Here is a 109,072-nt window from a genome sequence, read left to right on the forward strand (position 1 = left end):
TTATCTGGCTGTACACCGTCCTGAGTCCTTCGGGAGAAGGGACGGTATATAAATTCGAAATAAAATTAATTAATTAATTAATTAATTAATTAATAAGTTATAACCCAAAGGCAATATTTGTAATTATCTTTCTTAACAACATTGCTTCCACTAGCAGCATTTTCAGCTTCTGAGATACCTGAGATACGAGAACAACTTATTAAATCCTTTAAAACTAAAAAAAAATACTATTATTTTTTATAGATATTTGTTATGACTAAATCAATTTGATATGTGGATGTTAAGAAATGAGTTGAATAAAGAATTAGAGGTTCCTATATTGCCTAGAAATGGGAGAGTGTCTTATCTTCTATAGCACGTAGAAGGAAAGAAGGCAAGAAGGTCAATGGATTAATGGCAGAAAGTGAAGAGGAACTAAAGAGTCTCTTGATGCAGGTGAAGAAGGAAAGTGTAAAACTTGGCTTGAAATTCAACATTAAGAAAATTAAGATCATGGCATCTGGCCCTCTCAATTCCTGGCAAATAGATGGGGAAGAAATGGAGGTAGTGACAGATTTTATTTTCCTGGGCTCCAAGATCTGCAGCCAAGAAATTAGAAGATGCTTGCTCCTGGGGAGGAAAGCTATGGCAAATCTAGCATACTAAAAAGCAGAGGCATCACCCTGCCAACAAAAGTGCGTATAGTCAAGGCTATGATTTTCCCAGTTGCAATGTATTGCTGTGAATGTTGTACCATAAGAAAGGCTGAGCGCCAAAGAATTGAGGCCTTTGAACTATGGTGCTGGAGTGCTGGAGAAGACTCCTGCGAGTCCCTTGGACTGCAAGGCAATCAAACCGGTCAGTCCTACAGGAGATCAACCCTGACTGCTCTTAGATGGCCAGATCCTGAAGATGAAACTCAAGTACTTTGGTCACCTAATGAGAAGGAAGGACTCACTGGAGAAGAGCCTAATGCTAGGAAAGATCAGAGGGCAAAAGAAGAAGGGGACGATAGAGAACGAGGTGGCTGGATGGAGTCACTGAAGCAATAGGCATGAGTTTAAATGGACTCCAGAGGATGGTAGAGGACAGGAAAGCCTGGAGGAATGTTGTCCATGGGGTCGCGATGGGTCGGACACAACTTTGCAACTAACAACAACAACAACCTTTATTGTGATCTAGGAGACTGACCACACCAGGAACAGAAAGAAGACTTCATGGGAAGGTTCAGGGACTTGTGGTTCATCAAATAATGAGCTTTTAGATAGATACAAAAACAAAAAGAAAGAAGAAATAAATAAAAATAAAGAGATAACAAAATTTTGATATGTGTTTCCAGTGGTGGTGAGTAGGAGTTATAGTTTTGGAATGAAAGCCTGCCACCTCCTGGTTACTCAGGAAACACCTGTTCAAAAATTTTCATTTCCAACTGAAATCTCTCTCTTAATCTGATTTTCTGGTTTGGGGCACACTAGCAAATTAAAATTATGCCTTTATTTGCATGGATAAAATGGTATTTATGAGGACAAAGTCTTCATTAAAGCCCAACAATTATTATCCTTGATTGAAGTGTGGCTTATGTTATTTTGGAAGCAAAGTTTAGGATCCTATACCTAACCATGGTTTTATTTCTACAACTCCTATAGGTTGTAACTGTAGCTTAAACATACTTGGGATCATCTGTATTTAAATTATATTAAGAAGACTCATTTCAGATCTATGAATATACTTTGTTATGCTAGGCTCAAAAAAATTAAGACATAAGAAAGCTAAGGAGAAGGAAACCAGATGAGGTGTAGGATGCCTGAAATAAAAGACTTCCTTCTCTTTTTTCACTAAAAAAAATTGGGAAACTTCTTGACAGAAAGGGGGGAAATGGGCCAGAGAACCAGGTATTAGCAAAGAATTCAGAGTAGAAATGAGGTTCTAGTAAAAACATGAATCAGCATAAGATAAGAACAGATAGTAATGTCTCTAGGCCAGATAAATAGCAAAAGAGGAAGAAATCATATATGGACGAGTCTGAGAAGTAGATTTTTTTTCAGAATTGCTCAGCAGCCTAACAAGTTGAAGAAAAAAAATTGAATCCATACAGTAAACCAAAACTCTGGAGCAATGGAAAAATGAAACTAATCCAAGCTTATAAATGGTTCTCGCTTAGTGACCAGAATTGGGACTGGCAACTCAGTTGCTAGGTGAGAAATTACATGTCCATGATAGGTTTATAATCTTACTTCCCATTTGGTTGTTAAATGAACCATCACATGACTGCAACTTACGCTTTTACTGTTATGTTCTTTATTAACTCTCACAGTATTGTTTGTCTCAAGCCAGTTGCGGTAATCACATGACTGTGGGATTCTGCGGAGTTGTAAATGCATGCCAAGTGCAAAGCACCTCATGAGGTGATCATGAGGGATACAACTGTTGGTTGTAAACGCAAAGATTGGCTGCAAAGCTTTTATTTTTCACTATCATAACTTCAAATGGTCACTAAGTGAGGCAATCGGTAAGCAGCAGCAGCCTTATTGTAATGATAATCATAATCATCATCACTTTTTAATGCCTTGGTAAAGCTACACTTGGAATACTGCATCTAGTTTTGGTCGCCACGATGTAAAAAAAAATGTTGAGAGACTCTAGAAGGAGTGCAGAGAAGAGCAACAAAGACGATTAGGGGACTGGAGGCTAAAACATATAAAGAATGGTTGCTGGAATTGAGTATGTCTAGTTTGATAAAAAGAAGGACTAGGGGTGACATGATAGCAGTTCCGATATCTCAGGGGCTGCCACAAAGAAGAGGGAGTCAAGCTATTCTCTGAAGCACCAAAGGGCAGGACAAGAAGCAATGGGAGGAAACTAATCAAGGAGAGAAAAAACTTAGAACTAAGGAGACATTTCCTGACAGTTAGAACAATTAATTAGTGGAACAACTTGCCTCCAGAAGTTGTAAATGCTCCAACACTGGAAGTTTTTAAGAAGAGATTGAATAACCATTTGTCTGAAATGGTATAGGGTTTCCTGCCTAAGCAGGGGGTTGGACTAGAAGACCTCCAAGGTACCTTCCAACTCTGTTATTCCAGTCTATCATCATCATCATCATGCTTGGATTTTGAATTTAGCAGTTATAGTAGCCTGGGGAGGATTTTCTCCAGCTAAACTTCTTAAAAGTAATTTGGATTGATGGGTCCCATGGTTGATAGGCTTGTGGGCATGTATATCCAAAAAGGTTAGAAACTTAGCAATATGATTCCAATACTTAAGAAATTTAACAGACATAATAGAACTAACAGCCTGATTGATATTGATGTGAAAAGAATAATTCAGATGTTAGATTTTTGCCAAATTTAGCAATTTGGAAACCAGATCGGGAATTCCAACCATCCCTACCAATCACTTTTTTCAGAAACATGAAGATTGGATAGAAATTGTAGCTAAAGAACAGGCAGATTTGAAGGGAAAGCCATAAACTATTGTTGGTTCTGCATTAACCTAATAACCAGTGGTGGGATTCAATTTTTTTAACAACAGGTTCTGTGGGCGTGGCTTAGTTGGGATGTGGCTTGGCAATCATGTGACTGGGTGGGCGTGGCTAGCTGGTCACGTGACTGTGTAGGCATGGCTAGCTGGTCATGTGACTGTGTAGGCGTGGCTAGCTGGTCATGTGACCGGGTGGGCGTGGCTATGTGCATAGGGACTACTCAGAGGGCTGAAAAAAAGTCATTTCTGACTGGGCCTCGCACTTTTGACCGGTCCTCACACTTATGACCATCCTCACATTTATGCCCGTGCAGCTTTCTTAACAACCATGTCACTCATTTCACAACTGCTTCTCTTCACCATGGTGACAAGATAGGGCAAAAACGTAAAATGTGAGGACAGTCGTAAGTTCGAGGACTGGTCAAAGGTGTGAGGACCAGTCAGAAATAACTTTTTCAGCCCTCTGAGTAGTCCATATGCACAAAAGGACTACCCAGAGGGCTGAAAAAAGTGATTTCTGACAGGTCCTCGCACTTTTGACCGGTCTTCGCACTTATGACTGGTCATCATTTATGCCCACTGTAGCATTCTTAACAACCATGTCACTCATTTCACAACTGCTTCTCTTCACCATGGTGACAAGATAGGGCAAAAACGTAAAATGTGAGGACAGTCATAAGTTCAAGGACTGGTCAAAAGTGCGAGGACCAGTCAGAAATAACTTTTTCAGCCCTCTGAGTAGTCCATATATATAAAAGGATACAGCAATAGAGAGGGATGAAGGAAGGGAAGGGAAATCAGAGTAGGAGGGAGGGTAAGAGAGGGAGGAAGACAGGAGGAGAAGGAGAAAGGAAGAGGAAGTAGGGAGGAGAAGAGAAAGTAAGAAGGAAAGAAAAGAGAGAGGTGGTAGGTTTGAGAAAGATTGCTGTACAATAAAAAAGATGAAAGGGAAGAAAGCCAACCCCAAACAAATATAAAAATATTAAGATAAAAGAATGAATTGTTAAACTTTAAAAAATAAAAGAGAACAAATATGAATAAATAACAATAATTAGAAACACACATACAAACATACAATGTATTTTCTTTGAACAGAGTATTTGGCCGGTTCACAAATTTAAACAGTGTTTAGTCATTTCAATTAAATTTACAATTTCTATATTTCCTTTTTGCCATATTTATTCCTCATCTATTTTTGTAAAAAACCAATATTACCCTTCATCCTGATCTCTAATCTTAATCAAATTCAATTTTTCCCTTCTATTCTATATTATACCCCTTCCCATTGTCATCTATTTTTATATCCATCCTCACATTGGTTAATTATGTAATATTAGTTGTTTAATATAAATTCAACATTTTAATATAAATCAATTAGTTATATATACCTTTTTTGTATATTAATAAATATGAAAATGAATATTCCAATTATTTCCATGCAATCCAATTTCTTACAAATCAATTAATTATATTTACCAATAATAATAAACCAAATAATTTCCCCCATATATTCCTCCAAACCACAACTTAACCATTTCTGCTTTCAGAAATATACAATTAATAGTATCTCAATTATTACAATTCCCTAGTTAAATAGAGCTTTTTTTCTTTTGTGTTTTAAAATCTTGAACTCTCCTCTTTTTCCCTAAATTTCCCATTGTTTGCACCTACCTTTTTTGGTGAGGAAAAAGAAAAGAAATCTGCCTGCCTAATTATCCAACCTTGCAGCAACAGCAAAGCAGTTTCAGTTTCGTTTTTCAGGATAGCTAGGGGGGAAAAAATTGCTCCAGCAAGCAGCAGAGCCCTGAGCAAAACAGCTGAGACAAATCAGCTGAGACTCGGGAGCCGATCTAAGCAAGGGCTAATTAGCCTATGCTGAAGCTCCGCCGGCCAATAAAATTACAAAAAAACACCGAGCCCCATTTACTGGCAATAAATAGTAGTGCGGAGGGGCGGGGCAAGGGGCAGCGCAAGCCAGCAATTTAACAAAGGGTTCGGCCGAACCCCCTAGAACCCCCAGAATCCCACCACTGTTAATAACCAAATCAATTTCTAACAATTGACATTTGTTCTCAACTGTTATTGAATTAAGTGCAACCTTTGATTCTAAAGATGGGTCAATTTGTAGTGAAAATTGATAACATTTATGGATTTGAGACTCTTGCTACTCATTAAATTTAAATAGTAGAAAAAAGAACTTTTTTCTGATTTTGTGCAATTTTTAGTAGTTCTCTAATAATAAGAAAAATTCCTGTAACCAAAGAAGTGCATCAAGGATGTATTTTGGCTTCTGTTTATTTAATCTTTATATAAATGTAATTGCTTGGACTCTATATAAGTCAAATGTAGCACACATTTTGAAAATATCAAACTATCACCCAAGCCAAATTAGACATGTGAAAGTGTGCCTGGACAAACATAGTAAGATGGCTGGTGGAAACTGATGGGATTAAGAATTTATGAAAGAAATATTACATCTGGTTTTTATTATCCAGGCCTTGAGCCCTCTGAAAAGAGCTTTAACGGCAGTTTTTAAATAGAGCTTTAGAGATACATGTAACCCAAATGATATTGCTATCAGAATTGCTAGGAAATGGGCAGTGGACAAGAGAGTCAAAGTGATGAAAACAGCATTTGGCCTGCAATACAGGCCCTGTCCCTTTCATACAACCATCATGATGTGACAACCCTTTCCCAAAAAAGGAATGGAAGTTTTTCATTATCTCATTTGATAAATGGAAAAATATCTAATATTCAAATGAAAGTTAAATATTACATTAACTTATCTTTCAAGCAAATAGAAAGTATGGTTGCTTTGCTGGTTTTATTGCTTATCATCACAAGAAAGATCTTGTGAATAATCCATCATCCAAAGCTTCAGCCTCTGATATTTTAACTACAGACTGGTAGGTTCAAAATAAGGAACAAAAGATGCCGCAATTTTCTCCTAATCTTTTTCTTCCAGTGCCTAATTTAAAGGAGAAGAAATAAATAAACCAACTGTTAAACTTATGTTAATTTTTTACTTCTTACACACTGTTCTTGCCCAACCATTGGATTTTATCTAAGGCTAAAATGGAATGCAGTCAGAACCAGATATCATGCTGCATATGATATTATATATGATCCAGCCATGTGCCAAAACCTACTTGACATGATGTTTTGGAATGAATCAGTGGCAGAATGAAGTAAAATGGATACTGCCACATATAAGCCTGAGAGGCATTTTGAGTAATTTGATCTGGAATAGTTCCCAAGGTAGACTGCTTGTAAAAACTGTGCTATTAGGAATTATAGTTAAAATGCATTGATTCTCTTTTAATTCCATTCAGAACAATGCCATCACTTCATTTAATGTTTTATAATTCTGAAAGTTGCTTCTCAACTGAACTCTTTACAAATTTCTTATTATTATTTTCACTGACATTGACCACAAAACAATATGGGAATCAATGAATTTTTTTTTCCTCCAATTTTTATTTATAAGTACAAACTAAACAGAACAATGAAACGTACAAAACATAAAAACATATAAACATCCATTTTAATACATGTCCAGTTTGTCGCAACTATAATATACATTTCTCTTTGTATTTTGACTCTTCCTTATTTGGTCATTCCCTTTTGTCTATCTAATATTGATCTTTGTTGACCTATGCCTGTTCTTTGTTTCCATCATATTATATTTGGTCATTTTATTTACTTCCTATTGCTTCATCTCTTTCCTATCTTTCAACCAACTATACCACTTTTCCCATACTAAGTAAAAGTCATGTTCTTCTCTATTTTGTAATTCCTTTGTGAGTCTATCTAATTCCGCATATTCCATAATTTTATTGATTACTTTATCTGGTGTTGGTATATCACTACTCTTCCAGTGTTGCGCGTATAGTATTCGTGCTGCTGTTATCATATGTATAATTAAATAAGTTGTTTCTTTTTCATAGTATCCATTCACTATGCCTAATAAGAAGCTTTCTGGTCTTAGTTCTATCTTTTGGTGTGTTATTTCCTCTATTTGTATTTTGATCCTTTGCCAATATTGTTTCGCCATTGGGCAGGTCCACCACATATGGTAATAGGTGCCTTTGTGGTGGTTGCATTTCCAACATGTTGATGGCGTGCTGGGGAACATTCTTGCCAATCTGGCTGGTGGCAAATGCCACCTATAAAACATTTTATAGAGATTTTCTTTATAGGGTACAGACATTGTCAATTTATAATTTATTTTCCATAGTTTTTCCCATTTGTCTAATTGAATACTATAACCGAAATTTTTTGCCCAGGTTATCATATTTTCTTTCACTACTTCTTCTTCAAATTTATATCCTCGTAAGTAATTGTAAATTTTTTTTGATCAGTTTGTCCTGTGTCCCTTACAAAATTTTATCTAATTCTGTTTGACCTTTTTGAAATACAAATTGAGCCAAATCTTTATTGTATCTTGATTTTATTTGTATATACGGCCACCAATGTCTGTACCCATCTCTTTTAGTTCTTGCCTCGTTCTTAGTTCCCCCTGATTGTTTAACAGATCTTTATAAGTTTTCGTTTTGTTATAGTCCATGGCATTTGGATAGATCTGGGCTTCCATCGTTGACAACCACTCCGGGATTTTGTAATAATGTGCCTTTTTAACATTCTGCCATGTTTGGTATAATGCGTGTCTGATTGTATGTCTCTGAAAATATTCTTGCCTTTTGTCTGTGCCCTCCCATAAGAAGGCATGCCATCCTCGCTGAAGATCAAATCCTTCCAAATTCAATAGTCTATGGTTTTTGAGTTCCATCCACTCCTTGATTCAAATTAATGCTGATGTTTTGTAATATATTTCCCAATCAATGAATTTTATATCATCAGCTAAAATACAAACTGCAACGGGAAAGGTGGGAACCAAGAAACATCAAAACACACAAATGCATTGTGTAAATCCTATGCTGGTGCCACCAACAGCTCAACTTGAGAAACAGGTTGCAGGAAATCTACAACCAAAGAGTAGAAGAAAAGCGTTCATGATTTAAACTTGCCAAAAGTAGTAATAAAAAGTTTATTTCAACATATAAAGAACAAGAAGAAAGTCAAGGAAACAATAGGTCCATTAATGGCAAGGAAGTGACAGGCAGCAGAGAGAAAGAAGAATTGCTTTATTTCTTCTTTCCATCTGTTTTTTAAAAAGGAAGAAATAGCTCAACCTATCAAAAGTAGGACCAAGGCAGATAAAACGTGTATAAGTCAAAATGGGCATGGAATTAGTAGGAAAATACCGTACCTATCCACTTTGGATGAATGCAAATCACCTGGGCCAGATGGTTTGCATCCCAAGTTTTGAAGCAGCTGGCAGATGTAATTTCAAAACCACTGAATGTAATCCTTCAAAATTCATATAGCACAGGGGAAATACCAGAGCTGATGTGGTTCCAATTTACAAAAAGGGAGAAACATGGATCCAGGAAATTAAGAGTTGATCAGCTTGACATCAATACCATGGAAAATCCTGGAAAGGATAATTAAGCAGAGGATTTGTGAATACCTAGAAACAAATAAGGTGATTATTAGAAATGAGCATGGTTTTTTAAAAAAAACAGAAGATGCCAAACAAATTTTATAGCCTTTTTAAAAATAAAGTAACTAAATTAGTGGATCAGCGAAATGCTCAGGGCATGTCTATAGAGATTTTCTATCATCCCAGTCATGGTTGTTCCAAAGATGCTTTCCAAAATGCAACTGGATTTTCTTTGTTTTTTCTTTGGAGATTTTTTATCCAAAAAGCTGAATGAACGGAAGAAGTTTCTTGGATGAGAAGTGAAATGTCTTCAAGGAAATAAGAAAGTCCAGTTGTCTTTTGAAAAGTACTTTTGGGATGGCTGTGGACATGGTATACTTGGACTTCAGCAAGGCATTTGACAAAGCAAACCATAAACAACTTCTTAGTAACATAGAACAATATTGGATTGAGATAGCACCATCACCATAGAGTCATGGTGGTGCAATGGTTAGAATGCAGTACTGCAGGCTAACTCAGTGCTCACTCCAGGAGTTCAATTCTGACTGGCTCAAGGTTAACTCAACCTTCCATCCTTCTGAGATCAATAAAATGAGGACCCAGATAGCTGGGGTAATATACTGTAAACTGTTTAGAGAGGGCTATAAAGCACTGAGAAGCGGTATATAAGTGCTATTGCTATCACCAGCTGGATTCACGATTGGCTAACCAATTACACTCAATAGATACTCCTCAAAAGAACTAGCTCTACATGGAGAGAAGCATTTACGAATAGCTAGACAAAAGGAGGATAGCCGAGACAAGGGTGTAGTGTTGGATGAGATGGATATTTATCCGTTATGATGGATAAATATGTATGTAAATTGCATAAATAGATACAGGTATAAATTAATAGACAAGTATGTATAATTGTATGGAAATATGATATAGGTGGTTAGTATGATGTTATGTATAAATAACATATAAGGTTAAAAAATTATAGTACAATATTAACTTTAGCATAATTTGTATTAAAGTGTTGGAAGATATTTAGAACCAGTGATGTCATATCTATGTTCGATGTTTTTAATTTTGAATGATTCATAAAAAACTTTTTAAAAAAGAGAGAGAGGGAGAAGCATTGAGTAGGGAAGCTCTTAGTTCAGATTAGGGGCCAGTACTCTTCAACATCTTCATAAATAATCTAGATGAGGGGATAGAAGGGGAGTTCATCAAATGTGCAGATGACACCAAGTTGGGAGGAACTGCCAACACTTTGGAAGATAGGCTCAAGATCCAGAAGGACTTTGGCAGGCTTGAATACTGGACCCTAAGGAACAAGATGCAGTTCAGTGATGAGAAAATTAACATCCTGCACTTAGGAAGAAAAAAAACAAAACAAATGCATGGGTACAAAAATAACCTGGCTCAACAGTAGTAACTGGGACAACTACCAAAGTATAAGCCAGCAATATGTTGCAGCTGCCAAAAAAGCCAATGCAGTCCTAAACTGCATCAACAGAGGGATAGCATCAAGACGAAAAGTGACAGCACCGCTTTTCACTATACTGGTGAGACCATACTTGGAATATTATGTACAGTTCTGGTTACCACAATACAAAAAGTTGTTGTCATCCTAGAAAGTGTGGAGAGAAGAGCAACAAAGATGATAAAGGATCTGGAGGCTAAATCATATGATAACAGTTTGAGGGAGCTAGTTATGTTTAACCTTTTAAAGAGAAGAATTGGGAAGGGGCAATATGATAACTTTTCTTTTAATACTTGAGGGGCTGTCACAAAGATGAAACTGACTTATTCGTTAAGGCACCAGAGGGCAGGACAAAAAGTAAAGAGTAGAAGCTTGTTAAAGCAAGATCCAACTTAGAAGTAAGGAGAAATTTTCTAATAGTGAGAATAACAAATGGAATAGCTTGCCTCCAGGGGTTGTGGGTACTCCATGACTGGAATTTTCAAAAATAGATTGTACAACAATTTGCCTAGGATGGAATAAGGCTCTTTATGCAGAATCATAGAATTATAGGCATTGAAGGAACTTCAAAGAGATATAAATTCATGACAACCCGTTGGTGAAAATTTCTTTGCACAAGAAGCTTTCAACTTATTTAAATGGAGGTTGATAAACAAAGAATAATTATGCCTGCAAATCTTATCTAATTGTTTTAAAATATCTCAGAACAAGAAATGAAGATTAGAGTGAAGCTATGCAAACTCTGCATCCATTTATTTAAAATTCAACAGATTTCTTGTTTGGTGGCATCTCTATCAGGCAACCAGCTGACCTAGATATTCCCCACTCAATGGGAAGAGGGCTCTAGTCTCAAAATCTGGACAGCCTAAACTTCAGGAACAGTAACTTAACAGCATGGAATGTTTGACACTAGTACTCAAGACATACACTGATCTTTGCTGAATGTATTTACTTAAATGGCTTTAAACCTGGAGGTTGTCATTGTAAAATCACTGTGCTGAGCAAAAGATAAAACTTTAGATTAACTTTAGTACTAAAATTCAAGAACTATCTAGTAATTATGAATTCATCACTACTCTACTAGGTCAATATAACAGGATATTTACATATTGTATTCCACAAAAAGGCTGAAATGTAAAATCAGCAAAAATATTGATCCATATTATTTGATATTCCTCCCTAGCAATCTGGATAGGAAACTGCTAACCCAAAAAACAAGCCTCTCAGAATTCTGTTTAGTAACACTTATTGGAAGGAAAATTGAGATTCTAACGTAAGAGTTTCACCATAATTTCAGATGAAACACCAATACCTATGGACAATTTAGAGTGGTAGAAATCTCATTCATTTTCTTACGGTCATACAAGGGAGGGGGCCGCAAGCCTGTTGCTTTCATTAAATAGGGCATGTCTGCATCTATTCCTTGAACTAACTCTCATATATATGCTACTGATGGAGTGGAATCTGGAGAATAAGTAGGGTTAACATGAGATGGCCTACACACTATAGGTGTTATACCTTGCCCTTGTGAACTTATTAATCTTATTAAAAGCTGACATAGTCAGATTTTAAGTTAAATGAGACAGAAGCTACACAGAAGATACTCATTTTTTTCTCAGATGTGATGACTACAGTTGAGGGATGAATAATAGGCTAAAAAACTTGTTTTTGAGGTTTAAAACCATGAATTTATCTTTCAGGGTTTGTCAAAAAAACTACATAAAACAGTATTTTAATAGAAAAAAAGAGATTTAAGTAATCAACAGTCATTTCTGGCTAAAACTTAATTGGTGGGAAAAACAACAACCTGATCTGCTCCCTGAAAGCAGTTATAATTAGCCAGTATATAGTAAGCATGTCATGATAGTTCAGCAGCCACTGGCCACCAACAGCACAATCAGTTCCCACCTACAGACAGGGCAGTGAAGAGAAAAATACTTTGCTAAGCAAAAAATTGTGCTTGAATCAAAATAATTGGATTTATTTGCTTGTGGTCTATTTTTTATTTACTCCTTTCACTGTTTTTAATTGGTTTTGTAGCATGCTTTAATAAAAATTGTTTTGTAGCATGCTTTAATAAAAATTCAATAAATAAATAAATGCCATCCAGAATCAATTTGTGGGAGCTGGGGAGCCATATATACTTGTCAATAAATAATCAACCATGAAACTGGGCAATATATTTGCCTATAAGGCATTTTATTTTATTATACAATGTCATGGTCAAATAACCAATAAATCACCTCTTACTGTCAAATAAAATTTAAAAAATTATTTTACCATCCTCTAAGTGATTTAAGGGATTTACTCTTAAATCTTTGCAGCAAAATCATTTGACTTATCCCATTACTTTCAAATATTGTCGCTGCAATGTCCACAAGAAAAAAATTGGTTACCGAATTATAATGTCAACTGGTGCCAATTTTTTTGAGATATCTATAACAATACATTTACTCACATACTTATTGGCTCTACACGCATGTAAATTAGGTTTGAGATCATGTATTTTCATAACAGAGATGATATTATTCACGATTAATGTCAGTATTATTTTTAATTTATTATATGTCTACTGCTGGTTGATGACCGTAATAAAGTTTTATTCTATTCTATTCAAATACATAGGAGCTGCTCAACATTCAATATCAAAATCTAATCTAGACTTTTTAAGGATTAATGCAATAATACAGAAGCAAAGTGTAACCCTTCCTAAGTACTAGGAATCACCACTAGTGAATTGAGTGAATCCCGTTTGAGTGAATAGATCTTGGCCGCTAGGACTAAATGGAATTCAAGAGGATTCATTTTTCTCTAATCAAAAAATTATGATAAAGGAAGATATGCTCCTAAAAACTATACTCAAATAGAGTGGTAGTGTATTTAAACATATATTAATTGGGGAAATAGAAGCACCTGAACTGGAAAAATTAAGGAGCAAACAAGGACATTAGACTTCAAAAGGTGTGCTAGAATGAATGTAGAATAATTACAGAAAAGATATCTGAGTATTAGGAAAGTAGAAAATGTGAGAAAGAAAATCAAAACAACTGCACCTTGGCTATATTAGGTATAATTTGAAGTAGACACTGGCTTTGACAGGCTTTCAAAGTTTTGTTACATTAGCCTAACCACATCAAAGTACCTTCCATTTCTCTAGCAACTCCCATTCTTTTCACCTTGACTACCTCAAAAGGCTGACAAAAGATTGCTGGGAAAGTTGTGTTAATAGCTTTGTAAATTAAGGGAAGATATGTATAACACTCCATATGTTTGTTCAGAACATACATATTCTATTCTATTCTATAGCATTAAAGATCTCTAAAAGCTCTTTAAAATTCTATTTTTAATGGGACACAATGGGAAAGTGATTAAACTCGTAACCAACAATATGAAATATATTAGCCCTGTATTTCTTGGAATATTTGGGCAAATCAGCTGAATTTTATGTTGTTCTGCTCCTTCTATCATGCAACTCTTAGGATAGCCAGCTTCCGTGTATCTGATTTGAAAATGCAAAATAGTGTTAATGTGCTGCCTTGAATGGAATGGACTCCCATTAGAATGTAATTAAAAAATAAAATACTTATATTTACTATGCTTTATTTCAATTGAAGATCAGTGAAATAAATTTACTTTTGTCTTTTTATTCGCTACATTAGAAATTACTTAAAACATATTAATAAAAATGACTATGCTAGGAAACAATATGATCTTATTAATGATAGTAAAATGATTTGGAATTATCCCTAAATATGATTACATGTACAAACAATTGGCCTCGTTTATTAGCGATCAATCTAATATGGCATGGAACTTTCATTCATTTCATTGTCAAAGAAAAATTTGGTAACATTATATTGAAAGAGCATATATGGTAAAATAAAATACAGTTTAAATATGAACAGTTTGAATATACATATGTTGTACTACATTAAGAAGAAGCAAAGTTATAAAAAGGAAAGTTTTTACAGGAGTTTTAGAAAAAAAAAATGCTTGAATTATAATGAAAGGTTTGACCCAGACTACTCCACCTATTTTCCATCTCAACAAGTGAATAATCAAGGGGAGAGCCTAAATATATGTATTAGGATTATCTAATAATTATTTTAATTATTTAATGATGGGCTAGGCTAATCTGTTGTCAAAATTATCATTCATTTGTGCATATGATGCAGTGCTAAACTGACATATAAAAGGGTAGAAAACCACTGTCCAAGAACAACCTTAGCTACATTTCTGCACAAGGAAGATCCTTTCTATTGTCTTGGAATCATGAGCTTCTTGAGCCAGTCATCTAGACAAGCTTCTTCCTCCCGCAGTAGCAGAGGAACAACAAGAGTATCTGGTGGTGGATCATGCAGCTTTAGTAGTAGATCAAGTAGCAGGCTCGTTGGTAGTGGTGGCAGCAGTGCTGGCAGTGGCAGTGGAGCATGGGGCATGTGCAACTTCAGTGGAGGGGTAGACAGCAGGGGCAGATCAGTCTCTGGTGGCCTGGCATGCAGAGGCAGCAGACTGAGGACCATGAGTGCTGGATGGGGCACTTCTGGTTCAGCTGGAGCATTTGGTAGCTTTGCAGGTAGTGAAGGTGGCCTTCTTTCTGGTGATGAGAAGCACACAATGCAAAACCTTAATGACCGCTTAGCAACTTATCTTGGAAACGTCCAAGCGCTGGAAGAGGCAAACAGTGAACTTGAAAGCAAAATTGCAGAATGGTATGAAATGTTTGGAGCAGGAAACCAAGGGGGACAACCACAGGACTATAGTGAATATTATGCCATTATTGATGACCTTAGGAATCAGGTAAGAAAAGAAAGAAGTTTAGTAGGATAAATATTTTTTATCTTTTACTGTATGATGATGCCATGTTAGTCTTAGGAGATTATGAGCCAGAGTGGTTTCTAATGTTCATTAACAGCAGGCAGTTCCTATTGCCAAGTTTAATGACCAGGAAATATCTGAGGAATGCTCTGCATGAGAAGAGCATATACTCTGGAAGGGGAATAGTGAAGGAGGTAGAATTCTCAATTGCGAATGCCTCCTTTGGAGACTCTTTTATCTTTAACAGATGTGATGCAAGGCAGTAAATTGTATTGCTTTCATCAATACAGTCTCAGTTTCAATAAACCAACTGAGATATGTATTTATTCATGGATAAGGCTGAAATGATAGTCACCCTCCTTTAAAGATAAAAAAAAAGTTTAAGGTAAGTGCCACACCTCTGTAATTTCTCACAGTTTATGATATGGCAATAATAAGATAACTTTTGAGTTCAGGAAAGAACAAACAGTCTTGTTAGGTTTTGGATGAGATCTTACTGAAAGTTCTTGAATGATGCTATCTGATTGCTTGAAAGAAATCTGATATTTACTAATTATCCTACTTTATGTGGCATAGTATCTTATATAGGAGAGCCAGTTTGGGGTAATGGTTAAGGCATCAGGCTAGAAACCAATAGATTGAGAGTTCTAGTCCCACCTTGACCACAAAGTCAGTTGCGTGACTTTAGCCAGTCACTCTCTCTCAGCCCTAGGAAAGAAGCAATGGCAACCACTTGTGAAAATCCTTGCCAAGAAAATTGCAAGGACTTGTTTAGGCTGTCTCCAAGAATCAAAACAATCGAACACAGGAAAAAAACCTTATATAATATACATTTACATTTACTAAATATGTCAACAATTGAAGTATTGAGTATATTAACCTAATTCCATTTCTAATAAGCCGTGGTGGCACAGTGGTCAGAATGCAGTATTGCAGACTAATTTTGCTGACTGCCGACTGCCAACAATTCGGCAGTTTGATTTTCACCAGCTCAAGGTTGACTCAGCCTTTCATCCTTCTAAGGTTGGTAAAATGAGGACCCAGATTGTTGGGGGCAATATGCTAACTCTGTAAACCACTTAGAGAGGGATGTAAGCACTGTGAAGTGGTATATAAGTCTAAGTGCTTTTGCTATTGCTAATATACTTTAGAATTTGTATACTGAAGAGGATATGGCCCATGGCCTAGCTTTGCTCACCTTTTATGCTCAATTCAGAAAATTATGCAGTGGGACTGCAATATTAAAGTTGTTGAAAACTATCTATGTTAAATAAACTTTCTATGTTGTTTCTTTTAGATAATTGCTGCATCAATTGACAATGGAACACTGATTTTGCAGATTGACAATGCTAGGCTGGCTGGTGCTGATTTCAAACTCAAGTAAGTAGGAGGGAAATTAGCATATTTCCTATATTCTGTTTTTCTTCATGATCTAGAAGAATGTGCCTCCTAAACTAAAGAGCTTTGCTGGTTAAAATAAAAAACAGATCTCAAGCAAATGAGATCTATTTCAATACAAGCAAATTCCAAATTCCTATTAAAGTTAGCTATCAACTCTCAGTTTAGAGAAAATATATTGCCAGGCTGACGATTATAACTGCTGACAGTAATTGTCTATATGAGAGAGAGTAAGGAATGCAATACTGAACTCAGATGTATTTTTGAATATTCTTACTTGCTATGGCTCCAAAATGGCTTAACATGATGCCATAGTGGTGAAAGGTCAGAGCCACCACAATGCAAGTTACCTACTATAAATAAAAAGGTCATTGGTAATGCAGCAAATACCTTTTCCATTGCTCCATATTTCTGAGCAGCAGGTTAATAGGGTAACTCCTCTCCAGCTCTCCATTTTATTCCTTGTCACTTAACAACAGAACATGCCTGTTACAAATATGGAGTATTGTTTTAAAGCAAATCTTTAATAGCTGAAGAAAACATTGAATGAAGACAAAGAAGGAAAGAGGAAAAATATATTTTCCTCAGATGTATCAGGAGCTGACAATATTTTTAATTGCTTTTAGGTATGATAATGAATTGGCCCTCCACCAAAGTGTTGAAATGGACACCAATGGCTTACGAAAGGCCCTGGAAGAAATTGAGATAACAAGCAATGATTTTAAAGTGCAGATTAGCAGCTTTACTGAAGAAATGGAACAGATGAAGAAAAATCATGAGGAGGTACTATTTTGGGGCTCATTTATACATAAAAACAGGGATAAATATATGTCAACAAAAACTAATACGTGAAAGTCTGAAAATGCGACCTGGCAAAACTCTCATTGGCTGGCATTAAAAGAATTGGACAGGATTGAACTGGATTGTCTCAGCAAAAAAGAAGAAGAAGAAGAAGACAATAATCCCCCTAATCCAACTCTAGTTTTGGATAAACAAAATGTTCATGTCAATCATGAATAGAATACAAAATGGGAGGAGTGCTGACATATTTCCCTCACCTGAGATCCACTTTGGATTTGAGCCACATCTTTCTGGAGTTTGGACCAATACCAGTTATATCAATTTTGCCCTATAGGGTTCTCAGAAAATCTACCACCATAATTTATGTTTTCCTTAGTAAAGAATGAGAATGTGGGAGGGGAATATTATTATATAATAGTCACAATATTATTACAGACTTCAAATGACAAGTAGAATAGAAGATTTCATTCTTCATAGTTAATTCAAATACTGCTGCAATCCAGAGCCCAAATATATCTACATTTATTCAGGAGAGTATTAGGTTGTCAAATTCAGTCTAAACAATTACTTACAAGCATCAAGGACAAATCCTGCACATTGCTGAGATGGATTTAAGCTCCTCCACCTCCAACAACAAACACAGTGCAATTTAGGGATTATACATTTGGTTTAAATTTTGCTATCTAAGTGTATTACTCTCCTGATCTTTAAATTTAATACATTGAAATATCTGGATAACATTGCTTAAATATTTACCTTTGTAGAAATGAAAATTGAAACTATCATTGGTTGTTTCAATTGTCAATTTGGGGATTTATATTATTCTTATATAAAAGCACATGCCAAATAAAAATTCCAAAATATTAAACTAAAAGTGCCAGGTATTTTCTCTATTTGCTACAGGCTTTTTTTTGACTCTCAGAAGTTTTAAAACACTTATTGAATCATTGTGTGACATGAAAGTGTGTGGTAAAGATTCATAGCATCATAATATTGTACTTCCAAGTGTGTTAGACATTGATTTCTGAACATATTCAAGCAAAATGAGATAGGCTCAATCAAAACTTTCCAAGTCTGTCTTAATTGTTAAAAACAGAAATAAATTATATTTTTCTTCCTGATACAGGATATGAACTCAATGAATGATTCTACTACAGCTGGAGATATCAATGTGGAAATGAATGTCACACCTGGAGTTGACCTGACTACTCTCCTCAATCAGATGAGGGGTGAATATGAGGTTCTGGCTGAGCAGAATAGAGAGGATATTGAGGCTTGGTTCAATGAGCAGGTGAAATATATCCTAATAATATTCTTTATAAAGATTCTTTTTTAAAACAAAATTATTTTTAATTAAAAATTGTGGGCAACAACATTTTTCAAATTCTGATATATTTCAGAGCCAAGAACTGAACAAGCAGATCAACACCAGTGTTGAGGAAACCAGTACCAACAAGAGTGAGATTACTGAACTGAAACGCACTTTGCAAAGTCTTGAAATTGAACTGCAATCTCAACAATCACTGGTAAAAAAAAATTCTCCATAAGTATTTTAACAGTAGCTTTAAAATTATGGAGTAACTAAATATTTAATCTTCTCTTTTGACAAAGAAATTCTCTTATGACATGTGAATTGGAGTAAATCTCTTTGTTCTAGATTCTAGCTGCAACCAACCCAAATTATCATAGTTTTCCCTTTCTAATTCTTGACAATTTGAGAAATTGACAGGCATACAGGGTAACCACCAAGTATTACTAAAATACAACTCCCACTGTCTCTGATAATTGCTATGAAGATGTAATTTATCACAATTTACCACTAACACCTAGAGACCCTAAACACAACTATCCACCATTGATTTAAAATACATAGAGACTTTATTAGTACTGCACGCTTAGTAATGTTAGTATGCTATTCCATAATCTAGTAAGCAATAGTAGAGATGGTTCATTTTATTTCCACAGAAGTACAAGAGTCTTCAATTAACCTTTCAACTACCAGCAGAGATGAAAACCTACAATACCTATAATAACTAACAATTCTTCCTTGACTTAAGTTTTCATTCCTATGTCCTCAGATGTGTAAGAAGTAAAGAAAGAAATAGGGAGAACATGTGAGCCTTTCAAAATTCCATTCATGAGAGCGTCAATCAAATCAGGCTATCTCCATTTTTCTTTCCCAAAGAGATAAATAGTAGCTGGGGTGGGTGAGGCACCAACAATGGCTGTTCCCTATTTAATCCAGGAATCTTTGACTATGTACAGCTAGTTCAAATGTGATTCCCACAATCAGGTTGTCTAGTAGCTGGAACTTGAAAGTATTCATATGGAATATACTACACAGAAAATGGCTTTGAGTGAAATTCTATAATATCTTACTTGCTTGTTCACAAAGGACTCATACTAATTACTGCAGAAAAAGAACAGATTCTTGTATACTTTTCCTTAGAATTCTAACATGCTCAAACCTACTTCATGTTAGCTGTCAATCACATGCAATATATCCAACTTTATTAGGATAACAAATTCTACATCTGAAAAATAAAAACTACATTTATTCATATTCAATATAGCATCTAAAAGCAGGTTATGAGGGAAATATATGAATCAATGCTATTTGACAGATGCTGCACTAGTGCAAGTTTAATGGCTGTGGAGTTCTGGAAGTTGAAATACACAGATCGGAAAATCATTGATATATATATATATATGATTAAAAAAACAAAAAAGACTTGGCACCATAGTTAAACTTTCCACACAGCCTACAAGTTTGTTTAGACTGTTTCCAAGGGAACATTGCTCTTGATAATAGAAAAAAAGATTACTCAGTCATGTTTTGCATTCATAGTGTTCATTTTACATTCATACTGTTTTATTTTTCCATCAGAAACAATCTCTTGAGTCTACTCTAGTAGAGACAGAAAATCAGTACTGTTCCCAACTGTCCCAAATACAAGAAGTGATTGGCAGTGTGGAAGGCCAAGTACAGCAGATAAGAGATGACATGGAGTGTCAGAACAGAGAATACGAACAGCTCCTGGATGTTAAGATCCGCTTGGAAAATGAGATTGACACTTACCGAAGTCTCCTTGATGGAAGTGAAAGGTAAGGTGAAAATTTGGAGAATATTGTATTTCTTAAAAATCTTTGATCTTGCCTGACCTGAGTTTCTCCCTGAAAAAGCACCGAAACATATACCACTTCAGATCTGGTTTAACTACAGTAAGCTTTGTCTAATAGCCGTACTGAGGATGTTGTAGGCTAGAGTCAATCAGTAGCTGCAGACCTGTAGTTCCTCAAATACTCCTCAAATATTCTTTTCCCTTAATTTTAATATCATTCTATATTAGATGATAGAGAACAGAGAATGGTAGCCTCTCTTTAAAAGGTATTTTCTATTCTATAACATGAAATAGAAATGGACTCTTCTCTCCCAACCAATAAAAACAGGCACAGTAAATTTGCATTGATTATTTCTACCCAAAAACTGAAATAAAAAAATAATAATCACATTTAGAGTTATCTACAACAAAATGTTTAAACAGTTTTTTTTCTCTCTCTCTCTCTCTGTCTCTCTCTACTTTTATATAATTTTGAAACTGGAAGCAATGATAGAACTTCAGGAAGAAGAGACATGAGACAACCTTCAGAAGTTAAATCCAGAGGACAAACAGGTTCAAAATCTAGAGACCAGTCATCTTTCAGCTCTGGATCTAAAGCCTTAGGATCTTCAGATTTAAGATCTAGGGAATCATCATCAGCATCTTCTGGTACTCAATCTAGAAGTGCCTCTCAGTCCAAAGGTTCTGGATCTGGAGATTCTAAACAGACAGGTAAATTGGGATCTGGAAACAATCCCAGAAGTAATACATTTTTCTTATTTTATATATATTTACTTCCATATTTTGATAAACAGTGTTATCTTGCTATCCATTGAAGCATAAAAAGTGTTGATTTGTTCCATATTAAAACAGCAGAGTTGCAAAAACTTAACCTTACTTTAAAATGTTTTGTTATGTACATATAGTGTAGAAATGCATAAGCTAAAGGCCAGCAGTGTTCTTTCCCTTAAATATGTATTATGGGTTATCCTGTACAATGTGGATACTGAAACCATGAAAGTTGTATCTGGCAAATAGAACTCCTATTTTCTGCATGTGCCAGCTCAATTTTCCCTTCCAGATAAAACATTTGAGATGGGTGCTGTAATGTACATTTGTATACCCTTAAGATACATTTCTGAGAGAACAGCAACAAATGCCTTGATAATATTAAAGTGTAGTGCATTTTTAAAATATGAGATTAGATTCCATTAATTAATTGACACAAATACAATATTTAATATTTGCTGACTGCTTATTCTGGGACACCAGATTTTCCCTATCTGATAGCCAATATATATTTTTAGATTAAATTAAGGACTACCTAAAGTGAAGCTTAATTTACAATTTAAAGGGGTGTGCCCATTTAATTTCCTATCCACTAGAAGGCATTTATTTGCCATTGCTTTCTTTGGGGATTTTTTTTTAAATTAAAAAGATTCTCAATCTATATTAGAAGATATTATTCAACATGTCTGGACTGATAAAGACTGTAGTTTATATAGAAAAATTAAAAAATGCCATTTGTTGCAGTAATTTGGGTCCATCAGTCAAACCATATAAAAAGTCTTAAATATTTTTTAAAATAGTAGTTGACATTTTTTTTTTTTTGTTTAAAAGTAATCTTTAGCCAGCCCTTTACAAAAATGAAAGTTATAGGATCTTTTATATAACCTAAAGAAATTATCAGGGTCAAATATCATTCCTTTCCCATCATTTCTGAAACCTATTGGTGGCCAATAGACTATCAAGCGTTATACAAATTTTGGTTGATGGGAGTTAACTTCCAATATTTTAGACATAAATATTTTATTTAATCACTGAGGATTATTTGGGGAAGGATTTAGTACAAAGCAATGAGTTGCCTGCGCAAAGAACCAGGTACAATCCTTAGATTTTCAGAATGAGGTTGTGATCCTTCTTTGCTGTAAAACAAACTAGGCTCAATAAATCAACATTGGACAGCTTCCTCTTTATCTAAACCATGCCTTTACTTTTCCTGTGAAATTGACTTAGAATTTAAAATAATTATTTTTCTCCTAAATCTCTGAATTCTTTCTTTACAGACCCCCAAAAAACAAGAGTGATCAGAACCATAGTGGAAGACAGAATTGGTGACCAAGTTGTCTCAACTCGTGTTCAATCTGTTGAAGAAAAACCCATTAAATAAGCAGTCTCAGCTTTACTACAAAGTCTTTCGAAACACAGCACTCAGATAGAAACAGATAGCTACCTTCCAAAATAGGATCATCTTCCTTTCTTGGCTTCTGCAACTGCTTCTTTTCACAGCATATTTCTTCTTTGCAATTCTAGAATGAAAATGTTGACTTCATTTTTGGCATTCCGCAATAAACATTGCATGTTGCAGCAAAAACTGTCAAGTTTCATTTTGCTTACATATAAACTGTTGATCACATATTGCTCACAGTGTATGTCAGTAGTTGTCAGTTATCAATAAAGCAGCAAAATTAGAGTCCAATCAAAAGCACCACAAAGACATTTGTTATATCAGGTAGCAATCACTCTAATTATCCAAATTCTACCTGGCAGGATTCTGATTTATGGTGGTCCAGTCATGCAAAATTATAATTAACATATCAGTAATCTTACAGAATAATTAAACAGCATTTTATGGAATGCCATCATAATTTGAATAACTGCAATCTATATTCTATAAGCTTTTTAAAGTATATGTGGGTCAAAGGAAACATAAAATATATGTGAATCAAATGTTGTACTTTGGGTCAACAGTACTTTCTAGAGCATGGTTGTCAAACACGATTGCATCACGTGACGTATCATGACGTATCACAATGTTTTTTGCCTTTGTGGAGCCGGCCTGCGTGTGATGCATCCAGACCCCAGGCTGCCAGTTTGATAGCCCTGTTCTAGAGCAGTTTCTCAACCTTAGAAATTGTACTCCTATAATTTCCAGGCCAACATGTTGATGGAATTGAAGTTCACACATCTTAAAGATGCTAAGGTGAGAAATATTGCTTTAGAGCATCTGTATCTCTGGATTGTTACAGAAAAGTCTGAATGAGAGCAATATTCTTGCTTTTATATCCAAGATATTCCTCACATTATAGTCACCGTATAAACTAAGTCGTAACCACTATATTTGCTCAGAATAAAAGAAAAGGTGACAGTAGTAACTGGGGTCATTAAACAATTTTGTGATCTATTTGGTTTTGGTTTACTGTGCCATGAACCCAGTCGCTGCTAATTTTAAAACATGATTTATGGCTTAATGACCTTTGATAAATATAACACTATGGAATCCTATACCATATGTTGAATAAGATATACTGCTCATACAGTACATAATCATATTTTGAGATTTGGGCTATGCTACAACAGCCTTACCTGGATACCCTTCAGATTTCTGTGTTGCATCTCACAAAATCCCCATCTAAAGACCATTAAGATATTTGGATTGTTACAGAACAATCTACCTGGAGATTGCCAGACTGGGAAATGAAACGATGGATATTTAATTTTAAGACCTAGATGAAAACAGTGACAAATTTGTAGTTTTCATACTTGGCGAGAATTCATCTATACACTCTGTGATGAAATGCATAGTTTGTTGAACAAGCTGCAGGGAGTCTATTTCACATATGAGGCTATTAGGCTTCTTATAACACTTCAAGTTTTATATTGCATAAATATAAATTTAAAGATTGCATTAAACATCCAGAGCTCAATATCCTTATTATCATATTAATCAGTGGTGAAATCCAATTTTTTTTACTACCAGTTCTGTGGGCGTGGCTTGGTGGGCATGGCAGGGAAAGGATACTGCAAAATCTCCATTCTAACCCCATTCCAGGGGAAGGATACTGCAAAATTCCCATTCCCTCCCCACTTCTGGGGGAAGGATATTGCATAACCTCCATTCCCACCCCACTCTGGGACCAGCCAGAGGTGGTATTTGCCGGTTCTCTGAAATACTCAAAATTTCCACTACTGGTTCCCCGAACTGCTCAAAATTTCCGCTACCAGTTCTCCAGAAGCTGTCAGAACCTGCTGGATTTCACCCCTGATATTAATCATATTATGATCATATTAACCTTGAACATAATTGATTATTGCACAGGGCTTGCTTTAATACTGAGTATAAAAAATGGTTTTGCTGAATTAACCCAAGATTAACATAGATTTAAAAACTATCGAGTGATCAAACAGAACATAGTTATGGTGAAGTGTATCCTGAGCAATTCAGAAATATAAGAAACTCTTGTTTCTGATCATTTATATAATAGCCAATTTGGGATATTTGCATATATTATGGCAATGTTATTGTTGCATTGTGGAGAGACCAAAATAAGGTTTGAGCTTGTGGCAAAAGAATCATGGAGTCTGAATCTGACATAGGCTAAAGAAAATATTCTTCAATAATATTTTATCTCTGATCATAAAGATTGGTGCAAACTAATTTCTCTAGGATTAAACTATTCCAATATTAATACCCAATATATGTCAAACCCTTGTGACTGGCTCTTCTCAGAAGTTAACCACTGCTTTTAATTAGGAGAGATCATTTGTATTTTCAAGACTACTTGATTCAATGAAAATAATCTCCTTATTTGCTTGATCTTTTTCAGTTGTGAGCTTTTAGTCAAAAATTTTATATATATATATTTCCATTTGATTAAGCTAGCTATTGAAGTGTCTTTCATCTGCTGGATCGTTAACGACATGAAAAGGAAAGAAAAAATGGCAAGAAATAAAACCATTGATATTTAACAAAGTACTTAGTGAAATAGCTTTTACACAAGAAAAAGAAATACATTAAAATGACATAAGGATGCTTTTCCAGAAATAAACCAAGTCACATAGCTTTTTGTACCAACACCCAGGGTGAAAAAATAACAAAGAAAACCACTCTCCTCAAAAAAGGCTTGTACACCCTCCTGTTATGAAAGACCTGATTTCATAAATGCAAAAATGAAAATATGTATATAACAATGAGCTTTTTAAATGATGGAAAGACTAAAATGTAGATAATTACTCAATCTTGCTGAAAAGTTAATGAAAGTTTTGGCCTGGTCAAATCCACCCATTCTCCACCTTAAAAGAAAAAAAAAGTGGGGGGGAAGATGACAAATAGCCCAAGGGGAAATCAGCAGGATGGAATATCAGGTCTCATTATTAATAGCCATCAGTCAAATGGATTTGAAATGATAAATTGGCCAAACAATGTAGGTATGAAATGACATTCCAACGAAAGAACACACCCTTAAAAATTGACATATAAAAACTTGGAGATTATTCTTTATGATTCAGGTTCTTCTGGGTTGTCACTGGTTCATTTTCATACTCTTCTTGAAACTTACTGAACATCATGTCTTACTTTGGCTGTGGAGCTAGGCAAACTTCTTCCTCTCGCAGTAGTGGGGCACCTCTTAAACTTTCTAGCTGTGGTATATATGGGTCAGGTGGAGGATCCAGCACAAGCTTTAGTAGTGGGATAGTTTGGGGCTCCAGATCAGGATGGGGTAAAATTGGTGGTGATGGCACTGGTAGTTGCTTCCATATCTACAACTGTAGTCCTGCTGGTGGTGATGTTGGTCTTTTAGCTGGAGGAGACAAAGAAACCATGCAGAATTTAAATGACCGCTTGGCTTCCTACCTAGCTAAAGTGCGTGCTTTGGAAGAGGCAAATGGTGATCTTGAGCAAAAAATCAGAAATTGGTATCAGAAATCTGCAACACACATTAATGAAGGACTCTACAATGATAGCAAATATAATTCTTCTATTGGTGACCTTCGAAATAAGGTAAGTCAATGGATTTTGAAAAATCAAATGAGGAATTATTTTACCACTTCAGGTTGTTTAGCAAATAGACAATGTAATCTGCAGTGCCACATGCCAGTATCTATCAGTGTTTGGGAGCTTCATCCCACAAAATTCTATTTCTGTTGAAATTGGTGTGTGTGCCTTTGTGTGAGTGTGTGTGTGTGTGTGTGTGTGTGTGTGTGTGTGTGTGTGTGTGTGTAATTGGAGTAGGTATCTGTCAACAACTGGTACCTCCATTACAAAAGCCTCTATTTATTCCAGAGATAATGAAAATATTTATCATAATATTGCGCACTTATTGACCATAGACTACTACTCAGCATTACAAATTCAGCTTTCTCCACTGCTGATTTAGAAAGTCATCCATCCATCCTTGTCAGTAAACCATACCAGCCTGACATCTGCTGTCCCCATTGCCAGTCTCCTATCCACTTCTGTTACATCTGTTCCTGGTCACTGTAGCCACTTGACTACCAATTTTTGATAAAGCTTAACAGTTTGTACATATTTTGACCTACCTTTGTATGTTGGAATTGGGGGAAGGGGAGAGAGAAATCTTACTTTTAACATTGATTGAGCTAAGGACAACTTAAAGCTATTTCATTCACGAGCATAGGGAAAATAATGGCAATGTGATGGGGACACAATGGAAACAAATGTGTTATCAGATTGTGTTTTCTTGTGATGAAATGAAAGTAGAGAAAGATTTTCCAAGCTTCTTCAGCAAAAACTGGACATGTGTTCTTTTGACAGCTATTTATAGCATAATTCTACCTCCCAATTCCTTCAAAACCGTTTTTCAGCTGTTCATGAATTTTTCTTTTCTGCCTATCTTAGAATGCTGATAGAGAGATATCCTATAAACTGATTAATTTTTTCTCCAACCAATTAACCAGAATGCAAAATTTGAATTTCCATCCATGCCCTATCCCCTGAATTAAGACTGCTTTTAGAGTAACAAAATTCCCCTTCTTCACAGAAAAAGATCATCAGCATCCTATTCCACTCAATCTATTTCAACACTTGTTATGTAGTTTAAAAATGAAAGAAAGAAAGAAAGAAAGAAAGAAAGAAAGAAAGAAAGAAAGAAAGCTCAGTGCATGTTATTCTTCATATAAATACATTCTCACTTAAAGCATAACATAAGTTTGTAGCTAGATGCTTTTTCCAACAACTGCAATCATACTTGTCTATTGCAATGTAATGCATTGCAGAGGGCGGGAGGCAGGATGAAATAAAAATGCTTACACAAACAGACAAAATCATGTATGCCAAGTTTTTGTACAGAAGTATGAGACTAGAAAATAACTAAAAATATTACGATGGGTTCCAGATTAGATTCATGGGAAATGCTAAATTTGTGAGAAGAAGACTGATACACACATTTGCTGTTAACCACTATGATACCAAAATGATGAAACATGTCACAATGCTAGCCCCACCCTTTCATACCTGTGTTAGATCACATGCAAGTATGTGAAATGTTCCATCACTTGCCACTCCCATCATGAATACCCATGGAGGAGTCAATAGTTCCTATCAATGGAAAAAACAGCCCCTTCCCAAATTAAAGATTTTTTATAGGTTGCATAACTTTGTCTTGAACTATCAGTCAATTTCATAAAGTTCTATAATAATGAAAATGAGGGAGGAAAGCCTCTCTTTTCTCTCTGTCTTTCATTTATATAGTTGGAATCATTGCTAAAAAAAATAGATTGTATGTTTTATCACGCAATCTGAGATTTCAGGTCAAGCTACTTGTTTTCTTACATATACAATGTGCATTACTTCAACCTGCCAAACTTTTTCAAACTACCTATCAATTGACCAACACCAATAACGCCAATAACTGAAAGATGGCTGTTAAATTTATGGGTTATACTTATCTTGTTAAGTTTTTAATTATCATAAATTTGTAGCAAAACCAGCTGTGTAGTTTTTCATTTACTTATTTACAAACTGAAAGTACATAGATACCTTTACCATAACAGCCATTTCCACAAAACAATAACATTGGTTTATTTTGCAAGTTACACATCTATGAGCCACTTTTAAAGCTGCTTTTTTCATATGAGAAAAAGGTTTTAAACGAATGCAGTTGTCTATTGAATCCAATCCTAGTCCTTATATAGATAGATGGATGGATAGATGGATGGAAATGGAAAGAGAGAGGGAGGGAGAGGGAGAGAGACAGATAAGAGTAAAACAGTGTTATCGTCAATCTAATATCTATATTTATATAGATATGTAACTATAGATATTAGATTAACAATAACAAAGTTTTACTCCTTTTTATATGTTTCTCAGTTTTTTGTTTTTAATACATTTTTAACTTTTTTAAAATGTATATTTTTATATTTTATATTGTATATTTTATATTTTTTAAGTTATAGAATTACTATTACTATCTCACCTTTCTAATACCAGCCTATAGTCTATACGGTTATATAGTCTATAACCATAATAAATATGTAATTAATTGAGATTGTCAATGTTTCCAAATACCTAAGAAAACCATTACTGTACATATCTGATTCCAGTAATCAAATATACATTTTAGGAAATATATCATTTTAGGAAACACAAGATTTCACAATCTGCTTCTATTAATTTTTCAATTTTTGTTAATTGCCTTGTTTCTTGCCCAAGAATTTCCTTCTTTTTAAGTAATTATTTTAATTGGACAATTTTATATCAGATAATAGGGGATTGCTGTGTTTTTAATTCAAAGTTATTATAATTTAAAGATTTTACAGTTATTATAAAACTTTATTATTTTTTCAAAAAGCAGGTTTTTTTTAAAAAAAGCAGTCATCTGTATAAATGTTACATTTTCCTATATGTCCATTGTGTTTGGCCTCTTTTTAGTCTAAAACTTACTGGAAGAAAGATAAGTAAAACAAAACAAACTGCGAGCTTATTTCCCTTATAACCCTTATTTCCAAACTCTTTCTTTTACATAGCTTTATCAATCCAAATAATTTCAGATAAAATAATATTTCATTACAAATGCTAATGTAATGTAATAATAATAATGTGATGTAATGTAATAAGCTAATGGAAATTTTACAAGAGAATTATTATGATCAAATAGAAAGGAAAATTAGAGGGAAAACTCTGGTCATCTCATTTATCATTTTCTTCCTCTCCCTTTGTTGATTTAATTTAATGTAATTTACAGTAAATGATATTTTTCAAAATATAATTACTAATCACTTCTCAACTAAAACAGTATCTAGAAAACATAAACTGTCTTCATTTGAATACTTTGGGTTATCATAGTGCTTTGTTTCATGTAATTTTTATGTTGGTATCCTGATAAAATTAAAATAGTTTTAAAGATGTATAACATGCATGTTTTTATGTGTATTTGATTTCCTCAGTATTAATGCAGGGGCTGAATCATAGTCTGCAGGGACTTTTAATCTCTGCTTCTCCTCTTGTCAGCAAAAATCCCCTTTTGTTGGTGCCAAAATAGATCTGCCATCTTTTAATTGTTGTGAAGGAAAACTCTAGATAAAAATAATTTTCCTTTGGTAACAACACACAAAGCCATTACCCAATCACAACAGGGATATTTAAATAAAGATTTTTCTGACAAGCAGTTTGGCGTAATGAAGGGAAAAAAATATGAGAAGTAGTGTTTTAATAGAATCAAAACCAATAGAGGTTTTTACATTATATATTTACCATAATACAAAGTTTAACATATAATTCCTAAAACAGAGATAGTGAACTTATGGTTTTCTAAAAGATGCAGTTTTATTGCCTTTCCCAATCTGGTAATGTTAAGATGTGTTTGGGGCTTCAATTCACACTATTCCAGCAAACTAGATTCATCTTGAAAAAAAAGTAATGGAAGACTGCTTATCTTTATTCCTGTAATATTATTATTCCTGTAATAAATTTGTACCCACTTGTGGAGGACTATAAATTTCTCCATGCCATTGGGATGTTGGAAGGATTCCAGCACTACTTTAAAATTCAATTTTCAATTCAATTCAGTACAAAAATATTAATATAAGATATATCATATCTTTGATTTTTCTGATTCAGTTTATCTACTTTTATAGAATGCAATAAACCTGCTAAAATGCTTTTTATCTTCCTTCCACACAGATTATCGCAGCAAGTATTCGGAATGCCAGCATGATTCTGCAGATAGATAATGCCAGACTAGCTGTGGATGATTTCAGAATGAAGTAGGTTCTTCAGCCCAAGAGCAGCCTATTCAAAATGTGCAAATGCTGATGTGCAAAAGCAAGCAAAACCAGGATGTGACCTCAGCACATTCAAACAATTGGCAACTCCAAATCTCTGCTAACAAATGTCCAGTCCTGCACATCGGCAATAAAAATCAGAACATCAAATACAAGCTGGGCGGAAACGATCTAAAAGATGACCCACACACTGTCAAGGACCTAGGAGTACCCATTTCAAAAGATCTAAGCCCCAGAGCTCACTGTAACAACATTGCTAAAAAGGCACTAAGAGTGTCAACCTTATTTTATGAAGTTTTCTCTCTGATAACGCTATACTTCTAACTAGGGCATATAATACCTTTGCCAGACCTATCCTTGAATACTGCTCACCTGCCTGGAACCCACACTGTATTTCGAACATTAATACATTAGAGAGGGTCCAGAGCTATTTTACAAGAAGAGTACTCAACTCCTCTGCTCACAATAAAATTCCTTCTACCACCAGGCTTAAAATTTTAGGCCTGAATAACCTTGAACTACGTCGTCTATGTTCCGACCTAAGCTTAGTACACAAGATTATCTACCATAACATCCTATCTGTTAATGACTACTTTAACTTTAACTGCAATAATACAAGGGCTATCAATAGATACAAACTAAATGTAATCCGCTCTAATCTTGATTGCAGAAAATACAACTTCAGCAATAGAGTAGGAAATGTCTACCTGATCCTGTTGTTAGTTTCTCTAACCCCCATACCTTTTATCTTAAACTGTCTACCATGGACCTTATACATTTTTAAGAGGTCCTTAAGGGGGCATGCATAAGCACACCAGTGTACCTACTATCCCTGTCCTACTGTCCCTATTTATATGTACTCATTTTATGTGTTTATGGCTATGTTTTGCTTATTTATATCCATTTATTTGTGCCATTTTTCATGTGTCCATGACTATGTCTATACTGATACTTGTTTCCTTGTACTTGTTGACAAATAAATAAATCCATCTATTAACAAGCCTCTGTCACATTTGCAATATTTTGGTCTACCAAGTTGGCACTTTTCAAAGCATTTTCTTGTCTTCTTCTCTCTTTTTTTCAAGATATGAAAATGAGCTGTTCCTCCACCAGAATGTGGAAGCCGACATCAATGGTCTTAAAAAAGTACTGGATGAACTGAGTATGTCTAAGAGTGACTTGGAAATACAGATTGAAAGCCTCATTGAAGAGCTGGCTTTCCTCAAAAAGAACCATGAAGAGGTAAGGCAACCAGTTTTCTAAAACAGTTTACATCACACAACCACATCTAATCAGCCTTCAGGAACTTGATGCCCTCTAAGAAATTCTGGGAAATGTAAGCACCGTTTATTTGGCAATTTGTGATTTGTAGCATTCACTATGGTTAAATTTAGGAGTCGTTTGGCTCTCAGAAGTAGTAATTAGAAAAGGGGCTTCACTGAACTCTAGTTTTAATTGTGAAGAGTTTTTTTTTTAAAAAGTAATTAAACAAAGACTTAACAGCTGTCAGTCCAGGCTGCTAGACTGCATTCTCCACTGGAACTCCTGCATGGAAAGATTAATATATAAAGATGTGCAAAGTGAGACAATTGGTTTACGTGCAAAATTTTTAAATAGCAAGACAAACTAATTGTACAGTGAAAAAAATGGGTTAGGGTCCCCTTTCTCTTCTTTTTACCCTACTCACTGCCTTCTTAGGAAATGAAGAACTGGCAAGGCACAGTTGCTGGAGACATAAATGTTGAAATAAATGCACCACCAGGAATGGACCTGACTGCAGTTCTGAACAAGATGAGAACAGAGTATGAAGCTTTGGCAGAGCAGAATCGTAAAGATGCTGAAACTTGGTTCGTTGAAAAGGTGAGAACAAAGAAGAAATGTCTCTACACATCTACAAAGCCAAGTATAATGTCCAAAACAAGATTTCCATTTCAAAAATATGTTACTGGGTTTTTTAAGGTTAAAAAATTTCCAAGATCAACTTCCCCAAGAGTGAAGGGACGTATAGTGATAACATCCTTTGGATGTCAGGTCGGTTAGTGTGCTGATTTCACTACAAGGAACAAAGTCTTTTCATTCTTTTTAGAAGCTATTATTCTTACTATACAAGAATACACCATCAGTGTTTTTAGTGCTAGAATGAACTATAGTTCTATAGTTCATTCTAGCTATAGATCTATAGTTAGGTTGCTATAACAGATGGCAAAGCAGGGCATAATCTACAAAAAAAAAAAAAAAAGAAAGAAAGAAAGAAAGAAACTTGGACAGCCTCCCAAATATTCTATCAGGACAAATTGGCAAAGAACTGATATCTTAAAAGCCTTGAGACCAAATGGACTGCCCAACCCATAAGAATTGGCTGCAGTGAACTGTACCTTCATTCATCAGATTATGAGGGCTTGTTGGGTTGCAGCTAGCTGTAGCCAGCTAACTCCAAGGCAATATAATTTAGCCTGCATAGATGGGTTTTAAATAAATATTTTAAAATCTTTTCATTCTTCATAGCTTTTTCTTGATATGTTCATGTTTTGGATGCCAATATTTTCTATTTTATATCCTTATGTGCTTTTCTGGCCAATGAATGTGACTGCATGAATGTGTCTATATAGCCATCAACCTTCATGCTCACCCAGTTCTTAGTCTTGTATGTATGGTATTGTTGAATTAATGCAACCACTTAGCCTAAAAAGCAAAATAAAAACATATCAAACCAATCCAGTTCACAGGAAGTAATTGTCTACCCTACTCTTCGTTGACCCAACAAAGAATAATATGTCTACTTCCAGGTACCACAATTCAAGATATTCAATTAGAAAATTGATTTGTCAGATCCCTGAAGTGTTGTCAGAGAGAGAAGAGTTCGTTTTCCTAGAAGGTAGAATCAGAAGAGTGGGTTAAAACTTCAAGAAAGTTTTCAGGCTATAGATCAGGAGGAACATTATCACTACATAGGCCACTAGCCACTGAAACAAGCTGCTGTATGATGTTCACTCCAAGCCTTCAAACTGAGGCTGGATGGTGATCTGTCACATCACCCTGCTTATCCTGTGCTAAAGAAGAGATTAGGTTAGATGGCCTCCAAGATACCTTCTAATTCAATAATTCAATGGAAAACACTAAGAAAACCTTTTCCTTAGTATGACTCAAGCATACTTAGTATGACTCAAGCATACTAAGATGGCATTACCACCAGCAGCAAGCATTTAAGAAGTTTTGAACATCTACGCTCTTTTAATATATTCATATTTGGAACTTGAAAGCGGTATTGCCAAGGGACTATCAACTTCAGCCTACATATATATAAGACAGTGGGGTTTCCATTGCAATACTATGTTCCTTCAAATAGTTTGTTTTGACACCCCTATGGATGCTGTGTCTGATGGCAGCTGGCAGATTTTCTGAAAAAAATGCGAAGACTCAGGGCTTGTTTTAGTCATTTCAATTGTAATCTTGTGTTTGAATTATTGTAGAGTAAAGAATTAAATATGACAATCAACGTGAGTGCCAAAGAAACCACCAGTAACAAAAAAGAAATTGCAGACCTGAGACACACTCTCCAGAGTTTGGAGATTGACCTGAAAACCCAGCTTTCTTTGGTAAGGACATTCTTTATCACCAAATAAATCATTCTAATTATAAAGACTGATTCTTTCTTAATTTAATGCTAATTGAAAATTATGGGTGTTGAATTACAATACTTGGGGAGGCAGGAAATTGAAGAAAATTATAATATGCTATAGTTTAAAAAGGTGTGTGTATTTTTTTATTTTTTTTTATTTTTTGGCACTTTTAAGATGTATGAACTTCAATTCCCAGAATTTTCCAGCCAGCATGCTCACAGGGAAATTCTGGGAGTTGAAATCTACAGATCTTAAAGCTATCAATGAAATTTGATATTGGTTATTCTGGGATAACAGCCCTTAAGTTTCTTCCTGGTTTATTTTCAAATTGAAAGAGTAAAAAGATCAAACAAAGATCCTGAATATTTCCAGGAAACACTCCCTATGTATTAGGCAGGAAATTGATGACAAAATTCAGATCTTTTTGGAAAAGCAGAAGAAACATATGTCAACATTTAACAGTAGCTCAACAATGAACCAGTTATCTGGAGGGGTTCTTCCTTATTGGATGACTTCAAACAGAGGCTGGAGAGCCCATTGGCTGGAGATGCTCTAGCCTTGGGTTTCACATATCAAGCAGCAGGTTGATTTACACAGCCCTATCCAGTTTCCACTGAACAGCAAAAACTTGGCACTGGTATTATTACCTCTACTCTAGATATGCTGAGACTGTAATGTTCAAGATCCGCAGCCAATTGCTTCTCAGATGTGTGTTGACTAGAACTTCTGGAGAAGCCCAGCTACCTTTCTTAGATGATGTCACATTAGGAAAGGCAAGCTAAACCATCAAGTTGCATTTTTAAGTAAAGCTTTATATATGCTCAATGTGATTCTTCTTGTTCAATTAGAATGATCCTAAACATTCAGGAACAAAATGACAATCTAGTTACAGCAATTCAGATTATGAACTCAACAAGACTGAGATGGAGCCTAACTCATGCAAACAGCATGCTGGCATGCATATGGTTTTAGAAACAAAAGCCTTATAAAACAGAATAGGGTACAAAGGATTGTACCACTTTAGTTTGTTGGTGGATCATGCTCAGGCTTGAAATTCTTACAAAGAGTTCAAATAAACATCACATTATTCCTGAAGTTTAAGAAGTGAAGGGCATTGATTCAGGATATGACAGCCTATTGCCAAAAAATCACTTTTCTCAAAGTGCTTAGGTGTGAACAGCCTGACATTTCTTGTCAATATAGATTCGTACAAAGGTACTCCCCACCTAGACACTTAACTATTGAAGGACTGATTGTACAGAAATAAGCCCTGCATCTCTGTTCCTTTTCAGAGGCAATCCCTTGAAAGCACTCTTGCAGAGACAGAAGGCCAATATTGTGCCCAACTCTTGCAAATACAAGGGACGATTAGCAATGTGGAGAACCAAGTACAACAAATCAGAGAAGACATGGAGTGTCAGAATGCAGATTACAGGCATCTCCTGGACATCAAGATCCGCCTTGAGAATGAGATTGAAACTTATCGACGCCTAATTGATGGAGAAGCATCAGGAAAAGGAATGAAGGAACTATCAGGCAAAAAAGGGTATATATCACAATTCAATTTTGTCATAGATTAGTGATAATCTTGGAAGCTTTAACCAAACAGGCTTAGAATTCCTAGATTGGAAATATCCACAGAGTAACTGATTCACAAACCAACATAAACGAGCAAACTAAATGAGTGTAACAATTCTGACTATGGATTGAGTATGGGATACTGTGCCATATTTTCCACTTTACACAAGCACATATTTTCATGTATGAAAACCATTCAAGATTTTCAGAAATGCAGATTTACTATTCCAGTTGAACAACATGGGGTTAAATTTATGGCATTCTATGGGAAATTTATGTTTTAAGAATTTTATAGTTCACATTAATACTGTGAAAATCTCATAAAGATCTATTGGCTATGCATAGAGTTTCTACTAATAATAATATTGGCGAAACAATTCTCCTAAAGGTAACATGGTCAAACTATTGCTTATTACAGTGAATTTGTGCAAAAAAGTAGAAAAGATCTGGGACCACAAAATCTGGGATCTGAAAAAGGTTCAGGATTAAAAGCTTCAGGCTCTGAAGTCAGAAGCACAAAGACTGGCAAAGAGACCAGTACTAGAAAAAGTGAAACCAGAAACGTTGAATCCACTACCAAAGATAAAGGTAAATATTCTTGGAATTCAGTACAAGTATTGTGATTGTTTCTGATTCAACGCAGTGTTTTTGTTCTCTACTTTTTATTTTTTTTATTTTTTTTTAAATTTGATTTATATGCCGCCCTTCTCCGGAGACTCAGGGCGGCTTACAATGCGTTAAGCAATAGCCTTCATACTTTTGAATATTTATACAAAGTCATTTTATTGCCCACATAATCTGGGTCCTCATTTTACCTACCTTAGAAAGGATGGAAGGCTGAGTCAACCTTGAGCCTGGTGAGATTTGAACTTGCAGTAATTGCAGGCAGCAGATGTAAGTGGATGTTAATTAGTCTGCTGAGCCACCAGAGCTCATACTTCTATTACTTCAGTACATAAGTAGGTTTTTTTCTAGAATTCTAAACTGAATGACTCCTTATAGCTTTTCCCAAAGTGCTAAAATTTATTGAAATACAGCACAGACCTTATCATTTTCTTAAAATACAGTAAATGGTCTCATCTTCCCATATCCAATCTCTTATTTATAGACAAGTCCATAAAAACCTTGTCATTTCAGTTCTGGTGTCGGCAAAAGTCTATTAAGGGTTACCAGAGGTAACGATGTATTGTTTCCCCCCCACACACACACACAAATTGTATGTTTTTACTGTTGCAATTAGAATTATTAATAAAATTGCTATTTAAAAATTTAACTACATTATATGGACAAGCTAGTACTTACACAGCCTACGTTTGTTAGCAAGACCTAAGTGGTACTGGAAGGAGGGTCGTTCCCCTCTCAGAAATGTGTCCATCTGTGTTTTGAATCTGGCATTAGCCAGGACTCCAGGAGAGAAGAAGGGTGGCAGCAGTTGTCACTGTTGAGGTGCTGTGGGTTTTCAAAGGCTCTGCTCTGCAGATAAGCAGATGAAGCTCTATGGAACAGTTGAGATTGAAGCTTATGTACTATTTCCAAACTGCTATTATCATTTGTTCCTGTATTCTGTTGCAGGACTGGCAATATAGCTCTCAAAAGCTATAGAAGCTTGGGGATTTCAATTTGCAACCTGATGGCATGAAGTATGGGGTAGCTCAGCAGTTTGTGGTCTCCATTAGACTCATTATGGGCCCCATACATACCAGGCACTGCATATTAGACCTGTTTTTTGTCTCAGGACAGTCACAATATGATTTTATTTTGAGGAACATTACCATCTGTCCATTGCCTGGTTATGCTCTGATTGTTTATCAGCTTTTTTGTGTCATGAGAAGAGAAGGCCAGACAGATCAGCCAATTCCAGGTAGCCTGGTGTTTTCCTCGAGGATCTAGTGGGGCAGTCTGATTGTTCTCCCAGGCCTAGAGTTAAGGCTGTCCTTTTTTCCCTTACTTATTTATTTGATAGGTTTGTATAGTTGCCCAACTCACACATAGTGACTCTGAGCAGTGTACAGCATTAAAATTAATTTAAAAATTTAAAACCTCAGGAGCAAGATAGTCAAAGAGCATGTGCTCTTTTCTCTGGGATGAGCGAGGCCAAAGGAAGTGGCCTGATACACTCTCTCTCTCTCTCTCTCTCTCTCTCTCCTCATGTCCTGCTGAAGACGTAGTGTTAATGGATTCATTTTTCTAATAGTCATCTTCATGTGCAAATATCATACTCTTCCAAAGGAATAATGTAGCATTTGCATGGCAAATACTTCTCTTCCTTCTTTCTATCCTTCTGTTTACCATATATGCTTAGCGTGTGATAAATAATTATCATTGTTTAGGCAATGCATAGTTAGTGAATGTACATGAATAACGTGTAATTGACCCAAATTTAATAATTTGCCTCTCAAGTATGAATCTAAAAACTTTGTTATTATGAGAATTCAATGACATAGCAAAACTATATCTGTAGTAACATGGGAAATATGCAAGATTTTAAACTTTTTAAGAAATTTCTTAAGTTTCTTTAAATGTATCTCTCCAAGAAGGTAAGAAATGTAGATTTTGTGTCTGATGAATGAAAAATGAAATCTCTGAAAAATGTTGCTATAAAATTATGTAATCTACAGAAATTGTACAGAAACCACTTTTTTCCTCCGGTATCATTTAGCACAATTGAAAACATATATTAAAATCCATGTTTTCTAGTTTCTTACATTAAATAAAAAGGTTTGTTATTTAACAACTTCAAATGAGAAGGAAAAAGTAGAAGTATCTTATGTATAGCTACTGTCACTAGACAGCCTGTACCAGCCAGGCACAAAACCTAGAAATTAACTCAATTTGAAGAAAGAAATAATTAAAATCAATTGGGTTTAAGGCAAAACTTGTTATATATGACAAATACATTTATATGTTCTAATACAGTTATTTTTAGTAGCCTAACAATGTTTTTTCCTATTAATGAAATTTCTTGAACAAATAATGTTGCCATTTGCATTTTTGATATACTTGCTTTTCTTTCTTTCATCTTTAGAGATAAAGAAAACCAGAGTAATTAAAACAATCATTGAAGAATTAGATGAATATGGGAGAGTGACTTCTTCCAAAATCCAGTCTGTTGAAGAAACTCAGGGATAAAAAATATTGCAACATTTTTTTTCAAAAGCACTTCTTGGCTTCAGGTGATGCTGCAAGCAGAAGAAGAAACATACTTTTATATTAGCAGGATAATATTCCAATAGAATTGTTTCCTTTCTTTATTATGTAATCACTTTATAGCTATCTTGATCACGAGGTGTGTTTGATTTTAATTCTGATAATCCTGATAATCAACGTACAGGCTTTGTAATTATGGAAGAAGCAACATCAAATTAGGTCCTTTCCTTAATGTCTCTTGGTTAATGGTGCAACTTCTACATGTCAAACCACTTGATTATTAATATATAAAGGTATTTCCAATTTAATTTTGCAGTTTGCAACTATTTATCCACCCCACATACATTTCCAAGGATATCTCGTATTTCAAAAGGTTAACATTATTTTCTAATAATCTAGACTAAATGTCATTCTGAGTGAAATTCAATTTGGTGTAGTGGTTAAGGTATCAGGCTAGAAATCAGGAGAGCATGAGTTCGAGTTCTGTCTTAAAATGGGTGACCTTGGACCAATCACTTTCTCTCAGCCCTAGGACGGAGGCAGTGACAAACTTCTTCCAAAAGCTTGCCAAAAAAATACAGTATCCAGGCACTGTCTGAGTCCCAGAATAATCAGACTATGGAAAAGGACTGGGAGCTTCTGATTTAACCCAGCCTCTCTTACTATATGGCCACTGTAACCCTACATATTACTCCACATACTTATAAGGAAGTTATCACTCATTTCTATGAATTGTTATACCAATCCAAAAGCCTATGACAATTTCAACAAAAAGGACTTCTGGTTTCCAAAGGCAAATAATATCTAAGATAGAAGTGGTGATGAACTGCAAATAGGCAACACAGTCAATAGTGTTATGAGCTGTAATTCAGCAATATTTAAAAGACTGCACATTCCCCCTTTTTGGTCTAATAGGATATCTGAACAGCAAATTGACATCTCCTCTAAAATGCACCTTATAATTTTGTCCACACTGAAGCACAGGAGAGCTTGTAATAGTAAAATGTGAAGACTTAGTATAGTGTGGATATAGTATTTCCCCTCCCCAAAGAAAGCATTTTTAATCATTCCCAGATCAGATCCATGCCTAATTTCACACCTATCCTGTTTTGATATCTGACATATTTCCACTTCTAACATTCTTCAATAGGAAACACAATGAATTTCTCTGCAATGATTTTGATTTATGCTATGATTTTTCTGCTGTTGCACAAAACGAAGCAAATAATGAAAGGCATCATGTTAGCAAGGTTTCATGGTATTTTTGCAGGGCCCATGTAGAGAGCAAGAAAGATGACAAGAAATATGCAATAACTGTCTGGTAAGCAAAACGGGCTGAAACATTTTTTTGACTGCAGAAAATAAAACAACATTTGGAAATGGCTGAGGCATGATTCACTTGACTTTAAGAAGCAGGAAGAAGTACAGCACAATCAGACTTTTGCAATTCTGTTATCAGAGTCAAATCCAGTGGTGGGTTCCGCCCAGTTCCGCCCAGTTCCGCCCGGTTCCGCCGAGCCGATAGCAGTGACAATATGACGTCACCAAACCAGTTCTTTGGGTAGTATTTAAGGGCAGCACCATGTAGTAATCCAAATGGGAGGTGACCAAGACATGAGTGAGTATAAACAAAGGCTCAAAGTCCAGGAAAGCTTGCAGTTAGCACAATAGACAAATTTGTGCAATGAATAATATAGATTCTTCCACATTTTAACCACCACAGTAGTTTTACAGATACCCCTGGGAACTGATTCACATTAAGAATACTGCATGCAACCAAATACTTTATTGTTTAGAAATCTATTCAGATATTAGGGACAAACAGTTGCAGAAAACATTTTCTGAAAATAAACAGAAAATTTATTGTATCAATTAAACTTTATGGTGTAAATTACAGTATAAATTTATTCTCACATAATTTAAGTTTACCATTTCCAAGACCTAATGAAGCAGGAAACCTAACATAAATAATAAACATTTATAATTCTATCAAGATGCATATGTAGATTAATCAGTATATAATTCTCAGCAACTGCATTTTAATATAGAACAATAGATCTTCAGCAGAAGGCTGAAAGTAAACCTAGAATAAATCTAAATCAGGAGAAATAATCATTATTTAGTTTCTTTGGCCCTTGAGAAAAAAGAATTTTGTTTTACACTCTAAGGCATTCTTTGCAAGTAAGGATCATGATGCAACATGCTACAACTCAACAGTACTGGAGGCACATACAAGAAGAAAAAAGGGTGTCACTTTTCCCTCTTTGCCTGATGGATGCTTCAAATGCTACTTTGATCTTATGCCGCTGAGGAAAAGAGTTGATAAATGGCCAAGATTACTTGCAAGAAGCGTAGTGAAGTGGGTAAGTGCTGTACACCAGGGGTGAAATGCTCCAGGTTCGGACCGGGATGGGTGGTTCGGAGAACCAGTAGCAAAAATCCATGCCCCCACCCCCATGCCCAGCTGAGCCGCACAATCATCAGAGGCTTTTTTTTAAAAAAAGCATTTTTTCTACAACATCTTCAGTCGAAAAAATTCTTTTAAAACTTTTTTTAAAAGCCTCTGATGATCGTGCGGCTCAGCTGGGATCGTCAAAGGCTTTTAAAGGAATTTTTTCTACAACCTCTTCAGCCGAAGAGGTTGTAGAAAAAATGTTTTTAAAAGTAAAAAAAACCTCTGACGATCAGGCAATTCAGCTGGGATCATCAGAGGCTTTTAAAAGTAAAAAAAAACTTCTGACAATCAGACAACTCAGCTGGGATCATCAGAGGCTTTTAAAAGCATTTTTTTACAACCTCTGGCTTAAGAGGTTGTAGAAAAAATGGTTTTAAAAGTAAAAAAAAAAGTTGGCCACTCCCACCCAGTCACATTACCCCCTCCACCAAGCCACGCCCAAAGAACCGGTAGTAACAAATTTTACATTTCACCACTGCTGTACACGTTTCTGGAATGGACCATTTTTTCCAACAATGAAGTGAATGGAAAGCGACAAAGAGTTAATCCATTAAAGAGAGCTTCTATCATCTTACTCAAACACAATCCTGGATATTGAATATAAAAGAAGAAAGTGATCAGAGAGAAGCCAAATGTGATTTTTGAGGCAGGGAAAGAAACCACAAACCAAAAGGAATATTAGTCAACTATTATGAGGCCTCTAACTTTTTTCTTCCACAATGGAAGCAGGAATATCTGCTACAGACATGGGATGCTTCTGGATGAAGTTTTTAATTACCTTGCTTTATTTATCTCCTATATCTTCCCACAATTTCGGCTTTGAGGGGGAGTCAAAAGATAGTAATATTCACAGTAGAGCAGGTTTTGTTTAAACTATGGGTGAGCCATATGGCCATCCAACTGTTGTTAGATTGCAGCTTGCATCATTCCTCACAACTGACCATTATGGGTAGAGCTGATGGGCATAAAGTTCAACAAGATATGAATTAAAATAGCAATAGGACAATATATATCATATTTAGCAGATAATTCCTAATGTCTCCAGTCACAAGTGATACTTCAGAGTGTGGGATTTTCAAATCTCAAGGCAAACAGGATGGAAACCATTTATATCTTTCTAGAGGTTTCTGACTACTTTCTGTCAAATATGTAGATATTTTCTCTTTCCTTCCAATCCATTTTTTTTCTAAGTTTGGTAAGCAAACAAACATGAAAAGGGCTAGATGATTCCTAATGTAAGGTAACAAGATGGGAAGCCCCTTTAAAGTAAAATGTCATGGCAATGCTACAATAAAGATCTAATGTAGAAATACCCATAATGATTTTAACTGTCTTTAGTATATGTATTTAAACTGTTTTTAATACATGATGTCAGGATTAAGGAAGACACATGCCACCCTTAGGGGCGAAAAGGGATGTCTTTTTCTTTTTTGTATATATCCCAGTTTAGCTTGATTTCAAGAGTAAAGTAATAGCCTAATGTAAAGCAAAAAAGAGAAATTTAAGAATAGGAGATCTGTGATACAATGCTTTCTAAAATGTTGGCCAGAACATTTTAAAACCAAGAACACATAACATAGTGAAGTAAAGGGGAAAACTGCAATATTAAACATAATCTGATGGAAAATGCTAGAAACAATATCTGCAGAAGAATTAGTGGAAATAAAATGTTGGTGATCCCCATTTAAAATAACTTCCATCTTAGAGTTACTGTGAAAGAAAAATTCTTGAGTCTATTAATCTCAGTTCCCATCCCATCTCTAAGAACTTGCAAAGACAGGCTGCACATCAAATTATAAATTCCAATATAACATCAAAGATTTTTAATATCAGCTACGAAGGTTTGAGCCAAACTAATGACAAGGTATTTAAGATCTGTATTTCTGTTAGATTAAAAAAAGGAGAGGGAAATAAATCCTTACCAAATGCAATGGAATACTATTGGGGTTGTTCAAACACGTCCCTTGAAGCTTTGTTTGGCTTCCTCTTTCAGTTAAAAGAGCTGTGCCTGGGGGCTGGAGCTGTGGAGCAGAATGCAATCTAAAAGTTAAAAGAAAGTGTTGCTGAGGAGCAAAAGACAAAAAGAGTAGCTCATCAAATTTTAAGGATAAAAAGAAAAGTAAAACAGATCTGGCTCTTTTCCATCCCTCCTGATCCAGAAAGTTGGCACAACAAATAACCCAAGGGAACATATTTCTGAAAAGTTGGAGTTGATAACATCACTTTTTAATTAGAGAAAATAATTATCTGGTCATGGACGTTATGTTTTTGGCTTGGCAAGGAATCCTTTTTGCAGTGATGGGGCGGAAACAATACACCACATTAGCTTCATATATAAACTTCAAAAGCCCACCAAGCCACGGCACTCTTTCTAAATCAGCTTGCTTGCTGGCACAGCACAGGCCATCCTTCTTGCTCAAACACTATGGCTCTCTCTGTCCTCACATCGGGTTCTTCTCGGCAGATTTCCTCCTATAGTATGGGAGGTGGAGGGGGATCTGTTAGACTGTCAAGTGGTGTAGGGTTCAGTGGTGGTTCCAAGTTTGCTGGAGGTTATAGTGGAGGGGGTTATGGTGTAGGAAGCCTTGCTGGAGGATATGGTGCTGGTATGGGTGGTGGCTTTGCCAGTGGCAGTTTTGCAAGTGGCTTTGGTGGTGGCTTTGGCATGGGAGGAGGAGATGGAGGTCTCCTCGCAGGTGATGAGAAGCAAACCATGCAGAATCTTAACGACCGCCTTGCTAACTATTTGGGCAAAGTGCATGCTCTTGAAGAAGCAAATGCTGAGCTAGAAATCAAAATCAAGGAATGGTATGCCAAATTCAGCACCCCTGACACTGATCGAGATTACAGCAAGTTTTTTAACATCATTGAAGATCTTCGGAACCAGGTAAGTAGCTCAAATACTTTCACAAAGTATTCCAACTTCAGTTGACACTCTTTCCAGACTCAGTAAGTTTCAATAATTTTCCACCTTTTTACACTTCCTAATTAAGTCATTGCAGTAAGGGTTCTCTTTTTCAGCATGGAATAACTAGGGCTAGTAAAGCCACCCACATCCCTTAAGGAAGTCATTTGTGTCAGGCAACAGGAAAATTATACATCATTGAATGCTTGCAGCATTTCATTCGCACTCTGTCCTCCCTGGCCATTTTAAAATTAAACTTGGTTTATTGATAATTATGGTGTGAAAACCAAGTTCTAGAATGGGCAAATTCATATCGATAGATAGATAGATAGATAGATAGATAGATAGATAGATAGATAGATATCCATATAAGTAATATATATATTACTTATTACATTTTTGTTACTGACATAAGATTTATTTTTTATTCTAATTGATATTTAATATCTGTAAATTGCCTAGAGCCTATGAAAATTGAAGTGATAGATAAAGTGCGTACATCAATTGAGCACACTAAGGGCTAAGTGAAGATAAAATGAGGTCATTTATTATTCAGTCTGTGGTGGGAATCCAGCTCTTGATTTAGTATATTTTAATTCAGACTTTTCAATTTAGTTATTGAACTTAACTCCTGAACTTAAATAGGTTAGCTATCCTCATGTATGTTTTGCGTGCATATTGAATTTAAATAACTTAGATAGCAAGAGTAAAGATGATTCTTGTGTGTCTATGTCTCTATGTCTGTGTGCTTGTGTACATGCATGTGTCCGTATATCTGTGTGCATGCCTATTATTTTTTTATTCTTTCAATCTTAGATGCAAAGTGCCCAGACTTTTGGGGGAATGAATGTATTTCTTTTAAATGTTTGATTATAGATATGTCGACATACAATTGAGAATGCTGGGATTGTATTACAAGTTGATAATGCTCGACTAGCTGCTGATGATTTCAAACTTAAGTAAGTAAAACAATTACACTCAGGAAAGGAAAAGAAATGACATTCCCCCAACCTATCACTTATTCAGTTTTTTTAAATCATCCTTGATTATAAATCCATTAAATGATTACTATAAATTACAATGAGCTGGGGTAGTGCAGTGGTTAGAATGCAGAATTGCAGGCTAACTCTGCCCACTGCCAGGAGTTCGATCCTGACCAGTTGAAGGTTGACTCAGCCTTCTCAAGGTTGGTAAAATGAGTACCCAGATTGTTGGGGTCAATACTCTGACTCTGTAAAGCTCTCAGAGAGTGCTGTAAAGCACTATGAAGCAGTATATAAGTATAAGTGCTATTTCTAAAATGTTATTCTTCTATCAACTTTAAAGGTACGAAAATGAGTTGTTCCTACACCAGAGTGTGGAGAGTGATATCAATGGCTTACGCAGAGTCTTGGATGACTTAACCATGAATAAATCAGATATAGAGTTGCAGATTGAAAGCCTGAATGAGGAACTTCTCTACCTGAAAAAGAACCATGAAGAGGTGGGAGAAAGGTTTTCCTAAAGCTTCTGAGATATATTTTATCGGGATATATTCCTGACATTGGCAGATATCATTGGGGTCAGATTTTGACAGGAATGCTTCTCTTTTGATGAAAAGGCAAAGAATTTTGTTAATTTTCAAATGTCACTTTTTAGATTTTCCTGCTCATTCAAATTTCTGTCTCCAGCTCTTATCCCCATTGTTGATCTCTGGGAAAGCAGGGAGATTTTGGTACTGAGTAGAAATTAGTTACTGTACAATTCCACACAAATAATTCTTTTTTATAGCACTATCCCAACACATTGAAACAATAGTTAAATCCATATGACTGAGAATGCTTAAATGCTCAGAACTTTTGCTGCAGCTGCACACACACTGCTGCAAGGGAAACTTTTCAGGTGTCTGCCTTAGGATGAAGCAATGCCCTATGTCCAGGATTTTCCCAAACCTAGAGCTGAATCTGCCACCAACAACACCATACCCTTGGTAGCAAATGGGAGGGAAGGATTTTTACTAGGCAAAGTGCAAAGTAGTAACAGTAACAGAGTTGGAAGGGACCTGGGAGGTCATCTAGTCCAACCTGCTGCTCACGCAGGAAACCTATACTAGGGATTCAAACCACCAACCTTTCTGATTGACAAGCTCAGTGTCTTAGCCACTGAGTGACAGACAATAAACAGATATTAGTTTTAAGTATTTATTTCAGAAGATTGGAGATTCTCAGTCATCCAGGTCACAGTTGTCCCGGAAGGTGGGGGGGGGGTTTCAAGAGGCAACTGGACTTTCTGATTTTTCTTTGAAGACATATCGCTCCTCATCCAATAATCTTCTTCAGCCTCTTGGATGAGCTGAAGAAGCTTCATGAGAGCTGAAGAAGCTTCTTGGATGAGAAGTGAAATGTCTTCAAAGAAAAACCAGAAAGTCCAGTTGCCTCTTGAAAAAGAACCTTTGGGACATTTCAGAAGATAGTGTACAAAGACATAAAGTGTGTTAATTGTCATTGTCTTTGTTCTAAATCTGTTCTTAAGGGGTTTCCTTGCCAGATATTGATGCTTTGGAAAATCCTAGCTGTTGGAAAAACCACAAGCACAATAGAGTGTATAGATACTAATGTGTTGCTTTGAAACCGTAAATGCATGTACTGTGCTAACAATGGATAAAAGGAATTGTAGATTTTCATTCTAACCTCTTCTCCCCTTTCTAAAAAGCAATGAAAATTCCCTACTCCAGCTATGTCTGCCATCTAGTGGCCAAATGAAAACATTTTAAAGGAGAATAATTGTAGCACAGGGTAGAAATGAACGTCCTTGGTACTCTCTTAAGCATCCCACATTATAATCCAAGACTCATATATTTATCCAAAGTTGCTTTGGTTTCCCTCTATAAATCTGCCCTTTCTTTATACATAGCTTATATTCTTCCCATCTAATTATATATGTGACATTATCAATAAATGAATAAGATGATAGATAGATAGATAGATAGATAGATAGATAGATAGATAGATAGATAGATGTCACAAATAAAACCACTACTTCTCTAGAAATGAATCTTTAAATTAAAAAAAAAAGTAGAGTTGAATTTTATACAGGACTGATAGAGGAAATTTAGGATCAAAATATTTCCCCGCTTAAATTATCTCCTTAAAACTGCTAACAGTTCACTGAGAGTGTAAAAAAAGAATTCAGTGAAAAACTGAATTGCAAAACAAAATATACTCAAATCACCCAGTAGTTTCTGCCCCGTCTGTAATAAATGAGGATTCACTTATCATACTCCAGATCTCTTCAACAACAGTGTCACACTGGACCCCTTGGATAGATGCTTTCTCTGTCATATTGTCATATTCTGGGCATGTTGCCTCTAAACCCTGGAAGGCCTGCTATTTTTTTTAGGAACTTGGTTCTTCCAGTAGGATCTGGTCTATGGTAATTTGTGAATTACCATATGAACTATGTTTTGGGGTTTTTCTTACATTTCCTGCCTTCCCCTTTCGATTTTATTTATTTATTTTGAACTGGTTTTTAAATTTAGTATCTTGTCTTAGATCATGATGATTTGCTGCCTTACAAATTGAATGAATAATAAATCACCACAATCATTTAAATGGGTTTTGCTAAGCCTAACATGGCAATTGCCTTGGACAGCAGATGCCAAAAGGCAGCGGTTGTTATTTCCCCTCTGTGGCAGGATATAGCTACATGGAGCACACTGCTACTTGTATGGCCTCCAAACTATTGTTCTCCCATTAGGTGCTAGATATCACCCATATTAAAAGAAGATTCATCTGGAAATGGTTTTCTATACATAAAATGGGGAAGATGCATGAGAATAAACATAGCATTAGAGATATCCAGAATACAACATCTCCTTTGTTGTTCATCAATTCCTATCACATAATGTGACAATCTATCGCATTGTGACATATCTACCACACGTCTCTACCACAGGAATTGATGAGTTTCAGAGGAGCGTCCAGTGGTGATGTCACTGTGGAAATGGATGCTGCTCCTGGAATTGACTTGACTAAACTTCTGAATGACATGAGAGCCCAATACGAAGAACTTGCAGACAAAAACCGGAGAGAAGCAGAAGAACAGTTCAACAAACAGGCAAGAAAAATCCACTTGAATGTCAAACACAGGAAATGTTCTACTTAGTCCACTAAATATTGTTCTCTGATTTGTCTAGGTTGGAGCATTGAGGCAAGAGATATCTGCCAATGTGGACCAATTGAGTTCAAGCAAAAATGAAATTACCGAACTGAGGCGCACCATGCAAGGCTTGGAATTGGAGCTTCAGGCTCAGCTTGCTATGGTAAGTGTACTGCCATACAACTTGATTTCTTCTGCATGGAAACTTTGGAGTGCTACAAGATCAGCTTCCCAGTTTAACCTACAGCCTGGTAATCCAGCTCTTCTCTCAGTTTTCTGGAATTAACCAAAGTTTATTAACTTACCTGTGGGTTGTATCTATTTATCTGGAACTAAATGAATAGGATTTATTTCCAAGTAAACATGAGATTACAGCTTTGTCCTAGTAAATGTCCTTCTAACTGACAAATTATAGATAAGGATTTTTTGTATGATTCAAGTACGTAAATCAAATTTTACTCCAGCCAGAGGCGAGCACACTTAAAAACAAATAAGCAGACAAAAAAAAAAAAATCGGAGTCCTTATGGCATATATGCCTATTAATTAAAATATATTATAATTAATTAAGAATGTAAGTGATAGTCTTAAAGTTCATGCTACAGAAGTCATCATCCACTTTGTTCAAAAAGCTAGCAAGCAAAATTTGAACACATTATATAAAGTATTTGAAGTAGTCATTCTTATTGGCAAATATATATATATATAAAATCTGTCCTGCCTAGAGTTACTAGTAAATAAAGAAAAATGAGCTTGACAATGAAGTAGAACATGAATGATTCTTTCAACCACTCACCTACCATATAGAATATATAATCGTAATATTATATTAATGGCTTGCAATCCAGAACTTTCCTCCAACTGTTTATTTCATCAATTAATGCTTCATTTTTCCTCTGCCTGTCTCTCTACAGAAACAATCTCTTGAAGGCACTTTAGCAGAAACAGAACAAAATTACTGTGATCAGCTTGGCCAAATACAGATTCAGATCAGTAGTTTGGAAGAACAACTTCTGCAGATCCGGTCAGATATGGAAAACCAAAATGCCGAATATCAGCAACTGTTAGGAATAAAGACACGTCTGGAAAAGGAGATTGAGACCTACCACCGCCTATTGGAAGGAGAAGGAGGGTAAGGAATTTGCAGCATATGTAATTGAAAAAAATACATTCTTACATTAGAATAGAGTAAGGTGTGTTGTAGCACCTTGAAAACTCATTTATTTTATGACATTTGCTCTCACAATATATAAATACCAGTTTAACATCTGATTAGTTTCAGAACAAATTCTGAAGCTTTGAGCCTGTAGTATATTCCATATGACAATTTATATATGTGAATCACTTTTATTTTCTGTAGGAAAAAACCCTTCCAAAATAAGTGAAACATGAACAGTAAGATGATGATTTATTAGATTCAATATAGCTGCTCATTCCAATGGACTTAAAATATTAAATTAAAACAAAACATAAAACAAGGCAGCTCAGAACAAAGACAACCATTAAAACAAAGCAAAACAAAAAGCATAACGTTCACAACATACACAAACATTAACTTTAAGCAGAGACCAAACAGACTATTATAACAGAAAAAGCATGTTTCTTAATTCCCATAAAATGACAACATTTAATAAATGGGACTTGGAAAGCATTTATTCTGTTCAAATATACTGAATGAACTGGTATAATAATTACTTTCAAAATTTGGTCATAGTAATGTTATTCTATCTTTAGCTACATGCTGAAAAGCCAAGCATAGCGTATACAAAAAATCCTACCCTACAGGGGCTATACTTCACCCATCATCATAAAACTGCACTTGCACATTTTAAACACAAAGAAATTGACATATTCTGGTAGAGAGAAGTTCCCTGAGAATGGGCTCCAGCATGAGTCCGAAAGCTAAACCACTGGTCCTGGTGAGCAACCCAAATTGTATCCTGCAACATTATCCTGAGACATGCCTTCATTCATGACAAATTCATCCCTTCACCACCTTAGGTTAGCTGTTTGTTCTGAGCTGTAGACATGGTTGGAACAAATGCTCCACTGTGTAACTTTGCAGTGGTTCCCTCTACCCAATTCATACTTCTCTCCAGAGAGCGAAATCATACATTGGCTGACCATACCAAAATTCCCTCCCACCCACCTCATTTTCCAGATGATCTCAAGAGAGTCTCTCCCCTAAGGTTAGTTTCAGGCTTTCCATGATCAGGCAGCTCCAGATAGCCTTTTCCCTCTTGCATCTAACCTCAGCTCATAAGTGACCTGACAACATAATTATCCTGCTATGTCCCCATAGCTTGTTCCAAACTCATAACTGATCAGGCTTAGTTGTACTGTCAATCTTAGCTGTCTAATGCTAAATAAATATTTTCCCTGTTCCTCCACCATCCAAAGCCTCAAGGTATAGAAAATCTATTAGGCTTTATCACCTTAGGTAGAAGCAGTCATTACAATTATTTAAAACAGATGTAATAAGGGTAGAACAGGGATCAGCAATAGGGACAGCCAATGTCATGGCTGATAAAGAGTTTTTTGGCAATTCAAGATGGGTGGAGAAAAGATAATTGGTGGGAATGAACGAGCTTGAAAGAAGTGCCATTACATCCACATTTGGAAGCTGACAATGATAAGGACCACACAGGGGAGGAAGATTTTTTATAAAGCCCAATGCTTTGAAAATCCCATGGATGGTACTGAGAAAGAGCTGAGTATTTACAAAAAAATAAATTCTTTCTTTACAGAGGATATTCCACAACCATCTACACAGGACCTTCTGTGAAAGGTAATGCATATATTTATATAAAGTCTCACTTGTAGTACTCACTCCCTGCTATTTTCTTTCACATTAACAGTATACTGCCTCTCCTATGCCCTTGCAATATTTTTGAAATGTCCCCTTTCATCTTGATGTTTCTTATTCCAGATCTGTTTTGAATGGAGCCTCTCATACAGGTGTACCTAGGTCCTTCTTCCCCTGTAAGGCATAGCCCCTGGCTGGATAATGGAATGGGATAATAGGATGATGAAGCTAGGTGTGTTAGAGACCATGGCTGAAAGGAGGCTGGGCATACAGGGTTAACCCCTGTGCTGGCATGACCATATCACTCTGCCTTACAAATTTAGAAGACCCTAATCTACCCCATTGAAAAACAATAATTATCAAACTCATACATGTTATACTTCTGCCTCTCATTACTACCAACTGATAGAAGGTTCTCTGCTGAGTACTGAAGCTACGTGTAAAGGAATAGCCTACAGAATTAGCCATGGACATACCAAAGGACGGAACAAGACACCAAGGGGTATTGGTAAAATAGAGTATACAATCCTACCTTGATTTTATTTAGTATAAGATGGGAAGAGAGAAACATGAACTGGTTTTCAGCTCTGATATTGTATCTTATTAAAATAAAGAGCATTAATTTTATTATACCTCTTTCCTGACCTGTTCACCTTGAAAATCACAATACAATACCCGTTCCATATACTTGAAATTTATGAAAAGGCTGCAGATTTGCCCTTTTAAATGAGTTTGGTTTTAGATACTTTAACTACTCATCCTTATTATTAATACAATATCAAAACTTATTTTCTTAGTGTTGAATTAAATATTGACTGGGTTACCACATGATACTGAATCATGATTCTTTTTAACTATATCTCGTGGAACAGGATATATTGACCAGATTCACGCATAACAGTAATCAAAAATATAACAATATATGTATATCTTAATGTTTGAACCTAGCAAAAGCAGAAGGCTCCAGTTCAAACCAGACATGAACTTTTTAAAAATGTAATGTTACATCTATCCTTGCTTGCATTTTCTACAACTATTTCCCCCCCTGTGGACTTATTTATACTAACAGGCCTTGCAGAGAGAAAAACAGTGATGGAGAAGTAATTTTTATTATTGAGACAGATCTCGGATGTAGCCAGCCAATAACTACGGCTAATAGCTACTGATATCCACTGTGACAGCCTTATTCTTCCATTTCTCCACAGTCTCAAGAAAAACTGGCAATCCAGGTCTGATTCACCTTAATGGGTCTGCTAATTATCACATCTTGTTAGGAGAATTAATCTATGATGTTTGATAATGATCTATATCTATAGACTGTAAAATGAACATGAAAAATAATAAAAGCATGTCAGAATCTAGAGTACCCCTATTACTATTTGTGGCCAGTTTGCTTCCAAGTCCAATTCAAGGTGCTGATTTTAACCTTTAAAGCCCTTCATGACATTGGATTTGTTGTTTGAGGGATTGCCTCTCCTTGCTTCCAGCAGCCCGCCCCTTCAGATATTACAGAGAAGGCATGCTGTGGGTACCGTTGGCTATGATCTACATTTGATGGATCTCAGGACATATGTCTTGTAAGCCATGGCACCCGCCTTATAAAACATCCTTCTCCTCCACCAAAAAAAAATATTAAAAAATAGGCTGGCCTCCTCTTTTGATATTCCAAAAGGCCCACAGATCTGGTTATGTGACAAGACCTGGAGCCTCTCACAGAACTGAAGATTGTCTATAGGGCTCCTTTGTTGAGGGATGTATTTTTTTTTTATTCTCTCTTCATCTTTGGTTTATATTTTTGGTTTTTAGGATATTTATTGCTATGGCTTTTATATTTGTTTTTGCTGTTTTTAGATTTTCTGTTTTTATCTACTGTTGTCCACTACCCAGAGTTGCCTTTGGTGGCTATATAAATTTGATAAAGAAATAAGTAACATTGCACTGTATGTATTTTATTTCAGAATCAACCAAAACCAGAATGGTTAAAACAATCGTAGAGGAAATGGTGGATGGCAGAGTGGTTTCTTCCCAAGTCAAATCAGTTGAAGAGAAGCCATCTAAATAAATACCACTAAATTACAAAAATAACTTTCCATTTTTATAAACTTTCTAACACTTTCTAGCAAGAAAGAGCTTCTTCTAGAGCTAGACTTAGAAATCATTTTTTTAAAAGCAATGTTTTTTCTTTAAAACTTTCTAATTTCTATCTACTTATCTTTACACAAGTTTCTGAAGTACACCTCAGTGTGCTTTCTTTTAGCTTGAGTAGTTTAATAAACTTTTTCACTATTTGCAAGTTACAAAAGTGTTGTTGTGTTCATTATCAATACTCTCCACTGAAGTCTGCAAATATGTTCATTTACAGTATTTTAAAACTGCTTTATTTCAATAAATATAGAGAAGCTCTACATTTTAGACCTTCCCATGAAAAAATAGCTTTTTGCTACAGCAATTAAATTGCATGTAATGTGCAAAAATATTTGGGGGGATTCTGAGAGAAGGAATGTTATATAGTAAACATTTTCACTTTACAGCAGAGATATATAATTTTTTTTAAGACAAGAATTTGAGTGGTAGGTTAAGAGCCATCTCTCTTGCCCTCTACCTCTCCACCCCAAAATGGACAAAGTGAATCAAAAGTGGGCAGTCAGGAAACAGACTCTGTTTTACTAAATGTACACTGCTCAAAAAAATAAAGGGAACACAAGCAGAAGACATCCGAGATCTGAATGAATGAAATAGTCTTATTAAATACTTCATCCATTACATACAGTAGTTTTGTGTTCCTTTAGTTGTTTGAGCAGTGTATAAACTACTGTATGTAAAGAACAAAGTATTTAATAAGGCTATTTCATTCATTCAGATCTCGGATGTCTTCTGCTTGTGTTCCCTTTATTTTTTTGAGCAGTATATATTAATTGGGCATTAATTAAATTGAATTGACATTATCATTCCCCTTGTATCTCCTTCTTGTCAAGGTTCCAAGTAATACATCCCATTCAATAAGAACTCCAAGGCAGGCAATTTCCTCAAAGAACATTTTATTGGGACATATCAAATTGGCATGTTCCTGGTGAAAAACTGGCTCTAAGTTCCCGCCGGTTTTACACCCAATTAAAAGTTAAACTTTGTCACTTCCCCCAAGAGTCTCCAGTCACATGGTCCAATCAATATACAGTCCAGTTGCTAGGTGACCTCAGTCTCTACCTTTCAAACACCTGCACCAATATCCTTGATTCCCAGGGGAAAGGATTTTATTTAGGCTACAATACCCCAGCTATCTCTACACCCCCCCCCTCCCTGGCCCCTTTGCTCCAGGCTGTGTCAGCCCTGAAGCAGTGAGAAAAGAAACCTCCCTAGAGAAAAACTACAAAAAAGAAAATGGCCACAGTTCGGCCAACTTCAGGGTTGACACTTCTATCATTAATGGCGACTTTTAGATATACCTCTATCCTATGAAATGGCATGCCCTAACTTTTGCTTATGCAATCAAGTATATGTTCAATAATAGTGATATGTGATGTGCGATCTTAAGCTCAATTAGCCTGTCTCTTTGTAGACGTGAGAAGCAACTAGAGCCTCTGCAACAATATCAAACGATGCCATTTAGGTCACTGTTGCATATCTTGCCGTATGACATAATAATCTGATATCTTCCACAAGTAGTGATAATCTTCAGAATATGTATCTGCAGGGAATCTAGTTCAATTCATATGAATTAAGATCCAAGTTATTGCAATCGCTAGCATGAAACATGGACCTTACCTACTGTAGGATCTTACCTACTGTATTTGTGTAAATGTGAAAAAGTACAGAGTCTAAAACACTAATAAAAGAATAACAAAGGCAGCAACAATGAAATACATTTATTCATCTCCAGATTACAGGAGGGAGTAGTTCATAACATTCCCATCTCCAAGTCCTGTTGAAAAAGTCATCTTTTGATGATCTTTTCTGAAACCCAGAATGTTCAGATCTCAGGGGAATACTATTCAAAGAAAGGATACAGCAATTGGGGGAGAAAAAAAAAACACTGCCTCCGAAGCTTCTGAAATTAACAGTGTCTAAATCATGGGTGTCCAACCTTTTGGCTTGCCTGAGCCATAATGAGTAAAGAGGAATTGTCTTGAGTTACATAAAACTGGGGGGCAGGCATGATGGCTCAACAGTTAAAGATGCTGAGCTTGTCAGCTGGAAAGCTGACAGTCCAGGTTCAAGACCCGAGCACTGCACAACAGGATGAGCTCCCATTCCTGCCCCAGCTCCTGCCCACCTAGCAGTTTGAAAGCATAAAAATGTGACTAGATAAATAGGTAGCACTTTGATGGGAAGGTAACAATGTTCTGTATGCCTTTGGTGTACAGTCACACTGGCCACATGACCACAAAAATGTCTTTAGACAATCCTGTGGCTCCCTCGGCTAAAACACAAAGATGAGCACTGCCCCCTAGAGTCGTAAATGACTGGGCGGGGAAAACCTTTACCTTTATATATATAAATATATATAATATACTTAATGTATATAAACTATATAATAATGTTAAAAGTTTTGATTTTGTGAGGGCACATTACTAGCTGTCACATTGCATGCAGCCTGCAATGGCCAGATCTGGTCTACGTGAAGGGCCTACAGATTCTAATTGGAAGGGCAGAATTAATTCGGATAAGACAGTCCCAAAGAAATCCAGATCCTATGTAAGGAAAAGGCAAGTTAGCACCTTCTAGTAAGTGGAACTCTCAAAGCAGCATCACACGGACAGACTGAAATGTGCATCGCTCTATGAGCTGCCACTTTCTGGACCAGCTGTACTTTCAGGTAAGTTTTAAAATGTCAGCTGCACATGAAGTGTCTTGCACCAGTCCAGGCACAAGGTGACTAAGCCACATGAAACTAAGAGAAGGGTGTCTCATTCCAAGAAGGGTTGAAACTGTTGCGCCAAATTGACAGGCATCACTGAAAACACATTTAGTTATGCAACAGAGTTGTGTTAGGGACTTATAAATGATATTTCTCACTACTCTGGTAAATGCCTTGATGGTACAGTGGTCTAAGCACCCTGTTATTAACACAGCTGCCTGCAATTACTGCTGGTTCGAATCTCTCCAAGGCTCAAGGTTGACTCAGCCTTCCATCCTTTCTAAGGTAGGTGAAATGAGGACCCAGTTTGGGGGAGCAATAAGCTGACTTTGTATAAAATATACAAAAGTATGAAGGCTATTGCTTAATGCATTGTAAGCCGCCCTGAGTCTTCGGAGAAGGGCGGCATATAAATCAAATAAAAAAAAAATGCCAGTATGCCCATGCTAACTGCTATCACGTCATTAGCAAATTACCTCTAATGTGAAATAGTATATAACAGTTTAGCAAAGCCACGTAGCTTTTTACACTATACGGAATTAATGTAACTGCTCAGTTCAGTTACAGATGTGGAACATAAATATTTCATCAGCAAACCTAGACATTCTTGACATGGAACACCACGGAATTTCATTTTGAATAAATAAGCAAATAAAACTATATTGCCAAAGCTTGGTAATCAATTAGAATTCTGGCCTTCCAATAACTGTTACAGCACAAATCACAGAACTATAGCACAAGAAGAAAAATCAATAACTGTTCCAAATTTATTGGGCTCTACAAAAGATCCCAAGAAAACACTCTTGAAACATGATTTGGTGACACTGGGAACAACATTCACAGAGCAAGACTGGGATATTCTGAAGACATATTTTGTTATCTGTTCAAATAGATACAGTTATTTAAAATGAGGTGCTCTCCAGGAAAAGTTAAATCTGAAATAAGTATTAATATTTTGAACAACATAATTTAAAGAAGTTTAGTTTGCAAAGTTAGAGTAATGATTAAAGGGCCAGTTACCCTGCAATAGGCTGTTCAAATAAAACAAATATATATCTTGAAAATAGAATTCATCATATCATAAGACTGGAAAAAAATTAATATAAGTGCCTTCCTTACTTTCTCATTTCATCTATTTTTGCTTGTCTATATGTTAGCTCCCTAAAATTCTCTTGCAACTAGCAGTTGTTGCAACACTCACAGAGAAAGAGAAGTAGATTTATGTAATTAATTAATCATGAACATGCTGCCTACTCATCAGATTCTAGGTAATCTCAGTGTTCCTAAAATATGTATGATAAGTACAAAAATGAGTTTGACATCCATATATTAATCTTCAAATCTATTTAACAATTACTTTACTATATAAAACAGAGAATCCTTGGCAATACTAGATTCCCCAAGGCATCAAGCAATGAGCAGTTAAGTTTGTGACATCTGGAAATGTTTCTAGTCTTTTCCATGACTAAAGGAATGGATGAAGATAAATTCATACCATAGTAGTAGAAACAGAATGTCTATGGTATTGGATAGTGTTTCTCAATTTCAACAACTTTAAAATGTGTGGATTGGGTGGAAGTTGAAGTCCACACATCTGAAGTTTCTCAGATTGAGAAACATTAATATAAAGTGTTCACTTTCTAGGTCTCCATGGACGGAAAACCAGCTTGAATAAGAGCATACTCTATTTTCTGGACATACTATTAATTCTGCTCCAATCACACATAAAGTGCCTCTCAAAGTTATCATTGCATTATCACAGCATTGTTGAATTTCTACAGCAAATATTAAATTAACCATCAAGTTTTTGTAGCCGTTACATTGCCTTCTACAGAGCAAAGTGGGTGCATGGGATAGGAAATTGAATTTTTCTCTTTCCTACAATATCTTCCCTGTTTCTTTGTTGGAATTCTAATGAGAGGAAATAACATTATGAGAGAGATTAGGAGAGGATTTTTACATGTATGTTATATTACTACTGTAAAAATGCCCACCCTCCATATATTGGAAAACAGAAACAGTTTAAAATAAGCAGATCTCTTATTTAAACTCCTGAGTCTTGCATGGAAAAAAGGAAATTCTGCAAAACTTCATAAAAAAGAACTCTCAAATGCAAAAATAAAGGTAAATTCTGGGGAAAAAATTACATCTAACTTCAAATAAAATCTAGGAAATTCAGATTTGACTAATTTGTAAGACAATGAAATGCTAGATGGCAGTACTAAGATTTTAGAAGAAAAAGCTGTGGGTAACCCTACATTCATTAACTTAATTGGTTGGTTTAAAGTTCCCTAAGGATCCTGTCCCACAATAAAACTTGGAACAAAAAAAAATCAAAAGCCCAAGAAGGCAACATGTATTTGAAATTGAGCTGGGATCAACTAATAACTTAAATTTTCCTTGAACCGCTGAGATAAACCACAAGCAACTGAATCAATTTCTGGAAAAAAAAACAGGCAAATGTAGGCTTTGTATAAATTATTTGCTCACCTAATTAAAAATACTTTGGTGCCAAAAAATTCAGTTAACTTTGCCATATTACAAGTTCCGAGGAAAGATTTGCAATTTCAGTAGCATGTGTGTTTTAATGTGCCAATACCGCTCCCTAGTGAATTTACAGAAATGTAATAGCTAAAATTCTCTTTCCCTCCCTTGCTCTAGGCTTTTTCTCACAGTACAGCCATCCACTTTAAAGAATTATGCTCTGGCTAGATGCCAAGTATTCAGCTTAATCTATAATGATTAAAGTATTATGCTATCAACACTTGAGTTGAACATGGTTTAACTGCTCTAATCAAACAACCCTGCAAATAAAGTTACCAGGTACCTTTGATTACTATTTAATTCTGTCTGAGTATATGTACACACACACACACATTCACGAGCACTGAATTCAAAGAAGAAAAATAATCTTAAAGGTAGATGGCATTATGTCTATAATTCAATTCAATATATATTTAATAATGTGAGTTTACAGTTGTCCAGCCTTTTTTATTCTTGACCCAAAAGCAACTCTATTACAATGGACACAACAGATTCAAAATGTTCCCTCCAAAAATCACCCTTGCCCTGAATAAAAAAAATGTGAAAAGAAGTTCTATGATTAGTGTTACAGTTACAGCTGCTCCTTTTCTTCTTTCTTTTCTTCCTCTTGTTCTTCTGACAATTTATTCTTTTAATTAAAAAATTATGAACTAGTTAGTTTAATCATACTTCTCATTTGAATTTTTTTCTTTTCACAGCTGTGGTTAAATACATAGAAAAGGTTACAGACTGACATACTTAAAATTAAGAGATCCTTGCTGGAGACAGATGGAAGAAACGGGAAAAGGAAAGGGGTTTATTACATCATTCATTTAAAAACAAGAAATAATTTTTGGATTCAGTTATCTGCTACCTATATATTAAAGAACCATATTAAGGAACTATTTCACCCTAATTAATGTTTCCAGATATGCTGTTTTACAAATATTCTTTATTTCACAGAATATTCCCATGTGAAATGTGACACCCTATATTAAATAAAACAAAGGAGTTTTAACTCAAAAGTGTTATATGAAAATCTAGGGAAATACATTATTTCAGTGCTTAGAAACCTACTTAATTTGGCAGATGGGTTCTGATTACAGAATTCCCCCAAATGTTTTGGGATTCCCAACTGTGATTCGTCTCTGTTTCTGGAATTCTGACTTGGCAGTTCAAGATACTAAGTTGTGAGCTATTCAGGTTTCTGTAGCTGTTTATGGTGCCATAATGGACAGACATGCCTTCAAGATACAAGACATAAGGTAAGCCTGAGACACAAGGTAAGCAAAATGTATAGTGTATATTATTTCACAGATCCCAATCAGCTAGGTAGATTGGGTGGGAAACTATCACAAGTGTTGTGCCAACTCAGAGGAAGGTCTAGAATTGCTTGAGGTAGAAGATTGTGAGAAGCAACTACTGAAGCAGAAAACAGGATTTCTATTATCTTGAGGAAAGCCCTTTCAGCCAGATTTCATCAGGCTGCAAAGCATTTTTTTCTGGTTCAGTTGATCCGCCATCCAATCTTAGGGAACAATTGGCTGCAGAAAGTGCAAACTCAGGTGACAAGTAGATGAGAGAATATCAGAGATACAGAACATCATGTTCATGAGTAAGCCATTTAAGTGAGTAGTAAAAGTTGGCTACCTGATAATTGAGCCTTGAGGGGGACTCTGGGAATTCAAGTCTTAAACTGCCTTCGATCACTGCTTCCTGGAGCAACGTCTGTGTACTAGGTCTATTTGTTGCTCACACTTCACTCTCCACCTGTTATTCTGATGAATTCACTGTTTCATCTGTGACTTCACTCGAAGTCTGTTTCTAACTGCTTTTACTCTAATTTAGCATGACTGCTATTTTAGGCTTGGTTTCTGCTAAACCGGTCAACCTTCATCTTAAACAGGACTTGGCATATTCTGGATTCTTGAAGTGCAGTCTTCAACTTCAACATTCTACCACACTTAACAAGCATTCTCAGAAAAAGTTTTGAAGTGATGCCAAACTTAAAAGGGCCTCAGTCTTGCAAAGCTTTCCAATTCCCTCTCCCCCAAAAAATAGAAATAGACACTTTCATTTTAAAGGTATATGCTTTTTGTTTAAAATTCCAGTGAAGCATATTACTTCAAAGAGAACAAGGCAAGGCTAGTCTAGTGTAGAGATGGACCTGGGTAGAAATGATGGCAGTGTTCCAATATTTGAGGGGCTGCCACAGAGAGGAGGGGTCAAGCTATTTTCCAAAGCACCTGAAGGTCAGACAAGGAATAATGGATGGAAACTGAACAAGGAAAGATTCAACCTGGAAATAAGGAGAAATTTTCTGACAGTGACAGCGATCAACCAATGAACAGCTTGCCTTCAGATGGTGTGGGAGCTTTACCACTGGAAGCTTTCAAGAAGAGATTGGATAGCCCATCTGTCAGAAATGGTGCAGGTCTCCTGCTTGGGCAGCGGGTTGGACTAGATGACCTACAAGATCCCTTCCAACTCAGTTAATCTGTCATGTCTGTGCAAACTGTTATTCCAGCAGCAGAGAGATAGGGTAAATTGCCAATTGATGCAATTGATGACTTAAGCAAAACGGAATACAATCTTCTTCCGTGGTCCCATGAGGGCATGACTTTGGGGAAATTCCCCAAGCCATACTCAACAGAGTGACTGGGAGGAAATTTATCAACCCATGAAAGCTGATTACTACATTTCAAAGTGAGGCAGCCACACGTATTTACCTATCTGTACTACCAGCCAGGCCTTTATTCTACTGATCTCAGAGGTGCAAATTCTCAATGAGAAAATGTGACTGTAAGGCAAACACTGAGGTCCTCCATTCTTCTACTGTGTGAATGAAAAAGGCTCAGAGGGTAATATGATAAATTAATGTTACTTGAAGATTTGCTCTGGGAATAGGAAGAGTAATGCCTGGGGTCTAATAGATGAGGGAAAGAATTACTCACCTACAACTGCAATATCATAATGAATTTTTGACTTTGTTCCTCCCTACTCCACCCTCAGCATAACAAACACCCTTGGGGCACTAAACTGCAAATGGACATAGGTTGAATTAAATGCTAATAGGTGGGGGGGGAGGAGAAAACCAGTTGTAGCTTACATCTGCTGAGCAAACAAAAAAAAAAATTTCGCCAGAAGTAGGAGGAATTTCAGAAGCAACACCCTAATAATCCTATAAAAGGCAGAGGAAAGTGCCCCGTTAGCATATTCTCTGCCTACCCTTTGACTCTGCCTGTTATATCTCAGCAGTAGCACATCAGTGAACTGCAATGTCTCTTCGAATTTCTACTGCATCTAGGAAAATCTCTTCCTATGAAGGAGGTGCTAAGATGTCAGGCATTGGTGGAGGAAGTCTATATGGCTTTGGTGGGGGATCTATGGGAGGGTTAGGCAGTAGCTATGGAGGGGCTATATGCAGTGGTTATGGTGGATCTGGATTTGGTGGTGGTGTTGGCTTTGGCAGTGCCTCTGTGGCAGGTGGTGGTTATGGAGCAAACTATCGCTCCAGCTCATCTGCTTCCATGAGTGGGGCCTACGGAGCTGGTGATAGCATCTTTTTGGCTGGTGCTGAAAAGGAAACCATGCAGAATTTAAATAGCCGCCTTGCAAACTACCTGGAAAAGGTGCGTTCCCTGGAAGAGGCCAATGCTGAGCTTGAGCGTAAAATTCGCCACTGGTATGAGAAAAATGGACCTGGGGCACCTGGAGTGACTCGTGATTACAGCAAGTACCATCACATAATTGATGAACTCCGCAACCAGGTAAGAAAACAAATATTTTCTCAATTTCTGTCTAGCACTCTTGTGCACCTGACATTTTCTCTAATTTCTATAAGAGTACAAAATAAGTTAAGGATTCTATTTAAGCCTATACTACAATGAATGACTCCTGTGACATGACAGGTTATCTCTTTATCAAGGGCTTAATGTATTTAATAAAGATATCCAATATATCTAGTAGAAATAGGAGTAGAGGGAGAATTTCAGTTCAGAAAAAAAGTACATAGTTTAATAAAACCATTTAATTGAATTAAACTGTCTAACGCACTCTGCTTAAACTAGATTGGGTTGTCCAATTGATTAGAACCTCAAATATAAAATAGCTGATGTTTCATAAACATTAATTTAAGGGAAGTAGTGTAATTTAAACAGAATTGATGATATTTTCATAAATGTATAGATGTAAAAATCTGGTTTAAAAACAAACTTAGTTACCTATCTATATACATATTTGAAGAAGGAAAAGGTCTGAAACAATATATTGACCAGAGTAATTTGGAAAAAATAGTCTGGTAGATTGTTTATATCCTCAGCAAATAAATAAAATTGCACTTCAATTGCATTTTCTCTACTAGCAATCCCTTATTATATAGAATATATTACTAAAAAATAACTAAGCTGTATTTTCTACCAGTACATGCAATTATTATTGATTTATAATAAATGCTGTTCTTTTTAGATTGTGAATGTAACCATTGAGAATGCTAATGTAGTCTTACAGATTGACAATGCCAGGCTTGCTGCTGATGATTTCCGAATGAAGTAAGTTAAATACATTTTTCAGTTTTGAAACTCCTGAAAAAGGTTCTTTGCACCTTCTCACATCTTCCAGAAATACTTCCAGAAATACTAGGGTTATTAAGAGCATAAAGATCAGTGTAACATTTAAAACTCCCTCCACCACTTTAATGTTCTTCTGCACTAGGAATTAGATCTAAGTTTACGTTATAATTAGAAAATATCAACTGAAATTAATTAGACTTCATTTAGCAGAACTTTTTTTCCAAGTCAGTTGAAGTATGGTGTCATATTTCTATGACTTCAATTGGTACCCATTAAGTTCTGCAAAACTGGCAATCTTCAGTTATGTACAAATATATCTAAAGCTATAGTATCATATCTAGTATTCAGCTCTCTAACCTCATTATATTAACTATTGTGCTAATATATTAGCACAATAGTTATTTTTTTAAAAAAGATTCAGTATAAAGATTCATGGTTGTATATACACTACAAATGAGATGGTTTTCAAGTCTTACTTTTCAATTCCATATCAACACCTTTACTGAATCTGTTTACGTATCAGCTATAATAATTTGAACAAATCCTAGCAAGTTATACAATCCAATCTCTACAAGAACACCTGTCCTTTCCTGATGATCACTCAAGTTTGTAAGTAGCTATTCAGTTTCTAAGATACTAAGTAATGGGATAGAATTAATGGAATCAATATGTGGCAATGTAATGTCTCTAGTCAGGCATAACTTCTTCAATATGCTGCATTTTATCCTCCATCAGGGTTTTTTTCATTTTCCTTTCATGTATCAACAATATATTCTTGTGCCCCATCAATGTTGGGTTGCTTATGGGAGAAGATTTCTATTTTTTTATACATCTGCAAATATTTCTCTTCTCAGGAGCCTGATGTGTGCACATATGTATAAACTTACATTTTGATCAAAGAATAACACCATTAGGATATGTATTTTCTGTTTAAAGCATTTACTACATCTAAAATTGAAGCTCTCCTGGCGTTTGTGAGATGGGAAGCAGGGAGATATTACTCAAAACTGAACTTGGGTTCTACAATAAGCTAATTTATAGATATTCATAAAGAAAAAGTTTCCCCTTTCTTAATCCTTTTGCTTCCAGCAGTTTCCAGTTAATAAGAGTGATATTTGAGGGTCACCAGAAGCTGAACTAGGAAGCAGCAAGAAGAACATTTTCTTTCTGTGAACTTCCTTAAATTAACTTAAATGATGTTCCAAGGCAATACTTTCAATTTACTAAGTGCTTTCTAGCTCTGATTTTGTCTTTTCCTTGCTAAATATAGCTATTGCTCAATTAATAAATTCATTTATTTCCTCCAGATTTGAAAATGAGCTCTTCCTTCGCCAGAGTGTTGAAGGAGACATCAATGGTCTCCGTAGGGTACTTGATGATCTCACCATGAATCGCTCTGACCTAGAAGCACAACTTGAAAGTCTTACCGAGGAGTTGGCATACCTTAAGAAGAATCATGAGGAGGTAAAGAACTTATTTGGTTTCCATCCTAATCCACAGAACTGACTGCATGCAACAAAAAGGGAATCTGAATTTTGTTCAGTTTCTTTATCAACATTCTAAACCAATCCTTTTTAACTTATAGTTGTAAGATTCCACATATGAGACTAATCCTCAGTATCTTTGCCAATATTCATTGGGAATTCTGGAAGTTTCAATCTAGGACATCCAGAGAATCCTAAATTGCAGACAATAAGATAAGATACAATCTAGTAGGATATCTGAATTAAGACCCCAGGAGTCTGCAGAATAGGGGTCTAGTGCTGCCCATAGAATGTTCATTTGGGATAGGGAATGACTCTAGTTTGAATATTCAGTAACCCATGACACTTATTTGGTAACCATACCCTGTTTTCCCCAAAATAAGACATCCCCTGATAATAAGTCCAATGGGGCTTTTGAGCACATGGCAATAAGGCCAAGCGCTTATTTCAAGGTTCATAAAAATATAAGACAGGATCTTATTTTCGGAGAAACATGGTAGTAGGTAACTTTCAATCAATCATTCTCAAACTGATCTCTCTAACTATTCAGCTTGAGTGATTCATCTAAATCCTCAACAAAATAAGAGTATTTAAAGAGAATACTAGTCCTACATAACTTTTTTATCATTATTTATCAATTAGAATGGTTTATTTTAACCATTATATTTAATAGCATTGATGAAAAGAGAGTAATTTTTCATTTTCTTTCAAATTTTGATCACATTTGTTATAACGTAATGAAAAAGCCCACCTGAACAGGAAAAAAATCCATATCTAAGGCGGCAGCTGAATTTTCAGAATCTAATAATCTATCAAAATTAAAGTTACTTGTGTCATAATTTAATTAGTAGTTTACTTTCATCTGCTGCCGATGTGATATAAAATTATTTCCCACGACAGATTGGGGCTGGGCTTTGTAACTTGGATTGTAAAAATATCAATTAGCAGATCAGTATCTTATACCTAGATAAAGCTGGAATATTTAGGTAATTCTCAGAGGACAAGCTTAGTCATCATCAAAATCTGGCAAATGCTGAGTTAAAAGCACCCAGGTTAGTCCCCATATATCTAACTTCAAAATTTCACAGACATTTTTGATTGGAAGGATAAAAGTGGGACGTGTTGCTTATTATGTTACATCTTTGCTCAATGGGCCCAATTCTTTCTAGACAATTCTTTGTACTTTCTACTTTTTTTATCAGTTTCTCTTCCAAGTATATTTGAGTATAATGTACATGGTTCCTGAATTAATAATCCTTTCATATGCACCTCTCTCAGAAAGCAAATCTAAAACTTCCTCTCACTGCCCCTGATCCACTTATTTGTTACTGTGAACAAAATAATACCCTTTTCAACCTAGGCAGCCAGTTGTCTGAAAGGTACATTAGGTGGATTACTTCATTAGCAGGTTTGGCAAGCAGAAACCCAAAGGGCAGAAATTAGTGTGAATTCCCATAATAGGCATAAGATGAGAAGAGTATGAAATGTCCCAAGGCTGAAATGATTATGAGCTGAGGCATGATATTAGGGGAAAAAGAAAAGCAGATTGACTGCTGTTCAAAAAAATAAAAATAAAAAGCAACATTGGTACTGAGTGGGATTGAGGATGGGCAGTGCCAGTGCTGAAACAAAATAACAAAAAAAAATCCCTATTGTAGAACAAATACAAATAACACTTGAGTGCACATTCTATTTTTTGAACACTCTACATTAACTTAATACCCCCATGCCTGATAGATGCTCCAAAGCCAGGCAGGAAGATTAATTAATTCCAAAACCCCAAGGCAAGTCTTAATAAGACACACATCATTTTCCATGTTATCCTGGGGATCCTTCCAACAAATATATTAAGAATTTCTTATCAGGAATCTGGAAATGCCAATCTTTCACTTAAAGACACATGAAAAGTTTCACTATAAAAGTCTATCTATTAAAGTCCAGTTGAGCTGGTTTGTTCTGTTAGTGCTTACACAGAAGGAACTAAGTTTGCCTGCTTTTGCTCTCCACCTAATAAAAACGTATGAATTTCACATATGCCTACAATAGATATAAGTCAACAGGGGGATCAACAAGGATACTCTGGTTCTTACTATTCTCCATTTCTTGCAGGACTACTTTAAAATGGCTTCATTTCTATGTCTCAGATAGATTTCAAAAAGCCACTAAAACCACATTTCACTGGTTCTGAACTATACAAGTAACCTGCTTCCAATTTTCATATTCAGGAAATAACTCTACTGAGGAGCAGTTCTACAGGAGATGTCACAGTGGAAATGAATGCTGCTCCAGGAATAGACTTGACTAAGCTACTGAATGACATGAGAGCACAATACGAAGATCTTGCAGAACAAAACCGTAGAGAAGCAGAAGAACAATTCATTAAAATGGTAAGATGGTACCCAATTATATTTTTTTCAAGTCTCCTCCAACTGCACTAAAATGTCAGTTTGATAGCTCACAACAAAAATGTTGAAGTGTATATGTTGAGTTTTTAACATAATTCTTTAAAAAAGAAAAAAGGAAATACTCTACTCACAAGAAAATTCCCCCCAAAATCAGAAAGTTCTGATCCCATTCTTGTGTGTTATAATCCACCTATATTACATTACTGTTGTGCATCCAAATTAAATTCTTCCCAGAATTGCCTAGTTTTACTCTATATGTTGCTTCTAAGTTATATTTTTATTGATCTCTCCCTCCTTCTAGAGCCAGCCACTGCAGCAACAGATCCACGATGATGCCGGTGCTGCAAGCACAGCCAGGAATGAATTAATAGAACTCAAACGAAGTTTTCAGTCCCTGGAAATTGAATTACAATCCCTTTTGGCAAAGGTTTGCATTTGCTTCCTTTCTCTCAAAAACAGCAGGAAATCAAAATACATGTCTTGTTCTCTGGTCTGAAACAGACTTACCCTTTGTTTTCATAAAGCTCTCTTTACAAATTCCTAAATTGAAGAGTTACAGGACTCTAAGAGAAAATAAAGACCCACAGATAAACTGATGCAAATTCCGACCTCAGATCACAATTAGGCTCCCCATAATAACAGTCTGGATTTCGTTGCTGGATTAGAAAGGGATAACCTTAGACGAGCATGGAAACAATGACAATTAGCCTCTAGCAAGACTACTGTGTTTGTTTGTTTGTTTGTTTGTTTATTATTTATTTATTTATTTATTTATTTATTTATTTATTTATTGGTTCAATTTATATGCCGCCCTTCTCCGGAGACTCAGGGCGGCTTACAATGCGTTAAGCAATAGCCTTCATATTTTGTATATACCTGCTTAGTAGGGCTTTCGCCCCCTTCACCCCAAGCGGTATTCTTTTTTATACAAAGTCAGCTTATTGCCCCCACAATCCGGGTCCTCATTTTACCTACCTCGAAAGGATGGAAGGCTGAGTCAGCCTTGAGCCTGTGAGATTCGAACTTGCAGTAATTGCAGGCAGCTGGTGCTAGTTAACAGCACTTTAGTCTGCTGCACCACCAAGGCTCTATATAGATTGTATTTATATTAGTTGTGCCAAATTGAAAAATAGAAAAGAAAGAAAAATGTTGTTAGCAATACCAGAGTCATGAAGCATGCACAATTTGGATTGTGGGGTAGAAAAATAATATTGAAAAAATCATAACAAACCTTTAACCTGCTTATGTGTATTTCTCCAATTAACAGAAAGCATCTCTGGAAGGAACCTTGGCAGAAACTGAAGGGAACTACAGCACTCAGCTTAGTCAGTTACAACTTCAAGTCAGCAGCCTGGAAGAACAGCTGCAACAGATCAGGGCTGAAACAGAGTGCCAAAATTCAGAGTATCAGCAATTGTTGGGCATCAAAACCAGACTGGAAATGGAAATAGAAACATACAGGCGTCTGCTAGATGGGGAAAGGTGAGTAAACATTTTTCAAAACTGGATGAGGCAATAATTACGCAGTGAGTGGGTGGTAGATTCAGGCTTAGGATATTTATTTACACAAATATCTGCTACTGCAGATATTCATCTCTGCTTGTAGATTTCTCATGTTTTGTGTCACTGTAAGAAAGATTACATTGAGCTACATATGTTCCATATCGGATCAGACCAAAAGATTGTGTTTTTAGATGGCTAGCTAGAAGTTGGATCTAAATCTTCCTTTGGATTCATCAGAGGAAAAGCATGTATGTGTTCAACCACAATGCCTCTTACTCTCTATTTGTTGATGGATTGATAAGAAATGTAGGGTGATCGGTTGATAAGTAAATCAATCCTAGTGTGTAAGAAAAAGCATCACTCTTCCAAATTGGTTGGTTTTTTTTTTAAAGTTCTTTTTTACCAATTGTAGAACTGAATTTTTAGACATCAAAATCATGGAATATAGGATGTAAAACAAAATAATGCTTTTGTTTAAAAACATTTAAACAAACTATTAAGCGTCTCTTGGGGAGGTGTTTTTATTTTCTTATTTATTGATTACTCCTGCTAGTTATTCTCTAATTTTATCAAATAACAAGTAAAACCCACATTAGTTATCTCTATTAAACAAAGTAAAAAATAATTCTAATTTATATATACAACCCTCTCTGATACTGTCTAGAAATTCATAAGAGTATCCATACTGTATTTTTTTTTAAAAAAATCATGGGGCTGATCATCGTTATTGAATTAATTTAGTTTTCAAATATCTTATCAATAGGAATAATAAAAATATAAGATGCATGACACAGAATGCATATCTCTCTCTTTATTCAAATATTTATTGCTCTCAAGCTTTAAAGATTCAGATAAATATTACAATATTATTAATACTGTGTTCCTTGTTAACAGTATCCGTGCTGCTTACGAGACAAAAGTTCAAATCAGAGGTAATTATAATCCTATTTTTTTAGAAATAGTATATTGCTATTTGTATTGACTTGGTATATCTTGGTATATCTAAAAATATATCACACAAAATTGAAAATATTTCCTCATGAACAATTTCATTTCATAAAATGAAATGCATGGATTTAATTATCTTTAACTCCTTCAATAACCTTTATTCCACCTGTTAGCTCAGGCACAGATCTGGTGCCTTTCAGATGTACTGGATTATGTCTCTTAGAATATCCAGGGAAGACAATAAAAAACTAAACTAGTTAGGAAGTTGAATATTAACATTTCTGAAAGCTAGTTGACTAACAAAAGCTATTTCAAATCCTTGACTCTTCCATTCATATCCAAATTATATGTTTTCCTGATACTCCTGGATTAATACCAAGGGCATAAGGCAAAAATTGATGATACCAGTTTGAGGGGTGAGATGGCCTATCATAGCTGACTGAAATAATGTTGATTTAATCTACAAATGTATTGGTCTAAAACTTCCACCAATCCCAGCCAGCATGACTAATATCCATGCTGAATGAAAAGTATGAGTTGAAATATAAGGTTGAGGAATGGGCCCTGAAAACTATTTTATGAGGCTAAACCTATGCTGGCACAATCTATTTTGGCTTCAGCTTGAGAATCACTGCAAAATTTAGAATATTACAGGAGGGAAAGGATTCCATGAACTAAATGACTGCTCGAGTATAAAACTAATAGTCACCCATATGAAATTATAGAAAATGTTAATAAGGAGTTGAAAGAAAAAATGTGCAAAATAAATTTGGGCATTAAGAGGAAAGTATAAGAAAAAATTGTTTTAGTAGTTTCCAATCATCATCAGTTAGAATGTTTGCAATCAAAAACAGATGCAAAAAAAGAAAATTTATTACCAGAATGACCCATTTAGTATTTATATCTTGGAGCCAGTATGGCTGTAAATACGTTGTCAGTTCTATAAGGTAAATTGATTACATAATACCATAGTCGGAAAACAGTAGCATATGTGTGGTTTTTGTCCCTAGAAATTGTCTTTTGCCGACTCATATCAGACATTTAATATTTAGGTGGGATGACATGACAGAGTCTTCATCTTATTTCCAGCAATTTTTCTAATATAATTATCATGATGAGAGGTTTTACCGAATATAGTGCTATTTTTAAAACTGGTACTATTAATCAATAAAACTATTATAATTTTCCTTTGACAGAACCCACCAAAACCAGGGTGGTTAAAACCATTGTTGAAGAACTGGTGGATGGCAAAGTCATCTCTTCCCAAGTGAAATCGGTGGAAGAAAAGACAACTAAATAAACTGCAAGAAGGAAATATTTCAAAGCTTGCTTTTGAGGGAAAACTTGGGTAGAAGAAAGCCATCGGAATCAATTGTCAATTCACAGCTTAGCAGCTTTTTGCTTATACGGGTCTGGGATTCAAATTTAATCAAATTTACTCACTGAAACCAAAGAATGATTAAGTATGGACAAATCCAAGGAGTCTAGAAAAAGAAATCCTACACATTATGCTTTCTTCTAACTTTAAAATACTGACTTAAAAACCACATTCTGTTTTCTGCTGCAATGCAATAAATCTTCTGTTTGCAACTTATATCTGTCTGAGATTCTTTTTTACATTCTGATTTTCATATTTAATAGCAGATTTAAAACATACTGAACTTTCAGAGTTCTGTAATCACATCAGCATCCCCAAGGCTATTTAATATAAATAAAAGTTTAACTGGGCTCGCATTAATAATTTAGCTATCTGCCTGGAAATATAGCTCAGCTTATTCCTGAAAAAAATAAAGGTTGTGAATGTCATATAAGAAAGCACTGTGAAAAGCAATCCAGATTACCCCTACAAGAAAATTTGAATACAAATTATAGTTATAGTGTAAATATCATATTTCAGCATCAGAAATAGAATAGTTGCACTATGACTTCTTGATAAGACAATTTTTAAATACCAGAGCATTTATTATTACTATTATTATATTACTATAATATAATTATATTACTATTACTAATTATTCATTACTTGCTAAAACTGCTATGTTTGCTGGTATATGTCCATATCATACTGAAAGACTTTTGGTTTAAAATGGAGAAATGTGATTGTTTACTTATATTTCAATTTATTTATATATTCAGCCCATCTCACTATCCAAAGCCAACTCTTTGGTAATGCCCATTAGCTGACTTACCAGCAGCCTAGGCAGATGACAGTTCTCTGAATGATTCAGAGCCTATCCCCTCTCTGGGAAAATCACTATCAAACTGCACTTGCTGGTAACAGGTTTCCTGTAAAGCTCAAACAAAATCCATCTTTCAGCAACTTATAACCGTTATTCCATCCCTTGTACTCTGGAAGAAGAGGAAACAGACCTTGGAAGTCTCCTACAAGACATCTAGTATGAGAGTTACTGGGTCTCCTCCACCTATTTCTTTGGTTGTCTTTTTTCTAAGTTAAACATGCCCAACTCCTTGAATCTGGTTTTTCATGGGGCTTAATTTCTTTCTTTCTTTTTTTAAGTAAAGTTTTTTTTTATTATTTATTAATTTTTTAACAATTTATTAATTCTTTTTTAAGAAAAACACAAGAAGATCATTGTGGATAGAAAATAAAATATCATCACTAGAGAATCATAAAATTTAAAAATCATGATTTCATTAATTTCTAATCCCTGGATTGCCATCTTTTTCTGAACCTGTTCCAATTTTTTCTTAAGTTTTCTTAAGTTTGGTGTTCTGAGCCGAACACAGTGGGGAAGCAAGATCTGAGCTTAAAAAAGTAAATTGGATAGATTGTTTTACTTGATTAAAGTGGATTTGCATTTTTTTTTTTGTAGTCACTCCACTCTACTGATTTATATTCTCACTGCAATCAACTACTATTTAGCTCTCTTTCACACGTGTCACAGTAGTGGGTTTCAAATCCCGTCGCTACTGGTTTGCTCATGGATGCGCATGCGCTTGTACGTATGCACAACACTTCTGCACATACACAGAGATGTCCAGGCAGGTGCGCGGAGCCTCCCAACGCCACCACTACCGGTTTGCCCAATCTGGGGCAAACCAGTAGCAACCCACCACTGATGTGACATTATCAAAACAGGTGTCCCCTACTCTACATCTGTGCCTTTGACTTGTAAGTGAAGAGCTCTGCACTTCCTGCTAAATTTCATTCTTTTACTTTCAGCCCATCTCTAATGCAGCCTATACTTCTGCAGAACTTTAGAATTGCAAGGAGGTTAATAGGCATTGTGGAAGAGATTGTTGTTGATGATGATGTTATCCATTCAGTCCTGTCCAACTCTTGGCCATTCTATGGGCCAGGTCTCTCTACATCTTCCAATCTTGCATAACTTCTTCTGCTCTGGCTGGTGTCAACTTTGATGGTGTCCAACCACCATGGTTTTTTGACAGCCTGGTTTCCTTTTGCTGCTAACTCTTCCAAATATAATTGCTTTCTCCAATGAATTCCCCTGCATGACATGGCCAAAATAAGTGAGCCACAGTTTCGTGATTTTGCCTTCCAATAAATAAATACCATCATTTGAACTTTGTGTTCCATGAAATGGCTGGGAGTTTTAGATATCACAAGCCAGTTTATTGATCACACTAATGTATTCGAGCTGTATATTTAATTAATAATTTCTATGCAGAGATTATCTGAGACATAACAATTATTTCAACAGATCCTGCAGGGTAAAAAGATTGAAAAATTCTATTCTAATCTACCAAGTTCATTTTAAATTGTATGTCTTCTAAGGTATACGTTATCCCATCAAATAATGTATCATCTGCAAATCTGATGTGCATGTCTTTCACATCTTCATCCAAATAATTAATGAAAATATTGCAACAGAAGATCGAAGACTGACACCTGTAGCATCCTGTATCTCTTCATTTTGATAAAATACCTGGTGAATAATCTTTGCATATAATATTTCAGCCAATAACAGTAAAAGTTTATCAGAGATTCAACTGATAAAATTCTGAATGATTACACTGATTACAATGGATAAGCAAAGAGGAGGTGAACTATATTTTCAGAATGCAAACATACTCTTTGGAGGGTTATTTGGGGAAACTCTCAGCCTAATGTGTCATTTTGAAGGTTCTAGTTGTTGACTATTGAAGGAGATTTTAATTTTTCACATTAAATGCATCACAAACTCTGTCTTTTAATGTCAAGTTTTGGTCCCTGGAAAACTTCATTGGCTATTAATTGAAATTGACATCTGACATACCTAATAAATTGGAGGGTCTTATGGTCCAATTGTTGTAAAAATACCACATCTCTTTATATTATCCACCAGAAAAATGTGATGTGCAATAGCATGATAGCTACAATTTGAATATTCTGATTATGTTAATTAGCAAAGAGGGAAATCCAGATTTGGAAATTACAAGGTGATCTTTTCTTTGGAAAACATGTGGAATGTGGAGTGTATACTTAAAATTAACTAATAAGAACAGATAATGATGCTAGTCAAACTGCAATATGAATACCACTAACCAGTTGTCAACTGTGAAGCTGACCTGACTGAGACCATCTTGGAGGGATAGGGAGGGGGGGAATAGAAATAGTTGAAGTTTTGTAGCCAAAACAAAATAGTTTCCCCTAAGAACCAAGGACATTCCCGTAGGTGGCTGAGGAGAGGAGGAATGAAGTTTCCAAGCTACCAGACAGCACTTTTTTTTTTAAAAAAAAATTGATTTATATTCCGCCCTTCTCCAGAGACTCAGGGCGGCTTACAATGCGTTAAGCAATAGCCTTCATACTTTTGTATATTTATACAAAGTCAGCTTATTGCCCCCACAAACTGGGTCCTTGATTGGACCATGTGCTGACTGTTTGGGAAAGGGGGGAAAGTTTTGCTTTTAATTAGGTGAAAACCACGGGAAGCTTTAGAGTCTGTTTTCACCACTCTGTGCTAATATGATATATCCAATAAACATATTCTTTGAGGAACCTACTTGCCTTGGAGTTCTGTTTGCCATGGGTGTATTACTTGGAACCCTGACACCAGTCTTTTTTTTTTTTCATAGATATTGATGCTCGTTAGAATGCACATCAATAATATGGAAACTAACAAAAGGGCTAAGAAATTGGTAGTGCATGTCTTTGTTAAGTGTGAAAAATTTATATTAGTAGGACAAAGGACATTCATTCTCCTCTGGTTATATAACTGTTTGAGGAACCAAGTTCCCTTTCCATATTTGAGTAATTATTCCATTATTTGGAGATATAATCAAATTTATGTATGTATATTATTTCATTTTTAATCTCCGGTATACTATTTTTCCTCCTTTTTTCTTTTAAACTTTAACAGACTTAAATGTAAGCAAAACTAAATGCATAGTATAAAATAGGTACAGATATAAGACTAATAGAATTAATATGAATGTAATTTCTCCCTTTGCCTTCTTTTATTTTGTCTGTGTATGTATGTGTAAATTAAATTTGGCTAATTATTATTTTGCTATTTCAACTGTATTAAAAAAATTAAATAGATTAAAAAACAAAGTACCAAACTACGAACCCACAAATACCATTTCACAATTTATTTAAAATCTCCTTATTAGCAAATTATTTTATATTTTAGGCTTAAAATAATTAAGTTTTTTTTTCTAGAAAGGACCCAGAAGGTTATGGAAGTCAAGTAGGGGAGACTATTAGAATAATTTCGTTAGCTGTTATAGTAACAAATCTTATGGAAACTGGAGAGCTATAATATTACATTTCAATGTTGCAAGTTTGTAGAATGCCTAAGCTTGTATACATTATTCTTTAGCACTCTTTGAACCAAAGAAACGTTAACCATGTCATTTAGCTGTAGGAAAGCTCAGATGATTACACAATGATTCACAAAGTTATAATCCTGTATAAACAAATATTATAATTTATATGATTCATATGATTTACTTATTATTCCTTTTTACCTGGCACTTAAGCCAAAACGTAGTTTATAGATTACTTTTCCAAAAGTAAAATGAAAGGCAGTCCCTGCCCTCAGGCCTATGTTCTAAAATAATGGCACAAAATAAATATAGAGGCACCATATTTAATGTTATTCAGTTCTCTTCAGTTCTAGTGTAGAAAATAATACAACAGCTAATAAAGGTTCTTATTTTTCTTCCTTCCCCTTTGAAACCATGTTTTAAAGTATTTAAACAAAAGAAAACTTCCTTTTGATCTTAATGTTTAAATATGAACTATAAATGTTCATATTTCTCCACCTTTCTTTTATCAAGTTTTCAATAATGGCTTGCCCCTTGCATGAACAGCCATTCTTTTGAATGACCAGAATGTTGCTGGATTCATGTAATGTAGTTGTCAGACCTGGAAGCCATATTTCTACCTTTGTGCCTTCAGGCTTCAGGCCTGCCACAAATCCTACTGTGGGAAATTGGGAGGGGGGACTGCATAGAGAGAAGAAGATACATAGTCACAATAAAATGCTTTATAGAAGGTCAAGGCCATGGGGCCCTGCAGCTGTGTGGAGAAGAATGAGGAGGTATCATCTGTTCTGGACAGTAATTGACTGGATGTGTGACGGACATGTGAGAGAGGGGCAAGGTCTTTAACTTTTTGGGTGTGGAAAACCCGGAAGCTCTTAGATTCGGGTTTTCACAGATGTGCAATATGACATCTCTAATAAAATTTAGCTTTGAGGAAATTCAAGCCTCAGAGTTTGATTTCGTTGGGGGTGTTACTTGGAACCCTGACAGTAGTTTGCTTTTTAATCAATCCTTTGAATTAAAAAAAAAAAAAACTTTCTAGGCTCCTCCTGTTGTTTTTTATGTGCTTAAAAAACCTAGTTGCTGAACAAAACTTTCACCTTTTTTTTTAATTTTTCTTGAGTGAGGATCCAAAACTATGAACCAATTTCTCACTACTATACCAAAGGTCAACAGCTGGGTTTATATTCCATTTGAATTATTTTATCTGGTGAGTGAATTAAATCATTTGCAATACAGACTGACTGAATAACTGGTGAAAAAATTAACAAGTATGTCATAGGATATTTATTTTCATGTTAGAAAAAACTTGGGGACATATATGTATGTCAGGAATAAGCAACTCACGTTTCATTGATATTCCCACAATCTTTGCAAATGGTACTTGGGCCTGAAACCTATGACATCCATCTCTGATATATACAACAAGATAATAATAGTAAATAACTACTCTTTGCCAAAAGAAGTATATGAGCATGACATGGTGCAAGATTTCCATGCAACAATTAAATCCTACATTTTTAAAAATCATGGTGAAATGTCTCTCGCTTTATGCTCTTAAAAATAAATAGTATGCATTTTTCCAGTCCTTGTATACAAATGGGCAGCTTTAGCCAGCTTTAGGGGCATGTTTGAAAAGAACCATGATAACTAATGCTAATCAAGGAATGGGACGCTGCTGCTTTAAAAAAATCTGAGTTTCCCCTTCTGCTCTCCCTCCTCTCTCTCTCTCCTTCTTATTCCAATTGCAGGCTGGGAATGTTCTGCAGCAGTCTTCTCACCCTATCAATAAGGTTCAGTTAGCCAAGGTGGAGGATGGGAGCAGCATGGAACTGTCCCAGCTCCTCAATGAGATCAGGGCAAACTATGAAACGCTCCTCAGCCGAAGTCAGATAGAGACCATCCTCTCGGCAGGGACCCAGGTAATGTCCATATACAGACAGGCACCTACTTGAATAAGGAGACAATCCAGTGTGCACTCAGTTCCTCTCTCAGCCTCTGTGAGGTACAGTATTTACATTTTCAATGCAGTGTTTTTTTGGGGGGGAAGCAACCATCTCTCTCTCCCTCTCCCTCTCCCGCTCCCTCTCTCTCTCTCTTCCACAGCACGTCTAGACTCTGAGACTAGGGGGAAATACGTTGAGGTTTTTAAAAAGAATGACAAAGTAAAGCTGGGTCACCTTGCATGGAGATATTTCTCAAAACAGAATAACAAACCTTGTGCAGCTCCTCTGCTCTGCTTATTTAGATATAATTTTCTCTAGGGAGAAAAGCATTTAATTTGGTAAAGAATGGATTTTAAAGATAGGTCAAAAGGGACCCTGTGTTTTATAGCATCTCTAAAAGAGAAAAGTCAAGATCACACTGTTCTGCAATGCTTTGCTTGTCTGGCTTAAGTCTCATGTTTGCTAAAGGTTATCCAATCACAAGGACAGCATTAAAAATTCACCCAGGAAAAAGAAATGCCTCTGAATCACAGTCATAACATGCACCAGACTGCTGATCTAACTGTCAGGAATAACATTAAACAGGATGCAGGCTGAGCATCCTATTGTGCTTTTGAGTTTGCCATTTCTGAATGAGTAATAGTTTTGTTTTTTTGTATCTTTTAACAGCTGGCTTGCTTTAGGTAATCCAGTCCCAAAACCTGCAGAAAAGATACAGCTCATCTTTATCTTATGCTCCAGATAACTTGGTCTAGAGTAATTTGCCGCTTAGTAAGATTCTCAGCAGATTAGTATCAGGATTAGTTTATTTGGATGGAACGTCTCCAGGGAATGGCAAACTCTTTGCAAACTATGGCAAGGAAATTCCATTATTTGTATCCATGTAGTTTCATTCTTTGCTTCAAGCCAGTATTTATAGGTAGTCCTTGATTTGCAACCATTTAGAGATCATTTTGAAGTTGTAATAGCACTAAAAAAAAGTGACTTTTGATTGATCCTTGCACTTATGACAATTGCAGCATCCTCGCAGTTACGTGACCAGAATTCAGGCACTAGAAAACCAACATTTATTTACCACAGTTGCAGCATCCCAAAATCATGTGATCACCATTTGGAACTTTCTCAGCCAGTTTATGACAAGCGAAGTCAATGGGGAAGCCAGATTCGCTTAACGACTGCATGATTCACTTAACAATCATGGCAAAAAAACAAAAGGTCATACAATTGGGCATGACTCCCTTAACCAAAGCCTTGCTTAGCAACAGAAATTTTGGTCCCAGTTGTTTGTTAAGTCAAGGACTACTTATATTAGGCTTGTAATAGGACTGTTCTTGAACTTTGGATTCAATTTTTAAAAAAATCTTTGAAGGACAAGGCAGCACAAAAATAATACGTGTCTGAAATATCTCAAGGCAATCGCATTCCTTGGAAATGTGACCTGGAATGTCTCCCCATCAAGGCAACTCCAGCAGTTTTAAAGTTCTATTATGTTTAGATTGCTCTAAACAGTTGAAAGCAGAGTTCCACGAGTCTCCCTCCTTTGTATTCATTAACATAGCCCCAATACTTGTATAGACTATATGGCTTTTGAAATGAAGGTGCTAACTAGAATTACATTTATGTCATCTTTGTATCCAGAAAACCTGCATCTCTGTGGCACAGCTGCCATGATATCCCAGGGTAATACAGTTGCTTTATGCTGATGCAGACAAGAGATATTTGCACAGTCCATATCAACTTTTAGAGATCAAACCCATAATGTCCACTGGTTTCTTCCGACAGCTTTATGCAATCACTAAAAATATAATTTAATGTTTTAAAATTGGTTTTACATACAGTATTCTTGTGAGCAAAGAAATACAAAGGCACAGAAGAGTCAGTGGCCTCTTGTTCAATAAAGATCCTGGGGATAGGAAAAATTCAAGTTACCTGTGTTGTTTGGTCAGGTTTTTCAACCAGTATTTTCAGACTTCCACCATTATTTGTCAAGAGATAAGCAATTATGATGCAATATAACTCAGCACAGGTTCATTTTCAAATTAAGATAGTAGGTTTAACCTCTAAAGTCTTTAGCAGCTTCCAACTAACATTCCTTAAAGAGAATTTTTCTCCATTAGGGCCATATTAAATGCTCACATACTATAATGTAGATGACAAAACTTATTCCTAAAGTCATGAAACTATCCTATAGACATTTCCCTGTATATATCTCTCAAAGTTTTTACAAACAGAAATGTCAAATTTTTATTTTACTTGCATTACAGTGATTAATAGATTGCTCTTGACATTTTGTTTTGTTTTGTTTTATAGAGATATTCAATTTAATGGTGCCTAACTTAAGTATGACTGTGTGGATGCTAATTTCATATGTATGCCATTAATGTTTTGAAATGTTATTGTTAGTGAAATATTTTCATTATGGTTAGTGAAATGGTCCTTAATTCAGAGAGCACATTTTTAGCAATAATTCACTCAGTAAAATATTTTTTCTTGAAAACTTTGTTTCAGAAGATCTGATAAATATCTGCAACTTCTGGAAATATATACATTTCAGCTTGTGTTAATTCAATACTTGAAATTCTCTCTCTCTCTCTCTCTCTCTCTCTCTCTCTCTCTCTCTCTCTCTCTCTCTCTCTCTCTCTAATCTATTTATGGTTTTGTGGATTTTCTTATTCACTGGATTCTCAGAATGTTGTATTTAGGTCTAGCTAGTGTTTTATTTAGGTCTAGCTCTATCAAGAGACAGAATTCCTTCCACACATATGGCAATCTGGAACTGGTAGCTATCTTGATTAGCAACTATTCAGAAGAGATAAGTAGACAAAACTGGCATACTTCCCAAGGTACCCTTCTACCCTCAGATGAACCATGGGGCATTGTTCTGTTACTAGTGCTTAAACTACAATTTAATAACCAATTTTGTTAGCTTCTATATAAACATATGGAGAAGCTCAATCTTAAATATAATGCTTTGAAATCTAGGAGTCTGATCTGCAGCTGTCAGTTACTCTGTCTGCTCCACCTTGAAGTAACATCTGGAGTCCAGCCTCCACTAACCAGGCATATTTCTAACTGAGCTCAGTTGCTGGTGATCTATGAACACATTCATGCAATTTTCTTGAGGATAGTCAAGAAATGAACTACTTTTTTCTTCTGGGATTTTTTTTACTAATCAATCTAGCCCAAAGTTCACTGAAAGTCCTCCCAAGCTGACCAATACACAGGTTTGATTCTGCTTGGCTTCCTGATCTGCAGTTTCTGCCATCTTCCAAATCATGCTGGGGTTATATTATGGCATTGTTATAATGTCTTTTTTTTTTGTCTTCATCCTACAGAAAGTTATCTAGTTTCTTCTATTTGCCACTTTTAGAAATAGAACAGCATCTTGCGGTGTGCCTGGGCCTCCTCCTTAACAACTGATTCACTTCTTTAAGAAAACAGAAAGATCGCCCATCCCCAGAAGGGAATCTGTCAATCACCATAACTCCTATAGCTTTTGTGGATTATTTGGTATGAGTTTCTTTCCAAAACCAATTATTTTATTTGTTGCATTTATAACTCACCTTTCCTATTACCACACCCTTTACAAATTTTCCTCATAATAATCCTATGCCATATATCAAGCTAGGATATTGTGACTGATCCAATCTACCCACTGAATTTCATGAATTTAATCTATTTATTATAGTCTCGGGAAAAATATGGCATTATTACAAAGACATATTATTAACTATTCCATTACTAGCATTTCTGCCAGGAGTCTCAAATCCACCTTAGTTTATTAGTTATTAAGGTTGGTTTAATGTGCACAGTGGAGTTTTAGAATCTAATACAGTAAATAAAAACTATTTTCCAAACATCAAAATATTCAAAATTCAGCTGCTAATAATTATGTGCTTTCCTGTCTTAGGCACAAAATCAGGTGGGTGACTTTGTACCAGTCCCTCTTTCTCAACCCTAGGAAGAAAATAGTAGCAAGCCACTTCCAAAAATGTTACCAAGAAAATAGAAGGACTTGTCCAGGCAGTCACCAGGAATCAAGACTGTCTGGAAGGCATGGGGGGGAAGTTCTTATTTTGATTGCAAGGGAGAGAGAAATTTGGTAAGGAAGGATGTCAGAAAAAAAATCTTTATAATGGGCGTTGGTCCTACCTGAGACGCCCGTTCTCTCCCGTAGGAGGGAACGGCAGGCAGCGCTGGGTAGACTCCGTCAGTTGACCAATCAGGACTGGGTCTGCAAGGAGTTTAAGCCCCGCCCTTCCTGTCGTTCCCCAGTTTATCGGCAAGGATTTCACTGCAGACTGGCGTGTCTCCTGCTGAGAGTAAAGAAAAGGTAAGTAGACCCCGTCCCACCCCGGCACCGGAGGCTCATCTCCAAGAGGGTGGGGGCTGCCTGCCGTTCCCTCCTACGGGAGAGAACGGGCATCTCAGGTAGGACCAACGCCCATTCTCCTCCCAGACAGGGAACGGCAGGCAGCGCTGGGACATACCAAAGCTTGATGTCCAAGGGCGGGCAGCAGGGGAGAGCCGAAGATCAGGACTCATGCACATGCTGTAGGACCCGTCTGCCGAATGCCGCATCCACTGACGCGTAGACATCCAGACGGTAGTGTCTAATGAACGGCGTCGGGGTGTACCAGGTCGCCGCCCTGCAGACCTCCTCCAGAGTAGCCTGGGTGGCCCAGGCCGCAGAGGTGGCGGCACTCCTGGTGGAGTGTGCAGTCACACGGTTGGGAACCGGCAGAGACTGGGACTCGTAAGCGAATGCAATCGTGGCCCGGATCCAACGACCCAGGGTTGGCGCCGAGACCTTGGATCCCATTGCGGTAGGTTGAAAAGAAACGAATAAGGCCTCGGTCTTGCGAAACGAAGCAGAACGGGAGATGTAGATTTTCAAGGCTCTGCGTACGTCGAGAGTGTGCCACGCCCTTTCTAAGTGGTGAGATGGATTGGGACAAAAGTTGGGCAAGGAAAGCTCTTGCGATCGATGGAACAATGAATTAACTTTGGGGAGAAAAGTAGGGTCCAAACGAAGGACAACTTTGTCGTGATGAAAAACACATAGGTCTTGGCGGACCGACAAGGCGGCCATTTCAGAAATGCGACGAGCAGAAGTCACTGCTACCAAAAGGGCCACCTTGAAGGAGAGAAATTTCAAAGATGCCGTCCGGAGAGGCTCGAAAGGCGGGCGAGTCAGCGAGGCCAAAACCTTCGAAAGGTCCCATGTAGGGAAACGGTGGATGACTGGGGGGCTCAGGTTGGAAGCCCCCCGGAGAAATTGCCGAATCAATGGATCCTTGGTAATAGCTGCCAATGATGCACAAGCTGAGACGGAGGCCAAGGCTGCAGTCTGGCGACGCAGTGTAGAAGGGGCCAGTCCGGATTCAAAGCCATCCTGGAGGAAACCGATGATGTGTGCTACCGAAGGAGAAGTGGGGTTAATCCCTCGAGCCGAGCACCAAGACGAGAAGGAGCGCCAGGTAGACTCGTAAATACAAGTAGTGGATGGTCGTCGGGCAGCTTGCATTGTAGTGATGGTGGCGGGAGGGATATTGACCCGAGTCAAGAACTCCCGCTCAGTCTCCAGGCGGTTAGTTGCAGCCATTGGGGCTCCGGGTGTAAGAGAGCTCCCTGGAGGAGGCAAATCCGATCGTCCGGGATCCGCCAGGGGCGGGCAGTGGACAGGGTGACTAGGTCCGAAAACCAGGGCCGACGGGGCCAGTGGGGAGCTACGAGAACCATTTCTGACCCCTCCGCCAGAAGTTTCCGGATGACCCTGGCGATGAGTGGAAGAGGGGGAAAAGCATAAAGAAGGACGCCCTGGGGCCAGGGGGATCGGAGGGCATCCACCGCCTCCGCGCCTGGGGACGGGAATCTGGAAAAGAAACGTGGAACCTGATGATTGATATTGGTAGCGAATAAATCGACTTCAGGGCAGCCAAATCGGTTGGAAAGGTCCTGGAAGAGGACAGGGTGGAGCTTCCATTCGGAGTGGTCCACCAGGTTACGGCTAAGGGAATCTGCCTGGATGTTAGCTTTACCAGAAATATGGGCAGCCCGTAAGGAAGCCAAATGAGATTCAGCCCAGAAGCCAAGTAGTAGAGATTCACGAAGAAGGGTCCGGGAATGAGTTCCACCCTGTTTGTTAATATGGGCCTTAGCAGAAACATTATCAGTTAGAACTAGCACATGTTGCCCTTGGAGCAGATGTTGGAAATGATGTAAGGCCAGAAAGATAGCCCGTAACTCGAGGAAGTTGATGGATGCACCTCGTTCCTCCTCAGCCCAGATGCCTTGAACCATATGGGCATCAAGGTGAGCCCCCCAGCCGGAGAGGCTCGCATCGGTGGTGAGCACCATCCTATGAGGGTCTCTAAACAGGGTACCCCGGGTAATGGCCTCTGACCCCCACCACCGTAAGGAATTCAGCACCTTAGGGGGAAGAGAAACCTTACGCAAGGAAGAAACTGAAAAGGATCGTTGAAAAGGGAGAAGGTACCACTGGAGATGTCTACTGTGTAAACGGGACCAGGGGACAATGTCGAAAGAAGACACCATTTTGCCCAGGAACCTGGAGAGGGAAAGAATAGAAATGGGCCGGCCTTCCAAGCACAGAGACGCCAGTTTAGAGAGGCTGGACTGGCGAGCCGGAGAAAGAAAAACAGTGGAAGAGTGAGTGTCAATGACTGCCCCCAAATGTTGAATGCGAGTCGAAGGAGACAGGGAACTCTTGGCCCAGTTAATCAGGAACCCATGGTTTTGGAGGAGGCGAAGCGTGGTAGAAACATCCCGCCGAGCCCCTTGAAGGGAAGAAGAAAGGATAAGAATATCATCCAAATAGAATAAAATACGAATAGGAAGGGATCGGATATGGGCCACAAGGGTGGCCATCAACTTGGTGAAGACCCTGGGTGCAGAAGAGAGACCGAAAGGGAGGGCCTTATATTGATAATGAGAGCCCCTGTAATAAAAACGAAGAAATTTACGGTGGGGCGGAAAAATGGGAACATGCAAATAGGCTTCGGTTAAATCAACTGAAGCAAGGAAATCCCCCTCCCGGATGCATTCTAAAATGGTAGAGAGGGAATGCATCTTGAACCGGCGGTATGTTATGTACCGGTTCAGTGCTTTCAGGTCTAAAATGGCGCGCCAGCCTCCCGAAGCTTTAGGGACAAGAAAGAGCCGGGAGTAAAAACCTGACCTGCGTTCAGTTGGAGGAACTACCTCTATGGCCTCAATGTGGAGAAGGTGGGCGACCGCCGAGGCCATACGTGCACTAGAAGCGGGGTCCTGTGAAAGAGGACAAGGAACAAAAACGCGAGGGGGAGAAGCCCTAAACTCTAAACGTAGGCCCTCTCGAACAGTAGAGTGAACCCAAAGGTCAGAAGTAGAAACAAACCAGGCATCAGAGAAGAAAGAAAGGCGGCCCCCAACCAGAGAATCGGGAGATAGGTTAACGGGTCTTGTGAAAGGGATGGCCCCTGCCACCCCGGAAGGACCTTCTGGGAGGGAATCTAGAAGAGGACCTGACCTGAAAGTTGTGGCCTTGCATTCCTCTGGAGGAATAGTTGCGAGAGGAGCAATTGAAGGAGGAGCCAGCGTCAGTCGGGCGAAAGGACTGGGATCGTTGGTAGGATTGCTGTCGAAAGTCCGACCGATGGGAGACCACGGGAAAGACCTTCTTGTGATCCCTAGTCTCGACTAAAATTGGATCAAGGGAAGAACCAAAAAGGTTAGCTCCTTCATAGGGAGAGGCAGCCAGGTGCCATTTGTTCCTGGCATCAGCTTGCCAGTGGCGAAGCCAGAGGAGCCTGCGGGAGGTAACTGAGGACCCGATGGCCTTAGCTGCAAAACGGGCCGTATTGAGGGTAGCATCGGCCGAAAATTCGACGGCTGCCAAAATTTTATTAATGTCCTGGTGGGAACGTGAGTCGGAGGCTGGAAGACGATCCTGGAGCTGTTTGAGCCACAAAATAGAAGCCCTGTTGAAAAAAGATGCCGCCGAGGCGGTTCTTACCGCCCATGCTGAGGCCTGGTGTCCTTTGACAAGGGTCCGCTCGGCTCGTTTGTCCTCAGGACGTAAAGACTCCTCAGGGGGACCAGCCAGGTGTGAGGTAGACGCCAAGGCAACAACTGGAGCATCCACATTCGGCACCTGCAACAAGTCAGAAAAGTCAGAAGCGATAGCATAGAGCTTTTTATCTTGGGAATTGGGCAGGGGCCCAGAACCTGGAGATGACCACTGTCTCTTCACCACATCTGAAAAGAGCTTTGGTGCAGGTAAGGTATCCACGCGAGCTGGTTGTTCTGCGAACAGAGAAGCAGAAGGATCCTCAGAAGATGAATTCCCTGTGGGAGCAGAAGGAGCTGGTAACATTTTGGTAACGGACAAAGCTTTAAACAGCAAGGAGCGAAAAAGATGAGGTTTGAAGAGGCCTATAAAGGCCGGCTGGTCAGGAGCTAGGCCCTCATCATCAGACCATTCTTGGTCAAGGGCGAGATCCTCAGCGGAGAGGGATATCTGGCTGGCAGAGGCAGGAGAAGATGGTCTCTCCAGATGGGACGTAGCCTCCACCCCCCGTGATAAATGACTGACTTGGCTGGAGCAGTCTAAAATATCTGATTCAGCACGCTGTTGAAGGCCTTCAGAGATGCCCTGACGAATCGCAGTTGCAATGAGAGAGGCCAGAGCAGGGGAAATAGTAGAAGGCAGGGGGTCACTGGTGGGAAGAGGAGGCGGGGGGTGGATGAGTGGAGGGAGGAGGAGATGGAATATCCTCCCTTTGGTCTGGGGGCGCAGAAGAAGGAGAATGACCCTCCTGAGGCAAGGTAGCAAACAAAATGGCCGCTTCATCAGTAGCAGGAGAAATCCCCGTGGCAAATCGATCTGGGGAGAGAGCAGATCTATGGCAACTCTGGGGTTGGGCCTGAGCACTAGAAACCCCAGCAGGAGCTTGTGGAGTGGTAGAGGAGGGGGAAGGCAAGCATTGTTTGGAGGCCTGAATCTGAGTCTTCTGGACCGCCCTTTCCAGGGCCCTATGGCAGCGCTGCTCATCCTTCCTGGTCAAAGCTGACTTCTCTGGAGGGGCAGATGGCAATTTGGACTTCTTATGGCCTCGATGCAGGCCAGAGGTCCCTTCTCCCGGATCGCTGTTATGGCGCTTCCTATTCTGATGAGCGCCCGCCCCACGGCCAGCTCTTGAGGAACGGGAGTCAGCCATCTTGAAATTACTCCCGTTGGCGCCAAAACCAGGTTTAAAATGGCCTCCCTTAGTACTCACTGCGCCCAAACGGTTTGAGAGGCAAGTGGTTCCAAGCAGCGCTGGACTTCGGCGCGATGGGGGGGAGCTGCGAAGCGAAGGCTTCAACGTGCAGCAGAAGCACCTGAATTGAGAAGGAAAGGCAACGTGGTGCAGGACAGGGCTACGGAGCGAACTCGTGGGCCCTGCCTGAGACTGCCAGCCAGCAGTAAGGAGCGGCGATCGATCGTCAGCGGGGCGAGAGCAAGCCCCCTTTCAAGCCGAAAAGGCTGGGATCGCAACAAGCTCCCTCAAAACGCTGATTCTGCCCTCCAATTTAGATTTTCCTAGAATTCGATCTCAGAAGAAGCAGGAGACACAAGTGTCCAAGTCGACCGAGTCGATAAACTGGGGAACGACAGGAAGGGCGGGGCTTAAACTCCTTGCAGACCCGGTCCTGATTGGTCAACTGACGGAGTCTACCCAGTGCTGCCTGCCGTTCCCTGTCTGGGAGGAGAATAAACACATTCAAACATTATGTGCTCCACTCAGTGGTGAAATCCAATTTTTTTTTACTACTGGTTCTGTGGACGTGGCTTGGTGGGTGTGGCAGGAGAAGGATACTGCAAAATCTCCATTTCCACCCTATTCCAGGGAAAGGATACTGCAAAATCCCCATTCCCTCCCTACTCCTGGAGGAAGGATATTGCAAAATCTCCATTCCCACACCACTCTGGGGCCAGCCAAATGTGGTATTTGCCAGTTCTCCAAACTGCTCAAAATTTCCGCTACCGGTTCTCCAGAACCTATCAGAACCTGCTGGATTTCACCCCTGGCTCCACTCTTCAAATCTATCCTATTTCACAAAGGTATATAGTAATCTCAACTCCAGTGGTGTTTTTTCTGTATCAGCTTTCAAAGATCATTGAAAGAATGCAGTTAAAGATATTCTTTATCTACCCCTTATGAGAAACTAAATATTGAATTGCTCTAAAATCATTTCTTAACTCTTTTCAACAGTAAATAAGTTGTATTTGCTTCAGATAATTCTTTCCATATGTTAATAACTTGCCATTTTTCCTCTATGTAAACATACCTCTTAAATTGTGTTAAAACAATCCTAATTTTATGATTTAACTTTTTAAACCAAGCTAAAGAAAACATCAAATAACTTACAGATAATGGGTGCAAATGTTAATACATAGGTCTATGATAAAGAAGCTATAGAGGGACTACCAATTTCCAATCTTATTTCAACATTCTTAACAATGCAAAGTAGCCTTAGTACATCCCTTAAAATGTATGTTTCTTTCCCATAAAATAAAATTGAATGCCATATAATAATCCTGTAATAGTTTGATTATAAACCATATCTAGAAAACCACATAACTTGACTAATTGTTATAAAAGGAATCAACTGATAGCAGAAGATATAAAATCCACATCTTGAATAACACAAGTTCAATCTAACAAAGAAATGTTTGGAAAATGAATACTGATGTAATTAAGTTTACTCATTTGCTAAATGAGGTATCCATCCATCAATCAACTTTATTTCCTATGTCCTTTAGAACATACAAGAACCTTTGTTTTATTACAATTTATCACTGCTGTAAAATCTCTTGAATATAATAGATGGAAGACTGCTACATCATTCTGGGCAAAACATCTTTAGTTTGTGAAAGCAGTATGGTATAATCGGTATATATAATATAGTAATTTCCTTCCCTATCAGTTTCAAAGGTGACGTTCCAGAGAGAATAAATTAGAGGTTATGTCATTTACATGTAGGTTGAGCTGGGTGCCAGCATGCTTCGATGACATACTGTTTACCTCTGATCACTGGGACTGATTTACATAAATCACCTATTGGGCTACTATGCACTTTGAAGAAACTATTTTTATAGAGGTGCTTTATCAAGAAAAGCAATCTTTTATTCATGACTGTTGTAATGTTTTCTCCAGAATAATAATTATTATTATTATTAATAATAATAATTATTATTATTATTATTATTATTATTATTATTATTATTATTATTATTATTTTATTTCTATACCGCCCTTCTCCCGAAGGACTCAGGGCGGTGTACAGCCAATTTAAAAACACAACAATAATTAAAAATTAAAATAATTAAATAGATTTGGCTGATTTAAAACTCCAAAAATTAAAATACCCCAATTTAAAATTATTATATTGACAGCCCTGCCTGGCGGAACAACAGGGTCTTCAGTGCGCAGCGGAACACCCGGAGGTCGGAGATCTTACGTATTTCCGGGGGCAGTTCATTCCACAGGGTTGGGGCTCCCACAGAGAAGGCCCTCCCTCTGGGTGTCGCCAGCCGACATAACTTGGCTGATGGCACCCTGAGGAGACCCTCTCTGTGGGAACGGACTGGTCGGTGGGAGGCTTGTTTTAGAATGGAACTGAAATCAGATTTAAGTCTACGAACACGACATATATCTTCCCTTTCAAATATCTAAAATATTTCTCTGTCCGTTTAAAGTTTAAACTTTTAAATACTTGAAAACTGAACCTGATAGCCTTTAAAGCTATCTTGCTCTGCTATTATAGTAGATTCACTTTCTCTATCCAAATTCCTCAGTTTACATTGATATGAATCTGGCTTGCTCAAATCTTAGTTTCATACTTTAGATCTAATTTGGTGTGTACTAGGAAAATTGTACTTACAGATAATTCCATCAACATCCATCAGAAGTTAGAAATTGGTTCCTAGGCTAATAGGATTAAAATTTCTCATTTTCCCATTTTAAGTTAAGAGACCCATCTGATAACCAGCTTACAGGAAATTTAGGAGAAACAGAATCCAACAGTTTTTATCATAATGCAAGAAAAGATACAGTACATTGGTTTTAAACTGAAAACAGTTCATTTGCTGTTTATACTTACAGCATTGCTCACTTCATCCTAATCAATTTTGCTAAAGAAAACTCTGTAAACATTGTGCTTGGGAAAGAATCACTTTCCAGTCAGAGAACTACCAAAAAGGCTGAAACTAGACCATATTACTTATTTTTCAGGCTGTATTATCCACATTATTTTTAAACACTTTTTAAATTTTATTTAAAAAGAGAAAGAACATAGTAGCATTATGAGATTTTTTTAAAAAAACCATCAGCCTCAAGAATAATCTTGTCAAAAAATACTTCTGGGCCCTACATATAATTCCAGGGTGTCTTTTAAGATAAAAATGATAAGAAGCTGTAGCCCAGCATTCTATGAAAACTCATATACATCTGCCCAGAAGAAAAGACAAAGATGGTTTGGCATGATAGAGAGCATCCAAAAGATTAGACGAGATTATGGGGAGCTATCTTAACCATTTACTTTCTAGTAAATAGATGTTTTATACCTGGCCATGCCCACCATGGCAACCATTTTGAGAATATCCATAATGTTTTTGAAATTCCAAATGTATCCAAATGCCCCTAAATATTTGGAGATCCCTGCCATACCACAGCACCACGCTGGTTCTGAAAAGTATTTTTATATATCATAACATGCTCTGCAGTAATGTTCTCCAATGTGGTACCCTCCGGATGTTTTGGTGTAAAAGTTCTTGTATATGATGGGAGCTTTAGACTGAAATGCTGCATATGCTAGGTTCTTCCTAGCCAATACATTAACTTTTTGGCATCCACTAGTATTTTCTAAATGCCATAGAGAAACTCTTCCAAACAGCTAAGCATTTAATTTTCTGCTTTGTTTCATTTTCAAGTCATCAATAATCTACTCTTTGACAAGAGTACTGTTTCATCACCCAATCTGGTTGAATCTTGGAATTAAATTACTTTGATCAGCCATCCTGCTTTGCTCCCCAAGCTTAATTCAGAATCTTGAATTTCAAAAACTATATGCCTTCATTCAACATTTTAAAAACCCTCATAATCAGTCTCCCCATCCTCATTCTCTAACATGAAAATAGTGAGAAAAGGGCATTGGCATAGATCAAGGTCCTACACACTTCCATATGCTAGAAGCTTACTTGACTTTATATAAGTCAAGTAGGCTTCTAGCATATGGATATAGATACAGACTTACTTACTCAAACGTAAGAATCTTTCAAAATTTTAAATCATACTGCCCAAGGCTAGCACAGCCTTGTCCATGTTGAACACAAAAGATTCCTCTCTATTCTAATCCTTGGGACAAGAATTGTTTTTTTTAAAAAAAATTGATTTATATGCCGCCCTTCTCCGGAGACTCAGGGCGGCTTACAATGTGTTAAGCAATATGATTCAAAAAAGTTCATGTTTCATATGGATTCAAATTTCATATGGATTTTTATCTCTCCCACAACTTAATTTCCAGAAATCTCCAGATCTGTCCCTGAACTTGGGCTTTCACAATCTCATGGATGCAGTCAATCTACCACAACACTTTTAAAAATCACATTAAAACAAATCTCTCAAGATTCCAATGATCTCCACTGTGGTTTTATAATATCCCTGAAAAAGGGCTTCCAAGCTTCTTAGGCTATTATAAATTAATAGTCCACACATCCTGTCCAAATTAGGGGAGGCACTGTGTGAGATTACTGAAATTTCACTCTTAGCAAGCTGGCAATACTTCTGCCATTTTGTATTTTTTGAAAAATGCTTGTAACATTTGAGGATTTGTGAGTGTCATTTGGAAAGAGAATAATATTTTAGTATCTGTGACACTAGATTTTACCACTCCAGTTAGCAGTCAGGCTGCTAGTATCAGAATGAACTAAAGTTTTATGATAAATTTTAAGGCAAGCACAATGGAATCACAAATAAACCAACTAGTCCTCAATTTATGACTGATGGTTAGCAACCATTCAAAGTTATTCACAGATTTCCCTGAGTGGTCAGGTGACTGTATTTGGCAACTCTTTGCAGCATCTCATGGTCACATGACCTTATTTTATGACAGCTTTGACAAAAATTGGAATTTACTTCTGGCTTTTGGCAAGACTGGCCCATAGCAAACCATTTATTTGCTAAACAGGATTTATTTAGTGACCACTGCCAAAAAGATCATAAAATTGGGTTGGTCACATGAGTGATTTGATTTACAACTGTCACGACTTATGATCATGATGGGCAGGCTCCATTGCAGTTATAACTTAAGGACTATCTATATGTCACTAGACACCATGCACAGTACTATACCATATCCTGCAGAAATCTTCCCCAACCTGATGGCAAATTTTACAATATTTAACCATTTTTTAGAAGTTATTATACTAAAATCATTTTTAGCATTCAAAAATATGTTTACATTACTGTTTTGACAATCACAATATTTTGATTGAAATTGAAGATTTGCTTTTCTTCAGTTGCAAAGCCAAGCAACATTACAAATGAAACAAATGAATGATGATTTGTTTCAGAAAGTTGGGGCTTCACTCACACAAGTTTAAATTTTCATTGTTCCTGATAATGTTGACCTGGCATTGTAAATATTCCCTGCAGCTGGAAAAAGTCACAACTGCAAGAATGAACAAAGATGAAGAAATCTTAAAGGCAGCCAGGGCAGAACTAAACGAAGCTAGACGCCAGTGGCATCATATGCAGACCGAAATAGACTCTCTTCATGCCATGGTAAGTGTGAGCAAACAACTATTCTAAAACTGTTTTCAGAAAGAAAACATTTCTTCTTCTGTTAACTTACAAGTTTAAACATCTTTATTATCCCTTCTAATAAGAAGAACAATGAACTGTTCTTTGGGGTTTTAAAATAGGGAGACAAAAATGCCCTTCCATATTAAAGTTTTCTGGGGGAATTTAAATTAATTCATGAATAGGCCTCATGGGGGAAGGAATTATTAGAAATGTAGACATTTTAGTTTAAGAGTTCCTAGGTACTTTCTTCTTGAGAAAACATGGTAGTCTAACTGATTGAGAAGTAAATCTACGCTTCGACTGTTACTTTATATTGCAGATGAGAGCAAAGTATATTTCTTCATAAAATATTCATAAAATACTTTCTTCATTCAAGAAAAACCTTACGAGTAAAAAAATAATATGACAAAAAAGAATAATAAAGTGTCCTTTTATGATGTTTTATAATGTAGAAAATTTATCTGAAAAGTTGATTATGTTTTGTTCTAATACTTATAACAGGAGTAATCCATTGAGGGAACTAGGCTATTTTTTAAAAAATGAAGTTAAGGAATTAATTAATGGTATATCTGAAAAACTCTTTTTTTACCATGAACGTATGCTTTCAATTCCCACACCTTCTACTAACATTAAAACTAAAGCCAAAGATTCTTCAGACCAGCACACCAATATGGCCTAACACCAAATAAAACAAATTTCTATTGGGAGTCTTCTACTGCACCCTAAGCCTGAGACAACTGAATCCTTTATTGACCCTTTCCGAATTGTCCCGAAGATTTCACTCTCTAAAGATAGAGAAAAGGGATCCATCTAGCCCATATTTTCCAACCAGGTCATCTTTCATAAGCTTATTATTTGCTACCCATAATTATATATTTCTATATGGTTCTCTCTCATTTTATATAATGCACAACTATATTAAACTCCAAAAATTGTTAATAGGGATACTATTGTTTTGTTGTTTCCTGTCTTGAAAGATGGAAAAAGCTCAAATTGTCTTTGATTGGTAAAATTGCAGCGGTTAAAATGAATTATTTATTTATTTATTTATTTATTGAATTTCTATACCGCCCTACTCCCGAAGGACTCAGGGCGGTGCACAGCCATGAAATAAAACACATAAATATACAAAATTTAAAATCGAATAAAATGAATTAAATAAATTTGGCTGAATTAATACCCAATTTAAAATACCCATATTTTAAAATCCATTAAAAATTTAGAATTTACACTTAAAAGGGAGAAGATTTAGGCGAGGCCAGCTTGATGAAACAAAAGCGTCTTCAACTTGCGGCGGAAGGTGCGCAGATCCGGAATCCTCCGTATCTCTGGGGGGAGCTCATTCCAGATCGTCGGTGCCCCCACAGAGAAGGCTCTCCCCCTAGGGGCCGACAGCTGACATTGTTTGGCCGACGGCACCTGGAGAAGCCCCTCTCTGTGGGAGCGTACTGGTCGGTGGGAGGCTGTTGATGGTAGTAGGCGGTCCCGTAAGTAACCAGGTCCCAAGCCATGGAGCGCTTTAAAGGTGGTAACCAGAACCTTGAAGCGCACCCGGAAGACCACCGGGAGCCAGTGCAGCTCGCGCAGGAGAGGTGTTACATGGGAGCTCCATGTTGCTCCCATAACCACCCGCGCGGCCACACTCTGCGCCAGTTGGAGCCTCCGGGTGCACCTCAAGGGGAGCCCCATGTAGAGAGCATTACAATAGTCCAGACGAGAGGTGACGAGGGCATGAGTGACTGTGCGTAACGAGTCCCGATCTAGAAAGGGACGCAACTGGCGAATCAGGCGAACCTGATGAAAAATCCTCCCGGTCACAGCCGTCAAGTGCTCTTCTAAAGACAGCCGTGAGTCCAGGAGGACGCCCAAGTTACGAGCCCTTTCCGTGGGGGCCAATGATTCGCCCCCAATAGCCAGCGATGGCGCCAGCTGACTATATCGGGACGTCGGAAAGCACAGCCACTCGGTCTTGGATGGGTTGAGCCTGAGCCCATTTCCCCCCATCCAGATCCGCACGGCCTCCAGGCACTGGGACATCACTTCAAGGGCATCGTTGGGGTGGTCCGGGGTGCAGATGTACAGCTGGGTGTCATCAGCGTACAGATGGTACTTCACCCCGAAACCACGGATGATCTCGCCCAGCGGCTTTACATAAATGTTGAACAGAAGGGGCGAGAGAACCGATCCCTGCGGCACCCCACATATAAGGGGCCTCGGGGTCGATCTCTGCCCCCCTGTCAACACAGACTGCGACCGGTCGGAGAGAAAGGAGGAGAACCACCGTAAAACGGTGCCTCCCACCCCCAACCCTTCCAGCCGGTGCAGCATGATACCATGGTCGATGGTATCAAAAGCCGCTGAGAGGTCTAACAGGACCAGGACAGAGGAACAACCCCTGTCCCGAGCCCTCCAGAGATCATCAACCAACGCGACCAATGCCGTTTCCGTGCTGTACCCAGGCCTGAAGCCCGACTGGAACGGATCTAGATACGACGCTTCATCCAGGTACTGGGGTAGCTGTCGCGCAACCACACTCTCAACAACCTTCGCAACGAAGCAAAGGTTGGAGACTGGACGATAATTAGCCAATACTGCCGGGTCCAGGGAAGGCTTCTTGAGGAGAGGCCTCACCACCGCCTCTTTCAAGGCGGCGGGAAAGACACCCTCACCCAACGAAGCATTTATAATCCCCTGGAGCCAGCCTCGCGTCACCTCCTGGGAAGCCAGCACTAACCAGGAGGGACACGGGTCCAACAAACATGTGGTCGCGTTCAATCTACCCAGAATCCTGTCCACGTCATCTGGGGTCACAGGATCAAACTCATCCCAGATAACAGTCTCAAGACCTGTCTCTGTCACCCTCGCTGGATCTATCCCGTCAGAGTCCAGACCTGCCCGAATCTGAGTGATTTTGTCATACAGATATTGAACAAAATCCTCGGCTCTCCCCTCCAAGGGGTCCTCCCGCGCTTCCTGGTGGAGCAGGGAGCGGGTCACCCTAAACAGGGTGGCCGGGCGATTATCTGATGATGCAATAAGAGCAGTAAAATGAGTACATTTTGCTGCTTTTATCGCCACTAGGTAACTCCTAATATAAGATCTTACCAGTGTTCGGTCAGATTCAGAAAGACTAGCCCTCCAACAGCTCTCTAGGCGTCTTTTCCGGCGCTTCATCTCCCTCAGCTCCTCGGTGAACCAAGGAGCCAGGCGAGATCGGCGCCGGGTCAGAGGCCTCAAAGGCACGACTCGATCCAGGGCTCCAGCAGCCGCCCTATCCCAGGCGGCCACTAGGTCCCCAGATGAGGCGTGAGCCAGAACCTCCGGGATTGGCCCAAGCTCCATCTGGAACCTATCAGGTTCCATCAGGCGCCTGGGGCGGTACCATCTTACCGGTTCCGCCTCCCTGCGGTGGGGTGCTGCGGTTCGAAGGTCAAGGCGAAGGAGCGAGTGATCTGACCATGACAAGGGCTCGATGACTATATCCCCTATCTCGAGATCACTCAACCACTGTCCAGAGACAAAAACCAAGTCCAGTGTGTTTCCCCCAGTGTGCGTAGGGCCATGAATTAGTTGGGTCAGGTCCATGGCCGTCATGGAAGCCATGAACTCCCGAGCCACCTCAGACGCCTCACCCACGGATGGCAGGTTGAAATCCCCCATGACCATAAGTCTGGGGGTATCAACCGCCACCGCGGCAATAAAATTTACCCAAAATTTTGTTTTTATTCCAAAATATTCCGCTTTCATTAGATAAAAAATTTTTTTTCGATTTGAACAAATACATCAGAAATTTTCTGTGGGAGGGCAAGAAATCAAGGATATCTTTTAAGATACTCCAAGGGAAAAGGAATTTGGGAGGTTTTGGGCTCCCTGACTGGGAATTATATCAAAAGGCGGCAAAATTGATCTGGATCAAGGAGTGGATCAAACTACAAGATAGGAGAACCCTGATCTTGGAAGGACATGACCTTCTAGAAGGATGGCACTCCTACCTTTGGGATATAAAAAACAAGAAAAAATCCTATTTCCACAAACACAAAATTAGGGAGACCCTTATTCGCACGTGGGCCGAAATTAGGCAGAGGATCTATACCAAGGTACCCAACTGGCTTTCCATTATGGAAGCGTTGATGGCACCAAACAGGAGAGATGAGTATAAATGGAGCACATACAAGGACATCCTCGATGAAGAAGGAAAACTTAAATCGCTGGACCTATTGAGGGACCAGGGCCTAAACTTGGATTGGTGGAACTATTTTCAGATTAATTCAAGATTCCAAAAAGATAGAGATAAATTTGGTATAGCAGCAAAATTCGGATACTTTGACAAAATTATTTGGGGAACAGATAAGAAAATGTTATCAAAAATCTACAACTTTTTATTAGATGAAGATAAGGCAGAGTCCATAGCAAAAAACCAACTGAACATCTGGGAAAAAAATCTAGGACATAGACTAAATTTTAAGGATTGGGAGATAGCTTGGAACAGAAATTACAAAATAACCAAATCGACAACGTTTAGGGAAAACCATTACAAATTGTTACACAGGTGGCATCTAGCCCCTGCGAGGCTAGCCAAGATGTTTCCAAATTTCTCTCCCACATGTTGGAAATGTGGAAAAATAGTCGGCACCTTTTATCATCTATGGTGGACTTGCCCTGAGACTAAAAAGTACTGGTCCAAAATCAGACATTGGCTCTGTGAAATAACGGGGCAAGAGGTAGTCCTAGCCCCAGAGCTTTTTCTCCTAGGCATAACTGAAGAAGGCTTTAATAACAACAAAACCCAACTGATAATCCTGATTATAACTGCGGCTAGATTAGCCTTCGCAAAATGCTGGAAAAACAAACTTATCCCCTCAGAAGAAACTCTAATAAATAAGATCCTAGAGTGGCGAAACTGACAAGTGAGTTAAAAAATGAGGACGATTCAAAATATTATGATGTATGGGGTATTTGGTACCACTGGCTGAACAATAAGATGAAAACATGATCCTAGAATCTTGACCTGGCACATGAATCTTAGGTATATTGTATAAAATAATGTATTGTTAAGGATGAAGTTTTTTTAAAATTTTTGTTTCAATATATTGTATAAACACTGCACCTCCGAAAGGAGAGATAGATTATATATTTTCTTTTTTGTTTTGGAAAACTCAATAAAGTATTTATTAAAAAAAAAAAATAAACTCCAAAAATTGTTAATAGGGATACTATTGTTTTGTTGTTTCCTGTCTCTCATGTTTGTTTATGAACTTTCATAGTTGTGGGATACTGTACTCTCTCTTCACTGCACAAGTTGATTTGTAGGGTTAGTAGGGTTTTTTTTTCTAAAGGCATTTTTACTAAATTTGCTCCTGTTTTTAATCTTTTTTAGGCATTTTATACAAATGAAAACCACTCTGGGAACACTTAAGATCAAATATGTATGATAAAAATAATTCCAATAAGTATAATACATGTATTTATATCCTTTGTTAACCAGCATTTTTAACCAGGACTATCACAATTTAAAAAACCCAACAATAACCAATGTCATTTGGAGAAATTTTACTAGAAGTACATTGGTTCAAAAATGTAGTCAGGAAGTTAGAGAAAAGAAATTTCAAGAAACTCCCCTCAGGTCACTTGTATAAGTCTCCTGGCTTCTTCTTCCCTATCTGATTTCATGGGGATCACATCCAGGAAATAAAATACTAAATATATATATATATTAAGCATATATGATATAAGCATATTCATCTAGTCAATTGTACAAGTCAATTGTTTTTTTATGGTTTATAAGGTAAGGCACTGTTTAAATACAGATTTCATTATGTTTAATAGAAATGTTAGATTTGGATTTTTCTGAAAGGAAGGTGTTGTTAATTGTTTTTAAATGGTTTTGTTTTATTTGGAAGTACACCTTGGCATTTTAATCAGAAACTTCATATAATAGGAAAGGGGGTTGGAGAATTCGCTACAGGCCACAGAACTACGATACCAAACACAGCTCAAGCACTTGGAAACAGAGATTGAAGGTCTGGAAAAGGAGCTCCAAGAAGTGCGGCAGGACATCGAAAAACAACTCCAGCAACATGAAATATTATTAAATTCCAAGATGAGACTTGAGCAGGAAATAGCTACCTATCGTAGTTTGCTGGAGAAGGAAGAGAAAAGGTACCTTTGCAAAATCAAAGTGACAAGAGATTGTTAAGTACATTCCATTAGTTGCAATATGACTCAGGGATGTGTACAACACCAGGATTCTTTTGATTGGTGCTTTGTAGAACAAACTGCAGTGGCTTGAATTCATACACAAAACTAAGTCAGAATGAGGAAGTTCAGGTCTACCAAGCCAACCCCATTATGCCTTTCTGTTGCATAGGAATCAGATCAGTGAAACGAACAAAAATGTCTCATTGTCTAATAATAAATTGAGGAAATTCTTGATTGGAATAGAATTTCTGGGAGAACTAAACACTGAGATGGAAGAGATTATTTGAAATATTTATTTATTAATCAAATTTATATAGCCACCTAGAGTCAGGTATTGATATGGGCAGCTACAGGTAGTCCTTGCCTTAAAACCACAATTTCCATTGCTAATCAAGACAGTTGTTGAGTTTTGCCCCATTTTTCAACCTTGGGACACCTCATAAATATGAGTCAGTTGCCAATGAATTTGAATTTGAATTTTGATCACATGACTATGGAGATGCTACAACTGTTATAAGTGTGAAAACCGGCCATAAGTCATTTTTCAGTGCTGTTGTAACTTCGAATGGTCACTAAACAAATTGTTGAAAGTTGAGGGTTACCTGTATATATATTTGATTATTAAATAAATAAATAATTAAACGTTGGAGATCAGCATCAACATGTAATGATGTCACATGTGTCACAGCATCATGCATACTATATAAATTATTAATGTACTTAATTTTCATTATACTATCATGACATGCTATCAGTTGCCCCCAAACAATACCCATGTTGGGGAGAAAGAGAACAGATAATTAGACAATTAGAAAACAGTTGATTTCTAGAGAGGCTTGCATTTAGATTTATATTATTTGCTATAATCAGTACACAAACATGTTTTTGAGGTTAAGAATAAACCCAAATGGTTGTTTTTCCTCTTATTTTTGTATTCTGTTACTTTATGAGGTAATAAAGTAGAACCACACTAAAGACTGAAACAACATACCATAAAACACAATTAATTAAAAGAAATCATCTGCAAGAACAAGCTCATTTATTTTTATTTATTTGATTTGATTTCTGGGTTGCCTTTCTTGTCTAGAGGAGACCTTGGGCAATTTACAAACATTAAAAACTGGTAAACATTAAAACAAACAATAAGTAACATAATGATAATTTACAATTGAAAGATGGGGGAGAAGGAACACAAAATATAGAGGTGGGGGTCTTCTCTTAATCTGATAGCCACCTCCAAAGTGGTGCATTCCTCTGGGAGCCCATGCTAACTGGCAGGTCTTAAGACCCTAATAGAAGGTTAGGAGGGGGGAGGGTGTTCAATGTTCCAAGCTCATGCATTTCCTCCTTTTTTCACTGAATGCAAAAGGAAGAGTTTAAAAAGTCATCACTTTCATCTTTGTACTAATCATAATGATTGCTCTTTGCTTTGGAACTTAAAAAATTGTTCATAAAACAAAAGCCAAGAACATCTCTTTTAAAATCTATAATACAATTCAATCAAAATGGAAATTTAGGATCATCTCTTATTCATGGACAAAAGTAGATGCAGGAAATAAATACATGGAAGTACATTGTCATAACAAACATAGTTTACTGAAACTATGAAACCATCAATTGAGCAAGTTCAGATGTAACTTATTATAGCATATTATACAATTTTGCTGAGTTTTGTGTCTACAGAATTAGTTTTTTCCTTGGCATATTGTAACAGAAGAATCGGAAAGCTGTTATCAGGTGCTGATACTAGAGTCTCAATTCAAAGATCAGGAAACTATGGCTAATTAAACTAGCTATAAACTTCAACATAATAGTTCAATAAGAAAGATTATGTCTGAACTAGGCCTTTACAGGGATGAGGAACTGATTTTCTATATAGCCCAATAGCCCCAAAGGAAGTCAACTGGAGAATATGTTCAATGATGGACAGATCTGAAATCAGAGATATATATCATCCTTTTCCTTCTCTACCTTTCTGCCACTCTCTTTCTCTGCCCAATTTCTTTCCCTCTGATATCTATGCTCAGTGTAATACATGTGTATAATCCTAACCCTAACAACCTGTAGACTGTTGAGAGTATCTCAGCAGCATCCCAAAACCTACAGCATACCTAGAAAAGAAACTAAAAAAAAACAGGGCATTGATAATGCCTGAATAAAGGGCAAATTATATTGTGCAGAGAACATGTTCAATAAAAACAGAGCATTAATAGGCACTCTAGCACAACCTACAGAATTCATCAAGATTTTACTCAGAAGATATAACGCTCCTATTTTACCCTGTATCTTTTTTCTTTCTCTCCAGGTTTCATTATTTAAAACACGAAGAAACAAAAGATATCAGAAAACCTACCACCAGCCGAATAGCATTTATTTTACCTTCATGTGAGTTTACTTAACACTAGAAAATTAAATCATCCACTAATTTTAAACAAACTTGACTTAAAATGGGGCTCTATTAATTTAAATGCAATTGGAAATATTATTTCCAATAGGATTTCTACATACAAAAGATATTCTGTAATGTCAGAGTGGGCTGAGTCACTTCAAGATGTAAGAGATTTTGATTTTTTAATGTTAGGAAAAAAATCTTCTTAACAGTAGAGAAATGAAACTAAAAAAAGAGCTATAATAGATCCCTCTTCAATGTTAAATTTCTTCAAGCAGGCAATAATTACTTTTTAGTGAAGAAAAAATGAAAAACCTTTTGTGTTTTATAAATATGTATGTATACTGCCATAAATGAGATTATCATATTGGAGAAAAAGAATGTACCACTAGAAATAGTGGTGGGAAGAGAAAGAGTGAAGTAGAGGATAACCCAACATTAACAATGCTTATAAAACAGTAGGAAAAGCTAAAGGCTTCCTTATCCAGTCATGGACATGCTCATCAACATTTCTTGGCTGAGGAACCAGTGTTGTCTGAAGACCTTTTCCGTGGTCATATGGCCAGCATGGCTATATGCCAAAGGTGCTCAAAACCCTTGTACCTTCCCACCAAAGTGGTACCTATTTATCTACTTGCAAATTTGCACGCTTTCAAACTTCCAGGTGGGCAGGAGTTGGGGCAGCAATGGGAGCTCACCCAGTTGTATGACGTTCAGGTCTTGAACCCGGGTTTTCCATCTGACAAGCTCAGCATCTTTAACCTCTGAGCCATCACGACCTCTTATAAAACACTACAATTGCACAATTGCAGTCAGATCAGGCCTGTCATATTAACATATTGATTTAGTAACTAAATTGCATACACAGAGCTTGTGGGACATACACAGTTTTATGTTCAAAAGTGAGGTTTCCTGGTATAAATGATTTAAAAGGCACTGAAAATAAACCTGGTACACATTCTGAAATACAGAATATTTCTTCTGCATCTCCTAAAATTGTTTATTCTAATATATTTTGATTTTCTTTTTTATCTATATAGCAAGCAAGCTAAAAAAACATGAAATTGAAAAAGTTGAAATATTGACAAAGCAAGCAGTCTTAAATGGAGGTGTTGCAAAGGATAGCACAGAGACTCATAATACAATACAGTAAGTTAAATATGTGTGTGTATGTATGTATGTATGTATGTATGTATGTATGTATGTATGTATTTATTTATTTATTTATTTATTTATTTATTTATTTATTTATTTATTTATTATTTAAATTTTTATACTGCCCTTCTCCCGAAGGACTCAGGGCGGTGCACAGCCAACACTAAAACACACATATACAAAAAATTTAAAAGCAATTTAAAAATATATTAAATAATTTGGCCCCGGTATTATTAAAAAACTAAAACCACCATTAAAATTCATGTTTAGGCCAGCCCAACTTGTTGGAACAATAACGTCTTGAGGGCACAGCGAAAGGCGCATAGGTCAGGGATCATCCGTATCTCCGGGGGCAATTCATTCCAGAGAGCTGGTGCCCCCACAGTGAAGGCTCTCCCCCTGGGGGTCGCCAGTCGACATTGTTTGACCGACGGCACCCTGAGGAGTCCCCCTCTGTGGGAGCGAATTGGGCAGTGGGAGGCTATTGGTAGCAGAAGGTGATCTTGTAAGCATGGTCCTAAGCCATGGAGCGCTTTAAAGATGGTAACCAACACTTTGAATCGCACCCGGAAGACCACTGGGAGCCAGTGCAGCTCGCGCAGGAGAGGTGTTACATGGGTGCGCCGTGTCGCTCCCATAATCACCCGCGTGGCCGCATTCTGGACCAGTTGGAACCTCCGAGTGCTCTTCAAGGGGAGCCCCATGTAGAGAGCATTACAGTAGTCCAGACGGGAAGTGACGAGGGCATGAGTGACCATGCGCAAGGAGTCCCGGTCCAGAAAGGGACGCAACTGGTGGATCAGGCGAACCTGATAAAAAGCCCCCCTGGCCACAGCCGTCACATGATCTTCTAGAGACAGCCACACATCTAGGAGGACACCTAAGTTGCGAGCCCTCTCTGAGGGGGCCAAAATCTCACTCCCAATAGTCAGCAATGGAACCAGCTGGCTATACCGGGACGTCGGAAACCACAGCCACTCGGTCTTGGAGGGGTTGAATCTGAGCTTGTTTCTCCCCATCCAGATCCGCACAGCCTCCAGGCACCGGGACATCACATCAAGGGCATCATTGGGGTGGTCCGGGGTGGAGATGTACAGCTGAGTATCATCAGCGACTATGTATGTATATGTATGTGTATGTATGTGTGGTTACAATACCTAATTCATAAAAATATATACTAGGTGTAGCCTGGAATACATGGACTCCTCAATTAAAGATCACAATTTCCATTGCTAAACTGGGGGTCATTAAGTGAACTGCACCCATTTTATGACCTTTTTGCCATGCAAATCTAGCTTCCCCCATTGCTTGTCAGAAGCTAGCTGGTTGTAAATGTGATCACATGACACACACACACCCCAATCCTGCAGCCATTATAAATATATGCCCATTGCCAAATGCTCATATTTGGATCAGATAATCATGGGGATGTTGCAATCATTGTAGTGTGAAGACAGGTCACAAATCACTTTTTTCAGTGTTGTTGTAATTTATAATGGCACTAAATGAATGCTGTAAATTAAGAACTACCTTTCCACATTATATATCTTACTAAGAAAAACAATAGAAAAATTATGTGTTGCAACCCTATTGCCTGGTAATACATGTCTTTCTATAGAAAAAAAGCAGAAGTCTATTCATTAGAAATACAGGTAAATATATTAGATAGATAAATACAGAACAGATGTTCATACACCCTCTTTGTTTCACCAAAATAAACATATATCTGAGTATAAACATGTCTTGAAATCCTAGCCTGAGGACATGTTTTGGATGAATACCTATACATAATAATCTATTTATTGTTTCAGGACAGAAAAAGTAGATGAAGTGATTAAAGAATGGGAAGGCTCTTTCTTCAAGGATAACCCTCACTTAAGAAAAAAGTCTGTTTCTTTGCGCTTTGATCTTCACCTGGCAGCTACAGATGAAGATTGTTTACATATGAAACAGAAAAGTCTGCCTGATATTGAAGTGAGGTTGGTTATGAGACGGTCTTGCAGCATCCCATCAATCAAAACTTAAATCAACATCAATTTATTCAGATTATTCATGGAATGGATTTAAAAAATAAATATTGATATGAATCTAGAAGAAACATATGATCACTTCTTAGCTAGAAGAACTTTGTTTCAAATAATAGAGCTTTCCCTAACTGATATTCTTTACAGGTGTTGAACAACTTTCATGAATCAAAGATGATTAGGGGATGATGTGAATTATGATACTATCTTCTAAAGATAGAAAAGATTAAAGGTCTTGCATTACAAACTCATATTAGGTCAGTGATATATATTTGAAGAAGTGCTTTGTGTTTTTGTTTTCCTCCATATACTATTTCTTTGAATTTAGAATTTTAACAAGTATTTAAATAATGCTTTCAAATATTTGCTTTTGTAGGACTAAGAACCAACACATGTAAGATCTACATTTGAAAGGGATTATCATATGAAGGGTTAAGATTAAGGTTTTATTCCATTTGGCATTGTTATAGTTATGATTAAATTATCAAATAGCTGTATTTCTTTCTCCCCAAATGATAAAACTGTACAAAACCAAGGGATGATGAAGAAGGTCACTATTCATCTTGTCCTACCTTAAATTAATCCTGTGAAATCTGTGCGTGCTACTTTATCCAAGGTGATTTATTAACATTGTTCTTTATGCCACCATTACTGGCTAATAATTGGTATTTAATTCAAAAATACAATTATCAAAATAACTGGACTTTTAATAAACAAAGTAAAACATTTTGAACATCACTTTTAGGGACCACATAAAAGCTTATCACTGGGTGATATAGGTATTTCTATGAAATTGTGCTGTGGCCCTATTGAAGCTACAACCAAAGTAATAAATTCTTTTTTTTCAAATTTGTGATAACATTTACCCTCTAAAATAATGAATTGTTATTCACCCAATTATATTTTATATACTTTTCCTGTTTCTTTTTTTCTTTCTCATTTTTTCTAAATATTATTAAAAACAAAATTGGGTATCCAAGCTAAAATATATCAGTGAATTTTAATAATTACATTTTGGATGTTCAAACATGACTTACCCATATTAGACTACACTTCCACTCTCCAGGGTAGTTGGCTTCTCCAAATCTTTCTTTATATGCATCAGAAGCACCTTCAAACTATAGGCATATAACTCCAGAAGATAGGCTTAAGATACAGAAGGATCTTGATGGACTTGAACATTGGGCGCTATCTAACAAAATGAAATTCAATGGTGAAAAAAGCAAGGTTCTACATTTAGGCAAAACAAAATGCACAGGTACAGTATATGTATACCTTGCTCAATAGTAGTAACTGTGAGAGGGATCTTGGAGTCCTAATGGAAACCATTTAGATATGAGCCAGCAGTGTGCAGCAGCTGCCAAAAAAGCCAACACAGTTCTAGGCTTCATAAACAGAGGGATAGAATCAAGATCACGTGAAATGTTAATACCACTTTATAATGTCTTGGTAAGGCCACACTTGGAATACTGCATACAATTTTGGTCACCACAATGTAAAAAGGATGTTGAGACTGTAGAAAGAGTGCAGAGAAGAGCAACGAAGATGATTAGGGGACTTGAGGATAAAACATATAAAGAATGATTGCAGGAATTGGATATGTCTAGTCTTTTGAAAAGAAGGACTAGGGGTGACATGATAGCAGTGTTCCGATATCTCAGTGGTTGCCACAAAGAAGAGGGAGTCAAACTATTCTTCAAAGTACCTGAGGGTAGAACAAGAAGCAATGGGTGGAAACTAATCAAGGAGAGAAGCAACTTAGAACTAAGGAGAAATTTCCTGACAGAACAATTAATCAGTGGAACAACTTGCCTCCAGAAGTTGTAAATGCTCCAACACTGGAAGATTTTAAGAAGAGATTAGATAACCTGAAATGGTATAGGTTTCCTGCCTAAGCAGTGGATTGGACTAGAAGACCTCCAAGGTCCCTTCCAACTCTGTTATTCTATTCTAACATACAACACTGAAGTATAAAAGTATAAAAAGTAAAAAAGTATCAAATAGGTCTGAGAAATATAATACATGTATAAAGTATGCAAAACAAATAGGAATAAAACTAAATGATATTCACCCAATATCATGCCACATAAACAACATTTTCTCTTGCCAACATGAAGTCTTTTCTGTACATATTGAAGGAATCCGTCCAGACCTGTTCAAGAACAATCAATTCAGTTAATGGTGTGTTCAGGCAGCTGCAGAAAAAGTCCTGATTTGCGAACTTCTCCCATTTCCTCACAACACATAGTTTGAGAATCTTTTATTTAACTGATCTAAAGAGACTCAATTTACTCACAACTGCTGTTGATTTATCTTCCTGTAGTTAGCTGTTCTATGATAGGAATGTGAATTTACAAATAAAAAGTATCCCAAGTATTTGTAATATGAATCATATAAAAAAGTTTAATGCATAAAACAGATATTAAATATCATTTATTTAGTACTTGTCACCTTTTCCAAAGGGCATACAGCAGATAGGAGTAGTCAAACAGAAAAATTCTAGACAACAGTTCCTACAATTTAAAATCATTGGCAAGGTTGACAGAAGCTGATATTCAGAAAAACTTGAGAATACTGGGTTGCTCACCTTTGAAATAGAACATAGAATTTGAAAAATCTATGTAACTCTTGCTTCTGAATGTTTATGTATTTATTGCCCCTTCAGTAGATTAATACCTTAAGTGGTATTAAAAGGATTAATTTCCTTTAAGTGATTGGCAAAACCATTGATTTCAGTGCATTCAAGTGTTCAGTTGATTCTTTAAAGCAATGGTTCTTTGGAGTTTTTTTTTTAAATAGGGCCAATCACTCTATCAAAAACCAATGATACAGATAATAATATTCACTTGATTCATTGTTTTTGTTCTGAAGTCTGACTCTATCCTGATTCCTTTTATTAAAATCTAGTCAACTAGCAAACAAAATACAAAATGTCAAAGAAACAATAAAACTACAAAAAATTAGCTGCTGCCCAAAACTATAATTTTGTTTATGGTTTAATCTCTGAACTTGAAACTGAGATCATAAATAGGTATTGTGATTGTCCAGTGTTTTGTTTTGTTTTTAACACAGTACTTTTTTATTATTTTTCAATTATGCCACCCATCTTGCCTGCAGGCAACTCTAAGCAACTTACAATGAATTAAAAACATTAAAAATATTTTAAAAATGGATATTAACACTGAAATGTAGTTAAGATTAACTACAGAATTACAAAGAATTACAAAGATAGAAGGGAAGGGAGCAAGATGCACCAAGGAGAGGTGGGATTTATCTTAATACACTTTTGATTCAAAGGTTGCACTGTGTAGAAATCAAAAGCAGAAGACAGTTAATTTATAAAAGATTAAGGTAAATTCATACAGTAAATAAAATTTAACATTAGGTCTTTGTGGCCATATAGTGCTCACCCTGAATTTTGCAACCCACTTCTGAGAGCCTTAGGCAAAGGTGAATTCCAAATCATTTATAATTAAAGACAGCAAGCATTGATTTTATATTTAAAAAGTTTGATTTGGATTTACCTGGGCCAACCTATTCACTGTACCTAGTCCAACAAATAAGTAGGACTAGTTATAAATAGGCCAGAGCATGCCCATGTTATACCATTGTTATGCAAACTGCATTCATTGCCAGTTTGCTTCCAGGTCCAATTCAAGGTGTTGGTTCTTACCTTTAAGGTCCTTCATGGCAGCGATCCAGGTTATCTGAGGAACAGTCTCACTTCAATGAGATTAGCCTGTCCCACCTGTGATGGCAGAAGGGGATGCTGCAGATCTGATCAAGGAATTCCAGATGGTGGGGTCCAGGGTGAAAGCTTTTCTCTCATGACTCCCACACTCTGGAACATTGTGACACCTCCAAAGTGAGATCTCACCCAGCCTTTTAGCCTTTCAAAAAGGCCTGAAGACCTCTGCTATTTGCTTGGGGCCCTGATGAGAACATGATGTTAAATTGGAGGTGATTAATGGACTGAGATAAGACCCCACCTTCCCCTGTGACCTCCCTTATCACCCACCCAGTAGAGCAGGAAGGCAGGGAATGTTACAGATCCCGTCTCCTAAGGAGGTATATCTGGCAGGACCCAGAAGTAGGGCCTTCTCCATGGTAGTTCCCTCCCTTTGGAACACCATTCCTACAGAGATTAGACTGGCCCCCACTCTGACAGTCTTTTGCAAGGCCCTGAAGACCTAGTTCCAGTGGTGAAATGTAAAATTTGTTACTACTGGTTCTGTGGGCATGGCTTGGTGTGTGGAGTTAATGTGACTGGGTGGGCCAACTTTTTTTTTTAACTTTTAAAAGCATTTTTTCTATAACCTCTTTGGCCAAGGAGGTTGTTTAAAAAACGCTTTTAAAAGGCTCTGACGATCCCAGCTGAGTTGCCTGATTGTCAGAGGCTTTTGTTTTCTTTTAAAAGCATTTTTTTTTTTTTTTTTGCTTTTAAAAGAAAAAAAAGCCTCTGACGATCAGGCAACTCAGCTGGGATCGTCAGAGCCTTTTAAAAGCGTTTTTTCTACAACCTCTTCGGCTGAAGAGGTTGTAGAAAAAAAGCTTTTAAAAGGCTCTGATGATCCCAGCTGAGCCGCACGATCATCAGAGGCTTTTTTTTTTACTTTTAAAAGCATTTTTTTCAGCCGAAAATCACGTGGCACAGCCGAAAATCACGTGGGGAGTGGGCAGGGATTTTTGCTACCAGTTCTCCAAACCACCCGCCATCACCGCTACTGGATAGGGTGATCTGGTCCGAACTGGGAGCATTTCACCCCTGCCTAGTTCTACCTGCAGCCTCCAGAGTGGGATGGAGCCCATCAAGTGGCTCATTTGATTGCTTGTTGTCACCAGGGGACTATTGTTTTGTTCTTGTTATATTGTTTTTTTTTAATTGTTTGTAGGCCACCCAGAGTCACTGAGAGTGAGTAGTACTCTCTTACTTATTCAGAGGATTCTCTCTCAGCCCTAAGAAGGAGGAAATGGCAAACCACTTCACCAAAAAAAAAAAAAAAAAACACACCTTACCAAGAGAACTACAGGACCAGTCCAGACAGTCACTAGGAATCAAGAACTGACTCAAAGGCATATATACACATATACATCAGGGAAAGAAACGTTGGTCTTACCTGATACGATCCTTCTCGTTGAGTGACTATTTTAATGAACATGATAGACTTAAACACACTTACTCCCTTACTTCTTTTCTAAGACATGATACAGGTAGTCCTCACATAACAGTAATTGGTACCAGAATTTCCAACATTAACTAATATTGTTG

General features: G+C 37.1%; 5 protein-coding genes and 2 long non-coding RNA genes across 11 annotated transcripts; 5 read left to right on the forward strand and 2 right to left on the reverse strand.

Moving 5' to 3' along the window:
- Positions 1-6,932: 6,932 nt before the first annotated feature.
- On the reverse strand, positions 6,933-21,050 carry LOC148114093 (uncharacterized). The gene is made up of 2 exons (XR_015733822.1): positions 20,527-21,050; positions 6,933-8,989 (listed from the first exon to the last, which is right to left on the reverse strand). It is a non-coding gene; the product is annotated as an uncharacterized LOC148114093 (long non-coding RNA).
- On the forward strand, positions 20,252-22,922 carry LOC117664636 (keratin, type I cytoskeletal 24-like). Its single transcript, XM_034415754.3, has 3 exons — positions 20,252-20,552; positions 21,054-21,280; positions 22,615-22,922. Exons 1-3 carry the CDS (start codon positions 20,452-20,454, stop codon positions 22,716-22,718), a joined length of 432 nt encoding a protein of 143 aa, XP_034271645.2. The 5' UTR covers positions 20,252-20,451; the 3' UTR covers positions 22,719-22,922.
- Positions 22,800-106,081, reverse strand: LOC148114094 (uncharacterized). The gene is made up of 4 exons (XR_015733821.1): positions 105,875-106,081; positions 104,841-104,995; positions 43,294-43,411; positions 22,800-22,857 (listed from the first exon to the last, which is right to left on the reverse strand). It is a non-coding gene; the product is annotated as an uncharacterized LOC148114094 (long non-coding RNA).
- LOC117664634 (keratin, type I cytoskeletal 12-like) lies at positions 25,729-39,224 on the forward strand. Of its 3 annotated transcripts, none has more exons than XM_087892158.1 (8): positions 25,729-26,330; positions 30,471-30,553; positions 31,657-31,813; positions 32,270-32,431; positions 34,042-34,167; positions 35,484-35,737; positions 36,188-36,357; positions 38,795-39,224. In XM_087892158.1, exons 1-8 carry the CDS (start codon positions 25,896-25,898, stop codon positions 38,896-38,898), a joined length of 1,491 nt encoding a protein of 496 aa, XP_087748284.1. In that variant the 5' UTR covers positions 25,729-25,895; the 3' UTR covers positions 38,899-39,224. The 3 variants fall into 3 exon arrangements, with proteins under 3 accessions (XP_087748284.1, XP_034271639.2, XP_087748285.1); XM_034415748.2 differs by having other exon boundaries at positions 25,761-26,330; positions 32,279-32,431; XM_087892159.1 differs by lacking the exons at positions 36,188-36,357; positions 38,795-39,224 and having other exon boundaries at positions 25,761-26,330; positions 35,484-35,786.
- On the forward strand, positions 43,561-53,519 carry LOC117664631 (keratin, type I cytoskeletal 12-like). Its single transcript, XM_034415744.3, has 8 exons — positions 43,561-44,258; positions 45,153-45,235; positions 45,603-45,759; positions 48,210-48,371; positions 48,451-48,576; positions 49,326-49,543; positions 51,159-51,199; positions 53,176-53,519. Exons 1-8 carry the CDS (start codon positions 43,797-43,799, stop codon positions 53,277-53,279), a joined length of 1,353 nt encoding a protein of 450 aa, XP_034271635.1. The 5' UTR covers positions 43,561-43,796; the 3' UTR covers positions 53,280-53,519.
- Positions 60,720-71,100, forward strand: LOC117664630 (keratin, type I cytoskeletal 12-like). The gene is made up of 8 exons (XM_034415743.3): positions 60,720-62,365; positions 63,063-63,145; positions 64,474-64,630; positions 66,876-67,037; positions 67,357-67,482; positions 68,323-68,537; positions 69,453-69,490; positions 70,703-71,100. Exons 1-8 carry the CDS (start codon positions 61,874-61,876, stop codon positions 70,804-70,806), a joined length of 1,377 nt encoding a protein of 458 aa, XP_034271634.1. The 5' UTR covers positions 60,720-61,873; the 3' UTR covers positions 70,807-71,100.
- KRT222 (keratin 222) lies at positions 76,998-104,300 on the forward strand. Of its 3 annotated transcripts, none has more exons than XM_034415749.2 (6): positions 76,998-77,161; positions 91,888-92,016; positions 97,976-98,196; positions 100,541-100,620; positions 101,665-101,773; positions 103,591-104,300. In XM_034415749.2, exons 1-6 carry the CDS (start codon positions 77,066-77,068, stop codon positions 103,802-103,804), a joined length of 849 nt encoding a protein of 282 aa, XP_034271640.1. In that variant the 5' UTR covers positions 76,998-77,065; the 3' UTR covers positions 103,805-104,300. The 3 variants fall into 3 exon arrangements, with proteins under 3 accessions (XP_034271640.1, XP_034271644.1, XP_087748288.1); XM_034415753.2 differs by having other exon boundaries at positions 77,112-77,244; XM_087892162.1 differs by lacking the exon at positions 76,998-77,161 and adding an exon at positions 80,560-80,695.
- Positions 106,082-109,072: the final 2,991 nt, after the last annotated feature.

Source organism: Pantherophis guttatus, chromosome 4 (genome assembly GCF_059756535.1).
Source record: "Pantherophis guttatus breed Tessera chromosome 4, ASM5975653v1, whole genome shotgun sequence".
Taxonomy (NCBI): Eukaryota; Metazoa; Chordata; class Lepidosauria; order Squamata; family Colubridae; genus Pantherophis; species Pantherophis guttatus.

What these genes read in the sequence shown, in the direction of transcription:
- LOC117664636 (XM_034415754.3), top strand. Translation starts at nt 20,452, where the DNA reads ATGGAGTGTCAGAACAGAGAATACGAACAGCTCCTGGATGTTAAGATC. An exon ending in CTCCTTGATGGAAGTGAAAG is followed by an intron (nt 20,553 to 21,053) that starts GTAAGGTGAAAA and finishes TGAAACTGGAAG; the next exon opens with CAATGATAGAACTTCAGGAA. An exon ending in TGGAGATTCTAAACAGACAG is followed by an intron (nt 21,281 to 22,614) that starts GTAAATTGGGAT and finishes CTTTCTTTACAG; the next exon opens with ACCCCCAAAAAACAAGAGTG.
- LOC117664634 (XM_087892158.1), top strand. Translation starts at nt 25,896, where the DNA reads ATGTCTTACTTTGGCTGTGGAGCTAGGCAAACTTCTTCCTCTCGCAGT. An exon ending in GTGGATGATTTCAGAATGAA is followed by an intron (nt 30,554 to 31,656) that starts GTAGGTTCTTCA and finishes CTTTTTTTCAAG; the next exon opens with ATATGAAAATGAGCTGTTCC. An exon ending in ATCCACTACCAAAGATAAAG is followed by an intron (nt 36,358 to 38,794) that starts GTAAATATTCTT and finishes TTTCATCTTTAG; the next exon opens with AGATAAAGAAAACCAGAGTA.
- LOC117664631 (XM_034415744.3), top strand. Translation starts at nt 43,797, where the DNA reads ATGGCTCTCTCTGTCCTCACATCGGGTTCTTCTCGGCAGATTTCCTCC. An exon ending in AAGAACAGTTCAACAAACAG is followed by an intron (nt 48,372 to 48,450) that starts GCAAGAAAAATC and finishes TGATTTGTCTAG; the next exon opens with GTTGGAGCATTGAGGCAAGA. An exon ending in CACAGGACCTTCTGTGAAAG is followed by an intron (nt 51,200 to 53,175) that starts GTAATGCATATA and finishes ATTTTATTTCAG; the next exon opens with AATCAACCAAAACCAGAATG.
- LOC117664630 (XM_034415743.3), top strand. Translation starts at nt 61,874, where the DNA reads ATGTCTCTTCGAATTTCTACTGCATCTAGGAAAATCTCTTCCTATGAA. An exon ending in GCTGATGATTTCCGAATGAA is followed by an intron (nt 63,146 to 64,473) that starts GTAAGTTAAATA and finishes TATTTCCTCCAG; the next exon opens with ATTTGAAAATGAGCTCTTCC. An exon ending in TACAATCCCTTTTGGCAAAG is followed by an intron (nt 67,483 to 68,322) that starts GTTTGCATTTGC and finishes TCCAATTAACAG; the next exon opens with AAAGCATCTCTGGAAGGAAC.
- KRT222 (XM_034415749.2), top strand. Translation starts at nt 77,066, where the DNA reads ATGGAACTGTCCCAGCTCCTCAATGAGATCAGGGCAAACTATGAAACG. An exon ending in TAGACTCTCTTCATGCCATG is followed by an intron (nt 92,017 to 97,975) that starts GTAAGTGTGAGC and finishes TTCATATAATAG; the next exon opens with GAAAGGGGGTTGGAGAATTC. An exon ending in AGCATTTATTTTACCTTCAT is followed by an intron (nt 100,621 to 101,664) that starts GTGAGTTTACTT and finishes TTATCTATATAG; the next exon opens with CAAGCAAGCTAAAAAAACAT.